The sequence below is a fragment of the Antechinus flavipes genome, chromosome 2, assembly GCF_016432865.1.
Source record: "Antechinus flavipes isolate AdamAnt ecotype Samford, QLD, Australia chromosome 2, AdamAnt_v2, whole genome shotgun sequence".
Lineage (NCBI taxonomy): Eukaryota > Metazoa > Chordata > Mammalia > Dasyuromorphia > Dasyuridae > Antechinus > Antechinus flavipes.
The window spans coordinates 441,549,275-441,671,170 of NC_067399.1; the positions used below are offsets into that span (position 1 = coordinate 441,549,275).

Consider the following 121,896-nt stretch of genomic DNA (forward strand, 5'->3'; position numbering starts at 1 on the left):
CCCCCAGGCCTAGAGAAGACGACCACTTACTGGGAGTGTTTTTGAGCCAACAACAATTCAATCTTGGAATTGAATACTTCAACTAGTCTGACCAAGATAAACCACTTTATCTTGGTTCCTTGGGGTGGGTCTCACAAACATAGGATTCAAGGAGACTTTCTCCTTGAAGGAGTATTAGAGAGTTTCGGGGCTCCCTTGTCATTTGTAAATGCAAAATTGTATATGCAGAGCTCCACTCTCATCTTCCAAAAGATTTGACCAAAAAGTTTTCATTCTAAACAGGTATTGTTCTTGGCTGCCATATTTCTTCATTTGGCAGTGATAGCAAGTATTTATGCATTGTGGTTATTTCTAGATTATTTCCATCTCTTTTTTTATGGTGATCAATATAAGAAAAACTTTCTTAGGAAATGGTTAAAAACATGTATTGGACTACCTGCTAGCTAGGGATGAGGGGAGAGGAAAATTTGGAACAAAAGGTTTTGTAAGAATCAATGTTGAAAAAATTACCCATGCATATGTTTTGTAAATAAAAAGCTTTAATTTAAAAAAAAAAAAAAAGTAGAATTTTATCTGATGGAAGCCAAAGCTGGACATGACATTTTAGGAATAGAAAAAAAAAAGTCAGAAGACTGATTCATCAGATTGGGAGCTGTGCCATCTGCAATTAGAAGAAAACAAGAAGAGTTTTTGCTTATTTTATTGTTTTGCTCTGTGGAGTCAGAGCCTTTTACATTTACTTTCTTTCTCTTTTAAAACATTCTTTATTCTCTGGGAGAATGTAGATGATTTAAAAACAAGATTCAGCTACCTGACTTTAAATCTGGTCTCAGATTTTTAATAGCTATGTAACTCTGGGCAAGCATTTGTCTCAGTTTCCTCATCTACAAATTAGCTGGAGAAGGAAAGGGCAAACCATGCTGATTATCTTTGCCAAGAAAATTCCAAGTGGTGTAAGTAAGAGTAGGAAATGACTGAAAACCATTGAATAAGGGTCAAGGGGTCATTTTGGTCACTTAACATTTTTTAAAATTGATATCTTTTTTTATATTTCTAAAATTTCTCTCAGTATTCCTTCCCCTGCTTTCTCCCAGAGAGCCATTCTATATAACATTTTTTAAAAACCAACAAAACTCAACCATACATACATCCCAAAAGTCTCTGTAAAAGTTGAATGGGGGGTGTCTTCTCATCTCTTTTTTGGACTGTGCTTATTCTTTGGAATTTTATAACATTTCTTTAAAAATTATTTTTGTGATTTTTTTCCATTTCCTTTGTTGTACTTTTTATATATATTATTTTCTTGGCTCTGCTTACTTCATTATGCATAAGTTCATGTAGATTTTCCCTACTCCTCTGTATTTATCATATTTGTTGTTTTTTAAAGCAAGTTACACATTTCGTTTCTTATCCTAGATAAGTCAAGTAAAAAGCATTTATTGAGTGCCAGATTCATGCTCAGCAAAAGAAATACAAAGAAAGAGAAAAAAATTAATCTCTGAGGAAGACATTAAGATTAAGCATGACTAGGAAAGGCATATTGTTGAAAGAGGATTTTTAGCTGTTATTTGAAGAAAGTCAGATACATTAATTTTGTTTGTACAAAAACTTTTCACTTTTATGTAGTAAAAATCTTCCATTTTATTTTTTGAAATTGCTTCTATCTCCTTTTTGTTAAGAATAAATCACTTACGGATAGCTGTAAAAGATACAATTTACTTATAATATTTTTATTTTATGATTTTTAAAATAAAAGTTATATATCCACTTAGAATTCTTTGTGGAATATGGTATGAAATGTGGGCATAATATAATTTCTACCAGACTGTTTTTCAGTTTTCATAGCAGTTTTCATTAGAGTTTTTCTTAAGCATTTTCTGGTTTATTAAATACTAGGTTATTGAGTTTCATTGCTTCTGATTTTCCCCTGTCTACTCTATTCCATTGATCTATAGCTGTTTTTTTAAGGAATACAAAATGGTTTTGATGCTTACTGATTTATAATATAGTTTAAGATCTGCTATTACCCCTTCATCCCTACCTCTTTTATTTCCTTTGATATTTAAATTAATTAATTTGTGAAATTTATTAAATTGGACCAAGCATACCAGGTTCTTTGGGTACTTGCCAGGAAAGATTAGGATGGTTTGGGGGAAACAGGTTTCAATCACACTTTAATTTACACCAAATATAGGGGCAAGCAGTGAAAGATAAGGAGACAGGGGATAGGATGGTGAAGGAAGGCAGGCAATATGAGAAAGAGGATAAAGACAAGGAGAAGCAAAAAGGACCACTCATGGGGCAGCTAGATGGTACAGTGGATAGAGCACCAGCCCTGAAGTCAGGAGGCCCTGAGTTCAAATCTGCTCTCAGACACTTAGTACGTTCTGACTCTGTGACCCTGGGCAAGTCACTTAACCCCAATTGCTTAATCCCAAAAAATACCACTCATATAACCATGGATTGGAATTGGGAGCACACAGGAGCATGGATCTCATGGAGATGGAAGTATTGTGGGACAATGTCAAGAGTGTAAAGTCTCATTTTTTTTCTTTTGGACAAGGCAGTCTGGGTTAAGTGACTTGCCCAGGATCACTCAGCTAGTAAGTATTAAATGTCTGAGGCCTGATGAGTGCTCTATTCACTGTGCCATCTATCTATCTCTGAAGTCTCATTTTTATAGGGACTTTTGTGGGGGGAACAGTCTAACTCTTATCTGGACAACCTTAGTGTCAGTCCTTCAACATGTACAAATCATTTCAAAGTTGTCAATAAAATTTTGAAGTTAATATGTTCACATCAAGATTATCAATACCCTTTGATGATCTGCTGGTCCTTTGCTATGGACATGTGGCGTTATGGAATTTGTCTGGGATTTACCTGTCACTCCATCCTAACTAGGAAGCCTAGATGGCTTCCCCGGTTTCAGCCCATATAGCCAAGAGGCGAATTTTGGTTAATACTGTGTCAGATACAATTTGGAAATTATGCTTCTTTGATCTTTGGGATAGTTTGTGCATGACTTCCAAGTTTTCCTGTACAATCTTACTTTTTTGCTATTGTCACTTTATACTGGTTACTTATGAACTTATTATATTTCTGGGAGTGGAGACCAGAACAAGATATAGTTTTAATACATTATTTTAGATCTTTTGTTTCTTCAAATGAATTTTGTCATTATTGACTTCTGTAAAGTATCCCTTTGATATGGAATACTTTTAAAACTATAAATTAAATTTGGTAGTATTGTCATTTATATTATATTGATGTGAGCCAGCCATGAGCATTAACTTTTCCTCCTACTATTTAAGTTATTCTTTGTTTGTAATTGAATATATGTAAGTATTATGTATGCTTTGGTAGAGTAGCTTACACTGCAAATATTTTATGCATTATGCAGTTATTGTGAATAATATTTCACTTTTTTATTATTTGCTCCTGGATTTTATTTTTATAAAGACATGCTTTTACTTTCTTTGGGATTATTTTATAGCCTGCAAACCTGAAAAGGTTATTATCATCTCAGTTAATATCTTCATTGATTTCCTTATGATTTTTTAACTAACTCACCAAGTTATCAGCAAATAGAGATAGTTTTTCTTCCCTTTTTCAATCATTTGATTTTTTTCTTATTGTTATTTTTTATATCTTAATATTATTGCTTGAATTTCTGTTATTGTTCAGTCATTTCCTTCTCTAGTTCATCTTACAGATGAAGAAACTGAAGCAATCAAGGTTAAGTGACTTGTCCAGGATCTCACAGCCTTTTTTGTGTAAGGCTGGATATAAACTCATGACTATGAGTCTTGCTGACTCCAGACTCAACTTTCTATCCACTATGCCTCCTTCTTTACTGTGTACAATGATTTCTTGATTTTACTCATTTTACTTTTCATCAGTTTGTATAAATCTTTCCAGGTTTTTCTGAAGTCAGACTCCTCATTTCTTATAGCACAATAATATTCCATTACAATCCTATACCCCAACTTTTCCAGCTATTTCCCAATTGATGAGTATCCCCTCAATTTCCAATTCTTTGTCACTAAAAAAAAAAGCTGCTGTATTTTTGTATAGATAGGTTCTCTACCTTTTTCTTTCCTTCCCCGCCTTTTTTTTTATTATAGTTTTTTTTTTTACAAGATATATGCATGGGTAATTTTTCAGTATTGACAATTGCCAAACCTTTTGTTCCAACTTTTCCCCTCCTTCCCCCCACTCCTTTCCCCAGATGCCAGGTTGACCAATACATGTTAAATATGTTAAAGTGTAAGTTAAATACAATATATGTACACATGGCCAAACAGTTATTTGGCTGTATAAAAAGAATTGGCCTTTGAAATAGTATATAATTAACCTGTGAAGGAAATCAAAAATGCAGGCGGACAAAAATAGAGGGATTGAGAATTCTATGAAGTGGTTCATAGTCATCTCCCAGAGTTCTTTGCCTGGGTGTAGCTGGTTTAATTCATTACTGTTCTATTGGAACTGATTTGGTTCATCTCATTGTTGAAGAGAGCCAGGTCCATCAGATTTGATTGCTGAAATATATAATGATCTGGTCCTGCTCATTTCACTCAGCATCATTTCATGTAAGTCTCTCCAGGCCTTTCTGAAATCATCCCACTGGTCATTTCTTACAGAGCAATAATATTCCATAATATTCATATACCACAATTTATTCAGCCATTCTCAAATTGATGGGCAGCCACTCAGTTTTCAGCTTCTAGCCACTACAAAAAGGGCTGCCACAAACATTTTGGCACATACAGGTCTCTTTCCCTTCTTTAATATCTCTTTGGGGTATAAGCCCAGTAGAAACACTGCTGGATCAAAGGGTATGCACAGTTTGATAACCTTTTGAGCATAGTTCCAAATTGCTCTCCAGAATGGCTGGATGTGTTCACAATTCCACCAACAATGTATCAGTGTCCCTGTTTTCCCACATCCCCTCCAACATTCTGCATTATCTTTCCCTGTCATTCTAGCCAATCTGACAGGTTTGTAGTGGTATCTCAGAGTTGTCTTAATTTGCATTTCTCTGATTAATAATGACTTGGAGCATCTTTTTCATGGCTAGAAATAGTTTCAATTTCTTTGTCTGAGAATTGTCTGTTCATATTCTTTGACCATTTATCAATTCCCTCTCCCTTTCTTTTAATATATTTGAGATATAGACCTAGTTATAGTATTACTGGATCAAACAGTACACAGAATTTTATAGTTTTTTGGGCATAGTTCCAAATTGCTTTCTAAAATGTTTGGATCAGTTCACACCTTCACTAACAGTATATTAGCATTCCAGTTTTCTCACATACCCTCCAACTTTTGTTATTTTCCTTTTTCTGAAAAAAAATTATATTAGTATAACCACAAAATTGTTTTAATTTGCATTTTTCTAATCAATATTTAGAGCATTTTTTGTCACTATAGATAGTTTTGATTTCTTCATTTGAATATTGCTTATTCTTATTCTTAGACCATTTAGCAATTAGGAATGATTTATATTATTATAAATTTGACTGAATGTTCTATATATTTTAGAAATGAGACCTTTATCAAGAATACTGACTGTAGATAATACACTATGACCAAGTAGGATTTATACCAGAAATACAGGGCTGGTTCAATATTAGGAAAACTATTAGCATAATTGACTATATCAATAATCAAACAAACAAAAACCATATGATCATCTCAATAGATGCAGAAAAAGCATTTGATAAAATCCAACATCCATTCTTAATAAAAACACTTGAGAGCATAGGAATAAATGGACTTTTCCTTAAAATAGTCAGGAGCATATATTTAAAACCATCAGTAAGCATCATATGCAATGGGGAAAAACTGGAACCTTTCCCAGTAAGATCTGGAGTGAAGCAAGGTTGCCCACTATCACCATTATTATTTAATATCGTATTAGAAACACTAGCCTCTGCGATAAGAGTTGAGAAAGAGATTAAAGGAATTAGAGTAGGCAATGAGGAAACCAAACTATCACTCTTTGCAGATGATATGATGGTATACCTAGAGAACCCCAGAGATTCTACTAAAAAGCTATTAGAAATAATTCATAATTTTAGCAAAGTAGCTGGATACAAAATAAATCCCCAGAAATCCTCAGCATTTTTATACATCACCAACAAAACCCAACAGCAAGAGATACAAAGAGAAATTCCATTCAGAACAACTGTTGATAGCATAAAATATTTGGGAATCTATCTACCAAAGGAAAGTCAGGAATTATATGAGCAAAATTATAAAAAAGTCTCCACACAAATAAAGTCAGACTTAAATAATTGGAAAAATATTAAGTGCTCTTGGATAGGCCGAGCGAATATAATAAAGATGACAATACTCCCTAAACTAATCTATTTATTTAGTGCTATACCAATCAGACTTCCAAGAAAATATTTTAATGATCTAGAAAAAATAACAACAAAATTCATATGGAACAATAAAAAGTCGAGAATCTCAAGGGAATTAATGAAAAAAAAATCAAATGAAGGTGGCCTAGCTGTACCTGATCTAAAACTATAAAGCAGCAGTTACAAAAACCATTTGGTATTGGCTAAGAAATAGATTAGTTGATCAGTGGGAAAGGTTAGGTTCACAAGACAGAATAGTCAACTATAGCAATCTAGTGTTTGACAAACCCAAAGATCCTAACTTTTGGGATAAGAATTCATTATTTGATAAAAACTGCTGGGATAACTGGAAATTAGTATGGCAGAAACTAGGCATGGACCCACACTTAACACCATATACCAAGATAAGATCAAAATGGGTCCATGACCTAGGCATAAAGAACGAGATTATAAATAAATTAGAGGAACATAGGATAGTTTATCTCTCAGACTTGTGGAGGAGAAAGAAATTTGTGACCAAAGATGAACTAGAGACCATTACTGATCACAAAATAGAAAATTTTGATTATATCAAATGAAAAAGCCTTTGTACAAACAAAACTAATGCAAACAAGATTAGAAGGGAAGCAACAAACTGGGAAAACATCTTCACAGTTAAAGGTTCTGATAAAGGCCTCATTTCCAAAATATATAGAGAACTGACTCAAATTTATAAGAAATCAAGCCATTCTCCAATTGATAAATGGTCAAAGGATATGAACAGACAATTTTCAGAGGATGAAATTGAAACTATTACCACTCACATGAAAGAGTGTTCCAAATCATTATTGATCAGAGAAATGCAAATTAAGACAACTCTGAGATACCACTACACACCTGTCAGATTGGCTAAGATGACAGGAAAAAATAATGATGAATGTTGGAGGGGATGCGGGAAAACTGGGACACTGATGCATTGTTGGTGGAGTTGTGAACGAATCCAACCATTCTGGAGAGCAATCTGGAATTATGCCCAAAAAGTTATCAAATTGTGCATACCCTTTGATTCAGCAGTGTTTCTACTGGGCTTATATCCCAAAGAAATACTAAAGAAGGGAAAGGGACCTGTATGTGCCAAAATGTTTGTAGCAGCCCTGTTTGTAGTGGCTAGAAACTGGAAAATGAATGGATACCCATCAATTGGAGAATAGTTGAGTAAATTGTGGTATATGAGCATTATGGAATATTATTGTTCTGTAAGAAATGACCAGCAGGATGAATACAGAGAGGACTGGTGAGACTTACATGAACTGATGCTAAGTGAAATGAGCAGAATCAGGAGATCATTATACACTTAAACAATGATATTGTATGAGGATGTATTCTGATGGAAGTGGATTTCTTTGACAAAGAGACCTAACTGAGTTTCAATTGATAAATGATGGACAGAAGCAGCTACACCCAAAAAAAGAACACTGGGAAACGAATGTGAACTATCTGCATTTTTGTTTTTCTTCCCGGGTTATTTTTACCTTCTGAATCCAATTCTCCCTGTGCAACAAGGGAACTGTTCGGTTCTACAAACATATATTATATCTAGGATATACTGTAACATATCTAACATATATAGGACTGCTTGCCATCCAGGGGAGGGAGTGGAGGAAAGGAGGGGAAAAATTGGAACAGAAATGAGTGCAAGGGATAATGTTGTAAAAAAATTACCCTGGCATGGATTCTGTTAATATAAAGTTATTATTAAATAAAAAAAAAGAAAATATTAAAAAGAAAAAAAGAAAAAAAAAAAGAATACTGACTGTAAAAATTGTTTCCCAGTTTTCTGCTTCCCTTCTAATCTTGGCTGCATTGGTTTTGTTTGTGCAAAACCTTTTTAATTTAATGTAAAGTTATTCATTTTCAATTTCATAATATTTTCTGTTTCCTGTTTGGTCATAAACTCCTCCTTCTCCAAAGATCTGATAGGTAAACTATCCCTTCCTCTCCTAATCTGTTTATAGTATCACTCTTTATCTTTAAATCATGTACTTATTTTTATCTTATTTTGGTATAAGGTGTAAAATATTGGTCTGTAACTAATTTCTGCCATACTGTTTTCTAGTTTTCCTAACAAATTTTGTTAAATAGTTTTTATTCTAAAAACTGGGACATTTATGTTTATCAGACATTAGATTACTATGATCATTTACTTCTGAATATTGTATACTTAATCTATTCCACTGATCCACCACCCTCTTTCTTAGATAGTATCAGATATTTTTGATATTTAGTGCTTTATAATACAGTCTGAGATTTGGTAGGCTAGTCCATCTTCTTTTGATGTGTGATTATTTAGTAGTTCCATTTAGAGTTTTAGAACTGGTTTTTCCTATAATTTGTTCAATTCTATATTTTTCCTTTTGTTTGTCTTTCTGATGGATTTGTCCAACACTGAGAGATCTTAGAATCTCTTGCCACCATTGTATGACTGTTTATCTTATGTACTTCTTGTAATTCAGTTAATTTTTTCTTTACGTATTTAGATGCTCAAGTATTTGGAACATATATGTGTGGAATAAACCAAAGGAAAACACTCTCCTGGAAATACAGCCTTAAATTATACTTTAATTGTGACTTGAAACTTTATAATAACAAGTAGAACTATAGCTATTTTTTTTTTAATTGCAGGTGTTCATTCCCTTCAGTTTTTCACCACCTTTTAATTAGCATTTAAGTACCTTTTTTAAATGTAATTTATTCATTTATTTCTGAGATAGATTTCCAAGATTAGACTGTAAGCCCCAACTTGTGTTTTGCAGTTTTTATTTTGTACTGTTTTTACTGACAATCAGATGGAAGATGTCCTTTCTTGTGAGATCCTAATAAACCTTTTTTTGCTTTTTCTTACTCTGAGAATCTCTGATTGTTTTTGTGGTTTGACTTGTCTTTGGTTCTTTTCAGCACAATCTAGTTTTCTTGTTTATCTCTTTTATGTAGTGAATGTTTTCTTTTGCTTTATTTAATAATATAATAATTCCTGCTTTCTTTTTTTTTTTTTTATTCATTTCATGCACAGCAAAATTTGTTCCAGTCTCTCATTTTTATTCTGTGGACATCTTTGCTTTTTAGATATGTTTCTTTTAAGTAACAAATTGTGAAGTTTTGTTTTCTTATCCAACTGTTGTTATAATCTATTTTGTCTTATTGCTCAATTTATTCACATTTAAAGTTATTGACAAAGGGAGCCCTGAAACTTTCTCTTTCTCTCTCTCTCTGACTTTGGGAATGAGGCATGAGGTAAAACACTTGAAGCTCCTTGAAAGAGAGATTCTCTTTGAACCCTGCCTCTCTGAGAGACCACCCCAGGGAATCAGATAAAGTGGTTTATCTAGGTGGGGCTATTTGAGTCTAGAGCTGGAGAATTCCACCTCTATTGAATAGAAGACTCATTCAATTCTATTCAATTCCAGCTCAACTTGAAACCCAGTTCCATCAAGAGCAAAAACCCCAGCTTGTAGCTAAGGCTTCTGTTATTAAAAGAGTCAATTTTAAACTTATTCCTTGCAGAAAACCTAATATGCCATGGCAAGGAACCTCTCTCTTCCTGGCATAGCAGCAAAACTCTGCCCTCTGGAATGATATTCTCTTTCAGCGCTATTTTCTCTTTATCTTTCTCACCTATTTCCTTAACTAGACTTTATACCTATCTGTCGAGATCTCTCTACTAGAAACTTTACTTCTCTGCCAGGACCTTGTCATTAAGGGATTCAGTCTTTCTATTCATGCTTAGCAAAGGCTGACTTCTAAATGCCAATAATAAACTTCCTTTTATTAGTCTAGCTTTTCAGGTTCATAAATTCCTTTATGAAGGCGCTCTGCACTACCAGAAGGGGATTCCCACAACTCCCTACCTTGCACCAGACCCTAAGAGGATTTAGGAGAGCCAAACATCTTCATTTGGTTCTCTCAACCCCAAACTTGCCACTAACCTCATCATTTAATTCCCTGACCAGCAGGAACCCTAATTTCATCATTTTGGTTCCCTGAATCTAATCTCATCATTATGAGTTAAGTATGTATTTTCCTCCATTTGTCTCTAATATTGGGTATTTTCTGAATGAGGATATGTTGTTCCTCTTCCCCTGTAAAGAAAATAAAAAAGTAACAGACCTTGAGAGAGTGATCTGAAATGTGAAAAATTCACAGCAGGTGTTTCATCATAGTCACAAAGGCCATTTATTGCTGTGAAAAGACAAAATCAAAATGATTTAAGCAATAGGCTGTGAGTGAAGTGGGCTTTTTATAGATGAGAGGATAAGGATGGGATCTAGAAAATTAGGGAGGAATTGGAGTGGATCCTAGAACAAACTCAAAGGCTTGTTATGTCTAAGAGCAATGGAAGGATGAAACAGGGGTAATTGGAAATGCTTTGAGATATGCTAACAAGACAGTTTCAGGAGTTTGGTCTACCTAAGTGTGCAATATTAAAGTTCTGAAGACAGAATGAGCTCAAAAGTGACTGTTTCACAGCAATAATACTTTGTTTTTTCAGCTATTTTTACTTAATCTGTTTTAGAGCTATCATATTTCCTTTACCATCAAGTTCCTCCTAAAGGGGAGGGCCCTTTTCCTACTTTTGAAATTTTGCTTAATTTATTACTTCCTTTTTCTTTCTTCCTTTTATGTCGTTATCCTATTAATGTGAAAATAAAGGCACCAAAAGTGGTCATATAAAATAGATTTGGGAGAATACAGTGGTTAGCATCATGGAATAACCTTGACAAGACATCCATCACAGAGCATAGAGATTTGCCATTATTTATATGAAATAGCTCACTGGCTCAAACAAATACTGTTAGGCAAAGCAATTTTACTGATTGAGCAATTTACTTTTGAGTGACATGACTTTTGAAATCTCTGAGAGAAAAGGGGGAAGTAAAGGTGAGAAAAAGTGAAAAAGATGTGTTTTGAGATGTAGAGACTGTCTCAAAATTAGTCTGGGAAAACTGAGTACCTATTAAATTTGTCTCACATATACTAACTACACAGTCTCAGAAGTTGAAGAAAGGATGGATGGATTAACTATGGACTGTATTCATATCATTCTATGCATACGACATTCTTGGAGAACTGACCTGTATGATTATAATAGAAACAGGATGGATTTGTTTTAGTAATTCCTGAGAGTAAGCTGGTTTAGGATTCTCATCACTATCCTTTCTTTCTTTTTTCTGTCAGCTAAGTAAATCTTTGTTCCTCTCTTCCCATCAACTTGTTTTATTTAGTTTTTTTCTTTCTTTTTCAAAAAAAGGATTTATTTTTTATGTCCTCTTTATCATTTCTGTTCCCTTACTTTGTATTCTAGATTTTTATTTTTAAATCATAGCCTTTATACTTATCTATTTCTTCTTTAGTCTCTATTTTCTTCATGGAATTAAAGGTTCTATGGTGACTTTTGGGGATTCCTTCTTCTAAATAGCTTCTCTGTTATTGATTCGTAAATCTTGTATTTTTTTACTTTTTCTACTTTTCTGGGATATTTATAATTTTTAAATTGTCTGTATGCATCTGTCAACTGGAAGTAAAAAATACTACCAAAATACTACCTCTTATAAGGAGGCAAGGGAATTGCAATTCTGGGCCACCATGCAGCACCAAAGTACTGGAACTTCAAAGGGTCAGAAAGTGGCAGGTTTAAATACATTTCTACAGAGAGGTAGTCTCGTAGGAATTCTCAAAAGCTGTTATACAAGTTGTTTATCATATTTACAGAAAGTTCATAGAAAAGACTTGGGGAGAGAACTTCTTGTCTGAATGGGAGCTCCTTTCTTTTTTTTTAAGTTGCTTTAAGAATTTTAACTTTCTAACTGGTTTTGATTGCCTTCAGGCAATTCACAGCTCTGGGATAAGGTCAGGTCAATTCATAATCAGCAATATTAAAAATATCGAATTTCAAGATCAACATTTTTCTGATACAGAGATCACATTTTAAAAGAGGTTATTTCTTCCTTCTCTTGCTGAATGAATAGGTCTTTGGAGCTGGAATCAAGAAGACCTGGTTAAATCCAGCCTTAGACACCAAAACTGTATGACCCTGGATAAGTCATTTAACCTCTGTCTGCCTTAGTTTCCTCATCTGTAAAATGGTGATAATAATATCATCTACCTTACTAAGTACCTCACCACAAAGTTATTGTGATGATCAAATTTGTAAAGCATTTAGCATACCACTGGGCATAGATTAGATACTTAATAAATGCTTGTTTCTGTCTTTCTTCCCCTTACACATGGACATTCACTGCTATTTATTTGCATTCCCAATCAGTTCTTTGAGGCAGCTGAGTAGTGAAATAGATAATTGGACTTCTATTTTATCCCAGTCAGTATGAGTCAACTAGTGATTTTATAGTGGTGATGATTGAAAGTAATTATCAATATATTATACCTATAATCAATATATACTGACTAGTCCATCAATCAAATTAGTCAACATACATTTAGTCTTAGTCAATAAGTTAACTTATTATACCTGTTATCAATATATATAATCAATTAATATATTATATATTTATATATATATTTAGCTAATCAACTAATCAAGAGTGATCAAATAGTATTTATTCTTTCTTACAAAAGTACTTCAGACTCTTATAAAAAAGTTCAAACATTTTATGAAAGGCTTCAAACTATATATAGCATAATCAAAAAGTCACCTACTAAAAAATTTGCTAGCCTAATCACAGAAAACCAACTAAAGGACCACCAGATTCTGAGTAGAGAACACGAGTCATTCTATTGCCCCTTCATCCTTCATTATCTCCTCGTCTGTCAACCAATGGGATTCTGTATTTTGTAGATTCCTCTGGAGAGGGTTAAGAGCAAGGTTTATCCACCAAACCAACTGTAATTTTGGCCTGTTCCACTTACATTGTTCAGATAGCAATTATTATAAAAATAAGATCCTGAAGAAAGGGAACCTATTAATTAAAGGGAACCATTTTAATAAGTTATTGGCTTAGAGTTCTGCCTCGGTGGTTTTTCTTGCACTTTGGACTTTTTTGGTGTATGGTGGTAAAATGGACAGAGCACTGGTCTTGGAACCCAGAAATCTCATCTTTTTGAGTTCAAATGTAACTTCAGACACTTAATAGCTATGTGAAGCTGGGCAAGTCATTTAACCCAGACACATATGAGAGAATACAATACAACAACACAGACAGCTCAACAGCAAATCAGGTATTTGTTTGTTTATTTCTTTCTTTGGTGAGATTTGCCACCAGGGATAATAAGAATTTTTAATTTGTGATTTTTTTCATATTGTTGATAGTTTTCAGTTCTTCTTTGAACACTCTTCACCCACATTTCTATTTAGGAATGACTTTTGATCCTATCAATTTTTGTTTGTTGCTTATGTATCTTGGATAGCAGACCTTTATGAGAGACATTTGACACGAAAATTTTTTTTTTACCCTCTTGACCACTTCCCTTATCCAAGTTATGTCAATTTTGTTATGCAAAAATATTGCAATTTCAAATAATCAATGTTATCTGTTTTATTATTTGTGTATTCCTCTATTTTTTGTTTAAATTTTTATCCCCTAAGCATATCTATGAAAGCTACCTGATCTTATACCCTTCTAATTTATTAATATTCAGATCACATATGTTTTTTTATTTTATTGTGGTTTGTGGAATATAATGTGTCAACAAACCTAATTTGTTTCAGACTGCTTTCAAATTTTTTCATCAATTCTTGTCAAGTAGGCAATTCATTCATAGGTAATTTATGTTCTAGAATTTATTGAACACTGGGTTATTAAATTTAATTATTTCTTATTTTTCTAATGTACTCCATTGATCTACTCTATTTTTAAAACTAGTACCAAATAATTTTGATAATATAGCAAAGCAATAATGTTGAGGTTCAGAAGGGGACCCCAAAAAGTTGGGGTCACAGACCAGTGTCTCAAGATATTTCGAAAGAATTTGCAGGCTTGAACCCATCTCCAATTCAAGGGGCAAAGTTTTTTGTAATTGCAATGCCATTTAAAGCAGACTAAATTCCAAAAGAATTTAGCAAAGACAAATTTATCTAGTTCTTCATGTCCCTGATATGCTAGTTTTATGGCCAGATGGTGGAATTGAGGAGTGGTCTCCTGAATTTGGTTATCACTGACCAGCAGATTATGTATCTGACAGTCAGCAATGTTTGTAGGATGATCCTAAGGCCAGAAGACTTGAGAGTTATTGACAGATTGTTAAAACAATTGCTTTCTAAGGTTTATTGCTGTATTTCCCCTAGAAGCTGTACCTTATCATTCCCCTCGCAGCAGTCTGAATCCCAAATTAATTTGGGGTAAAGGGACGAAGGTCACATATTCTGGAACTGCTTCAGGCTGATAAGGGGCCGAGAGCTAGCCCTGCCTAGTGGGGCCCAGATTCAGGAGGGGAGATAAGATGGCGGCAGCAGCATCAGGTGGTGGGGAGACTCAGAATCAGGTGTCAGGTGATATTCAGGTTGATCAGGTGGTTGGAATTTCATGGCTTGGAGTATGGAAGAAACAATTCTCACAAATAGGTTAGAAATGCCAAATATAAGCCAAAAAAAAAAAAATTAAAAGTGGAGTTAGTATGGGGGTTACTAGGGAGAGTAACCAGAACCCCACCTAGAGGGGTAGAAGCTTGGAGGGGCAGAAGAAGCTGTTGTAAATGTCTCACCTCCTGGGATAAATACTACAGGATGTTTACCCCAACTCCCTACTTTTATCTCCTCAGAGGAACAGAGTAATGGGCATTATATACAGTGAAAGGAGCACCCAGGTGGCCCAGGGGGTGAGGACCATGATGTTTAAAAAGCATTAAGCATGAGTAGAGAGGATGACATGCGGAGTGGAGATAATAATTAATCTTAAATGGGTTTGATCTCCTTCAGCAAAAACCTCCAAGCCTTTCGGTTTTACAAGGGAAGGCTTTTAGCCGATCAGTTAAGTGTCAACAAAAACCAAAAGCAGTTTGAAGCCCCATATGTGTAAGGGAGCACATGTGTAAAGTCCTCCTGCCAGTCCTCCTTGGGCATGTACCCCTCCTCCAGATGGCCTTCAGGAGGGGGGTGGGGGGTTAACAGCCCTTTCAGGATTTACCTGGGCACAGACTGGGCAGGCCTGACAGGCCTGTTTCTCCCAACTTGTGACCAGTGAAAGCATTTTTTTCCCCCATGTAGGGGGATGTAGACCAGAGAGAAGTTCCCTTGGCTGGCCTTGGGATTGGCCTGAGGTGTTTGAAACCTCCCAGAAGGAGAAAGAAGATACCTCCTCCCTTTATCAGGGGCTTGTTCTTGAGAGCTGTGAGGGAGTGTAGGAGTCGGGAGTTGGGGAATTAAAGGTGCCATGGTCAAGGGCAAACAGGCGGCTGAACCTACAAGACATTCCCCTTGGTTTGGAGGGAATCCTCCTTCTGGTGTCCCTTAGAAAACATGCAGAAACCTCACTAGGTCGTGGGCAGCTTGCAGTAATTGCAGTAATTTCCCCTGCATACTTAATGGGGGAATTCATTCATTTCCTTATTTATTTTTGCTGTCAAAAGTCCCCTTTCTTCCCATATAGCCCCATGAGCATGCAAAACATGAGAGGCCTCATTGGAGTCCGTGTAGAGGTTCACGCATTCTTTTCTCCAGTTCTAAAGCTGTGGTGAGCTCTGATCCTGGTGGGGGTTAGAACCTCCAGTGGTTGGCTTAGGGAGAGCATAGAAAGGCTATGGCAGCCAGCTCTGAGGCAGGAGAGTCACCCCACGTTTCTTTGAGAAGCTTACAAAAATCCAGCCATGACCAGGAAATTGTGCACCTGTTTCTCAGAGGCAGGTTCAGAGAGTGACAAGATTGTCTGTTTCCTCTCTGAGCTGAGTAAAGGGGAAGTGGGAATTAATTTATAGTCCAAACCCAGAGAGAGACCTATGGGAACTGAAAGTGGACCACAACATAGCATTTTCACACATACACACAAAAAATCTTGTTTTCTTTCTCAAATTTTTTTTCCTTTTTGATCTGATTTTTCTTGTGCAGCAAGATAACTGTATAAATATGTATACATGTATTGGATTTAACATATAATTTAACATATTTAACGTGTATTAGACTACCTGCCATCTAGGGGAGGGGGTGGGGGGAAGGAGAGGAAAATTTGGAACAAAAGGTTTGGTAATTGTCCATGCTGAAAAATTACCCATGTATATATCTTGTAAATAAAAAGCTATAATTAAAAAAAAAATCATAGTCCAAATACTTAACAGATTGGCCTTTAGACAAAGAAACTATTGCCCCAGGAGACAGAAAATTAAAGTTAGTTTTTTGTTTGTTTATTTATTTTTTAATGGCTGCAGGCAGAGAAACCTCCAGGGTTGGGCTGAAGATCAAGATATTATCTACATGCTTGTATTGGGCTCATGGCTTCTACTGACCACTTGCTCTGATTGTAGAAATTTGCTATAAGAGGGAAAATCAGGGACTTGATTATAATAGCATCAAACAGGTCCTTCAGGTTTCAGCCTGACAGCACGTACATGACAGGAAAAGTATCCTTAGCTCTATTCAACAACCAATCATGCAGTAACAATTCTACCTCAGTCAGTCTCATGAATAATTAGATGGGAAACCAAGAAAGAGAACTGGGAAACTGAGTCAGAAAGATCCGACCTTGAGCAGAGGCTAAGGTTATCCTCCCAGCTCTTGCCCAGATAAGACATCCACTTATGACAGTTCAGGAAGCATCCCTCTGAGTAATTTATGGCATTTCTCTCAAATGATGAATTACTGACTTAATGATCCATCAAGGCAATCATACCCAAATTCAAAACTCAAAAGATTATCAGTTACAGTCCCAAGAAATTTTATATCTAATAGCAAGTTCTACTAATCACAGGTTAGGATAGATGTATTATTTTTGAAAGTTTATCAGGACTTACACAAATAGGAGATTTTGTTTAACATTTTTAATATGTTTAAACTTATCCTGGTGCAAAGGGTCAATCATTAAACAAGATTATAGATTCTTAGTAAACACATTCCTTGTTTAGGAACTATACATCCTTAACAGACTCATTTCTCAGGACTGATGACCTTGTTTACCTTGATGGTTTCAAGAAAACTGGCAAGCTTACAAAGTAAGGGGAGTTGACAGAGATCCCAAGGAAGGAGCTGAGCTGATTGTTGCCCATCCCAGCCAATCGTAGTGTTTTCATGGGCTGGGCTGTTTGATACCTTTCCCCAGTCTGTGGAGGGACAAAAAGGTGCTGCATATTTTCATACCTGAAGGTGAATTGATGAGTCTTTCACCTCTTCCATCTTGTTCCACACACACGGTAATTACCAGCTTTAGGGTTAACACAATGACAATAACTCCAAATGATTTAGTTAATAATTTTAGAATTTTCCATAATAGCAAAGTCTTAGCTGTAGTTTCCTCTTAATTTTCTAGCAAAGGTGAAAATACCCAATTCCCTAAATTACATGTGTAAAATATTATAAAATGTGATTAGCAAGCCTAAATAAATTTTCTACCTTTAGTAGTTCAGGTTATTCAGTCCCCAAGCTGTTGCAACTTTGGAAGTACTAGGGGGAGGATTTCTATTTCCTTAAATAAGTTTCCCTTTTGTTTTAGGGAAAAAAGAAGACAATTCTTAAAATTGAGATAGAACAGATTTCAAAATTGACTTAACTTTAGTTCATGAGATTCCCTAAATTCTAATTAAATGTTCCAGACAAACTGAATTGTCATTTGGTTATTTTCGAAATCACCAAAACTATTTCTCTTTTGTGAGTCAGGAACGATTAAGGTGACAATTTTTACTGACAGGGCCCTTACAAGTATGCCTCTTGATAACTCAAATGCAGGCTCTTTGTAGTCAGCTGTTTTTTCAAGTAGCAGAGAACTGCTTTTCTGTTTTCCAAAAGTTCCCAAATTCTTAACTCTTCTGTTAACAGTTAGTACAAATAGATTACAATTTACATATCCCTTTAATGGGTTTTGGTTAGACCTCCTTTAAAACTGCTTTTACTATCATATCTCAAATAGCAAATTTCACTGAACTGAATTTTTTTCTCTCCCTCTTCAATTCTAGCTCAAAGAACAAACATGAGAAACATTCTGCACAGAGATGCAGTCATAGACCCCTTCGCCCATGCATCGCAGTTGCAGTCGGAGAAGGAAGAAAGGGGGAAGAAAGAGAAAAAGATTCTCTTTTTTTTAATGCACTATCCTTCAAGTCCTGAGGAGGTCTTAATTTATACAATATAGCAATTAGCCATCATATAGAATTTGTTTTATCCCAAGTGCTTTTGTAGTCATGTAATCTTCATAGCAACCATTACTATTTCTCTTTACAAATCAGAAAACTGGGCAGAGATAAAACAATTTGCCATTAAGTACCTAGCTAATATGTATCCACAAATAAAACAGAGAAAGGCAGAGGCTGACTGGCTTTCTCACTTCACACTGCCATGCTGGATGGTACCAGGGGTTCCAGATTCTTTCTGGCAGTTGCTGGACAGAACCTACTGAAGGCTGGGGTGACTGGTGCCGGGATCTCTCTTTGAAGGAGTTTCAGGTGCCAGGGCTCAGAGAATGCTGAACAGGTGTAATGTTCTCTTCTCTAAAGTATAAAGTCCTCCAGTAGCAGCTTTCTTGGGGAGCTTCTGGAGGCAGCCTTACTTTCAGTTCAAAGTAATAATCACCTCAAATGCAGCCAGGGAGATAAAGTCCAATCCTTTATTTTCTCCTTCAAAATAGCCCGGTTAGCTTTCTTAGAGGTCTATCTCCCTCCTTGGTCCTGAGAGCTCTTGCCGGTAGACCTTTGTTTCTTCCAGCTTCAGCCTCTAGCTCTCTCTGAATCCAAAATCTCCAGCCAGCACAAAGGTGGAAATTGGAATGAATCTGTTTTGCCTCCTCTAGTGGGCTCCTCTTCCAGTGGGCTCTTCTTCTAGTGGGCTTGTCCTTCTGACTTGTGAATCTCCTGGACTTGTGAATCTCCCAACTGAATCCTGACTTGTGAATCTCCCAGAGTCTCTAGTGGGCTTGTCCTTTAGTGGGCTCCTCCTTATATAAACTCTCTTAAAAGTATGAACTCTAAAGGTGTGAACTAAGTACATAAGCATTGTCTCTATCATTTCCAGTGACTTAGCACCTTGTTTCAAGTTATGGCCATAACAAGCAGTGAGCCTGACCCCCACTCCATCTCCATTTCCCCAAGCTGGCTTGGGGAGGTATTTGGGCAAAATTGTGTGAGGTCCCCATGGCTGTTACTGCTTCTGCTTCTATAAGTGATGCAGAATTTGAATTTCCCTACAGTTCTTTAACATTCTCTTTTCTTAATCTGACCTGAGATGAGTTAGAAAACAGCGGGATTTAGGCTATATTGATCTTGTTAGCAATCCCCACAGCTGAGATACACTCAGGACACTGGGGAGTAGAGCATGTTAAGTGATCAAGATAGAGGAGAGGGTCCCTTAATACCTTCTGGGGTGCTTTCCCAAAGAAGCAGAAGGGGACAAGATAAGAATCAAGGAAGAGTTAGCAAAAAGTTGCTATTTACCTAGTTGTTTTTTTCTTTTCTTTCAGAATGGGATAAATTTCTGGAATTATCTCCAATATTTCAGGAATTTTTCTTGCAATCTTAAAATGACTAATTGCCAAACATCTTAATCATTGCTCTCAAAACCCTGAGAATCTGCTAAGATGTGATTTTAGCAGTTCTATAATTATAAATTTAATTATAATTCTTAGTCCAGAACTGAGGTCCTCGGGAAAAAATTAGGCTTTTTCCATTTTTAAGGTGTGAGTCAAGGATGTTAAGAAATCTTTCCCAGCATTCTAACTACAGCCTAGAAGTTTTTTCTTGCTGGCTGCATTTTAAATCTTTCCAAACAACAAAATCTAGAATAATCATAGAAGAAACATGATAGATATTCTGCATAGAGATACAGACACAGACAAAAATGACATGAAAGAGCATTGTCCCTTTTTTACCAAAAACTATCCTATAGCATCTTGTCTCCTTTGGCATCCCAGAGAAGGTGGAATGGTAGCAAAGATTCCTTAGAAACTTTGCTAACAATTGCAAGAATTTCCAAGTCTGGGCATCCCATACAAGGGAAATCTGCTCAGCATGGAGTTCAAGACAACCCACACAAGGCTTCTTCCAGTTGTTTGAGATGTCCCAGCTATAGGATTGAGGGAAGGAAAATAATGAGGGGCTTACCTTGTCAAAGAGGGAATGAAGCCAGGGGAGGCAAAATTCTCCCCTTACAGGGCCACCAAATATTGAGGTTCAAAAGGAGACCCTAAAAGGTTGGGGTTGCAATGGTGTCTTGAGGTGTCTCAGAAGAATTTGCAGGCTTGAACCCATCTACAAGTCAAGAGGCAAAGGTTATTGTAATTGTACTGTCAATTGAAGCAGGCTAAATTCCAAAAGAATTTAGCAAAGAACCAGGAGCAAAGAGACAAATTTATCCAGTTCTTGTCACTGATAGGCTAATTTTATGGCCTAGAGGTAGAATTTAGGAGTGGTTTATTCACTATTGTCTCAGGAATTTGCTTATCACTGATTATGTACCGTGTTTTCCCGATAATAAGACACTGTCTTATTATTTTTTTTGGACAGAAAAACACCAGAGGGCTTATTTTCAGGGGAGGGCTTATTTTAATGAACATTGACAGCAGTGCTCCCTGAGTGCTCCTTCTATCCTCCATGATGCCCCCTGAGTTCTTCTTTTATCCTCCATCATGCCCCTTTTATCCTCCATCATGCCCCCTCACTCCCTCACTCACATACCAGGTTTTTATATTGTCCTGCCTCAGCTTTCCTCTGCAGCACTGATCTCAATGGCACCAGCAAGCAAATCACTGGGGAAGAACAGGATGATGCGCTCACTGCTGCAGCTCTGATTGGATGCAGCTCAGAGCGCGGCGTGCGTTTCACCCCGGGGGGGGGGGGGAGGGAGAGAACAGACAGTGCATACAGAGGGTACTGTAAATGTAGTGTGTAGCGCAGGGGATCACCTTCACTACAGTAGCAATCTCAATAGGGCTTCTTTTTGGGGGAGGGCTTATTTTAGAGGAATCTTACACAGTAAGGGGAGGGCTTATTTTCGGGGATAGGTCTTATTATCGGGGAAACACGGTACCTGACATGTTTGTAGAACTATCCTAAGGCCAGAAGACTTTAGAATCATTGATAGAGTGTTAGAACAATAGCACTCTAAGGTCTGAGGACTTTAGCATTATTGATATATTTCCCCTAGAAGCTGTATCCCATCAGTAGTACTATTCCCTCCCCCTCTTTGCTTCCCCTGACATTCTTGAAATTTTGTTCCTCCAAATATATGTCATTATTACTTTGTCTAGTTCTGAAAGTATTACCTTGATAGTCTGGTGTAATACTAAATTGGTAATTTAATTTTGATAGTATTGCCAGTTTTATTATATTGCCAGCATTCACCCATAAGCAATGAGTATCCCTACAGTTTTGGGTTTTTTTTTTAATGCTATTTATTTCTTTAAGGAACATTTTGCAATTATGTCTATTCAGGTATTAAATGTACTTTTATAGATAGCCATCTAGATAATTTGTGCATTTTGTAGTTATTTTGAATGAGACTTCCCGTTCTATGTGCAGCACTTTAATGCTTGTAAAGTGTTATTCATAGGTTATTTCAATTTGATAACAGTGGTATAGGCTTAATTATCCCTATTTTATTCATGAAGAAACTGACATTCAGGGAAATAAAACACCTTGCCCAGAGTCATATAGTTAATAAGCTTCAAAAGCATAATTTGAATCTAGTTCTTCCTGATTCCCACTCCAACACTCTATCCATTTAGCTACTGATAATAATAGTCTGTAAACTCCTGATCCTGGTAGATTTCAGTCATGAAATATCTGCTTGTCTTGCAGTTTCTCAGCTTAAAAGGAGAAGTTAGCCAGAGGAAGTCTGACTATGTCATGACCCCACTCAGTAAATCTGTGTTCCTATTATCTCTTGAATAAAATATGAATTCTTCTGTTTGGCATTTATATCTCCTCCCAAGCTGGTTTCTTCCTAGCTTTCCATCTTTTTGAACATTACTTCCCTTTTTGTATTCTCTGCATTTAAGTGGAATTCTGATCTACTCAATGTTCTGAATGCAGAAAGTTTTGTAACTTTACACTATCTGTCACCCATGGCTTGAATACATTCCTTCTTCACCCTCACCGCCATCCCCTGGAATCTCCAGTTTCCTTCAGCTTCTACAAGAAACCTTTCCTAATTTCCCCAGCTTCTAATATACTCCTTCCAAAAATACTTAGTGTTTCTTTTGGACATTTTATGGGCTAAAGGAGGAAGGAATAAGAATTGGTCAGAATGTTTCTGATCATTTCATATCTCACACAACCCCCAGCTCAGTTAATATAATTCAGGGATCTGCTGGACCTCAGCTCATGTCGGCAAATTCTACAAATCAAGGCTTGACAAATTTTCACCTCCTTAAGGAAAGTGATGAAGAATATATTAACAATGCAAATTAAATATAAAAGGATGTGTTGTGTTAATTTTTTCCAGAGGCCTGATGAAGAATACATCAGTTCCAATACAGTATAATTTTAGAGAGGACTAGATAAAAGCAATAAAGGGTGTTAATATATAAATAAAGTGGTGTTCATATATAAATAAAGTATTCTTCACCCAGTTAACACCATTTGTTGCAGTAAAGATGTAGGAGTAATACTAAGCAGGGTTCTTCAGCCCCTCTTGGTCCTTCCCCCACTATTTCCTTACTGTATACATGGATTTCCTCATATAAAGACAAGACTTTCTGTTCTAGGAAGTTATAATGAATGAATCTCTAATTCGCTTCTTCCTTTGTCTCAGAACACCTCAGTTTTAAATCTATCTCACTCTTTTTTCCAAAAACGTTCTCCTCAGTCTCCTCCTCTTTACAGAAATTTTTAAAAAAGATTGATTGGCTTGCTGTTGTTGAGTCTTTTTTTCAATCATGACCATTCTTTGTGACCCCATTTGGGCTTTTCTTGGCAAAGATATTGGAGTAGTCTGCCATTGCCTTCTCCCATTCATTTTGCAGATAAAGAAACTGAGGCAAATGTGAAGTGACTTGCCTAAGGTCACAAGGCTAGGAAGTGTCTGAAGTGGATAAGCTAGCATGAATCAGGGAGTGAGTTTTATTATACTCAAGAGTGTGCTATATACTACCAATAACTGTGAAAGTATCATTCACAGTAGCCTAATGCTAATATATTACATGAGATGAAGAAATAAAATGACTGTTCATTATTGAAACGTTGTTGGTTATGTAGAGGAAAAAAAAGTGTGCTTATTAAGGAGAATGTATATCATCAATGACAGGAGGTTAAGAATGAATATGTCTTTGTTCGTGTAGCCAGTTGTACTAATTCAAAGGATAATTAAATGAGGAAGAGGAGCCTTCCAGGATTGCTGATCTCCCTTCTTTCCTTTATTCCCTGAAGGGAATGAGCTGTTTCAATTGGTCCTGCAGGTTCCAAAAAGTTTATATACAGCCAAAGTCCAAATACAGAACAACATGTAATGCCAGAGAAACTGAGGCAAGATAGAAATTAGAGAGTTTTTAATATTTTATTTGGGTTTCTGAGAGGGAAAGATTTTCTGGGACCAAAGGATCTATTTTGGGCAAGGGGTAGAGTCTGAGCCTTGGTGAGCAAGGGGAATTTCCAGAAACAGAATCCGGTTTCTGACTGGATTCAATCTGGTTCTGACAGGGTGAGGACCATAAATTCTAATAACTTAGGAGGATTTAGGAGCCAGGGTGTCTGAAGTAAAAGATCTTCCCTTATCTCAGATTATACATTTACAATTTATGACTCTTTTGGAATGCTAGAGTGGCCAGATCTCCACAGCCCTAATTATCTCAGTCCTAATGAACAGGAAAGGGAGGTTGCAACCAGGGGGATGGAGGCAGAACAATTTAGGGAAACTGAGGTGGACAATAAAAAGAAATTGTGGCACAATAAACATGGAGTCGGCTATGTTATCTCTGAAATTCATTTTCAAGAACAGCTCCCCATGACTAATTAGCTCACGCAGCTCCTGGAATTCTGATGCCAGCTCATCCAATTTACCCTTTTTTAGTCCTTCAGAATGTGAGTTCCTTCATTGGAATATAATCCTGTTAGGGACTGTTGAGGTTCAGAAGGGACTCCAAAAGGTTGGGGGTAGCAGACCAGAATTGGAGGTGTCTCAAAAAAATTTGCAGGCTTGAACCCACATCCAAGTCAAGGGGCAAAGTTTATTGTAATTGTAATGCTAAATTCCAAAAAAACTTAACAAGGAACCCCAAGAGAGGAGACATCTTAATCCAGCTCTTCATGTGGTTGATATACTAATTTTATAGCCTAGAGGTAGAACTGAGGAGTGATCTCAAGAATTTGGTTATCACTGACCAGCAGATGGAGGACTATCCTAAAGCCAAAAGATTTTAGAATCAGTGACAGACAAGAGTATTACAAAAATAGATAGTCTCAGGATCACTAATATATCTTCCCTAAAGTTTAAGGGAAGAAATATTATTATATTCTTAGGCCAGAAAACTTTTATGATCATTGACAGAACAATAGCATTCTTAGATCATAGGCCTCTAAGATCACAGATTCCAGAACAAAAAAGATTTAGAATCACTGACAAATTATTAGAACAGAAACACCCTAAGGTCACAATACCTTAAAATTATTGCCATATCCCCTAAAAGCTATAGTCCATCAGGATCATTATTTTTGACTTTATATCTCCAGTGCTTGGCTCTTAATAAATGCTTGTTGACTGATTCTTCTTCAGGAGCTTGGTTCCTCCTTAATTAAGATGCAGGGTTGGTAAACTTATTTCCTTTAAATGAAAGTCAGAGTATATTGCCAGTCTTCATCTAGTTATTCCTAAGTTCCTCTTCCAATTCAATCAAGGAAACTTTTTCATATTTTACAAAGGGATACAAGAACTAAACACATTTTTATACATAATTTATTAATTTTACTACTTCTACTATCTGACTGCTTTATCAAATTATATCAAAGGGGAGAGGGGAGATAGAGACAAATAATCAATTGGTCAAGAAGCCTGCCCTTTCTTGGCTTCAAATGTATATATTCATATATGTCCATATGTTCTCCCCTAAGGCAAAAATTGTTTTACTTTATTTCTGTGTCCCAGCTTAACATAGCATGTGACACCTAAGAAGTCCTTTGTAAATGCTTAATGGGGATAATGGAAAGAATCCTACATTTAGAATTAGGAGACCTGGGGTTGAACCCCTGAGTTTGGCACTTTCATGGTGTTTATAGGATCATAGAATTGGAACTGAAAGTAACCTGTAGAGGCCACTTAATCTAATGTTCTCATTTTACAGGTGAGGTAATTGAGATCCATATGATGAGGTCTAATTCAGGGAACCAAATAATGAGATTAGGGTTCCTGGTGATCAGGGAGTTAGATGATGAGGTTAATGGCAAGTTTGGGATTCAGGGAACCAAATGAAGGGGTTTGGCTCCCCTCGATCCCCTTAGGATTTGGCGCAAGGTAAGGAGTTGTGGGACCCCCTTCTGGTGGCACAGAGGTCCTTTGTAAAGGAATTTATGAACCAGAAAAGCAAAAAAGTTTATTATTGGCATTGGGAAGTCAGCCTTTGCTATGCATGAATAGAAAGACCTAATTCCTTAGTGGCAAGGTCTTGGCAGAGAAGAAAAGTTTTTAGTGGAAACAGAGAGGTAGAAAGTCTTAGGTGAGAGAGTTAAGAGAAAGTAACGCTGAAAGAGAATATGATTTCAGCAGGCAGAGGGTTCCTTGGCATACCATGGCCTGGCATGTTAGGTCCTCTGCAAGGACTGAGCCCCAAGTTGCCATTTTTATAAGGAAATCTGAGACAGAAGTTTCAGTGGAATGAGATTCCCTCAATGCTTTAGAAATATAGGCAGGTCCATGATCTGTTTTGTAGATGCACTGAGTATGTGCCAATAACGGGAAAGCGCTCCCCTCCAATGGTGCTACTGGTGTTAGGGCAACGAAGGGGCAACAGGGAAAGGGGATATAAGTCGGGGATAGAGAAGAGGTGAAGGGAGAGACGCAATGCTAATAAAGAGATTGAAACTTTCCTCGCATGGGGTGACTGACTATCCTGCTGAAGTAATCCGGGGACATCCCAGGGGTTGTAGTGGCGACCAGGTAAGGAAAGGTGCTGCCCAGCTCAGGAAGAAACCTGAGACTTCTCCAGCGCTCTACCTCATGACTCCTTCCCAAAGCCAGAGAGAGAGAAGGAGAAAGAGTTTCGGGGCTCCCCTCGTCACATAGAGATAAAGTGACTTACATAGTAAGTTACTAAAGAAGGATTCATTTTTTTGTCTCATATATTTAAAAAACTAATAATAATAATAATAAAAGGCAGATCAGTTCGGTTCTGTGTGTGGCTGTGGGTCTGGGCAGTGAGCCACCTGGGCCCTGGATCCCACCTTGTCCTCTGGCCCTTGATGAGAGCTGCCTCAGATGATCTCCACTCTGAACTTCCACAGGATTCTGTCAGTGCTTTGGGGCAGGTCTGAATAGAGGTACTTACACCTGTCACCTTTCTCTGTCTTTGTCATTTTCTGCTCATTTTTTATCCAGCCTTAATCACTGAATGGGTGCAGCCTCAGACTGAGACCGGCTGAAGGTCTTAGCTTAAAAAGGCCGAGGTCCCCCCTGCACCCAAGGCCGGCTCCAGTCGTCCTGCTCTATACCTGGCCACTGGACCAGAGGGTCTGGAGGGGAAAGTGAGGCAGGGGACTCTGCCAGCTCTCCCTCCCTTAAATCCACTTCACTTACACATCATGGCAGTCCCTCCCTAAGGTCATGGCCCTCTTGGAGAGCAAAGGACAAACATCAATGCCCTAGTGCATTAATAGAGCTTTTACATAGGGATCTTGGATGCCCTGGGTCCTAACACACAGCTACTTTCCCACAATTCCCCATGAAGCAAACCTCGGAAGCTAGTCACTGACTCCCAACGTAGCAGCTTTGGGCAAGTCCCAATACCTGTCAGAGCTTCAGCTTCCCCACAGGTGTCTACCTCACAGGCTTGTTGTAGCACTTGCAAACCCTTAAGTGGGTATGGAGGAGAGAGCGTACTGGACTTCGCTTCAGGAAGGCCTGAGTTCAAATTCTGTCACTTACTAGCTGTGTGATCCTGGGTAAATCACTTAAACTCTCTCATTTTAGTTTCCTTATCTGTAAAATGGGGATAATAATAGGACCTGCCTTGCAGGGCTGTTCTAAGGATCAATGAGATAATAATTGTAAAGCATTTGCCATAATCCCTGGTGCATAGTAGGTACTATATAAATGTTAACTTATTATTAGGAAGTGTTGAAAACTTTAAGGCACTATATAAATGCTAGTTATTATTAAGTGCTACCCATAAAATGGAGATAATTATTATTATTATTACTATTATAAGACTTTGAACTTTAGAATTTAACCAGAGGTGAAATTGAATAAGGTGGGATCTTTTCTCAGGAAACCCTTCTCTGGGATCATCCATGTCCTGGAACATAGAGAGAGGTCTGATTAATTTTACTGTTAGGGGTGGGGTGCAGTGCATGGAAGTTAAAGACCATTTTAAAGCTGTTACACACTGGCTGTTAGAATGGAATGAGCTCTTCTATTATTATCTCTGCTAGAAAAATATATAGGCAGGCACATAACTTCAGCCTCTCTCATTTAAACTAGGACCATAATTACGAGTTTTCAGTCAACTTCTCCTAGAAGAACAAAAAGAAAAGAAACAACTTAGTGACACATTAAAAAAAATATGTATGTTCTACTGATCCCTTTGTCTTTATAGCACAGTTATTCCATAATCTATAGATTGAATTCATTTATGATAAAGAAAAAAAATTAAGCAAAACCAGATACTTCAGAATGATGATGATGTACAAAATAGGTTGTTTATCCAATAAATTGGGCAATTTCCCACCTCTCTGTAGTGAGGAAAGAGGTATATTTCATTTCCTCTTTTTTAGGAATTCCTTGATTTTTCTATTTCTTAGAATTTTTTAATGAACTTTTTATATACACTGCAGTAATTGTATATGTCCACTGAAAAAACAATAAGATTTAGAGCTGAATTCTCATCTGAACTGAATCTCCTTCCTTACTCCTTACCTTCCAAATTTTCCTTGATTTTTCTATTTCTTAGAATTTAACTTACTTTTTAAAAAAACAGCTTTTTATTTACAATGTATATGCATGGGTAATTTTTCAGCACTGACCCTTGCAAAACCTTCTGTTCCAACTTTTCCCCTCTTTCGCCTTTCCCCGCTCCCAGATGGCAGGTAGACCAATACATGTTAAATATGTCTTTTTTTCTTTTTCTTTTTTTTATTATAGCTTTTTATTTACAAGATATATGCATGGGTAATTTTTCAGCATTGACAATTGCGAAACCTTTTGTTCCAATTTTTCCCCTCCTTCTCCCCACCCCCTCCCCCAGATGGCAGGTTGACTAAAACATGTAAAATATGTTAAAGTATAAGTTAAATACAATATATGTATATGTGTCCATACAATTATTTTGCTGTACAAAAAGAATCGGACTTTGAAATAGTGTACAATTAACCTGTGAAAGAAATCAAAAATGCAGGTGGACAAAAATAGAGGGATTGGGAATTCTGTGTAGTGGTTCATAGTCATCTTCCAGAGTTCTTTCGCTGGGTGTAGCTGGTTCAGTTCATTACTGCTCCATTGGAACTGATTTGGTTCATCTCATTGTTGAAGATGGCCAGGTCCATCAGAATTGATCATCATATAGTATTGTTGTTGAAGTATATAATCTCCTGGTCCTGCTCATTTTGCTCAGCATCAGTTCATGTAAGTCTCTCCAGGACTTTCTGAAATCATCCTGTTGGTCATTTCTTACCGAACAATAATATTCCATAACATTCATATACCACAATTTATTCAGCCATTCTCCAATTGATGGACATCCACTCAGTTTCCAGTTTCTGGGCATTACAAAGAGACCTGCCATAAACATTTGTGCACATACAGGTCCCTTTCCCTTCTTTAGTATCTCTTTGGGATATAAGCCCAGTAGAAACACTGCTGGATCAAAGGGTATGCACAGTTTGATAACCTTTTGAGCATAGTTCCAAATTGCTCTCCAGAATGGCTGGCTGTATTCACAATTCCACCAACAATGTATCAGTGTCCCTGTTTTCTCACATCCCCTCCAACATTCTGCATTATCTTTTCCTGTCATTCTAGCCAATCTGACAGGTGTGTAGTGGTATCTCAGAGTTGTCTTAATTTGCATTTCTCTGATTAATAATGACTTGGAGCATATTTTCCTATGGCTAGAAATAGTTTCAATTTCTTTGTCTGAGAATTGTCTGTTCATATCCTTTGATTGTTTATCAATTGGAAACATGTTAAATATACTAAAGTATATGGAATTTAATTTACTTTTAAGAAACTTTTTGTTTACACTGCAATAATTGTGTAAGTGCACTGAAAAAACAACAGGATTTAGAGGTGAACTTTTTCTCCTTCCTATTCTGCTCCCCCAAACCTTCCTTTCTTTCAAACTTCCTTATTCTCCTTACTGGCATCTTCCAGTCACTCGGGCTTGATTCTGTGCTCTCTTCTTACTTTTTCCTATCCAACCTGTTGCCAGAATCTGTCCATTTTACCCTCCCCTCTCTGCACAAGAGGGAGGGAGGTGCATTGGTCTCTATCTTAGTCTGATATAACCCTATTTCATATTTACTATTCCTGGTGTTTATTCTATTTCTTCATTTTGTCTGTAACTACTCCTAAATAAAACTAAAAAAGAATGGTCATTGTGAATTTTTCACATGAGTGAATCCCAATATATGGTACCTAAATCTTATCATTTGGTACCTGTGTCTACAACTATGTCAATACGTCCCTGGAAAAATTTAGAAATCTATTATGAAGGCAACTTCAAGGAAGGATATTGATAAGTTATGGCTCTATTGTGATACCAGAGAAACTGAGGCAAGACAGAGATTGGTTTTTAACCTTTTAATCTGGAGAGTTTTAGGCTAGCTGACCAGATGGGACTCATGTCCAAATCATTTCGGCCCCAAGGAACTGAGACAGGGAACTTGTGTAGGGTTTTAGCTAACTAGGGTTTGCTAACAGAATACATAATCTGAGTATGCAATCTTATAGAGGAAATAAAGGCAGATGGGGGGAGGGGAGGTTTGAGGACATTGAGTATCCATAATTCCAGAAAAGGATCATAATTTAACCCTGATAGGATAGGGATTAAAACAATCTAGGGTAGGAGACAGACAGGCAAGGAGCAATATGGAGGGGGTGTTCTCCAAGATAATGAATCTGGAATTTATGTAATAATGGTATGTAAAGTGGTCAGAGCTTCAAGGTTTTTCCTGACTCAATTTTCCCAATCCTAAGAGTAAGCAAGGTGGGGAGCATAATAATTTTATTCAGGGCATAATACCAGTTAATAAATTTGTGAATTTAAGCAGCTCATATCACTTGTCTTACCTCTAGGCAAGAGAAGGTGGGAAGGAGAGAGAGAATTTAGAACTAAAATTTTTAAAAATTCATTAAAAAATTATTTTAAAAGAAAAAAATCTTATCATGACCTATCTTTTTTCCCCTACTCTTCAACATAATCTTCAGTTTCCTCCTTTTTCCAAGTTTCCAAAAAAGAGAAAGCCCCTTTTTGTCAGCTCCAATTCCTTCCTTGTAGAGAGCCAATGTTGAATAAGTTCATGAACCGCAAGAATCTGGTCTAGGTATTATTTGAGACATGCTCTCTATTAGGGCTAGCTATTCAACTTATTGGCTCATCTTCTCCTTAACAATGAATTATAAAGACATACTTAATAAACTGATGATAATCTTGATGGAGAATGCATGCTACAGGAAGAAAGCATTTCAACTATACAATTTACCTTTTAACAATGAATTAAGGGGGGACGCTAGGTGGCGTAGTGGATAGAGCACCAGCCCTGAAGTCAGGAGGACCCAGTTCAAATTTGATCTCAGACACTTCCTAGCTGTGTGATCCTGGGCAAGTCACTGAACCCCAATTGCCTCAGAAAACAAAACAAAACAAAAAAACAATGAATTAAGGACATACTTGAGGCAATAAATACATTAGTATGATAATTTCTGCTATTTATTACTATTTAGTACTTTGGTATTGGTAAAACAAAACAACTCACAACTCGGTTATTTACAATTCTGTATTGATAAGTATCTTGGTGTTGATAGTCAAGATAGATACTGTAATGTCAAAGTATGGATTGTGCATTAACCCTGGAAAGTATAAGATGTTACCCGAAGGTAGCTAAGTAATATTTGTAACACTAGCCTAAAAGTTATATAAACACTGGCACTCAGATTAATAAATGGAGATTGCAAAGTATATTTTCTTCCTAGCCTCGGATAGTCTTTCACACTTTCAATATTGAACGGAGCTGGACTCCAACACTTGTTCCATTGGTTCCCTTCCCCTTCTATTTTTCCCTCTATCTTCACTATTTTTCAATTTTTCCTTGCTTTCTATCTCATTCTCTACTTCTGGTCAGACACATCTGGATCTTATCTATCCTTAAGAAAACATTGCTTTAAAAAAAATTCTATGTTATTTTCAATTCTAAATTCTTTTCTTCAGTCTTCTTCCCCATCCACTGAAGTCAGGAAGAACAAAATCTATTACAAGTAAAATAGTATTTTTCTGCTTTAAAACTTACTGATTTTGTATTATCCATTTGAAGCATTTTGATGAGGAAAAAAAAACCGCTTTCACACTTATGCGGACACTCATCACACTTGGTTGTCACTCTTGATTGAGCAGTAGTTAATTGGTTGACACAATCACTCTTGATTGAACAGTAAGGATGTGATGTCGTTGGTGTTCTGCCAGCCCCCAGCACCATTGATAATGCTCTCTGTGGGGAGCAGCTCCTCTCCAGTGAAGACAGGACTGTCAGGTTGGAGCTCAGGATGCTGAGGTTATGAGCTTCCTCAGGCAGGCTCCAGGTTAGTTCCTCCAGGACAATGTGGCTGCAACATAGAGTCTCCCAGCTCCCAAAACAGTAGCATTGGAAGGGACACAAAGTGGCCAGTGTGCTCAGCAGGAGCAGAAGCAATGGTAGGAGCCCAGATGGAAGTGCAGCGGGACTCCTGGCAGCCCTGAGCCTCAGGCAGAGGCAGAGCTCTGATGGGAGGAGGGCTTTTGCTTTTGCTTGTTTTCCCGAAGCCTTTCAAGCATTTGTCAAAGGCCATTGCTTCATCCTACTGTCTCTTCATGCTATTTTCTTTTCTTTTCTTTTCTTTTTTTTTTATAATAACTTTTTATTGACAGAATCCATGCCAGGGTAATTTTTTTTTTTTTTTTACAGCATTATCCCTTGCACTCACTTCTGTTCCGATTTTTCCCCTCCCTCCCTTCACCCCCTCCCCTAGATGGCAAGCAGTCCTATATATGTTAAATAGGTTACAGTATATCCTCGACAGAATATATGTGTGCAGAACCGAACAGTTCTCTTGTTGCACAGGGAGAATTGGATTCAGAGGGTATAAATAACCCGGGAAGAAAAACAAAAATGCAAGCAGTTTATATTCATTTCTCAGTGTTCTTTCTTTGGGTGTAGCTACTTCTGTCCATCCTTGATCAATTGAACCTGAATTAGCTCTCTTTATCGAAGAGACCACTTCTATCAGAATACATGCTCATACAGTATCATTGTTGAGGTATATAATGATCTCCTGGTTCTGCTCATTTCACTCAGCATCAGTTCATGTAGGTCTCTCCAAGCCTCTCTGTATTCATCCTGCTGGTCATTTCTTACAGAGCAATAATATTCCATAACATTCATATACCACAATTTACCCAGCCATTCTCCAATTGATGGGCATCCATTCAATTTCCAGTTTCTAGCCACTACAAACAGGGCTGCCACAAACATTTTGGCACATACAGATCCCTTTCCCTTCTTTAGTATCTCTTTGGGATATAAGCCCAGTAGAAACACTGCTGGATCAAAGGGTATGCACAGTTTGATAACTTTGGGGGCATAATTCCAAATTGATTTCCAGAATGGTTGGATTCGTTCACAATTCCACCAACAATGTATCAGTGTCCCAGTTTTCCCGCATCCCCTCTAACATTCGTCATTATTTTTTCCTGTCATCTTAGCCAATCTGACAGGTGTGTAGTGGTATCTCAGAGTTGTCTTTATTTTCAATTCTCTGATCAATAGTGATTTGGAACACTCATATGACTAGAAATAATTTCAATTTCTTAATCTGAAAATTGTCTGTTCATATCCTTTGACCATTTATCAATTGGAGAATGGCTTGATTTCTTATAAATTAGAGTCAGTTCTCTATACATTTTGGAAATGAGGCCTTTATCAGAATCTTTAACTGTAAAAAATGTTTTCCCTGGTTATCTTGTTTGCATTAATTTTGTTTTTACGAAGGCTTTTTAATTTGATGTAATCAAAATTTTCTATTTTGTGATTAATAATAAGCTCTAGTTCTTCTTTGGTTACGAATTTCTTCCTCCTCCACAAGTCTGAGAGGTAAACTATCCTATGTTCCTCTAATTTATTTAATAATCTCATTCTTTATGACTAAATCATGGACCCATTTTGACCTTATCTTGGTGTATGGTGTTAAGTGTGGGTCCATGTTGAAATCCTTACTAACTGCTAACTAATTAGAGTTGATCTAATCTTACAAGAAGATGTTTTGGGCAGAACCTGAAACAAGGTACTAAGTAGAACTAATTAATACAAGGCTTGTGTTCACACCTTTACTCATTGGAGTTCAATGAGTTCACACCTCCCTTGAAGCTCTTTGGGCCAGAGAGCACTATGGGAGAAAACCCACAATCCCTCTCTTGAAGGAGCATAAATAGAGCTTCAATGGGCCAGTCAAAGAAGTTCTTCAGAGTGAAGAAGCTACAAGTCGAGATTTCACCGGAATGACATGAAGAGTGGAGCTGGCTGGAGGCTGAAGAAAGCAGAGGCAGAGGCTGAAGGACCAGACCTTTGGATTTGGCGACATTCAGAGAGAGCTCTTGGAACCAAGCAGAGAGATAGGCCTCTAAGCTAACCGGGCTATACTGGAGATAATAAAAGATCTGAACTTTTATCACCTGGCTGCGTTTTGAGAAGAAAAAGCTCACCACATTTTGGTGCCCAAACAGGGACCGACAAAATCCTGATTCCAGGGAAGGCACCCAGAGAGAACTTTTATAATATTTTATAGAAGAACAAGAACCCCACATTTGAACTCCAACAGGTCCATGCCTACTTTCTGCCACATTAGTTTCCAATTTTCCCAGCAATTTTTGTCAAATAGTGAATTCTTATCCCCAAAGTTGGGATCTTTGGGTTTGTCAAATACTAGATTGCTATAGTTATTGATTATTTTGTCCTGTGAACCTAACCTATTCCACTGATCAACTAATGTATTTCTTAGCCAATACCAAATGGTTTTGGTGACTGGGGCTTTATAATATAGTTTTAGATCAGGTGCACATGTTATTTTCCTATAGCTCCTCTCCCTTTCATAATCAGACTCCTAGAAAAAAAAATTATTTATGCTGCTTGTTTCTATTTCCTCACCTCTCTTCTCAATCTGATTTCTTTTCCCCTGCTTCTGGAACTGGTCTTTCCCAGCTCATCAATGATCTCTTCATTGTTAAATCCATTGACCTTTTTTTTTTTTTTTTTTTTTGAGCCTTTCTGTAATTTTTGATACTGCCAATCATCTTCATCTTCTGTATCTATCTCTTTTATCAACATTGTTCTGTTGAAGTTTTCCTCCCATTATCTGACTGTTCCTTCTCAATTTCCTTTGCAAGATTACCATCTATATACCTCCTATGTGTGCATGTGCTCAAAGGCCCAGCCCTGAACCCTCATCTTTTTCTTTCTAAATTCATTTTTTTAGTGTTCTCATTAAATCCTATGGATTAATTTATCATCCTTATGCAATAATTCCCAAATCTTGATATCCCCCACTTTTCTGAGTTTCATTTACATTCTTCTCCTGTGGCTTAGATGAGTGGTCTCTCAAAGAATCAAATCCATTACAGGTAGATCCCCATCTCCCTTTATAAAATATTTCTTTATTTCCATGGGAATATTTTTTAGTGGGAACTCCTTCTACCACCAAAACAACAATTTTCCCTTTCTTTCTGTTTTTTTCAATTCTTCCTTTTGCCTCTTCACCAAATCTCTTTTAGGGTCACTTCTTTCTGAGGAAGGGGAATAATTTCCCCTTCATTGTTAGCCTTTCCCCACCCCTCTAATAATCTTTTATTTTTTCAAATGCATGTAAAGATAATTTTTCTTTTTTTTAATTTAATGAAAGTTTTTTCTTTTCAAAACATATGCATAGATAATTTTCAACATTCACGCTTGCAAAACCTTGTGTTCCAATTTTTTTCCTCCCTGTTCTCCCCATTACACACACACACACACACACACACACACACACACACACCCTCTCCTAGGCAGCAAGTAATTCAATATATGTTAAACATGTACAAGTCTTCTATACATATTTCCATAAATTAAGATAATTTTTCAATATTCATTTTTCTTAGATTTTGTGTTCCAGATCATTATTAAACATTGTCCTGTTTAGGGTACATCACATATTCCTCTCTATTTTCTTCCTTTCTTTCTACAATTTAATTCCATACACACACACACACACACACACACACACACATTCCTGTTGGCAGGGTGTTGTGTGAAGTTTAGTCCATAGTGTTTCAATCTTGTTTCCCTCCTATTTCTTCTATTTGATTTCAGCTCTCACCCTTCTCTCCTGGTGTATTTTTAGAAAGAAATCTGATAATGGACTCTCTTTTGCTTATTTGTTGTTGTGTCCTTGGATGCTATAATTATTTATCTTTTTGGTATTTCAGTCAGTTAGTAAGTATTTATTAAGAACCTATTATGGGCCTAGACCATGCTAAGTGCTAGAGATACAAAAAGAGGCAAAATCCAGTTCCTGCTCTCCAGAAGCTCTAAATATAGTGAGGGATAGAATAAGCAAGCATATATGTCCAAAAAGTTATATACAGCATAAAAAGGAAATAGAGGGAAGATATTAGAATTCAGAAGTTCTGGGAAAAGCTTCTGTAAAAGGTGGGATTTAATTGAAATTTGAAAGAATCCAGGGAACTCCAGAGGCAGAGATGAGATGGGAGAGCATTCCAGACATGGAGAGCAGCCAGAAAAAAATATCTGAGTCAAGTTATAGAGTTCCTCATTTATCTGAGGAACAGAAAGGAAATCAGTGTCACTTAGTATGTAACAGATGTGCTAAATGCTTTACAATTATTGTTTAATGATTCTCTCATTTGATCCTCACAGCAGCACTGCAAGATAGGTGCCATTATTATCCATATTTTACAGTTGAGGAAACTGAAGAAAACAGGGTTGAGTGACTTGTCCAAGGTCACACAGACAGTGAGTATCTGAGGTTGCATTTGAGCTCAGGTGCTCTTGACTTCTCATCCTGAGCTCTATCCACTGTAACACTAAGCTGTCTCTCTAATTCTATATTCCACCAAAATTGGTTTCTTTGCTTACAATTTCTCTCCTTTCTAATCAATCCTCCTTATAAGAGTCAAACTGTTATGCTTAAAACCCTGATCTGTTACCTCTAGGATAAAATATCAAATTCTCAGTCTGGCATTTAAAGTTCTCTGCATTACAACTCAGTATTTTTCTTTCACATTAATTCTTTTCATTCTTCAGTTTCAGTCAAACTGGCTTGTTAACTATTTGTATAGGTGATTCCCCATACCCAGAATGCATTTCTTCCTTGCACAAGATCCTAGATAGTAAGCCCAATAGGTGGGATTTGAACGCAGTTGCTCCAGTCCAGACCAATGTTCTTATATTTTATTTTCTATTCTCCAGAAACAAAATTGTTTATTATAACAGTCAAATTCTGTCTTCCTTTTTGCACTCTTTCCATTTATATTATTGTGTCTGCTGTATATATTGTTTTTAGATTGTATGTATTTCACTCCACACCAGTTTATACAACTTTCCCCAACATTTCTCATGGCATAATTATATTTCTTTACATTAATACACCATAGTTTAATCATTCCCCACTTGACAGACAATGACGAGCCATGTATTTCTATTTATTTGTTACTTCAAAAATGAATGAATGAAAAACATTCACTAAGTGCTTATAGTACCAAGTTGAGTCTTCTGTAAATATTTTGGTCTTGCATTCTGCCTTTAACTTTGTTGGGTGTTCTTGAGTTTTCAGAAATAGTGGGAGGACAAAGAAAGAGGAAGAGATGAGGAAGACAGAAATGCACAGAGGCTGTTTGGTACCAGAAGAAGAGAGGGTGTGTGTGTATGTGTGTATTAATTTTCTGATACTGAATAACTCTTCTCTGCACCATGTCATCAGGCCTGGTACTGGAAAGACAGTGGTGTTATTGTTTGAGGAATAGAAGGATATCAAAGTAGAGCTGACGGATGAATTTAAGAGGATCAGTGGGAGATGGCTTCTCTTAATCCTGGATGATGGTACTGCAAGGGGTGGCCTGTTAACAGGTAAGTGGGGTCTTAGAAACTTAATTCTTTTTGTCAGTCAGCTCATGTGTAAAATGAGAATAATAATAGTATCTGTCTCCTAGGATTGTTGGGAGAATCAAATGAGACAATATTTGTAATACCATGCTCTTAGCATGGTATCTGATAAATAGAAATGCTGTATAAATGCTAGCTATTATGATTATTCTTGTCAAACCATGGACTTATGAGGCTCTGAATTGATGGAGAATAGAGAAAACTAGTTCTTTGAATAATCAAGATGAAGTTACCAGCAATATTTGGAGAAAGTTAAGAATAGCTTATTGTAAAGGAGCAGCACTGACTTTATTGCTGATAATGATTTCGGTTTTTGGCAATTGCTATATGTACATTTCAGATATCAGAGCAATAGTGATTTTTCACTCCACTTTTATGAAAGTTGGGTAATAGAGTGAAATGAGTTTTGTTAGTGCGGGGAAAAGACTGGTAGGTGCTCTGAAACTTTGAGGATGTGAAAATGAGAAGGGATGATAGAATTCCCTGAAGAAAAGAGATTGCAGTTTAGTTATTTTAATCATGTCAGACTCTTCATGACCCCATTTGATATTTTCTTGGCAAAGATACTGGAGTAGTTTGCTGTTTTCTTCTCTAAATTATTTTACAGATGAGGAAATTGAGGCAAACAGGGTGAAATGACTTGCCAGAGTCATATAACTAATAAATATCTGAGGCCAGATTTGAAGTCAGGAAGTCTGGCACTTTATCTACTGTACTACTTAGCTGCCTGTGAACAAAAAAAGACAGCTTTTAATCAGTTAAAGGCCAATAATCGCCCCAGAGAACAATGAAACATTGCTCTTAAGTCAGTAATGGGGAACAACATGGACAGAACACTATGTGTAGTATTAGATTTTGTCACTGTGTAGGGTGTTTTAGCATAATTGCTTTTCTTTGTTACATATAGGGTTCAATTTGAGGGAAAGGTAGCTGCCTAATTTCCAGAAATGACTGTGTTATAAAAACCCAAGACATTGATAAAAGATTATCTTCCCTTTCTTACTGGGAATTCTGAGAGGAAAGCATGGCAGAATGTGCATTGGTGGCAGGGAGCCATCAGGGAAGGCTAGAGGAAGATTTCTGATACATCATATCTAGCAACGGGGCTCTTGGGCTAACCACACTTCAGTGTGGAGCTCCTTAGAGAAAAGATGCTAGATTTATTTCTAGTCCATGGAGTATTTAAAAGAAAAAGTTTGATCTTTGGAATTTTGCCAAAGTAAGTTTTTCCCAAACCTTCAGTCCATAGGGACTGGACTAGATATTCTCTGAGGTGCAAATCAAGAATTCTATGGTCTTGGTCAACATGGGTTGCATGTGACATTAAGACACATTCTTTTTTCCTTTTGAACTCAGCTTTCTTCTCTGTTAAGTGAGGGGTTTGGATGAATCCTTTCCAGATCCTAATCCTAATCTCTATTGATCCTTTCTGTGATGTAGCTAAACTGTTGCTAGCTCCCTCTAAGGCACAGAGGGAGGCTCTAATAATGGGCTAGACTGGAACTGGTCTCCAACCTGTGGATGACCGGAGCCCAACAAAACAGGCTGGAGACAGGAGAGTCAGGAATCAAACAGAAGTCTAATTTTGAAGTCAGGGAAACAGCTTCTAGACAAGGACACTGCCAGAGGGGTCTCAAGGGCATCTCAGTACTTAGACCTGTGGCTATGCCCTGAGCTGCAGCATTCACAATGTGACAAGTTTGACTCACAGCAGGGCTTCGTGACTAGACACAATTCTGGGGTTTTGTCGTGGCTGAGATCATCTAGAGGAGGAGTGCAGAGAATTGTCCTTCCACCAGGGCATAGCCTGCTTGCAGCTCTTAGCTCTAGAAAATAGGGTGTCTCCTAATATCTTGATATTTCCTCCTTTTGGCCAGAGGGAAGGGCTCTGAAGGAAAGCCTACGCTTGTGGTCAATAAAGGAGAGGCAGATATAAGCCACGGTGCCAGGAGAGGCCAATTGGGCAGGGATGAAATGTTGTCTAGGAGTGAGCTCCTTGAGGGAACCTACTGGGGAACTATGTCTCAGATCCCATTGCTTGCTGGCAAGCAGGAAAGGGTGTGTGTGTCAAGAATATAGAGGGAGAAAATGCCAACATATATTTGAATCAGGGCCCTGGTGGTTGGGAAAGAGGAAAAAAACAACAACTAGGACACTATACTTAGCCCTCATTTGGAATCTTGGGACTGCCGTTTCATTTGGATGTCGGCTGCTCCTGGGTCCGTACTAGATGAACTTTGAGGTCCCTGGAAGGTTTGCAGTTCAGTTAGGAGGTGGGGCTTTCTTCAGGTGATCCAGGAGTACTCACTCACAAGTTTGGCTGCAGTGGGAGTTGTCAGAAGGACTTGGTAGGGGTCCTTAAAGAAAATTTCTTGCATCAATCTTTAGATCCGAGTTTCTAGTCAGCATAACATAGATCCTTGGTTAAGGATCTTTAAACAGCATGTAGAGATGATCTAATTTCCCAGTCACACAGGACTTGATTCAAAAATTGCCATGAAGTTTTTCTTACAATTATCACAATTGCATAATTGCATTAAGTCAGATACAAGTCAAACTACTTAGAAAGCTTACAATGGATTAATTTTAAGAGGGAGATTTATATGTCATGAAAGTAACCAAGAAAGCTTAAACATAAACATATTAAACAAAAGCAATATAATAGTCATCACCAATATTAAACTGACACCAAATCTCCTTGTATTCTAATAATGCATTCTCAATATCCATTTAATTAGCACATTTTGAGTCCCACATGTCTCATGTAGTTATCAGATCCCTAGATGAACAAAAGGTTTTATTCTCAGGATAGCTCTAAAAGGGGACTGTTTTTCTAATTCCAAATATAAAAATTCCTAGATAATTCTGCTAGTAATCATTTGAATTTGGACATCTAATCTTGGAACTTCAGAGTTTTCCAGCTAGTAATCATTTGAATTTGGACATCCAATCTTGAAACTTTAGAGTTTTCCAGTTCATTTAACATTATTGTTTCTATCTTTATCTAAATTCTGTACCTGATATAAGAATCTTTTTTTTAGCTTTTCATTTTCAAAATACATGCATGGTTTTCAATATTAACCTTTGCAAAACCTTGTGTTCCAATTTTTTCTCCCACCCTTCCCCCCGTCTACTCCCTTCTCCCATCCCCTCCCTTAGAGAGCAAGTAATCCAAAATATGTTTTTTAAGCTAGGTTTATTTATTTTAAAGTTTTTATTTAAAGTCTTTTATTTTCAAAACATATGCATATATAGTTTTCAACATTTACCCTTGCAAAACCTTGTATTCCAAATTTTTTTCTCCTTCCCCTCTATCTACCCCCTTTCTTAGATGTGAAGTACTCCAATATATATTAAACATGTGCAATTTTTTTACATATTATCATGATGTGTTGAAATACACGGGAGAGCTGTTGGAATACCCGAGAGTCACCTGACAGTGGCTGCTGGAGATTCAACCCAGAATGGATCTTCTCTTGTGAGAGGAAAATACAAGGAGACTGCAGTTGCTGTTCTCTGACCTCATTAACTGAGAGGTTGTTGTATTGTCTGACCTCTCTCATCTTCCCTCTGCCTCCAATTTATCTCATTCCTAGTCCGAAACACCTGTGTCAGCAAAGGCTGCCTTGCAAGCCTTCCGATGTTATGATCCACAGCTATGTAGGTTCTCGGAGAATTGACCTGTCCCTTAACAATGATATACAAGAAAAATCAGATTGAAAAGGAAAGAAAATAATAAGGAAAATAAAAAGCAAGCAAACAACAAAAAAAGGTGAAAATGCTATGTTGTGATCCACATTCAATCCCCATAGCCCTTTTTCTTGATGCAGATGGCTCTCTCCATCACAAATCTATTGGAATTGGCCTGAATCACCTCATTGTTGAAAAGAGCCAAGTCCATCAGAATTGATCATTGCATAATCTTGTTCTTGTTGTGTACAATGTTCTCTTGGTTCTACTTACTTCACTTAGCATTAATTCCTGATATAAGAATCTTTTAAAAATTCATGAGGGCCCAACTATAAAATGACCTCCATTGCATTTAAAAATTATTAGACAGATATTTAAAAAATGGAAAAATAATTCCACTTTCTTAACCATTATCCATACAATTTATATGTGGATTCATAATTTAGATTTTAAACTTTTATATAAAATCCTTAATCCAAGTTTGAGAACTCATTGCTAAAACATACTTGTCTTGTAAGCAAGGGCACATGTGACAGATCCCCACCCCTATGGGGGGAGGTGGGATTTGAGACAATGTGGGGAAATCTCAATACTTACACTTGTGGCCCTAATGATGAGGGGTAAGTGTGACAAGTTTGATTCCTGACCCACATATATTAGGACTCTGGAGCCACCCTTCTACTATGAGCCTGGCTATATCTCCTCCTTTGGGTTCTCAAGTATCCAGTAATCTAGAATATTTGGAGTCTGGTATCTCTGCTCTAATACCATGAAGATATAATATAATATAAGAGAGAAATAAACAACAGGAGGGCTGTGTGCTCTCAGTTTCATGGTGGTTCTAGATCTAACCTGAGACCCTTCCCTCACCAAAGGCCCCCAGCAGTTCCTTTTCTTTGCTTCTTTGCTCAAATACCAGCCAGGTTGGAAAGAGGTAGACCCAGACTCTGCTGGTCTGGATCCATAGACAATCAAATGACTGGAGTCATTTCTAGAATGTCTACATGTGCTCCAAATTAGGGATCAAGACCCCTCCACAGTCTATCTTCCTGCTTCTTTGGGGGCAGTCTCTCCAGACTCTTCCACTTAGGGACTGCACTAACCAAACATGCTGTACATGCTCATCAGCACCCAGATAATAGAGTTTTTCAATCTGGAAGAATCTTTTGCCATTTAATCTAACCTCTTTGTTTTACAGGTAAAGAAATAGGTTCGGCCAAGGGAAGGGACATGTCAAGGTCTTGCAGACTATGAATTGTAAAGTCAGGATCTCAATTCAGTCTCTTGACTCCAAATCCCATTGTTTTTCTTACAATTTCATAACACATTTAGGCTCTTTTATGGGACTGTTGTATTTTTTCTTCTAGGCTGATTTATTGCCCTAAGATGAAATCTGCTTCTTTGATTCACCTTCTTGTTCTTCTTCCTTGAACTCATAGGAATGGACCAGCTTGGTTTTTCTAAAAATTATTAAAGAAATTATTGTTTGGCAATAAGAATAGAGCATTTGTCTGGCAAATCTGGCCTCAAGACACTTACTAACTATATGTCCTGGGAAAGTCACTTAACCTGTTTGTTTAATCCACTGGAAAAGGGAACAAAAACCCACTCCATTATCTTTGTCAAGAAAACCCCATAAGGGGTCACAAAATTGGGGATAATAGAAAAACAAGAATACTAAGTGTGGCTTCCAACTCCTAATATATTTCTGTCATGATGCTGTCAATTACAGCAGCAATCATATAATTGATGCAATGATGTCCACAGTGTCCTGAATTCTTTTTCCTTTTCCTTGTCCCCTTCATCATTATAATAACTAGCATTTATATAGCACCTACTATGTGCCAGGCACTCTGCTAAGCACTTTCCAATATTATTTCATTAGATACTTGTTACTCCTTTAGGAGACGGGCGTATTATCCTTATTTTTCTAGATGTGGAAAATGAAGAAGAGAAATGTTAAGTGACTTGTCCACAATCACAGCTAGTAATTATCTGGGGCCATATTTCAGTCCAGGTCTTCCTCACTGGAGTCCCAGAGCTCTGTCCCTGTGCTATCAGCCATGGCAAACAAAAACTCCAAGTCTAGGATGTCTGTGAATAAATGCTGCCCATGAAAAAAACTTCTACTGGATCTATCAACTTTAATAATAATAACTCCTAATTATACTACTTAGTACTTGAATAACGCTAAGTGAGTTATTTCACCAATCTGGGCTGTGGTTTATTCATTTATGAAGAGGTAGAAGTAGATGATATAAAATCCTTTTCAACTTTCATCTTATTGCGAAATTGTTATTGTAATGTGAACTTCTCCCTCACCTTCCTAATTCAGAATTCTTGGATTATTTGGTTTAAATATTACCTTCCTTAAGCAGAAAGACAGCCTAGCACTACATTAATAAATGCAAAATCTGAATTTTGAATTTCCCACTAGATGGCACACTACTCAAGTCACCAGGCTTCTTGCTGTTAAGTACTTTCAGTTGTGTCTAACTTGGAGACACTATTTGAGGTTTTCTTGAAAAATACACTAGAATGGTTTACCATTGTCTTTTCCATTCATTTCACAGAGGAAGAAACTGTGATCTTTAAATTACTTTTTTTTTTTTTTGAGAATTCTCTTTGTTAATTTTTTTTGTTTTATTTTATCTTTTTTTTCCCACCACAATAATTTCTGAATATACCCTTTCACTCTTACCCATAGAGGCTTGCTGTTTCATAAAAATTAAAAAGAAAAAAAGTTCCTTTGAAAGAACTCACATATTGGTCATAGCATCATAGCATAAGTACCATCCATACTCATAGTTTTCCATCTCTCCAATGAAAGGAGCAAGGTTCATTTTATTCTCTTCATTATAATTATAGTGTTCAATTTCATTTTATTGTTGTGTCTATTTTCATTTTTTGTGATCCTTGGGCATATTTTTTTTTCTGTTTTTGCCCACTTCATTCTGCATCAGTTCATATATATTATCCATATTTCTCTGCTTTCTTAATATTGGTCATTTTCTATCGTGCAAAACTGTCTCATTATTTTGTGCATCACAAATTATTCGGTCTTCCTCCAGTTAAAGTGTGCCAAGTTTGTTTTCAGACATACAAAAAGTGAGACTATTAATATTTTGGGTCTAATATTTTTTCAGCACTTAATTTGAACCATATTAGGACTTGAACCATATTAGAGCCTTAATAAATGCTAATTCACTGACTTTCTGTTGTAGGACCTTTGATGTTCTTAAGGTATGAACCTGAAAGCAAGATTAATGGTTTTGAAAATTTAAGTCACCCTTTAGCATAGTTCCAAATTACTTTCCAGAGTCACTAGAACAATTTCCAAATCAACCAACAATGTATTGTTCTTCCTGTCTTTCAATGACTTTTTCTTGAGATGCTCAGGTACTTCCCTCTCTGACAGAGTCTCAAATTAGATAAGGGAAAGGGTTCTTAATATTTTGTAAGGACCCCTTTGTATTCTAGTGAAACCTATGAATTTGTGAACATTTTGAGTTTTAAAAGTCAAAATCAATTATGATTTTGTTATGAAAATAAATATTTACATTTTTCCCCACCCAAGTTCATAGACCATTGAAATGCATCCTTGGACCTCAGGGTTAGACACCTAGTCTCAGGGATGAAATAGAATATTGCTCATAATAAATCTATTATCTGTATCTAGATCATGAGTCCCCAGTCCATCTGGGTTCTATTCTTTTAATTAACTGCCTGCTATTTTCCATTGATTTAGAAACCTAGTATGTTATGATCATTTAGTTTATAGCAAAGGTGTCAAATTCAGGGCCCCTGCAGCGTATAACTCCTGATTGTGTCCTGAAGAAGATTAAAATATAATTAAGAAATGCTAATAAAATAAATAAAAATGCATTACAACTTAGATAATGTTAATTTGTGTTTTTCTAAGTCATTTACCACACAGGGGTCCATTTCTATTTGAGTTTGATATCACAGGCTTATAGTGCATAAAATAAAATGGGGGGGGAAACCCCTAGTCCAAATGAAAATTTCTCCCAGTTGCTCTCCAAAGATCTTAGGATAGAAACTTTCTGATAGTTCATGAAGGAGCTGAATGGAAGAAAGGCTTTCTGTTCATTCATCAGACTCAAAGACTGATAGGAAAATGGACTTCTCTTAACTCACCAGTTCAATAGGATTCACATGAGGCAGTAGTTTCAGTAACTCTGGATCTTATCTCTTTGGGACTGGCTTCCAATTGCCTTGCCCTCATGGTGTCATGTGCTAGTTTTTGGAAGGTTCTGGTCACAGTCTCTACATTTGCTTCCTGGTCACCAGCTCCTCCTTTTCTCATGAAATCCTGAATCTAAGGGAAGCAGAAAGAAGAATTTGAGCAAAAAGAGTAGAGCTGTAGAATACAGATAGAAATTCTGCAGCATGGCTTCCTGCCCTAAAGGGCAATGCAGACTTGGTAGTTTACTCTTTTTTCTCTTTGTCCTAGAGAATCCAGCAGTTTTACTTCCCAGGGATATAGCTCATAAATTCTACTCCACATGTCTCTTTCTGTGAAAGACATTCCAAAGTCTTTGCAAGGATGAAAATAGATTTTTTTTTTATTTTTATATTTTTTTTTTAATTTTATTTTATTTAATAATAACTTTGTATTGACAGAATCCATGCCAGGATAATTTTTTTTACAATATTATCCCTTGCACTCGCTTATGTTTCGTTTTTTCCCCTCCCTCCCTCCACCCCCCCCCCCCAAGATGGCAAGCAGTCCTATATATGTTAAATATGTTGCAGTATATCCTAGATACAATACATATTTGCAGAACCGAACAGTTCTCCTGTTGCACAGGGAGAATTGGATTCAGAAGGTAAAAATAACTCGGAAAGAAATGAAAATAGATTTAGAAACAGCAGCTACCATAATAAAAATAACTCATATTTAGAGTTTTGTTAATAAGAAAAATAATGATTAACCTTCATATAGTGCTCTAAGATTTGCAAAGCTCTTTCTTCATAACCACTTCCAGGAGGGAGGTAAAACAAGCTATCATCTTCATTTTACAGAACTCCAGTGATTTTTGGTAACTTGCCATGGTTACACGTTAAGTGCTGGAGCTAATAAAAATATTTTTCACAGTGATTCCTTTGGTTAGCCCCATTATCCCTCCAGGCCAGGTTTTTGTCTTTCATGAGAACTCGGCCAATCTTTGGCAGGAAATCTAGGTACAGATTGTCCCCAGTTTACTAAAGGGTCATGTTTTGAAAGTTAATTTGTAAATCAGTTGTTTGGCACTTTTCCAAGGAAACTAAAAACTATAAAAGGTAAGGTAGGTTCCAGGGCAACTCACAAAAGCCTGCTTAACCCGTGACGCAAGTGAACTTCTCCTCTAAGGTTATACTCAGATACCTAATGTTGTGTGAAGGTGACCTGGGGCTCTCAAAGGTCAGAAAAGCAGAACACAAGTTTGGAGAAGGCTGACGAGATGGAAAAGCTTTTAAGTTTGTCTATAGTCGGGAAGAATAGCAGCCTATCCAGGTTCACCAAAAAGTTACTTATCTGATGAATTTGTTTGGCCATGTCAGTCTGTGAAGACCATTTAAGTCTTAGTGGGATTGCCCTTTCTGTCATTTCAAGAGTTTTCCCTTCTTTTCTAGGAAAACATAAATTTTTTAAAGCACTAAAATAAATGGGTGGATTATTAGGACTAGCACTGTTAGTACGAGAAGACAATAAATCTTGGGCTAGAAGAGATCTTGGAAATCAACTAGTCCAATGAGAAGCTGTGAAAAATGCAGGAGAGTAACACAATGTATAGTTTTTATTATATAGGATTTTCTGAAATGGAAATGTTTTGCTTTATATTTTGAATGCTCTCATGTTCTTCAATGTACGGGGCAATGGTTTATTTGTTTGTTTTTCTTTTCCTTATTTTGTATTTAAATTTAAAATTAAAAAAATACAAGGCAGAGGGTTTAGCAGTGACTACAGACCTTTCTCGCTTACCTCCTCTAAGTAAAAAAATTATATATTCTAAAAATTATTTAATTTTTCTCTCCTATAATGAAAACTATCATTTTCTCAATTCATCCTTTTGATTAAACAACAAAAGAAAGGTAGTCTGATTGAATTTCATACTAAGATATGAATGACTGATAGAAATTTTAAAAAAATTTTAAAAACCAGAATGTTTCTATTTACACAACAGATTACACAAAAGAGAATTCTATACAAAATTATGAATTTTCATTTCAGAATAATTTCTTTAATAAAAAGTATATACTTTCTTTTTTTTTTCTTTTCTTTTCTTTCTTTTTTTTTTTTTTTTTTGCTGAGGCAATTGGGGTTAAGTGACTTGCCCAGGGTCACATAGCTACAAGTGTTAAGTGTCTGAGGCCAGATTTGAACTCAAGTCCTCCTGACTTCAGAGCTGGTGCTCTATCCACTGTACCATCTTGCTGCCCCAAGAAAGTATATACTTTCAAAACTTATGCTTTTGAAGGAAGTATGAACTTCTTTTCTGATCTCTACTCTGCATTTTAAAAAACGTTTTCAATGATCCATTTTTTTTTACATCATTATTGCTAACCCCAAACCTTTCTTACCCCTTCCCCACTTAATCAGAGAAAAAAAGAGGGGAACTCTTATAATAAATAAACATAGCTAAGTAATATGAATCTACACAGTGGCCATGTGCAAAAATTTCTACATCTTATCTATCATTTTTCTGTCAATTGTAAGTAACTTGTTTTAACACAGGTTCTCTGGAGATATGATTTGATGAAGAGTATAGTTTTAAAAACATGAGAAAACTAGTATGAACTGATATAAAGTGAAGCAGAACCAAGGCAGCAATTTATATAGTAGAGCAATATTATAAGGATATTCAACTTTGAAAGACTTAGTAACTCTGATCAAGACAATAACCATAATTCCAAAGCTCTCAAGATGAAACAATCCAGATAAAGGACTCAGAGTTCAGATTGAAAGCTATTTTCTTCTATTTATTTTTCCCCTCGCTTTTTTGGGGAGGAGGGGGAGAATGTGGCTAATGAAAAAAAATTATGATGGATTTTATTTTTCTTGCTTTTCAATAGATGGGGGAGAGATGGGGTAGAGAAAGGGAAAAAATTTGTAACTGTAAATAAAATGGAATTTAAAAATAAATTTTGTATTAAAAAAGAACTTTCTGGAGAGATAAAAGACATGTAGAACCTGCTTCTGTTCTAGTTGCTCTGACCTGGTATATGTGTGTGTCTTTGTAACTATCTGAACTCTGGTGGTGGAGCCAAGATAATGGAGAGTTGACTGTATTTTGTCTAAGAGCTCCCACTAGAATCCTAAAACATGTATATATATGTGCAAAATTCTGCACACTGGCCCCAAAGCAGTTTAAAACCCCTGTCTATCATTCTGCAAAGGAAGCTTGGGACAATCTTCCCTTTGCCCTAAGAGTAGACCTCAACCTTTAAAAATGAGCAAAAAAATGAAAAAGCACTCTGACCATTGATAATTTTTATGGAGACAGGGCAGAACAGACTCAAACCCTGAAGAAACTAAAGGCAAAGCATCTCCAGATGAAGTCTCAAAATTCAAATATGAATTAGTCTCCAACTCAAACTTTTCTTGGAAGAATTAAAAAAGGATCTTAAAAGAGAGTTAGAAGAAAAATGAGGAAAGGAAATGAGAACTTTGGGAAAAGAAACACAGAAATTATCTTAAGGAAACAACTCCTTAAAAATACATTTGGTGAAATGGAATAAAAAAAAAGCATAATGAAGAGAACCCCTCCTTAAAAAAATAGATTTGGTGAAATGGAGAAAGAAAACAACTTCTTGAAAAATAGAATTGGAGAAATCGGGAAAAAAATCCAATGAATAAAGCAACTCATGTAAAAGTTCATTTGGCTAAATTCAAAAGGAGGTTAAAAAAACTAGCTGAAGAAAATAGTTTACTAGAAATTAGAACTGAATAAATGGAAGTGGATGATTCAATGAGACATCAAGAATCAATCAAACAAAATTTTAAAAATGAAAAAAAAATAGAAGAAAATGTAAAATACTTCATGATCACTATACGAAGTTTAAGTTTGTGTCAACTTGGCCCTAGACTGACCTTTGGATATATTTTTGGGAGAGTGTGTCACTGACTGATGTAAGGAAAATGTTTTGTAATCATTCTTATTTTTATGTTATTTGAGTAAATGCCTTTGCAAAAGAACTGAATTTGATTGTCAAGGGGAAGGATGTAAGAGAGGACTGGTGAATTTGTATTTGGGAAACTAGCCCTTCACAAAATTACCATAGAACCAAGCTACTAGGAGCTGTCTGAGTTGGATGAGTGGATCCTGAAGGAGCATTATATTTATATTACCTTTCCTTGACCTGTTTTCTAGGTCAGTTGGTTTTGTTATCAGATAACTTAAATTTTCTTCTATTTAAAAAAACATCTTTTGATTTTGGTCTAATGTTTTTTCTTGTTTCATAAAGACATTGTTTTCTGTTTGTGCTATTTATATTTTTAAGGAGTCTTCTTTCTTTTTTTTCTTCATAAGAAATGTTAACTTTATTTTTTTTATTTTTTTGTTTTCTATATTTTTATTTTCCTTATTTAGAGGTCAACTTTTTTTTATTTAAAACTTTTTATTTTCAAAATATATACATGGATAATTTTCAACATTTACTCTTTTTTGTTATTATAGCTTTTTATTTACAAGTTATATGCATGGGTAATTTTACAGCATTGACAATTGTCAAGCCTTTTGTTCCAATTTTTCCCCTCCTTTCCCCATCCCCTCCCCAAGATGGCAGGTTGACCAATACATCAACATTCACTCTTACAAAATCTTGTGTTATAAATTTTTTCCTTCCTTTCCCTTCACCCTATCCCCTAGACAGTAAGTAATCCAATATATGTTAAACATGTGCAATTCTTCTATACATATTTCTACAAATATCATGCTACACAAGAAAAATCAATTCATAAAGAAATAATGAAAAAGCAAGCAAATAGCAACAAAATGAGTGAAAATACTATGTTATAATCTATATTCAGTTCCCACAGTCCTCTCTCTGGGTGCAGAAGGCTGTTTTCATCCCAAGACCATTGGAACTAGCCTGAATCATCTCATTGTCGAAGAGAGCCACACTCATCAGAATTATCATGTTGTTGCCATGTATAATGATCAAGGAGTCTATTTCTTGAATAAGATTTATTTTTTCTTTTCTAAGCCATGTATTTATTTTCCAATTCTTTCCTCAAGAATTAAAAAAAAATTGTATTTCTTCTTGTAGAAAATCCATTCCCAATTTCACTCTGCCTTTGAATCTCTATTTATAGTTATTATGAGGTTAGATTTAAAATTATTTTTGAGAGTAATTGCAATGAGATTTTTGATAGTACTTGAGATTTTTTTTTAATAGTGATTGCACTAGAAAGGAAATGGAGAAGGTTTAAAGCTTCCTTGCCAATCTATGCCAGTGAGATCAAATCCATGATTGGCCACTATATTTTCAGCCTTGATAAAAAGGGAGACACAGCCACAGAAAGAACCAAAAAGTTCATTTGACACCAGTTGGATCAATGTCAAAATGAGAAAAATTGGCATAAATCATGAGGCACTCACAAAAGGATAGAAAGAGACTCAAGGGTCAAATCTTGATACCCTTAATGAGACAAAACTATCCAGTGCATTCAGGAAATTCTTCTTCCATAAAGTAAAAAACCTAGAAGTGCTTCTTCTGTACAGCAAATCATCCCATGTGACAATTGCTCACAAAATAAGGTCATTGAGGGGAGACTCGGTCAGTAGATTATCAAAATCATCAATACAACTGTGCTCAAAGGCTACTGTGCATGCCCTGTGATACACAGTACCACTATGTAAACAAGGGAAAAGGAGCCACATATAAAAGATATTTAGAGCACATTTATATCTTTTTTTGATGGGAAAGAATTGGAAATTAAGGAGCTATCAATCAGTCAGGGAATGGCTGAATAAGTTGTGGTATATTGATGTAATGAAATACTATTGTGCTATATGAAATAAGCAGGTAGATTTCAGAAAAAGCTGAAAAGAAATATAAATTGATGCAAAGTGAAGTGAGCAGAACCAAGAGAATGTTGTACATAGTAACAGCAATTTTGTGCCATGATCAACTATGATAGATCTGGATCATCTCAGCAATACAATGATCAACGTCAATTTCAAAAGACTCATGATGGAAAATACTATCCATACCCAGAAAAAAGAACTATGGCATCTGAGTGCAGATTAAAGCATACTATCTTCCCTTTTTTATTTTTTTGTTTTATCTTTTTTTGTGGTTTTTCCATTTTATTCTGATTCTTTTTTCACAAGATAACTAATGTGGAGATACATTCAAAATGATTGTATATGTATAACTTATATCAGAATGCTTAGGGAGAGAGGAAGGGAGGAAAGAAGGAAAATTTGAAACTCAAAATCTTATACAGATGAATGTTGAAAACTCTTTTACATGTAATTGGAAAAAATAAAATAGTATTGAGTGGAAAAAAAATATCAATTGAAATGCTTGACTGAAGAATAAAGAAAATAAGTTAAAAAAAAAAAAAAAAGCAACCAAGCAAGAAAGAAAGAAAATGAGTAAATCCCTATCATATCAGATTTCAGACTACCAGCTGTAGTTGAAAAAGGTAGGCAAGGTATGGGGATGGTGAGAGTACATGGAGGTGGTAATAGAGAATTATATCAAATTTCCTGAAACTGGGATATCTTGCAATTGCTGAAGCAAGGGAAATAATCAAGCAGACGAGGAGAAATGATATGTAATTCCTCACTTCAAGGTCATTGGAGGATAATTTCTAATATGGAGTCCTTTTGCTAAGCTTGCCTTTATGAAAATGTCAGAGCACTGGTATTTTTTTTTTAATTTTATTTTATTTAGTAATAACTTTGTATTGACAGAATCCATGCCAGGATAATTTTTACACGACATTATCCCTTGCAATCACTTATGTTTCGTTTTTTCCCCTCCCTCCCTCCTCCCCCCCCCCCAAGATGGCAAGCAGTCCTATATATGTTAAATATGTTGCAGTATATCCTAGATACAATACATATTTGCAGAACCGAACAGTTCTCCCGCTGCACAGGGAGAATTGGATTCAGAAGGTAAAAATAACTCGGGAAGAAAATCAAAAATGCAAATAGTTCACATTCATTTCCCAGTATTCCTTCTTTGGGTGTAGCTGTTTCTGTCCATCATTTCTCCAATGAAACTCAAGCACTGGTATTTTTGAAAGAGGATATTTGTTAATTTACTTCATATTGTCATCAGAATGATCAGCTGCTCACTGTTTGCAAAGTTTATAACAACTATTTCAAACCTTTTCCTCTCTCTATGCATCCAAATGACCTAGTCTCCCATTTTAGTAAGAAAACTGAGGCCAGCCAACATAGGTGTTTCTGTATTTCTCATAACTTCTCATAGTCATTACTTATTTTTTCTATCCAAAAAGAAGAGATATAGACAATTCTCATCAAAGTTAATCTTCTACCTGGACTCTTGATATTCAGGTTTTCTTAATCCTAAAAAACCCTTTCTTCAATTCTTCATTCTTACTCAGTTGTCCAGCTTTCTTTTCCCCTTCTCTGCTAAATTCTGTTAAAAAGTAGTGTAAGTGTGAAAGCCAAGAGCAAGTATCAACTATCAGCAGGACAATCTAGAGAGGAGTTTGTAGGAGAAGAGGGGGAAAATTAAATTCTCAATATCTTATTGCTACCTACTTTTTCCTTATTTCCTTACAGTCTGGCTTCTGTCTTACCACTCTACTGAAACTGCTCTCAGAGGTCATTGGTCACCTCTTAATCCTCAAAATCACAATGGCCAAGTTCCAAAGCCTATGATATAGACAGCACCTGCATTCCTTTGCTACTTCTAAAGTATACCTGCTTCTCCTTTGACCTCTTTCAGCTCCACAGGGTTCCAAATACCTGACATTTTCCTCTTCTTCCTTGAGCTTTTCAGCTTTTGACAGTCCTGACTACCTGGACCTTTTGTTCTTTCCCACTTTATTTCAGATAATCTTTCCTCCCTTGAGTTCAGAGACATCACATAGTGCTCCGGCATTTTCCTCTGGTATTTTCCTAGCTTGCTAACATTCTTCCTTTTTCAACATATATTTTTATTGATATCTTTTATTTTTGCATCACCAATCTTCCCTAATGTATTCCTCACTTTTTCTTTTTCCAGAGTGCCATCCCATATGACAAAGAATAAAAGTGGGAAAAACCCCACAATTCAGTAAAACTATCCAGCATATGGAAAAAGACAGATCTGTAATATACCACATCCTAAGTCTCTCACTTCTGCAAATAGAGGCAGATGCCTTTATGTATGTATGTATGTATGTATGTATATGTGTGTACAATTATATATATGTGGTAAATATGTTGTATATTGTATGTTTTGTGTATATATGTCTCTGTGTGTATATGTATATATACACATATGTATACCTATTCTCACACACTCACACACATATATATGTATAATGACCAGACTTGGTCATTATAATATAGAAATGTTCATTAGCTGATCTCTTTTTTAACCCCTTCATAGGCTCATTATCTTCTTCCTTATCCCTTAATGAGATTGATCCCTAAGGGTCTGTCCCTTGACTTCTTTCTTTATCTGTTTTTAACTTGGTACTATTATTCATTTCTATGGTGGCTTCAACTGCCATCTCTAAGTAGGTCATTCCCAAATATTTCTGGCCCTAATCTTTCTTCTGAAATGGAGACTCAGATCTTCTCTAAATATCTATACAACATTTTTACCTGAAAATCCCAAGCTCACATGTAACAAACATATCTAGTACTATTCTTATTGAGTTCCTTCCTAAACCTTCTCTTCCTTCTGACTTCACTGTTTTACATAGTTCAGCTGGTCTCCCCAATTTGAAACCATGGATTTATCTGAACTTTTACCTTTCCTTTCCTATTATACCAATCAGTTACTAAGTCTTAACAGTAATAAATATTAAATGCCTACTGTGGAGAAGGGAATAGGAAGACAAAAAAAATTCCTACTTTCAAGGAGCTTAATTCTTTTAAGGGGATGCAACATGAACACCCAGTGAGTATTTTACAGTACAGGGAATGAAAAAAGTAAAGGAGAGAACAGATAAAGTCCTAGTTAGCAAAGTGTCATGGACAGAGTGCTCAACTTGGAGTCAGGAAAAACAGGGTTCAAATCCCAACTCAAAGACTTATTAGTTTTATGACTCTGGGCAAATAACTTAGCCTCAATGTGCCTGTTTCCTCATCTGTAAAATGAAAATATTGGTCTTGATGGCTTCTAGGTCCCTCCCAGATTTTAATCGATGATCCAGTAAGATAGGAGAGAGTACCAATAGGGAAGAATCAGAGAAAATTTCACAGGGGAGGTGCTAAGCAGAGCCTTGAAAGAAATATAGATTCTAAAAGGCTGAGATAAAGAGGGAGCTCATTTTAGGCAGGAGAGATGATTTATTTTTTATAATAATTTTTTATTTTTCCCAGTCATATGTAAAGACAATTTCAAACATTCATTTAAAAAAACTTTTGAGTTCCAAATTTTCTCTTTTCCTCTCTTATTTCCTCCTGCCCTGATTCAATAAGCAATATGTTCTGGGTTATACATGTTCAATCATGTAAAACATCTTACCATACTAATCATATTGTGAAAGAAGACACAGATTCAAAGGAAAAGGAACCTACAAAAATAAAGAAAGTGAAAAATAGCAAGTTTCAAATTGCCTTCAGATTACATCAGTTCTTTCCTTAGATATGGATAACATTTTTCATCATGAGTTCTTTGGGATTGTTTTGCATCATTGTATTTCTGCAAATAGTTAAGCTGATTCACAAGTGATCATCATATAGTATTGCTGTTATTATATACAATGTTATCCTGGTTCTTCTAACTTCACTTTGCATCAGTTCTTATAAGTCTTTCCAGGTTTTTCTGAAATTAGCTTATTTTTTATAGCACAGTAATATTCTATTATAATCATTTATTGCAACTTGTTCAGCCATTCCAAAATTGATAGACATCCTTTCAATTTCCAATTCTTTGACACCACAAAAAGAGCTGCAATAAATATGTTTTTGTACAAATAGATCCTTCTCCCACCTCACCCACTGGTATTGTTGGGTCAGAGGATTTGCACAGTTTTACAGCCCTTTGGATATAGTTCCAAACAGCAGGAGAAATATGCAAGTGCATGGAAGCAAAAAAAGATGGCACATCTAATTCAGGAAACAATTAGCAGTACACTTTGTCTAGGAAACAGAATGTATGAAAGGGAATATTGTGATATAAAGATGGAACGGTAGATTAGAATCAGATTGTGGGGACCTTGAAAACTGGCTAAGGAATGTTTCATTCTCCAGACAATAAGTAAGATATCTCTGAGCCACCAAAAGTTTTTGAGCAGGGGAACCTGTCCCTTAGAAAAATGATTTTGGTAAAGATTTGGAATGGATCAGTGGCAGAGAGATTAATGAGGACACTATTGTAATCATACAAGTGAAAAGTGATGAAGACCATAACTATGATGTGAATGGAGCCATTGTGAAGGTACAATTTATAAGATTTGGCAGTGATTGGATATAGGGATTGAAGGAAAGGGAAGAATCAAGGATGACTTTAATGTTATGAACATGGGTGATTAGGAAGACAGTACAACCTTCAGCAGAGATAGGGAAGGGTCTGATGAGAGGTAGGCCTAGAGATAATGAATTTCATTTTGAATGTGTTGAATTTGGGGTATCAGTGGATATCCAGGTGGGAAGATCTAGCATACAGTTGGAAATGATGAATAGGACTTCAGAGGAAAGATGAAAGCTGGATAAATAGATTTGGGTGTCCAACCTGTCTAAAAATTATAATTGAAATCATAGGAACTCATGAAGAAATCAAGGGAGAGCGTATAAAGAAGAATACTGTCTAGCCCTGTTTCTGACTTTTGGGATTTCATAGTTATAGCTCTGTTCTTGTCTCATTTTTGAACTTTTCTTGATGTCTGGAACTTTCTTGCTTTGGAACAGACTATTACTACTGCTTAATCTGAAATACCTGCTTTCAAGGTCTCATGCCAGCTTGCTTCCATTGACCTTCCCTATTCCTAACTTTCATGACTTCAAAATCATTGTTACCCTTCCAATTTTTCAGCTCTTCTTGGATAACATCTTTCCCTCCCCTTAGAATGAAAACTCTTTGAGATCAAGAATTATCTTTCTTTTTGCTTATATAATCAATCCTAATTATTCATGGATTCCATATTTGTGAATTCCTCTAGTCACTAAAATTTATTTATAATTCCAAAATCAATACTCAAGATACTTTTTTTGGTCATTCTTAGACATGTGCAAAGTGGTGAAAAATTTGAGTTACCCTATGCATAAGTTTCCAGGTAAGGCTGAATAAGGCAATATATCCATTTTCTTGTTTTAATTCTTATCCTGTAAATACATGTCCTTTTTGCTATGTATTTAGTGTTGCTTTTTTTTTTTTGCATTTTTGTGCTTTTTGTTGGCGATTTAAGCTGTTTAAAATGGCTCCTAGAAATAGTGCTGATGTATTTTCTAGTATTGCTTAAGCACAGGAGGCTGTGAGGTGTCTTATAGAGAAGGAATGTGTGTTGGAGTTGGATAATGCATGAATTATGGTGCCATTTGCTCTCAGTTTATGTTAATGAATTGACAGAAATTGTCATGAATGACAGAATGACAGAAAAAGGAAAAGGAAAAGGAAATTTCTATGTAATTATGCATAAGAAATATATATTAAATAAGATGCCTTTAAACAAGAACACATAAAACAAGGTTATATATTGATTAGTTGATGAAAATGTAATGACCAGAGGCTCTCAGGACTCAAACCCCATACTCCCTTAGGAACAATGGTTCGATATTTGCTAATTCAGTATTTATGGCAACTTTATTGAACATAAGTACTGCAAATGACAAAAATTGACTGTATGTAATCCTAAGTACTTTCTACAGTTCCTAACAGTAAGTTACATAATAGTAAGTACATAATAAGTATTTGTTTCCTTTTTGTCTTCTTTCCAAGGGTAGAACCTTGAAGGACATCTGTATTTAAGGGCAGAAAGGCTTTGATAATCAGCCAAGGTGAATGAAAAGGAGGAATTAGACAAGAATGGAGAGAGCTAAGAGATAAAGTCTGGTAAAGCAAGGGAAGAAAAAGTGTCCAGATTCTGCCATCACAATATGTTTCTCCACCATTTCCTCCATTTTTAACGTGATATGATACTACTTTAGTAAAAACTGTTATTTCCTACCTATATGAATTTCTACTAGCTCTTTCTCTTCCAATCCATCCCTCCTCATAATGTTTCCAGAATAATCTTTTTTTTTTTTAAACACACAGATTGGATCAGGTGCTTAGGAGATCCTCAGGGGTTACTTATTGCTTCCTGGGTAAAGTTCAGATTCATTCCTTTGTTTGATAGTCATGGTTCTCTACATTTTGACACAATCCCACTTTTCTAGCCTTATCTCTTATTATACCCTTCATGTATTCTCTGCTCTAGCTACACTGGACAATTTTCTATAGCCTCTCCCCTACCCAAACATATAGTAATGTGCTCTTCCATTTCTGCTCTACCTTGGCTCAGATACTGTTCCCCATCCCTGAAATGAGCTGTTCCTTCTCCTTTGGAAATCTTAGCTCTTCTTTAAAGTCCAACCCAAATGCCATTTCTTTCAGGAAGCCTTCCCTGATTTCCTGTCAACAATAATAGTCATAATAAATTATATTTATATAGCACTTCAGAGTGTGTTACATGTATACTTATTTATTACATGTTTAATTATCTTTTTAAAGTCTCATGATAAAGCCCATAAAATGGTACTATTATATTAGATACTGTCTCCCTCAGACTTCACATAGCATTTTATTTTGTTTCTCTTTAATGTGCTCATTGTGTATTTTATATTATGACTATTTCTATGTTGGTATGTTCCTCCCTTTGCAAATTGTAAATTCCATTAAGGTCAGAACTCTATCTTATCTAAGGTTTTTGTTTCTGTTTTGTTTTGTTTTGTTTTGAGGGGGAAGGGTTTGCTAGCATAGTGGGAAGCACAGATTAGGCATCTTAGAAATATTTGCTTTTTTCATTTCAACAAATATTTAAGGACCTATTCTCTGCAGAGAAGTGCTTAAGGCACTGGGGATGCAACACAAGAATGAAACTGTGTCTGCTTCCAAAAAGTTTACATTGTAGTTTTCTACAGGACAAAAAAAAATTGGAAGGACACTGGGTCTTTGGAGTAGGGTTTTTTGCTTTGGTTTGATTTGGTTTTGTGCTCAACACTGTTTCCGTCTCTGGTTGAAATCTGAGCTTTAGAAATGGACCTAATGACCAGAATCTCTAAGATATATCTCGGAAAATTCGGAGAATTTCAAGCCACCTACAAATTCCCCAGGGTCAGCTTCAGAAGGAGTAGATCTGGAGCACATAAATCAGGTCAGTGTCCAATTGGTCCCTGGGAAAGCTGACAGGTCATCTTTGTTAGTATTTCTCACCTGCTGGTTCCAGGAAAGCATCTCAACCTAGAAAGTTCCTTTGCTGGTGGGGCGGGGCAAATGGAAGAAGGAGAGACATTCACAGCTCCTTCCCTTGCTCATGCAGACTGTTGCCTAAATTGGACACTTCATTGGCCAATTCCCATTGGCCAATTCCACTTATGATGTTTAGCACCAAACAAAAACACCTTTTATTGACTGTCCTTGGGCCCAGGCTCTTGGTCTGATCCCTGATGCTGCCTGAACTGTGGTCCCACCCCCTGAAAGGGCTTGAATCCAAGGGGAAAGGTGCCCAGTCCCACTTATAGCCAGTAATTTAGGATCTGGAATTTGAGGCCATAAATCTGCCACATTCCTTTCTTATTTCTGTATTTGACTTTCTCTGAGTAGGCAAATATAACATGCCGATTTTCTCTGACTAATGCTGACAAGAGAACTGGGGACTGAAAGAGAAGGCATAAATAAAACTTAATGTAATGTTCAGCCTTGGCACTAAGTTTGAGAAGGGGGAGGGGAAGGAAGAGGAGGTCAGGGCTGAAAGTCCAGGGAACAGATTTTAATTCCCTTACTTTTATCAAAGGGTATTTTTGCTCCTTCTCTGGTCTTTCTTTTCTCTTAGATTACTGCAAAGTTGTGTGTATGTGTGTGTGTGTGTGTGTGTGTGTGTGTGTGTGTGTGTAGTTGTTAAGGACAGACATAGGACATAGTATAATCTTGTAGGAAATTGTATAGCTTACTGCTAGTTATTATATTAATGCTGGATATATCATAACTTTTTTCTTTGCCTCAGTTTCCTCCTCTGTAAAATGAAAAGGTTTGACTAGGTGAATGCTGAAGGGACATTCCAGCTCCAGCATTCTATTTTTTATATTTCAAATATCTCTTTAACTCTTAACATTCTGTGTTCTTAAGGCCTTCCAACATTCTATACCATGTCTTTTCTGGGTGGTTCAGTGGATCTAGAGCATCAGGTCCAGAGTTAGGAAAACTCATCTTCCTAAATTCAAAACTGGCCTCAGACATTTACTTAGACCCTAGGCAAGTCACTTAATTCTGTTTTATCTCAGTTTCCTTATCTGTAAAATGAGCTGGGGAACAAACCCTCTAGTAGCTGTACTACTAGATTCCCAAAAGGAATCACAAAGAATTAGGTACAACTGAAAACAACTGAACAATCACCACCAACAAAAACTCTGACATTGTCTTTCAAAGGTCTCTTTCAGTTCTGCCTTTATATGATATAATATGCATAACATGCTGGATTTGGCACTAGCAGATCCCAGTTTTAAAACCCAGATCGATCATTGGCTGCTTATGCACCCATGGTAAAGTTGGATTGGCAGCTACAATCCCTCTCCAGCTCTGAGATACTGTGTCTCGATTTCTCCTTCACAACTTGGATTTCTCACAGCTATTGTCTGTGCATCTGGGAGCCTGAGAGTAGTACTAGTCTTACTGGCTTCTCTTGGGGTCAAACCTTGTGTGAAAAATGAGAGTTGGGGTGCTTGTGCTCTCCCTGAGAAGGCAGAAAGACTTCTTTCTCCCTCGCTGCCTTGCTTCCCCCAACCCTGTCATTACTGAACTTCCAGCAGCAGGTCCGCCCCAGTGAGGCAAGTGGGTTGGTGATGGGTGTGTTGTAACAGCTGGGGAAAGGAGGCAAAGGTGAGTGAGCCGTGGCCCAGCTGGTCACTCCTGGGGCCTCTGCTGGCTGTTTATTACACAAAAGAGAAACTCCTTAAATCGCTGCTCCAGCTCACAGGTTCCCACCACTGGCTTCTGTTGTAATCTGGGAACCGATTTTTCCTCGGAGACTGGCAAAAGCTGATTTGCTCATCATTTTCCATTGATTTTTAATGCTAAGTTATTGGGGAAAATGTAGGTACGCACACAATAGGTTTCTTCTGTTTGTCAACTCCTGACAATTGCTTGGCTCTGGACTGGAAGAGGCAAAGGATTCTACAGATTTTCAGGTACTGCTGTCTCACTCTTTGTTTATGATGATTGGCCAATGGGAAGAGGTCTTGGAGTGGGGGCTTGAGAGTGGGATCCTATGCTCTGAGTTGCTTTTAGCAGACTTGAGTCAGAAAACTCAGATTTTAGTTCAGGCCCTGTCACTAACACAGTCTGATCTTTGGCAAGCTTCAGTTTCCCCTTCTGAAGAATTAGCTTGATATTGCCTAGGGTCCCTTCCTACTCTAAAGTTCTGTGGATCTGTGGCCTGCTGCCTGTACCAAAGTGTGGAGGGGCTTGTGACTGAAAGTTCTCCTGGCCTGAGGCAGGTGTACAGAAAGGGAAAAGAGGAGGGTGTCAATTCTGAGACTAGATGATGGCTTTGATATGGAGAGAGATTGGATAAATAAAAGGACCAGAGCAGAAATCCTGGCCTTCCCTCCCTCCCATGCCCTGGCAAGCCCCTAAGAAAAACAAGGGCTCGGTTGACTGATTCCTTGTCATGAGGTTCACATTTCTGTGAATTTCTCCATCCCCACCCCCATTTCTGTGCTTTTGAGGATGGGATTGTAGGAGACCCAGGAAAACTCCAATGGTGAGATTGAAAAGGAATGACTTTAGTCTGACCAGATAAGGGGCCTAATGGATGGAGCATTGAACCCTATCAGACATTACTGGCTCCAAGCCCCAGAGAGGGCAAAGGGGACTGGCCAGTGGGCTAGAGAGGAATTTACATGGCCCTTAGGGATGCAGGAGGCTGGGCTTTGCAGCTTGAACATTGAAGTGTGGACATTTACTATACCTGGGAGCTCTCCTTTATTTATTTAAGTGTTCTGAGGAGGGGAAGGAGGGAAAGAAAGAGAAAGAAGGGGAGGAAAGGAAAGGCAGCGAGGAGGGTTTTAATACCAGCCTCTTTTCTCTATCTTCTCTAATCTGCAGTGCTGACAGATTTGCTGTTTTACAATGGATCCTTCTGCAAGTAATAGCCTCCAGGTAAGCTGAAATTGGTATGGCCCCTATATAACACCATCACATTTTAGGGCCTTGAAATTCAAGGCCTAGACCCTTTGGGGTTGCTGGGAAGGAAGAATGCATTTTTATTTGTTTCCAAATCTGTTCTTAAAGGCAGTAAAAAATTTTCTTACTTAAAAAAAAAAGATTTTTGAGATAATGCAATCTTATTCTCTGCTTATAGTAAGTGAACTTTGGGAAGAGTCCTATTTCTACTTCTGTTAAAAATGGGGGTGGGGGGAGGGTTTGTTGAGGATGGAACTCCAGATTCTGGACTGTTTTTAGTAGACTTATAATAATAGTCAGGAAACTCAGATTTTTATCCAGTCCCTGTCACCAACACAGTGTGACCTCTGGCAAGGTTTTTCTCTCTCTCTGGGCCTCAATTTCCCTTTCTGGAAGATTGAGTTTGATAATATCCAATATCCTTTCCAACTCTCAAGTTCTGTGGATCTGTGATGTGATACCTGTGTGTGTGTGTGGGGAGGCTTGTTACTGAAAGTTCCCTCGTCTGAGGCAGGTGTTCAGTAAAAGGAAAAGGGGAAAGGGGAAAGGGGAAAAGGGACAAGAGGCAAGTGGAATTCTGAGACTGGGTGATGATTTTGGTGTGGAAAAAAGAGGACAAATTGAAGAAATTGAGGAGGGGGTCTTCCACTCTGCCCACTCTGTCTGTGGGCTGAGAAATTTGCTGTTTTACAATTAATCTTTTTGGAAGTCCAGGTGAGTTAAAACTGGTTTTGCTTTGGAGAGGAGGAATCCAATTCAATAAATCCAATAAACATTTACTAAGCATCTCTTCTGTGCCAAGTACTGTGCTAAACTCTGGGATACAATTAGTGAAAAAAGAGATAGTCACAACTCTCAAAGAGCTTACAATCTAAAGGAGGAAAAAATATACAAGAGAAGGCAGAAGAAGATGGGGGTGGGGGAGAGATACACCAAGAGACCATTCAGAGAGATGGAATTGGGGTCATTCTTGCCAGGGGAGCAGCTCTCTGGAAAAGGAAAAGGCTGAAATGTTGGGAATTGAATTTACTTAAATTCAACACTGAGATACCCTTCTTGCCTACTCTTGCCCAGGAAAGAAGTCACACTGGGAAGGGCAGGGCTGTGGAGGTTGTCTGGAGACTTGAGTTCAATCCTGGTTCTGACACTTACATTCACTTTTACTGGTCTTAGTTTCAGTAAAGGCCAAAGCAAATGAGCTTTAATGTCCCTTCCAGCTCTAAATCTATGAGTTTATAATGGTTCTGAGATTTTATCTGAGATAAAGGTGGGAACTGTGTAGTAGCAGTAGAAGAGATGAATCTGAAAGGATAGGTTGGAAGGGGCTGGGGCTGGTAGATGGTTTTATTCATGTCATGGTTAAGATGTCTGGTATTACTCATATTATGGGTAGAAACTGGATCTCTCAGGTGAGGAAATGTTCTCTACCAGTGTTGGTCAGCATCTGCTTTGCAACTTCTCAGAGTCCTATTTTTTGTTAAAAAATGGTTCGGATTGAATGCAAATAATATTTTATATCTGAAAAATTAAACTTTAATTAGTATGCATTACAGATAATAGAGTAGGGATGTTGCAGATGGGATTCCTTCTTGAATTAAAAATTGAATTAAAAGACTGTCTTCTGAGATTTCTTCTAAACTTTCCAGTCTATGGCCTGAAGAGATTTTAAACTATCTGGAATTGGCTCAGACTATATAAAAAAAGTCTCTATTTCTATTAGGAGAGAATGAGTAAAAGGATTCTCTCTTTCATCAGCCTCCTCTGAAGACTTAAAGGGTTTTATTTATGAGCATGTTATTATTTGTTCTGCGCACGTCTGTGTTTTTTAATAGACTCTTTCCTTTTGAAAAACCTCCTTTCTTTTCTAGACAGGAAATGGTTCATGTATCACTTCTTTATAACCTTTCTGGCTATTCTGCCAGGTCTAATGCATTGAGTGGAGATATCTCTGTATAAGTCTTATGTGTGGTGCAGGGGAGGAAGCAATATCCTTCCAAGAGGATATGCTGAGCAAGAACAAATTAATTGGGACACTGTAAGATAATGAAGCCAAATAAATAGGCCCTTTAGGTTTAGTTATTTATTAAATGATTTGTTAGAGTCTTTAACACAAAAAAATCAATTCAAACTGTGTTTATTTAGTAACTTATGTAGCAAATTAATTTCAGTGTATAAAATATTCTAATTCTTTTTTTTTAGTTCCTCTGAGTCTTAAAGGGAATTAAAAATATCAAAAAAATTTTTCAATTAGAAAAAACCTGTCTTTTTTTCCTCTTATTTCTCTTCTTTCTAACCCATTTTAAAAAAGAAAGAAAAACAAGACTCTTATAACAAATATGGACTTTTTTTTACCTTATAAAAGGAGAGTAATAGTTGAATACAACTCTAGACCACTAAATGCTAGAGTCAGGATGAGTTTGGATTATCTTTTAGATATTTATTCACTGTGCGACCCTAGGCGAGTCTTTGAACTTCTCTATAAAATAAAGATAATCTTAGCACATACCTTGCAGGATTGTTGTGAGGTTAAAATGAGATACTATGTGTCAAGTGCTTTCCGGACCTTAAAGCACTGTATAAATAGTAACAATTATTACAGTGAAATGAGTCAAGTCAAGAAGCTTTCATTAAGTATCTACTTTTAGCCAGGCACTGTGCTAAGTCCTAGGGACACAAGAAGGGCAAAAACAGCCCCTAAACTCAAGTAGTTTAGAATCTAATAAGAGAAATGACAATGCAAAAAATTATTATATATATATATGTGTATACATATGTACATATATACATGCATATATGGGTAATATACATACACATACACACTGGCTATGTGGCATGGCAAGTAAATCGCTTAATCTCTGTCTACCTTAGTTTCCTTATCTGTAAGACAGGGATAATAATAGCTCTCAGAGTAATTATGAAGATAAAATGAAATACTTGTAAAGTGCTTGATAAGTCTTTTTGTTATTGCTGTTGTTGAGTTGTTTCCGACTCTTTTGTTATCTTGTGGACCTTATTCTCCATGGGACCTTGGGAAGGATACTAAAGTAGTTTGCCTTTGGATTGATTTACTATTTTTTTCTCCAGTAGATTAAGGTAAACAGAGTTTAAGTGGCTTGCCCAAGGTCACAATCTTAAAGCTGGATTTTAATTTAGGTCTTCCTGATTCTAGAGGATAGGTCACTGAGCTAGAAGATGTTATAAAAATGCTATAAAATCCTAACCTATTATTATGTTCAAACTGGATAGATTTCAAGATGCAGATAATCTCTGAGGGAAGCATTAGCAGTTAGGGTGTATGGGAAAAGATTCTTGTAGAACGTGGGATTTTATCTGGTTCTGAAGGAAATCAGGAAAGTCAGAAAGTATTGAGGAGGAAAGTATTCCAGGGATAAAGGATAGCCAGTGAAAATGCAAGTCAGGAGATAAAATATCTTGGATGATGAACAATCTCTCTCTGGATCAGAAAGTACATGGAGGAGAATAAGGAAGGTAGAAAAGGGCTGAATTCTGAAGGGCTTTAAAAGATAAACACAGGATATTGTATTTTGTAATGCTGGAGAAACTGAGGCAAGATAGAGATTAGAGAGTATTTAATAATTTATTTAAAAGGGAGAGATTTACTGGGACCAAATGGATCCATGGTTTGGTCGCAGGGCTGAATGAGACTGTTGTCTCCAAGAATCCAACAAACAATGTGAGTTCTCAATGACTTATATACCCATGCTCAGACTCAGGGGTTGACTGACACAGGGGCGGAGTCAGGATGCTGTGGGCCACTGGAGATGGGATGACATAATGGGGAGAGGAACCCCAGAGATGGGGAGAGGCATCTTGATAAGATGGTATCTGATATTCTGATAGCTTGGGATGAGGAGAGGCATTCTGATATTCTAAAACATCAGATATTTTATGCTGATAAAAAGGGAGGGGTGGTTTTGCAGGATTGAACAGAACAATTATAAACTGAGGCAGAACAATTAGGGAAACTGAGTCAGGATAATTAGGGAAATTGATTCAAGACAATAAAAGAGAACTGTGGCATAACAATTTGATTCTGGAGGTAATAGATAATAAACTGGAGATTATTGAATGGGGGGGGGTTACAAGGGAAAGTATTGAATTTGGAGTCAGAATTTATTGTTGTTTGGTTGTTTTCAATGTTCCAACTCTCTATGACCCTATTTGAGATTTTCTTGGTAAAGATATTGGAATGTTTTGCTCTTTCCTTCTTCGGGTCATTTTTAAAGATAAGGAAACTGAGATAAATAAAGTTAAATGACTTGCTCAAGGTCATACAGCTAGCACATATCTGAGGATAGATTTGAATCCAGGTCTTTTTGACTTAATTACCTGCATTCTAACCAGTATGCCATCTCAGTTCTAGTTTCAGTTCTCTAAATAACTTGATCAGGAATGGGTGACCTCCTCTTATTTCTTTACCTCTTTCTTGTCCAAGAAGAACTTGTTCTCTAAGGATGAGGGGATACCTATAACAGCAAAGGGTCACATTTGTTATCCTAGATTTTTATAATTGGGGTTCAAGGAATCTGGGAAGGAGATAGAAAACATCTGCTTCACATGTTGAATTGAATTTGCTATGATTTATGAATAGAAAGTCTAGAGCAAGAGTTCTTAATCTTTTCTCTCCCCTCTGATGACACCTACAGATCCTTCAGAATCATGTTTTAAAATACAAAAATTTATGAGCTTATGAAAGAAACCAATCATATTAAAATGTAGATTGAAAATATTTTAAAAAGAAAAAAGTTCATAGTTTCCAGGCTATGGTAAGGAAGCAGAAACATGGGAGACCCCAAATGTGACATCATCAGATCCTGTCAGATTTTTATCATTAGGAATCGCATTTAAGTGGAAGTGACATTTAAAAATTCTTAAAGAAGCAGCATTTCTGACTGTTTCATCAATTCACCCTAAAACCACTTTAATCTTGCAGCTGAAATCTTCCATGAGGACTATCTTCCTCCATTAGAATAGTTTCTGTTTGTCTCCCCAGCACTTGCCCAGTGTAAGTACTTAATAAATGCTTTAGCCATTCATTTATTCAGCATCTATAAAATGCATTACTGGCCAGTGTTAAGAAACTGAAACATGGGGTTTACCTCTAGAAATTTCTCTCCTTTACTATCTAACCTTCTTTCAAACTAAATGACAGAACATCATGGGATGATAATGCTTCAGAGGCCATAGATTCCAATCTGCCTACTTTACAGATGAGGAAATTTGAGGACAGGGCCTGCATCTTGGTCATCTTTAGTTCTCTCATAATCCCTAGAATCAGATATTCATAAAGTGAGAGAAAGGAAGAAATTGTCACTTACTGATATAAACTCCATAGGCTGGACTTTTTCTTTTTCTTTTTTTATGCTATGGGCTAATAGAAATAGCAAAGAACCAAAGAATTAAAATGCAAACTATATAAAATCCCAAGTAAAACCCAAATGTGTCTAATGTATTTATTTAATAGCTAAATAAAATCCCAAGAAAGACAACACTCTCAATATAATAAAGTACTGCAAAACAATTGGCAATTTTCAATTATCAAAATTGTGAGTTTTGCATTTTGTATCCTTTTCTCAATCAGGAAAAAAATTCTTTAAAAATGTTATATAATATACATATAAAACAAGATAGAAAAATATATTATAAATTTGTAACAATGGCTGTAAATACATTATTTTACATTTTTCTCATAGCCAATAGGTTGGTTATGGTACATACATAGCATAAAACTACTAAGATAATAAAGAATAGACCAAATACATATCAGCAACACTCCCATCTACACACTCTAAAAAATTATATAATACTTGGACTTTTTCTATATTCCTTGTTCATAATGGTCTTGGGAAGTTATGCAATGACATGTGTTGGAAGTTTTTCCCATTACTCCTCTACCTCTTGACAAAGACGGATGGAGGGGCAAGTGCTGCCTCACTGTACAGAGTTGGGAGGGTACAGAAAAAGCAAATAGAGTATATATTGACTCTCTCAAGAGCTTCAGACTATTAGGATGGGGGAGGAGGGACCTAATTTTACAATCTTGATTCATATACAAAATATACAAGAACAGTGATTGTGCCACTAAGGCAGAACTATCCCCGAATCCTCCTGGATTTGCCACTTCTATCATTTTTCATTTCCTTTTAAGCATAGCCTATAAAGAGTTTTTAATATTTGGCTTTCAAATTGTAAACTATGGGCTTGAATGAATGGACACAAAGCTGGATTCTGGAATCCTAAGATTTCAGAACTTCCTGTTCTGCAACTGTTCTTTGAGTAACTTTGAAAAAAATAATTTTTCTCCATTTTTGAATAAAGACAGTAATTGATCTTTTTCTACTCCACAGCTGGGAGAAAAAATGAATCTTTATATATTTATTTGTAGCTTTTGAAAAAGAACATACTCACGAAATAAAAGTGGTTTTAAATAACTTACTTTTATTAATTTTTTTTTTTTTAGACCTCAACACCCAATGGAAATATCAACTTAGGACCATCAGCAAATCCAAAGTAAGTTCTTAAAGATGAAGAAACTGAGGGCTTCCTGGAAGACCTCAAGATGGGAGAAAATATATTTGTTGATCAATGGATTTTGTAGTTCTCTGCTTCTAGTCTCCCTCTACTAGCAACTATCAGACTTCAGTCTTCCTAAGGCACATATTTTCCCTGCTCAAAATTCTTCACTTGGCAACTTGTGCCGTAGTTTTCAAACTTTTATGTAAATAAAGACTATTGAGTATACATATCTGCTTTCTATAGGTTTACTTATTTTCAAATTGTATAATATACTACTACTACTACTACTATAATAATGATGTATCTAAACTTATATAAAATAGATTACTAAAAGTATGAGATGAAGATGAAGTAATATTTGATTTTTAATCAAATATTACTTAATAGTTAATAGGAAGGAGCCTAGTGCCACAGTACCACAGTGAGTAGTATTGGCCCTGTAGTCAGGAGAATCTGAGTTCAAATCTGTCCTCAGAAAATATTAGCTTTGTGACTCTGGTCAAGTCACTTAATCCTCTTTGCCTCAGTTTCTTTATCTGTAAAATAAACCAGAGAAGGAAATTGCAAACCACTGCAATATCTTGCCCTGAAAATCCCAAATGGAATCAGGAAGAGTCAAATACAGCTAATTGACTAAACAAGTTAATTGAAAACCACCAGAGTTTATGGAGCACCATGGTTTGATCTGTACTTTAGGAAAATTTCCTAGAACCAGTGTTTGAGAGGGAAGAGAGAGTCAGGGAGATGACTAGATTGTTACATAATTTGGGCAAGAGGTAATGAGGACCTGAGCTAGAGTGATAGCCATACTGTGTTTCCCCGATAATTAAGACACTGTCTTATTATTTTTTTCGGACAGAAAAACACCAGAGGGCTTATTTTCAGGGGAGGGCTTATTTTAATGAACATTGACAGCAATTTTAATAAACAGGTAAATGTGAACAAAAAAAAGTACCTTTATTCAATAATGTTTTAACCCCATCGTGCTCCCTGAGTGCTCCTTCTATCTTCCATGATGCCCCCTGAGTTCTTCTTTTATCCTCCATCGTGCCCCTTTTATCCTTCATCATGCCCCCTCACTCCCGCTTACATACAGGGTTTTTATGTTGTCCTGCCTCAGCTCTCCTCCGTGGCACTGCTCTCAGTGGCACCAGCAAGCAAATCCCTGGGGAAGAACAGGATGACACGTTCACTGCTGCAGCTCTGATTGGTTGCAGCTTGAAGCGCGGTGTGCGTTCCCCGGGGGGAAGGGGGGAATGGTATGGTGCATACAGAGGGTACTGTAATGTAGCGTGTAACGCAGGGATCACCTTCACTACAGTAGCAATCTCAATAGGGCTTATTTTCGGGGGAGGGCTTATTTTAGAAGAATCTTACACAGTAAGGGGAGGGCTTATTTTCGGGATAGGTCTTATTATCGGGGAAACACGGTATCTATAAAGAGAAGGGAAAAGATGTTTGGAAATAGACATAAGATTTAGCTACTGATATATGGAGTGAATATGTCATATATATGGATGGATATGTGGCACTGAAGTTGGTGAATGGTGAATAATAGAGAAGTTTAGAAAAGGGGTAGTTATGAAGGAAGGGGGAAGATAGCAACCCAATCATGACAGTTCACTTTATACTTCCAAAAAAATGTAAAAATTTCAGAAGCAAGACTCTTTCTCACTGGCTGTTTATCTGAAGCAGAACCTGATCTTTAAGATGAGATGGAAGATGGAGAAATGGGGGGATCATAGATGGGGCATGAATTTGCTTATACTACTAGCTGCTTGATTTGCAGAATTAGATTATAACTGACCTGAGAGATCAATGCCAAAAAAGGAAAAGCCAAAGTGAACTAGGGCAGACTAGAGTATTAGAAAGTTGGTCAATGAGAGGTGAAGGGGATGGTGTAGTTGGTTAGAGACAATGCCAGAATTGACTATGGGATGTGACCCATTTTCCACACTCTCTGATTGGTTGATTTTAAATCCCCTGGGGGTAATGACTTATCTTCTACTTTGGAAAACATCGACCTAGTGAACAAAGACCAAACTCCTTACCCTAATATTCCGGTTTCTCCAGAATCCAGCATTTCCAATCTCCTTTTCTGACTTTATCCTCCCCTAACCTTAGTGCTCTAGTTAAAGTAGATAATTAGCTGTTCCTCAACAAACATGTCTGGTACTTTTCTGCCTTTGCATATTTGCCTGTTTTCCTTTCTCCTCATTTCTGCCTGTTGAAATCTTATCTTTTAAGGTCCAGTTTGTATGAAGTCTCCTCCAGGAAATCTTTCCTAATGCCTTAGAGGGAAGTGAACTTTTCTTCTTCATCTGTATTCACACAGTTCTCTGTACCATTCTGTCTTTTAACACTGCCCACATTCTGACCTGTATTGCAGTTATTTTCATACATGCCCTTTCTAAGTTCATTAAGTTGAAAGGAACTGAGTGTTTTAGGACAGTTGAACTTTAGGTCCAATTTCGACTTTATGAATGAGCACTGGGATTGAGTCTTTTCTGTCTCCTTCGCCTTCCCTTAAAGTGAAAAGTTGGTGAATCAGGTATTTGTTGAATGAATGAGATGCTTTATTTTAGGAAGGTGAGTTAATAATGTGTAGTGAAGAGTTGTCCTCAGGCCCTGACAAAGAACTATATTGTTCCCTGTTTTTTTCTTCCCATTTTCATTGTTTGTTGTGATAGTATTTTTTTCTCTATCCAAGTTGTACTTCTCAATTTTTTCCCCTTTCTTTTCATTTTTGTTGTTTTTGGTCAGAGATGTCCTTCTCTTTTCCTACTCCTTTCAAATGCTAACATACTGACCTTTTCACTTCAGGATTTTAATAATTCATTTAATCAGGATTCAGAGATCTGAAAAAGAGGAGAATCCAGAGTTGTCTAGTACAAACCACACACTCATTTTATAAATAAATAAACTCAAGTATAGTGGGTAAGTGACTTGCCCATTCAAGATTACATACTTAGTAAATATTCAAGTTAATATCTAAACCCAGTTCCCTCTGTTTGAGGGTCAGAACTTTTTTTGCTCAACCCCTCTGTCTGCTGTTCTTTCCTTTCATTTCCCTTTTCTTGCTCCCTCCACAATGTAACACATACATCAAGTAGTAGAGAAAAGTCTGTTTGCTTTGGGTCCAGATCATACTCCAGGAATATGTAATTTGAGCTAAAATGTGGCCAGAGAGTTTCCTCTTTAATGATTGGAATTATTCTTCTATTGGGAAGATCTGGGTTGCCCCCACCACCACCACCACCACCACATGCTAGAAGCTAGGACAAGAGATTTATCAATAATATGTTCTTCTCTTCCAACAGTGCCAGGCCAACAGACTTTGACTTCCTGAAAGTCATTGGAAAAGGGAGCTATGGAAAAGTAAGTGGTATTTGAATCTCTTTTCCTGATTGTAAGCATTCTTCTCTGAGGTCTTACTGTACTAAGTATAACCCTTTTCAGGCTCACACATTTTAAACATGCAGGCAGTTAAAGGAGGCTGCCCCATCCACATGGCAAGGGACTACAGTAGGCTCCATGCCAAACAAACTAGTCATGCTCGAAATATACCCTGAGATTGTTGTTAAGTTGTTTTAGTTGTCTGTTTCTCTGTAACCTTATATGGGTTAATTTTTTTTTTTTTTTTTTTTTTTTTTGGCAAAGATATAGGAGTGCTTTGCCATTTCCTTTTCCAGCTCATTTTACAGATGAGGAAACTAAGGCAAATGGGGTTAAATGACTCACCCAACTAATAAGTATCTGAGACTGGATTTGAAATAAGAAAGTTCCAGATCTGTCACTCTAGCCAAGCCTGGTAGTCTATCCACCTAGCTATGCCATACTCTGAGAGACAAGTTAAATAATCCCTCCTAATCAAAGATGAGTCATTAACTTAAACTTGGCCTAGATTTGATTTTGGGGAGATATTTTTTCTTATTTCAAACTTAAATTTGCCTATATATCCATTCCTGACTGTTAGGATTCTTACAAGGTACTAAATAAGTGGAATTGATGAGATAATGATTCTCTAATTTACATGTATTTAGTACTTTCTATGATTCCACAAGATTCACACCTTTAAGAGATCATATATAAGGAGGAGCTCTCAGGCCCACTAGAAGTTCTGGGAGGAGACAGATTCATTCCATCTTCCACCTTTGTTGTGGCTGGAGACTGAAGCAGAAACCTTTGGAGTCTGGGAGATTCAGAAGCCAGGATTCAGACAAAGAGATTAGAAGCCAGAGACAATAAAAGATTTGGACTTTAATCCCTGCATACACTTGTGAATATTGAACTGAAAGGAAGATTGCCTCCAAAAATCCCCCAAGAAACCTGCTCTCAGAGAACATTATATTTTAGAGAAGAATGTTACACCCGACTCTCCAGACTTTTCCACCATTACTTTGCTTGCTCCCTACCCCTACTCCTCTCCTTTCAGCTTTCTTTTTTGTGTAATCTTTTCCCAGTAGAGGGAGAGCTCCCCTTGGCAGGAAGTTGGTTTTTTTTTTTTTTTTTTTTTTTTTTTAATTTTCCCCTAGTTACATTTGAAAACAATTTTTGCAATAATTTAAAAAAATTTTGAGTTCCAAATTCTTTCCCTTCCTCTTTCCTCCTTGCCCTTCTACCCCCCCCCCCATTAAGAAAACAAACAATTCCATATAGGTTATAAATGGATAGTTATGTAAAACATTTCCATCAGAGTCATGTTATAAAAGAAAACATAGACCCCCCCCCCAAAAAAAAAAAAACCTCAAGAAAAATAAAGAATATAAAAAAGTATGCTTCAATCTATATTGACACCATCAGTTCCTTCTCTGGGTATGGACAGTATTTTCCATCATAAATCCTTTAGAATTGTCTTGGATCTTTGTATTGCTAAGAATAGCTAAGTCTTACATCTGATCTTCTTAACAATATTGTTACTTTGTACACAGTATCTTTCACTTTGCATCAATTTATGTCTTTCCACATTTTTCTGAGAGCATTTTTCTGCTCATCATTTCTTATAGCACAATAGTATTCCATTATAATCACATCCCACAATTTGTTCCACCATTCTCCAATTGATGGGCATTCCCTCAATTTTTAGTTCTTCGCTCCAAGAAAAGAGCTACTATAAATATTTTTGTACATATAGGTCCTTTTTCTTTTTTTAATTTTTGTTTTTGTTTTTTGCTGAACCAATTGGGATTAAGTGACTTGTCCAGGGTCACACAGTGAGGAAGTGTTAAGTGTCTGAGATCAGATTTGAATTCAGGTCCTCTTGACTTCAGGGCTGGTGCTCTATCCACTGTGTCACCTGCCTGCCCCCATTTTCCTTTTTAAAATCTCTTTTGGGATACAGACTTAGTAGTGGTATTGTTAGGTCAAAAATTATGCATGGTTTTGTAACCTTTTAGTCATAGTTTCAAATTGCTTTACAGAATAGTTGAATCAGTTCACCACTCCACCAAGAGGAAAATGTCTCATTTCCTATATCCCCTTCATCATTTTTTATTTTCCTTTTTTGTTCTATTTGGAACAGTTATTCCTTTTACTTGTATTTGTATTCCTACTGTTTAGTAAAGTGTTTACACATAGTGAATGCTTAAGAATACTTGATTAGATCTCTTCTACCCACTGTTTCTAGTTCTATTCCAGGGAGCTAAGCAAAAACAGTCTAATTTTCCATTTGGTAGTCCTTGAAATAATTTGAAGACAGCTATCATGTCCCTCACTAAGTCAGCTCCATTACAAACATCACTATTTCTTTCAAACAATTCTAATTCTAATATATACAGTTGTAGATAGTCGTATATATACAACTATAGTGTAGTTGAGGGATTACACTATTCTATTTTCCTTCATATTGATGATTTCCAACATTTCAATGTCTTTCCTTCAAACAACTGGAATTAAACAGTACTCAAGGTATGATCTGACCACAGAGTGCAATCCTTAATCCTGGATGCTTAAAATTCTGTGTCGACCAGATTCAAGATGCTGAGCTGCTCTTTTTCTACCTTATCCCCACCCCAAACTTCTTCAGATACATTGGTGGCCAGCTGTGCATTAGTCTTTATATGTATCCACTGTAAATCATTCTTCTTAGAGTCAGCCCATCTTGTTAGTATTTTAGGGGAATACTATCATCGAGTCTGTTAATTTTCCCCTTTAATTTATGTTGAGATTTACAAAATGGATATACATATCACTGATGTCTTTACTTACTTCATGAGTAGAGTACTTATCAATTTTTCTTAATCCCTTCTTCCCCCTGCCTTCAGACAATCATAATTATTGCAGGAGTTTAGAGGAGAAAAACCTATAGAAGGTGGCTTCATGGAGGGGATAGAAGTCTTAAAGGATAAATGCGGATATATATGAGGGATAATTTGAGGTATTCCCCCCAGTTTAAAAGCTTGTTGAACCTTTCAACTTTAAAGGAAAGAAAAACTGAAGCAACAAAATTCAAGGTAACCTTTACATATCTCCTTTCCCAACATTAATCACCTCTGGCCAGCTCTGATAAGAACACTTTTTCACACTTGATGACTGGCTCACTTAACCAAGCAAGGATCTTTGTATTATCTATGTTAAAAAGGCAAAAGAATATGCTGAATAAGCTAACTGAAAGTCTCCTATGTGCTACTGAGTCCTCTGCCTCATAATTAGATATTATTTTCTTCTTAAAGAGAACTCTTGTTTAAGGAATTCATAACAAAAAAAAAAAAAAACAAAAAAAAACATTGGTGTGTTTTGTTTTCCCTGCTTTTTTATGTTTTACTCTTGTGGTAATATGAAAAGTTCTCCATATAGGATGATACCACTTCAGGTAGTGAAGTATGCTGAACTGGAAGAGACATTAATTAGAAATCATCTAGTCTGGCTTCCTCATAAAAATAATTTTAAAAGTTTTCTCCCCAGTTACATATAAAGACAATTTTTTTAACATTCATTTTTAAAATTTTGAGTTCCAATTTTTTTCTCCTACTCACCCCTCCCCCCGAAACATTAAGCAATTCAACACAGGTTATAAATATTCAATCATGCAAAACATATTATATTAGTCATGTGAAAGATGACAGACCCAACAGAAAACCACAAGCACACACAAATACAGAAAGTGAAAGAAAAGTGTGGTTCGAATTGCATTCAGAATCCATCAGTTCTTTATCTGGAGATGGATCACATTTTTCATCATGTTTTCCTTTGAAATTGTCTTGGATCATTGTATTGTGGAAAATGGCTAAGTCATTCATAGTTGATCATCATATACTATTGCTATTATTGTGCATAATGCTTTCTTGGTTCTGCTCACTTCACTTTGTATCCATTCATATAAGTCTTTCCAGGTTTTTCTGAAATAAGTCTGCTCATCATTTCTTATAGCACAGTAACATTCTATTATAATCATATACCCCAACTTGTTCAGCTATTCCAATTCATGAGCAACCCCTCGATTTCCAATTCTTTGCCCCCCATAAGAATGGCTATAAATAGTTTTGTACAAATAGATCCTTTTCCTCTTAAAAAAAAATCTCTTTGATATATAGACCTAGTGATGATATTGTTGGATCACAGAATATACACAGTTTTATAGCTCTTTGTTATCACCTTCATTTTGCAAAGAAAAAAACTGAGGTTCAAAGAGAGGAAGAGTTAGGATTTGAACTCTAGTCCTCTTGATGCTGATTTCAGAGCCCTTTTCATTATAGTCCCGCAATTGCCTTGAGTTATTCAGACTTTTGAATTTCCAATGCTTCTCTTCCACCTTGGAATTGGGTGTTTTTTGTTTTTTATTACCATCACAACCCACACATAAAACAGAGGAGAAGGTGGGAGAAGGTTGGATAGGATAAAGAGAGAGTCTATTGGCTCTTTGACCTCCTGCCTACATTATACTTGGTTCAGAGAAGTATTCTATCAACATGTACCAAATTCTGATCCTTTCTAGGTGATCTATTAGAGCAGGAATCTGGAGTCCATGGAGAGATTTCAGGCAATCAATGACTTTGCATGGAACAAATTGCATCTTTAATTTTGTTTTTACTAATTTTAAACTGAAATTTAGCATCTCCTTCAATTATGAATTTTAAAATCCAAGTAGTGTTCTTTTTAAAAATAATAATATGTTTTTATTTTCAAAATACATGCGAAGATAGTTTTCACCTTGCAAAACCTTGTGTTCCAAATCTTTCTCCCTCCATCCCCCTACTATTCTCTCCTAGACAGCAAGCAATCCAATATAGTTTAAACATGTGCAGTTCTTCTAAATATATTTCTATTTTTTTCATGGCAAGCTGTATTCTTATTAGGGATCCAAGGTTTCATCAGACTACAGTAACTCACATAAAAAAGAGTAAGAACACCATCTTCTCATTTTTGTAGATTCTATCCCCCTCATTTTCATTTCTAAGCTCAAAAAACCTCTATTCTGTGACAAAAGGTATCTCTCTCTCTTTTTTCTCTTTCTCATTTTTCTCTGTCTCTTTTCTCTCTGTCTCTGTCTCTTTCTCTCTCTTTCCTTCATTGACACTGATTTCTTTCTTGAAAGTTGATAAATTCATCTGATTCCCAAATTGTTGTGTCAGATACTAGCTTGAGTAGTTTGCATGTTGCTTGCATGTGACAGAGAAGAACAGTGAGCTAGTCATCAAATATCTTTAACACACTTTGGGTGCAGAGTATGCCCTAGGTACCCAGGGACAGAGTACATTTTAATGATTAGACATGCTATTGTTGAAGAGCTTAAGGAAACCTGTGCCTGACATTCTCAACTATCTTGATTCTTATTAGCCAACATCTATACTTCCCACATCCCTTTCTCAATATCTGATAATGCTTTTATTATCCAGTCATTTTAGTTGTGTCCATCTCTTTGTGTCCAACAGAGGTTTTCTTGGCAAAGATACAGGAGGGTTTACCATTTCTTTCTCCAGGATACTGAGTAATGACCTATATCTCATACGAGAAATGTCCTGAGATGTGTTGGCTCTATACTCAAGTCTGGAAGTGGACTAGGAGTGACTTGATTACAACCTTTAGTTGAAAAATTGTCTTGGCATTGAACTTTGATATGGGGTTTTACCTTCCTGGGAGATTTCCACAGACTTTAGCTTTCTATCTGTGGCTGTAAGTGTCAGAGTCCTAATGTAGGGTATTGAGAAGCATAGGAAAATGTCAAACCTATGGGGGAGACAATGTAACTATTAATAATGATGATGATGATTATAGTTGGCATTTATAGAGTGCTTAAAGGTTTGCAGAGTGTTTTACAAAAATTATCTCCTCTGATCCTGGGAGGTAAGTGCCATTTTTGTCTCTATTTTATAGATGAGAAAACTAACGTGAACAGAGGTTAAACGACTTGTCCATGGTCACATAGCTAGTAAGTGTCTGAGGCCAGATTTATACTCTGGTCTTCCTGACTTCAGATCTAGTACTCTATCACTGGGCCACCTAGCTTCTCATATTAGATAATATACTCCATCTGCCCAGTTGCTTTTTTTTTTCTTTTGGCATACAAAAATAAAACTAGGATAGAGTATCTAGGTCTTTGCTCTGAGGGCAATGAAATTGAGGACACAAAAATTAAACAAATATAATCCTTCAGCACGATAGAAACCACTGTAGTAACTAATCCCCACTTCAACTCAGTTGAATATGCATGAGTGATTTCTTAATACTATTTTCTATTTTATTTGGGGATCTTTGGTTTTTACACTTCCAAATACTTGCTCTCTTTTTCAGTATTGTGATTGAAATTTAAGTAAATGGAGGCACAAAACTCTGAACATGATTGATTTTTTTTAGGGGTCTCTCAGCAACTCAGCAAGCCAAAAGGTTTTGAAAGAGATGGGACAGATCATTTTCACAGACAAAAGGAAGATCATCCATTAATAAAAGATATCATAGATAGGGAAAACAACATGATTGTCTAGAAATCCTAAAGCACACAGGCATGTGGAGAATGTGATTGGATAGAAGTTTGGAATGCAGGGCCAGCCACAAGCCCTCCTTCTACCTTGTCACTAGGGAAAGCTCACTGGTGGTGTCCACCTGCATGGCTCATTAACATTACTGTGATCACAGCCTAGGAGCCCAGCCAGTGTTGCAGAAAGCAGATCAGACTCCTTGACAACCGCCTGCATCTTTCAAGGATAACAGATTTCCTTGACCTAAGAATAGAGCAGTGATTAGCAGGAAAACTGAACTTCTAAATTTAAATCAGAGATAATGAGTGATTTACTGGAAAGCTGAACTTCCAGATTTAACTCTGAGACAAATGAAACATAATTTAGGTTGTGCTAGGTGGTACAATGGATAGAGCACTGGGCTCAGAATCGGGAAGATATCTTCCTGAATTAAAATCCAGTCTCAGACACTTATTAGCTGTGTGACCCAGGCAGGTCACTTGACCCTGTGTGCCTTTAGTTCCTCAGCTGTAAAATGACCTGGAGAAGGAAACTATATTGGATTGTTTGCTGTCTAGGGGAAAGTAGTAGGGGGATGGAGGGAGAAAGATGTGTCCTTAGTGTCCTTGCCAAGAAAAGCTCCAAAATGATATCATTAAGAATCAGACATGACTGGAATAACTGAATAACATCACTACTGTTATTTTGTAGTCAATACTGATACAAAATGAAACAAATTACAGAATAAAATCAATTAGATTTTTTCAATTTTCACCAGTAAACTCAGATTGTAACAATGTATGAAGAGAAGGAATAATTCAGCAAAACCAATTAACTTTATCTGGCAATATATGTTATATTATGTCCCTGTAGCTCCTACCTCAGCAGAGAGGAAAGGTCTTTTTCAGGACCATCTTTGGTCATTATAGCATTCATTTTGGTTTACTTACTCTTTTCATTTACATTATTACAGTCATTGTGTCTATTGTTTCTCTAGTTCCCTTCACTCTATTCTATATAATTTTATACAAGTTTTCTCACATTTCTCTGAATTCATCATGTTCTTTTTGTATTATTTTCATAACATAGGCAGCTAGATGGGTGAGGGCATAGAACACTAGGTTTGGAATTAAAAAAGATCTCCAAATGTAAAAATTAATCCCCAAATGTAAAGAAGAGATAAAAATAGCACCTGCTCTCAAAATTGTTGTGAACATCAAATGAGACAAAATTGGTAAAATTCTTAACACATAACAGGAACTTCATAAATGCCTGTTTCCTATCCTTCCCCATCTTGAATTGCAAATTAAGAGAGAAAGTATGATTTGTTCTGCTCTCCTGAAATACATTTGGAGCAATTTGTTTCTAGTGCAATTTGCTTTGGTTATCACAATTTACTAGTTTCAATTTTTCAGGGAGAGTATTATATCGAAGTCAGAGATCTTTTGTTCAAATCCCAGTCTGACTCCTCAACACATTAGTGATCAAAGGACATGAACAGGCAGTTTTTTTTAAACTTTAAAAAAAATTAATAAAATGTAATTAAAATTTTTTAATGTTCAATTTCAGATTCTCTCCCTCTTGTAACTCCTTTCCTATCCACTAAGAAGGCAATAACTACAAAATCTTTTACAAGTATGAAGTTCAGCCAAACCAATGTCTACATTAGACATATTGTCAGGGAAAAGAGAAAAAGAAATAAAAAACCATGTTTCAATTCTTCACTGAGTCTGTCAGTTCTCTTTCTGGAGGCAGATAGCATTATCATAAATTCTTTGTGGGTCATTGTTATGATCAGAGTTACCAAGTCTTTCACAATTAATTATCTTTATAATATTGCATAATTCTCTAAATTGTTCTTCTTGTTCTGTTTATCTCGCCCATCATCAGTTCATATGAAGAAGCAGTTTTCAAAGGAAAAAAACATGTTAGCAATAGCCATATAAAACAATACTCCAGCTCAGTAATAGTGATGTAAAATTTAAAGCAACTCTGAGATTTTTCTTTACATCTATAAGATTGGCAAAGCCTATAAGAAAGGATAATGACAGCTGTCTGAAGAGCTGCAGAAAAACAGACACACTAATGCATTATCAGTAGAACTATTGGTCCAGTCATTCTAGAAAGCAATTTTAACTTTGCCGGGAAAGTCACTAAATATGCATTCTTCTTGACCCAGTAATACAACTACTTTACTCATACCCCAAAAAGATCAAAGAAAAAGGATACGGACTCATATGTGCAAAAATATTTCTATACTTTTTGTAATGTCAAAGAACTAGAAACAAAAGGAGGGTACTGTCAACTGGGAAATGGCTAACCAATTTATGATAGAGGAATGGAAGGAAATGCTATTTTGTCCTAAGAAATGATAAAAATATGGTTTCAGTGAAACCTGGGAAGGCTCATATGAGCTGAAGAAAAGTGAAGTGAGCAGACCCAGGAGAACAATTTATAACAATAGCACTATAAAGACAAACAACTTTGATAGGCATAAAACCCTTGATCAATACAATAACCAACTATAATTCTGGGTAACTAATGGTGAAACATGCTGCTTGCCTCCTGACAGAAGTGATAGACTGAGGATGCAGAATGAGGCCCTTATTTGGGACTCAGACAATATGAAAATTTGTTTTATTCAGTCTACTTATTTGCTTCAAAGGTTTTGGTTTTCTTTCTCTCCCCTCTCCCCCCTCCTCCACCATGGGGAATGGATGTGAGAATAAGAGAAAACAGATTTTTGTTGATTAAAAATTTTTTATTTGCTTCAAATCAATTCCTTTTTTGGGGGAGGGGGGAGAGAATGAGCTCTGCTATATATCAGTTATGCACCTTAGGTAAATTACTTCCCTCCTCTCGGCCTCAGTTTCCAGTATTTGTGAAATGAGGGCAATTGACTAGATAATTTCTTTTATTTCTCTTAATTGCCTTTTAAAGTCTTTTATGAGCACTTCCAAGAAGCCTCTCTGGGCTTGAGACCAATTCATATAACTCTTTGAGATTTCCTCTATGGATATTCTGTCCTCGTCTGAATTTTTGTTTTGGTCTGCCCTGTCACCATAGTAATTTTTTTTTAAGATTTTATTTATTTAAAAAGATTTATTTTTGCTGAGGCAATGATGTTCCAGGGTCACATAGCTAGGAAGTGTTAAGTGTCTGAGGCTAGATTTGAACCCAGATCTCCTGACTTCAGGGCCAGTGTTCTATCCACTATACCAACTAGCTGCCCTGCTATAGTAACTTTCTATGGTCAAGGTTCTTTTCTATTTCTTGATCATTTTCTTTTGGTGTTTCCTCTTTTTTTGGGTTTACTTTTATGATCGAGCTCTGCTCCTGGGGTAAAGGAGACACTGTCCCTAGTTTCTTGTGCAGCTCTGAGTCTTGGCTTTAAGCACAGAAGCCCCTTGTTTTTGCAGGAGGTAGCTTGTCTGCTATTTCCAGGAAATAGCCTGGTTTCTCAGTTTGCCTTTTGAGCTGGGATTAGAGGCTGCTCTCCTGCTGTGCTTCTCTATTGAGCCAAGACTGAGGGTCTTAGTTGCTGATTTGCTGTGATTAAGATCCTCTCATTGACTTTCCCAGAGTCTATCTGACCTGGGCTGAACATTCTTTTCACTCTAGTGAGACTGACCTTTTTTGAAGTTTTTTTAGTCTGTCTTGATATGGAGAGAGGTTTCATTCCATCAGATTCTGTTCAGAGGCTTAGTTTCATGTGGTTTTTTGAGAGAAACTGGGAGAGCTTGAGCAGCTTCCTGACTTTACTCCTCCATTTGACTCCACCTCCAGAAGTTCTGGATAATTTCTAGTGATCCTGCCAGAAATAAATCCTGTGATCCCATGAACATTACTTTGGTTGAGTGCATGCATGCAAGTCACGGAAACTAAGGTTCAAATGGTGAAAGTTCGGGTTAGTACTATAATAAATATTGCAAACAAAAACTAAACCAAGTACCTACCTTGCCTTAGTCAGTGTGAAGCTCAATGGGAATTTCCAGAATGTATCACTGCCAAAAGGAGGATTTGTCTAGTGATTCAGAGGTGTTTAACCTCCTTTGGTATCAATATTGGTGTGTAGTCTAGCCTACTCTAGTGTCTGGACCCACAACTTTGCTATTTTAACTCCAGACAGCTACATATCTCTCTCTTTTTTTTTGTTGAATGTCCTTCATAAAAATCACCTTTTCCGTAATGACAAAGACCTTACTTCTTCTGGAAGCCAAACCCAAAGTGATCTTACCTTCTTGAGGAATGATATTCATCATCAGTTTTGACTGCTCAAGACTTCAAGAGGAGCTTCCCTGCCTTTGATGAATTTTTTAGCAGAATGTACAACAGACTATCAATAAATTTACTGAAATTAAAAAAAAGAATAAAAGTAAGAAAAGAGGATTACTGAAGCATTTTTTAAAATGCACAACAGAGAACACAAAGAATCGTAGATGAGCAGGAGAGCTTTGAAAATTATGTATCTTATTTATTATATACTTGAATGTAGAAGCAAGCAATCTAATACATGATGCTGATTTGTGGCTGCATAGGCAAGGCTCTTTTTCTGTTCTTTGTATATAGAAATGTTCATTTTTTTAAACTTCAAAACAAAAAAATGATAGCATTTGGATATATGTGTACATATATATAGCACCTATATGCACATATGAACACATTCACATATACACAATACATGAGCTTATGCTCATGCATATGTACACAAACACATCTATAGATATAGATACAGACATAGACATAGACATAGATGTAAAAAGAATGAAATGTGAAACCAAGCATCTTACTCAGTGGTCCTTTGTCTTCTTGGTTTATCAAGCTAGAGGACAGTAACAACAATAGCAACAATAATTTAGATTTCTCTAATGCTTTAAGGCTTATAAAACCCTTTTCTCACCATAATCTTTTGAGAAGGATAGTATGAATTTTCATATTATTGATAGGTATCATACTATTAGGCTCTAATTCAGGCTCTAAGAGTTGTGTCTTTTCTACTAAACTGCTCTAATGGAATCATAGAGTCACAGAATTTGAGTAGTAGGAGGACAGCCCCTAGTAACTTAGATAGTCCAGGGGTTCTCAAGCTTTTTTGGTCACCCTATCTTCATCCTATCTCTTGGTCTTCAGTATACTTTACTGTATCTTCTATTCCATAGGAAAGGACCATGCCTATGAATATTAGAAATAAAATTGTTAAATTCAAATCTTGTGAGCACATTTAATAGAGTGAAATATGTTTCTCTAAGGGTACACTGAAAATATAACTTTATTTATTAGAAATAAATTCAGAAAAAATCAAATCAAAATATTCCCCATACTATTTTGATGAGCTTTTTATATCCATTGTGGGAATGTGTACCCCAGGTTAGGAACCCAAGATCTGATCCAAACCATACCCAAAAGGAATTCCCAGTTCAAATCCTTTACAAATGATTGTCCAGTCTTAGCTTGAAGGCCTCCAGTGAGGGAGAATGTGCCATCTTTGGAGGGAACCCATACCACCTCTGGAGGAAGCCCATTCCACTTTTGGATAGTTTGAACTGTTAGGAATTGTTTTCTAATTTTTAGGTCTGAATTTGTCTCTTTGCAGCTTCTATTCATTTCTCCAACTTCTATCTTATGATACAAATGTAGGAATTCTAATCCCTTTTCCAAATGGCAGTTTTTTAATTACTTGGAGACCAAGTCTCGCTACCAACCTTTTTGTGTTTCTGATGCAGGTTCTCTTGGCCAAACGCAAATCTGATGGGAAATTTTATGCTGTAAAAGTCTTACAGAAGAAATCTATCTTGAAAAAGAAAGAGGTAACAGAGCTTGAGTAATGAGAACTGATGAAATTTCACTTCTCCCTTCTCTCCATCCCTCTCCATCTCCCCTCAATTCCCTTCAGTTCCATGAAATCCTTAGAAAAGCTGTTATGTTGTCATGCTATGGCATAGCAGCCCAGAACCAGCCTTTTGGGGTTTGAGATTGCATGGGTAAGTGTGTTTAACTAGCTCTGGCTTAGACTATTCCTGGGTTAGGCTGTGCCTGGTTAGGACAGATTCTGTCCTTTCACAAAAGCCTAGACAATTGGAGAATGCTGACAGATTCTGTTATTTCTCTTTGAGAACTATCCCTGGGTCCCCTGGGTAGACACCATGATTCAGAGCAGGCGGGAAGCAGCTAGTGATGCAGAAAGCAGTGTAACATGGAGTTTTTCCCCCTTTTGGATCTGAATTCTGACAGCAAAATCACATCATGGCAGAGCGCAATGTACTCCTAAAGAATGTGACGCATCCTTTCCTGGTGGGTCTCCGCTATTCCTTTCAAACTTCAGAGAAGCTCTATTTTGTCCTAGACTACGTCAATGGAGGAGAGGTGGGTCAGTCATCAGCACTATTTATTGGGCTACATCAAACAAGTTTAATATCATAGGCTCACAGGCTTTAAACTGGAAGGGAACTTAAGACATTACTTAGTTCAAGCCCCTTCACTGCACAGATGAAGAGATGAGATCCAAAGGCAAAGAGTTGACCCAGTGGTCAGCTATGTGGTACAGTGAGGAGAGTGCCAAGCCTGCAATCAGGAAGGCTCATTTTCCTGAGTTTAAAATTATTCTCAATAGACTTACTGATTGTGTGACCCTGGGCAAGTCACATAACCATGTTTGCCTCAGTTTCCTCATGTGCAAAATGAGCTGGAGAAGGAAATGGCTTCAGTATTTCTGCCAAGAAAACCCCAAATGGGGTCATGAAGAATTGGATACAACTAACTGACAAAACAACAACATATACATATTAAGTGACAGCTGAAATTTGAATCTTGGTTCTCTGACTCCAAATTCAGCATTCTTTCCAAGGGAGGATGGAACAGAGTCTTCCACTGTAGTGAGTTTAATTATCTCAGGTGATCCATATGTTCTTCTGAACCTTTGTGTTAATGAAGTAACAGAAATGAATTCTTGCAGGGACATATGGGAAATCTAGGCAATGTGAAAATTGAAGCTGTCCATAAAAATCTATTTTAAAAAGATAATAGAAAATAGAAGAGGTGCCACAAGGTCAGATAAGGGAAGATTTTCCAACTTTCAAAATGGGAGAAGAATAGAGTATTCAAACTTTAATTCAGCAAACTTCATTTTGATCCTTGGCAAACAGTTTCTAATGTAGTTAAGCTATATAATTAAAAGGACTAAATTTTGGCTTCTGGACACTCAAAAACTTTGAATTGTGTCATTTATTTAAAGAAATTATTGTAGTGGGGGGAATTTTGATTAGGTCCAATAATCCTACCAAGTAGATGATGGAGTGGATAGATTTCCAGGCTTGAAGTCAGAAAAACTTAAGTTCAAATCTGGCTTCAGACATTTAAATGTGTAAAATGAGCTGGAAAAGGAAATGGCAAACCACTCCGGTATCTTTGCCAAGAAAACCCCAAATGGGATCATAAAGAATTAGATGTGACTAAAATGACTGAACAACAATCAACAACACTTTCATAATCCTGATATTTGAGATGGGTGAGGAGGAAGTTTTTCATTATTATAGAAAAAGCCAAAGTAAAGATGCCCACATAATCTTGGTCTTGTTAGCTTCTTATTTTTAACAATCTACATAACTCTCCATAGTATCTTATACATTTCCTATTACACAGAATGTTGTATTATTTGGTCTGAGATTTGAGATAATTCATGGAAGTAGTTCCCCCTTCATGTAAGGAGATGCTTGCTTATAAGGTGTTCTTTCCTTCAGCTCTTCTTCCACTTGCAGCGGGAGCACTGCTTTCTAGAACCTCGGGCTCGATTCTATGCTGCTGAGGTGGCCAGTGCTATTGGCTACCTGCATTCTCTGAACATCATTTACAGGTAGGTTTTCTCTAAGCACATGAGAATACTCACACAGTAAGAGACTTTGAATTTCTCATAGGCTCAGCTAGAATTGTGCTCCTAAAATTTTTATGTTAATGTGTGTTAAATTTAACAATATAAGTAACCAAAATGTCCCATGTTTTTGATTTCCTGTTCTTAATTTCTTCTTTGTCTAGATCTGCAGTTCTTAAAGTATGATCTGGGAATCCTAGGGAGTCTCCATGACCTTTTCAAAAGGTGTATTAAGTCAAATTTGTTTTTATAATAATACAAAACTGTTTTGATTTATGAAATTTAAATATCAATAGATAAGACCCACATAAACAAAAACACTTTAAGGGATCCTTAGTTATTTTTAAGAATTTAAAGTCATAATGAAGCAATATCAATATTAAACATATATGCACCAAGTGGTATAGCATCTAACTTTCTAAAGGAGAAGTTAAGAGAGTTGCGAGAAGAAATAGACAGCAAAACTATAATAGCAGGAGATCTCAATCTTGCACTCTCAGATTTAGATAAATCAAATCACAAAATAAATAAGAAAGAAATTAAAGAGGTAAATAGAATGTTAGAAAAATTAGGGATGATAGATCTCTGGAGAAAACTGAATGGTGACAGAAAGGAGTATACTTTCTTCTCAGCAGTTCATGAAACCTACACAAAAATTGACCATATATTAGGACATAAAGACCTCAAAATTAAATGCAGGAAGGCAGAAATAGTAAATGCTTTCTTTTCAGATCACGATGCAATAAAAACTACATTCAAGAGTTTAAAGTGAGGAGAATCTGAGTTCAAATCTGGCCTTAGACACTTAATACTTAATAACTACGTGATCCTGGGCAAGTCACTTAACTCTAATTGCCTCCCCCTTCCCCCCAAAAAGTGATTCTGTGACCAAAAAATTTGAGAACTGCTTGTCTAGATGTTTTCTAACCATTCCTTTTAATAATACATTCGAGCTGTTTACAATTATCTCTTCCATAATCTGGAAAATCTATGTAAAATTTTTTGGCCTTCCATTCACATCAGAGAAGTCTGAATCTTTTCTTTTCCTTTTATGTGATGTTTACAGTATCTTATTGTAAAATTTGGGTCAAATATTTGGTCATATGTAGCTATATATTGGTCAATATCAAGTAAAAATACTTTTTCTTTGTTACCAGCAGTTTCATTATTTTCCCCCTAAATCTTCAAATTTTCCTATTGTTGTTTTTATTTGTCCTTCATTTTTGAAGAGGACCATGACATCAGGGAAGTGATGCTAGGACAGCCAAATGAATTGAATTTAAAGGAGGGAGGGCTGGGCAGGGTCCCCTGCCTCACTTTCCCCTCCAGAGCCTTCTGGATCTAGTGGCTAGATACAGATCAGGATGACTGGAGACGGCTCTGGATGCAGGGGGAGACCTTAGGCTTTTTAAGCCAAGGTCAAGCATGCCCTCCTCCTTCTTCTAGACCCCAAGGCTCATGACCTAGGTGATAACCTTAAATTCTCATTATCTCTAACCCCCCCACCCCTTATTCAATCTGTTGCCAAGGTGTGCTGGTTTTACTTTTACAGTATCTCTCACATAGGTCCCCTTCTCTCTAATAGTTTGACCACCTTGGTTCAGGCCCTCATCACCTCACTCTTGGGCTACTGTAATAGCCGGCTGGTGGGTCTGCCTGACATCAGTTTCTCCCCACTTAAGTCCATCCTCCATTAGCTGAAGTGATTTTCATAAAGTGCCAGTCCAAACACTCCAAATGTAAGTCATAAACTTGTGGCTCACTGTCACCTCCAGAATGAAATGTAAAATCTTGTTTGGCTTCCAAAGCTCTTCGTAACCTAAACTCCCTCCTGCTTCTTACATCTTTCCAATCTTCTTACACCTTGCATCCCTTCACATACTCTTTGATCAGTGAGGCTGACCTCCTGGCTGGTGCCTGAATAAGATATTTGATCATTTAGCTCTGGGCATTTTCTGTCTATTTTCCATTCCTGGAATGGTCTCACTCTTCATCTCTGTCTCCTGCCTTCCTTGCTTTTCTCCAAGTCCCAGCTAATGTCCCTTCTATTGAAAGCCTTAATTTCTCTTAATTCTAGTGCCTTCTTTCTGTTAATTATTTCCTATTTTTTCTGTGTATAGTACATATCTATATAGCTATATATGTGTGTACATATACACATATATATGTTTGCATATTGTCTTTTCCAATAGATGGTGACTTTTTGGAGAAAAGGGTCTGTCTTTTGCCTTTTTCTGTAGTCCTAGCACTTAGCACAATGCCTCACACAGGGCAGAGACTTAAATGCTTACTGATTGATTACTCAGACTGACACCTTCCCTCTTCATCAATAGCTTAAAATAGACTCTTACTTAATCTCTTTCACATTCCTCTCCCCTTTCTCTAGTCCATCTTCTACACAGTTATCAAAATAATCTTTGTGAGGCCCTTTTTTGCTTTCAAAGTAAAAAACCTTTAGTTATTCCTCATTGCTCTTGGACCAAATATAAACTTCTCAACTTGCTATTTAAATACCTACATAATTTGGTTTCAATCTATCTTTCTAGCATTTTTAAATTGCTTTTCTGTCTTTCTTTTTAAAATGAGTTCAATTCAAACATGTATTAAGTGCCTCTTGTTTGAATAATGATGTTTTAGGTGCTAAAGAAAGACACAAAATAAGACAAATATTATCCTGCCCTCAAAGAGCTTAGAAAATAGTTTATGTATGACCAAAACCAATAATTACTATATAAAATACAGAAATATTATAGACTCAGTGACCTTTATGTAAGTTTTATTTATTATAAGGCATTTTAAAATAGTATTTTATTTTTCCAAATATATGCAAAGATAGTTTTCAGCATTCACCTTTGCAAAACCTTGTGTTCCCGTATTTTCTCTCTCTCTTCCCCCTATTCGCTCCTTGACAGCAAGCAATATAATATAAGTTAAGTATGTGCAATTCTTCCAAATTCATCATGCTGTACAAGAAAAATCAGATCAAAAGGGAAAAAAAAAACACAAAGAAAAAAACACAAGCAAACAATAACAAAAAGGTGAAAACACTATACTTTGATCCAAATTCAGTCTCCATGGTTCTCTCTCTGAATGGGGAAGGCACTTTCTCCATCCCAAGTCTATTGGATTTATAAGACATCATTTTTTAAAATAGCTGCCATTACCACTATCCCTTATCACATAATTAATAACATTAGCAGTTTTCTTAATTAAAAGACCATGCATTTAATGACCAACTTTTCCACTTACTAATAAGTAGTTCTCTACAGAAGTTTATTATTCAACTGTTTTTCAGTCATGTCAGAGTCTTCTTAACTCCATGGGATTTTCTTGGCAAAGATACTGGAGTGTTTGCCATTTCCTTCTCTGTCTCATTTTATAGATGAGGAAACTGAGGCAAACAGTGCTTTGTGGCTTGTTCAGGGTCACACAACTAGTAAGTGAGTCTAAATTTTGAGTCTTCCAACTTTGGCTCAGAGTTCTATCCACTGGACCACTTAGTTGTCACAGAGGTATAGTTCATTCAAATACCTGTGGGAATAATACCAATATCCTGCATTTAGATAGTATTTTAAGGTTTTTGAAGTGCTTTATAAATATCTCATTTGATAGTCATAACATTTTATGTTTGTTCCCCATTTTACAGATGAGGAAACTTAGGCAAACAGATGTTATGTGTTTTGCTCAGGTAGTGTCTGAGTCTGAATTTGAACTCGGGTCTTCCTGGCTCCATGTACATTGGAGCCTTTCCCTTTCCCTTGCATCACCTATGTCTCTCTTATTTTGAAGTAGGGCACCTCCTCAACATAGTGAATTCACTGCAGATTGGCTGAATGCCATTCTGATCTAGTCCCCTACTATAAACCAGTTTCATAATGAACACACATGGCAAATAGCACAGAAACACATTTATCCAAACCATAACAAAATAAATCAGAGGGATACAGCTAAGTGGCTCAGTGGATAGAGCATCACTCCTGGGGTCAGGAGGACTTGAATTCAAATCTAGTCTCTTCTTACTAGATATATGACCTTGGACAAGTCACTTAACCCCAATTGCCTCTCAAAAAAAAGGGCAACAAAATAAAACAAATCCAGAAATGAGAAAAGCTATTCAAAGGAGAATCTATACCAGATAATACAGAATGAAGGTGTTCTTCCATTGGGGGTGAGATAGTTTAGCTCAACCAAGAGAGAGTGTGCTACATCTCACCCAAGGAGAAACTCTTCCAAATCTCTAGTACAGCAAGTTGGGGAAAGGGGTATGATGGCCATTGTCCATTCTTCTCATGTCTCCCAAGAGTAACCTGAAATGGGGTTGACCTCTATCATCTTCCCTCCAAAAGCTGAAAACCAGAAGAATGGAATTCTGGAAGAAGACCTGAAGCTTGATGAATTCCCAAAAAAGATTGCCCCTAGAGTCTAGAAGGGATTCTCAGAGCTACTTTAAGGCTATTCTATAAAATGTCCCTATTTTGACTACTTGCATCCTTTTCCCCTGCCCCAGTTTCCCAATCTTCAATAGGACATTCTGCTTGACCAAAAACATTGAGTTATGATTCATGCATCTGTGTGAACTACATTCAAATCTGATTCTGATCAAAATTCCATACTTAGCCATATCCTCAAACATCAGTTAGACTTTCCTAAACAGGAAACTTTCACATCAGATGACTTGATTTATTCAAAACTTTTCCCTTCCCAAACAGTAAATGTGGGACTAAGGAATGTAAATATCACAGTGTCAACATTTTAATTCTTTTTATTATGAAAACACAAAAGAGATGAAGCTTAGCAATAGTTTACTTGGTCATTTGCAATCTCATCTCTTCATTGTTGAGAATGTTTATATCTAAAAATGGTTAGTAGTTGGGTCCAATACATTCTGACTTCAGAACCATCTTTGTGATCCTGGCCTTTTCATGAAAAACAAAAATAAAAACTGGTTTTGCCTGACTTCTATAGTCACTCTGCTTCCAGTCATAGCCTCTTTTTTCCCCCGAGGCTGTACTTTCTTTATCATACTGTGAGATTGGTGCTTGCAGTACTTTGTTTTAGTAAATTCTGTGAGTTTTGGGGACACTCACTCATTGTTGTCATAAATGAAGAAGAGATACTCTATTGATTCTTCATATACTCTGTTTTCTTTTTCTTTCTTTTCTATTTTTTTTTTTTTTTTGGCCAGACAATTGAGATAAGTGACTTATCCAGGGCCACACAGCTAGTAAATGTCTGAGTTTGGATTTCAACTAAGGTCCTCCTGACTTCAGGGCCAGCCCTCTATCTACTGTACAATCTAGCTGTCCCCATGTACTCTATTCAAGCTCAAATGGTTTACTATCTTTTAAAAAACTCATTGTTGTTAACTTCTGTCTCCTAATGCCCAGGTGTTCATTCACTCCTCAAGTCTTCCTCTTAGAATCCTTGTCTTTTTTTTTTAAAGCTCTACTTAGGGGCTACTTTCTCTGTGCTGTCTCCCTCAAATTTACTTATCAAATATACTTCCCAATAGAATAGAGGCCCTGGAAGCCAAGGGCTATTAGGCCTTTAACTTTGAATCCCTAATACTCTCCATGTAATAGTTGTTTAAGAAATATTAGCTGAATTGAATCAAACTGAGCTCAACTGGAAGCATAGTTTGTTTTTGGTTTCTGGCCTCCAATTCTCTATAGAGTTCATGGCATTCTTTGAAGTCTCTTTATACTGATTTCCATCAAGAAAACAAAGACAACAGTATTTGCTGATCCTTACCCTGTGAAAGCTATTATGGTAATCATTTAAGGATCTGGAAGATAATAATTAGATTGCTAGCTCTTGTTATAAGTAGACCCTGTGTCTTATGTTCATCATTTTGCACATAGTGCTTAACAAATATTTATTGGATTGAATTAATAGCAGTTTGTTTTGTGTGCAGTGCTTTATAGGGCTTTAAATTTGCTTTCATATTATCATCTTAATCATTTAATCCTTATAACCACCATGTAAATTGGGCAGACCAGACGCTTTCTCCATTTTCCCGAACAAGAAATCGAAGTGCAGAGACTCTAGTGATTTACTAGGGATTACAAGGCTGGTTTGTGATGGAACCATCACTAAAATTCAAGTCTCCTGAATGCAGAGTCAACATTTCCTTTGCTATTCTACAGATTATATCTAGAGATTTTAAAAATAATTATGGAGGCATATTTTCTCTGTCCTTACAAAGGGCTTTCATGAAAGTGGCTGACGGGACAAGGAAGATATATATGTCTTTGAAGGAGGATTTGAGGGAAAGTTGGTCTACCTCTGACCTTGAGAATCTCTTTGGGAACTAAAAACAAGAGTGGGGTGGGGAATGAAAACAGGGCTGAGACTGAGGCCAGGTTTAGAGTGGGTAGAACTGGGAACAATTTACAAGAATTCTATTTATCAGCTCCCTTTCCTCTGTTTTTTAAACCAGCTATCTCTTCATCAGCTTGGGCTAGAAACTGCATTTTTAGGATGACCAAGCATGACCAAACAGAAATTTGATTTGGGAGCTCCATTAATGCTAAGAAAATGATGATATAATGAGGCTCAAAGCCATAATTAGTCCTAGCCTGAATTCAAAGTTTTTGTTCAATTAAAATCACCTCTCCTTCTGGAGCCAATTTTATGGATTGAACTTCCTTCCATTTCAGTTATTAACTACAAACTTCACATAAAATTATTCCACATGCTAATTTAAAAAAATAAATTTTGACATGTGGTACCTCCTCTTCTCTACTCTTCCTGGTTGTACTTTTAGGTTAGGTCCCCAATGGGCAGTTGCTTCCTACTGTTCTAGGGGTATCCCTGAGGGTCTGTAATCTTAACATATGTAGTTCTTGAGCTTCTCATTAACAATGCCAGTGGACAAAATTAGCTCTTAGTAAAGCCATTTTTTCCCAAATGATATAGGAAGAACAACATTTTAACCCTTCCCCTGTAAATTTGGGGCACATTCTCCTATAAATATATAGCATATATGATTACGACCAAGAATCACCTACTCAGCAGAACTGAGTATAACCTTTCAGGGGAAAAGGTGGATATTCAATGAAATAGAGGATTTTTCAAGACTTCATGATGAAAAACCCAGAGCTGATTGGAAAAAAGGAAAAGAACCTTTATATATAAAAATATTTATAGCAGCTCTCTGCACAGGGCAAAAAATTGGCAATTGAGGGGATGCTCATCAATTAGGGAATGGCCAAATAAATTATGGTATGTGATTGTCATGGAATATGAATGTTCTATGGGAAATGAGCAGGATGCTCTCAGAAAAAAAAAAAAAAAACAACAACCTGGGAAATCCTTTATGAACATGAGCAAAGTAAAATATACTATATACAAAATAATAGCAATGTTCTGGGATGACCAACTGTAAATGATTTTGCTATTCTCAGCTGTACAATGATCCAGGACTACTCTGAAGGACTTATGAGGAAACATCCTATCTATACCTAGAGAAGGAGTTGATTGTATCTGAATATAGATTGCAGCGTGCTTTCTCTCTCTCATTCTCTCTCTTTTTAACTTTATTTTTCTTCAGTGTTTTTTTTTTTTTTAATTAGGGTGGGAGATCTATGTTTTCTTTTACAATGTGACTTTTATGGAAATGTTTTGCATAATTTAACATGTGGTTTCTTTTTTCTTTTTTTTTTTTACATGTGGTTTTTTAATGGGGGCCAGTGTCCCAATTTTTCCATATCCCCTCCAACATTTGTTGCTTTTCACTTCTATCATTTTACCCAATCTGATACATGTCATCTAAAGGCTATTTTAATTTGTAGTTTTCTAATCAATAATGTTTAGAAATTTTAAAAATAACTATAAATTGTTTTGATTTCTTCAATGGGAAACTGTCTTTTACCATTTATTAATTGGGACTCACATTCTTATAGATTTGATAAAGTTCTTTTCATATTTGAGATATGAAACCTTTATCTGAGAAACTATCACAATCCCTTCCTCTCCTGTATTTTTCTGCTTTTCTTCTAATCTTGACTACATTGGCTTTATTTGTACAAACCCTTTTTATTTAATATAATTGAAATGATTAGTTTTATATCTCGAACTATCCTCTATCTCTTGTTTATTCATTAATCATTGGCCTAAAAAATCTGATAAGTAATATGTTCCATATTCTAATTTTTCTTGTGATATTTCTCTTTTTATCTAGGTTATGTGTCCATTTTAACCTTATCTTAGTAAATGTTGTATGTCCATTTTCTGTCAGACTGTTTTCCAACTTTTCCAAGAATTTTTTACCAAATAATGAATTCTTATCCTCCAAACTTAAGTCTTTACATTTGTCAAATGCAAGATTACTGTTATCATTTGTCACCATCCTACTATCATTTCTTGCAGGGTTTTGTTGGTGATATATAGGAATGCTGATGATTTATGTGGGTTTTCTTCTATTTTTTTCAATCTTTTTATTCTGTTCTAATTTTTTTTTTTTTTTTTTTTTGCTGTTTCATGTACTAATTAATTTTTGTTAGTCTAACAAAGTTTTCAGGAATTTTATTACTTGAATAGATTTATCAATTTTATTTCTAAACTCTTTATTCTTTTTTCCTTTAGAGTTTTTATTTTATTTTAAACTCTTGATTTATTTATTCTAGATATTCATGTTTTCCTTGTGGGAAATTTGTTATATTTTCCCTTTGAGCCAGAGCTTGCATTTGTTTTGTAGTAACTTTCTCATTTCTTTGGGTGATTTTTAGATCTCCAATGTTTTAAACCAGTCCATGTTTTCTTTCATTTGTTCATCTTTCCTCCTTTATAAAGTTCTTGAATTAAGATTATGTGCCAGAGTAAACCTTGGAGTCTCTTTACTGACTTCTACTTCCTACAATTCAGTGGATAAAGTGCTAGGCCTGGAGTTAGGAATACCTGAGTTCAAATCTAGATTCAAGATTAATAGCTGTGTGGCCTTGAGTGAGCCACTTAACCTGCAGAAGGAAATGGCAAACCATTCCATTATTGTCAAGAAAACCCTATGGACAATTTGGGTCATGAGGTAATGAAGAATCCAACACAACTGAACAGTAATTACCTCCAAATAATAATTATAAAAATAACAGCAACAATAATAATAATGATAACCAACATTTTTATAGAACTTTAAGATTTGCAAAGCATTTTACAAATAGCTTGCTTAATTCTCATCACAACTATAGGAGGTAGCTGCTATTATTATTCCTATTTTACAGATAAGAAAATTGAGGCTAGCAGAAATAACCCTTGCCAAGGGTCTCAATTATTAAGTATCTGGGCTGGATTTGAATTCAGGACTTCCTGACTCCAGGCCCAGCACTATTCGCTGTACAGTGCTAGGGATTTTGGAACCCTCAAATCTGGGCTTTTCTTGTCTGGGTGCTTTTGTATTGTTCTGATACCGTCCTTCCCTGTACAAATTATCCTTTATTCTTCTGTCCTTGAACATGACTTAGTCACAAGTGTCAATATTTGTATGAATATTTTACACCATTTACTGAGAAAAGGTTGAAATGGATATATGACTTAGATATCAAAAGAGAGATCATAAGAAGATTAGAATATGGAACATTACCTATCAGATGTGAAGTTGGAAAGGAATTTAGGGGGTTTCCTAATTTTTAAAATTAATATCATTATTTCTCCAAATGACTAAAACAGATCTAGCATGCTTAGGTTATTTTTGGGCAGTAGAAGAACATGGATTGGAAATTGGAAAGGACCTTGATAATCATCTAGTTCATTTCTCTATCTTACTTTACAGACAAGGAAACTGAGGCCCAGAGGTTAAATAATTTGCACAAAATCACCACAGAGAAGCAGTGCAAGCATTCAAACCTGGGAGATCTGGTTTCAAATCCTAGGCTTCTTCTACTAGGACTCTGCTTCCCTCCAGCACTCTGCCTCTGTCTCTTGTTTCTCTGTAATTTAGATCTGGGCTGAGGAGGAGATCCTAATAACTTGTCCAGGAAATTACTGGAAATGTCCTTTGTTTCATTAGTCTCTTTTATTTGTCATATTTTTTATATAGCCTCTTAGGATCTTCAAAATATCCCCTTTTAAAACAGCTCTATGGGGGAGATATTTACAAAGTACTATTTTCTAATTTTGCCATTAAGGAAATTTGAACTCAGAGGCTAAATGATTTGCTAAAGATTGCACAGAGTACAGAATCATGATTCACTCTATGGTTCCCTTCCCCCATTATTCTGGCTGTATTTTTCTTAATTCAATATTTAAAAGCATTTATTATGTAACTTTTTCAAAAGACATTGGAGATACAAAGGTAGCAAATGACATAGTTCCTATTCTCAAGAAACATAGTTTATAAGGGAATTTAGGTGAACTTGGTGAATATACAAAATTTTTCTTTTTCATCTTCTACAGGGATTTGAAACCTGAGAACATACTCTTGGATTGCCAGGTCTGTATGAGTGTGTGTGTGTGTGTGTGTGTGTGTGTGTGTGTGTGTGTGTATTTGGGTGGAGGTGAGATTGGTGTGGAATGGGGGAGGGAAGTTACAATAGAAGAATGACTTGTTATCTGGAAACTAGGGAGAACAAGGAAGACAGGCTCCCAATACTGACATGGGGATTAGGAATTAAGAACAAAGGCTCTTTCATTGACATATTCTTAAAAGGATTGATTTTGCTTCAACTCACAGAGGGAACAGAGTCAGAATTCACAGAGGGAACAGAGTCAGAACTCACACTCTCCTACCCCAAGCTCTACCATCCTGGGGACACTTTTTAAAATACTTTAAAAATTTTTATTAGGCACCTATTAATGTTAAGACTCAAGACTTGGTGAGATGACTTCTTAAAGACTGCCATACATAGTCTACAAATCAGCTAAATGATTCAGTGGTTTGAGGGCTGGACTCGAAGTTAGGAGGACCTGAGTTTAAATCTGACTCAGGCACTTTCTACTTGTGTGACTCTGGGCAAGTCACTTAAATTCTATCATTCTCAGTTTTCTCATTTGTAAAATTTACAAATTTGTAAAATGTAAAATTTGTTTTAAAAAAATTTTTTTTATCAGAACTTACTTACCAGGATTATTGGAGGACCAAATTGGATGATAATTGTAAAACACTTACCACTTGGTATGTATCTTGTAAATGTTAGCTAGGATGATAATGCCAGTAAACACAAGCCTTAGCAATGCCATTCAAATCAACCACCACTGATTAAAATGCCTGCATTTGGGATACAAAGCCAATAGTGAAACAACTCCTATTCTATGATATCCTAAGATACGTACATTGTATAGGGAGATGTAACAAATAGATACAAACAGATATAAAGTATTTTTAAAAGGGAGAGGGCACTGGTAGCTGGAGGTAGACATCAGGAAAGGCTTTGTAGAGAAGACTGTGATTCTTGGGTTGAGATATAGGAATATTGTACTGCAAAAGACATTTCATCCATTTAGAATACAACTTTCTAGTTTTTTCTTTTCTGTTTCTCTTTAGGGTCATGTTGTGTTGACTGATTTTGGACTTTGTAAAGAAGGAATGGAACCAGAAGAAACCACATCCACTTTCTGTGGCACTCCTGAGGTATAAAATGAGTTATTGCTGAGTCTCCTTAATCATCTGCAAGGGTATAATTCTGAAAGTTATTGGAATAGTAGTTGATCACTTGCAGTGTTAGTAGCTAAAGTTCAACTTCAAATTGCAGCCTTAACTGGATAAAAATTGACATTAACCCAGAAAGACCTGGCTAATGATGAACCTTGTGAACATTAAACAGAAAAGGATTTTTTCTTTAACTGGGTTTAAAGTAGCTTTTCCTTAAGACTTTAAATGTTAATAATTGCTAGTTTTAAGTGGTAGTAATTTATCATTAGTAATATTATAAATTCCAAGTCTCTTCCAAGTCTCACCATTACTGGATGTTTCTGTAAAATAAGATTATCTGATCCATATTGACATTAGGATTTTTCTATAATTAAAGTCACAGTGGTGCTCTTTTTAAAAAATTTAATAATATTTTTATTTTTTCAAATACATGCAAAGATTGTTTTCAACATTCACCTTTGCAAAACCTTGTGTTCCAAATTTTTCTCCCTTTATCCTTCCCTTCTCTTCAAGATAGCAAGTAATCCAATATAAGTTAAACATGCTATTCTTCTAAACATATTTCCATATTTGTGATGTTGTGAAAGAAAAATCATATAAAAGGGAAAAATATCAGGAAGAAAAAAGTCAAGTAAGGCAACAACAACAAAAAGGTGAAAATATTATGCTTTGATCTACATTCAGTCTCCAGCTCTCTGGATGTGTAAGGCATTACAAATCTGTCAGATTTGCCTTGAATCACCTCATTGTTAGAGTCAAGTTCATCACAGTTGATTATCATATAATCTTATTGTTGCTGTGTACAATGTTCTTTTGGTTTTGCTCACTTCACTTAGCATCAATTAATGTTAAGTCTTTCCAGGATTTTCTGAAATCAGCCTGCTCACCCTTTCTTATAGAACAATAATATTCCATTATATTCATATACCATAATTTATTCAACTGATGGGCAACCACTCAATTTCCAGTTGCAGGGAATCTTCTAGCAAAATTGTTGCTAGGGAACAGGAAATGTGAGTTTACCATAGCATCTCCAAGTGATTTCCTTTTATTTTGTCATCTCATGTTGTTTAGGATAGTTCCCAAAACATTCGATTACTATCTTGTTGAGATATAGCACTAAATGGAATTAATCTCTAATCTGAGAGATTGTTCTGTGGATATCAGAGTCAATTTGGGAGATCTATTTAGTTTGCTCACTAATTAAATTGCATCTCATCTCTTTCTGTCCCAATATTTGGGAAATGATGGATTGTTATCTATGGAGAATAGTACAGGAATTATGAGATTATGGATTTACTAACCCAATGACTTCTTTGTGGTGTCCTTTTTCTTTTCTCTAAAATATGATGGTTCTCTCTGGGAGCAGATTTCTTGGGAAGGTTTTCTGGAGGCAGTCTTAGTTTCAGTTCCAAGTAATAATCACCTCAAATGCAACCAGGTGTTAAAAGTTTAAATCCTTTATTGTCTCCTTCAAAATAGCCCGGTTAGTTTTCTTAGAGGCCTACCTCCCTCCTTGGTTCCAAGAGCTCTTGCAGCTTGTCTGCCAGCTTCAGCCTCCAGCTCTCTCTGAATCTTGGTTCTACTCTTCTCTTCCACTCACCTCTCACTTCTCAATCTTTTCAAGTCCCTTGACTGAAGCTCTAAAAGCTTCTTATATATGATCTCTTAAAGGTGTGAATCCAAAGGTTGACTCCTCCTCTGAGAGAGTGGGATTGTGAGAGGTGTAAACTTGTGAATCATACTGAACCCTGAAATTTCCCAAACTTGTGAACTAATGTGTGAGCTCATGTGTGAACTCTCAAAGGTGTAAACATAAGTATTGTTTCTACCAATTCTAGTGACTTAACACCTTGTAAGGATTCTAGCACTTCTTTTTTATTTTCTTTCTCGTCCCTCTTTTTAAATTTCTCTATCTTCTTTAATAAAATGGATAGGTTTACTATTAATAGCCTCAACAGACAGAGATGGTAGAAAGAATACTGAGAGCTAAATTAGATCAGAATTTTAGGCTACATCTGCCATTAATTGGCTATAAAACCAGAGGCAAACCACTTAGCCTCTTTGAACCTCAGTTTCCTCATCTGTAAAATGGGAAGGTTGGAGTGATCTTAAAAAATCCTTTCCAGATCTAAAATGAATGAAAATATTTGTTTAGTGCTTAATATATGCCAAAAATTAGGGTTACAATTTACAAGTAAAACAGACAGTTCCTGAACTTAAGCTCTAATAGGAGAAAACAATACATCAAAAGGAGGTAGTATTAGAAAGAGGGAAGGTAGAGATGAGGAACACCTGCATGATGGTAGCATGGTTTGGAACTGGCTAGGGAGGGCATAGTTCTAAGGCAGTGGTTCTCAATGTATTGTCTAGAGAATCCTGGGGATCTCTAAAATCCTTTTAGAGGGTGTACAAATTCAAAAATAGTTTTTATTTCCAATATGGTAAATGTCTATAAATATAATCCAGATAAACAAAAATACTTTGGAGAGATCCTCAATAATTTTTAATAGGATAAAGATACTTAAAACAAAAGTTTGAGAACCATTGTTCTAAGGGCATGGTTGTAAGCTAAATAAAGTGAAAACTCGGCTATCAGAATCCAGAGGGAGGAGCCCCAATTTGGGGAGGTGGGAAGTTGAGGAGGACTGGAGTGGTGACACAATGGTTGTTTTTCTCTTGTTCCCTATTTATGGCTTTTCTTTGCCCCCACAAAGAGCCAGGCTGTCCTTCCCTGTAATAGCCATTTCCCTCTATGATTGAAGAAAAGCATTATTTATGCATAGAAACTCAATCTGGTTCAGTAGGAAGGTGATTCATCCAATTTTCCCTTACTTCTGACGCTGCTCTATATTTCCCATGTAGTGTTCAAATCACATTCAATCAGTGGTTCTTACAAGGATACTTATATTTCTCTGATATAATTATCATTTATTTAAGAGATATTTATTGAAGGTAATATGTGCAGGGAATTGTGGGAAGTACAAAGATAAATTTCATTGCCTTCTCTCAGGTTGCCTGCAATCTAGTGGAGAAGCTATGTGAAGTAGTTCAGATATCTGAAGATCTAAGCTAAGATAAGATAGTCTGTGATCATTTACATAAAAGTGGTATAGATACATCAGGAAAGGAGTTGGTGTAATCAGATAAGATGTAAGGAAACAGAACTGGGACATCTAGATGGCACAGTGAATAAAGTACCTGCCATGAAATCAGGAAGATCTGAGTTCAAATTACTAGCTGTGTGACCCTGAGTAAGTCACTTAACTCTAATTACCTCCCCTTTATTCCTCAAAAAAGAAGTACACATTTCAGCTAGAACTTGGAGTCAAAATTTGGATAGTGATAAGGAGAGGATGTTCTAAGGAAAGAGAATGGAATGAATAAAAACCTGATGGGGTGCTTATAGTTTTTACCTTAACATTTGAATTCTCCCACAGCCCAACGTTCCACAAATGTTCAGTAAGTATTAGTGGCTTGCTATTTTCTCTGGGATTAAATACAAATTTTTCTCTTTGATATTTAAATATATGTCATAGAAATAACAAATTAGATACTATAAAATAATCACAATACTTATAATTTAATAAAATTTATAATCACAAATCTAATTTGGCCAGTGCCTACAATTCTTTTATTTATTCATTCATTTATACATCCATCCTTCCAATCATTTATCAGACATTTATTAATATATATTGAATTAAGGCTGGAAAATTTGTCTGATTTAGATTCAAGAGAGCTTTGAATTCTAGATTAAGGAAAGAGGGCTTTATCCTGTAGGCAGTACAAATCACTAAGATTTTTCAGCAGAGAAAAGACATGATCAAAATAATGACTTCAGGAAATATTTCTGCAAATATGTACAGATTGTAGAGGGGAATTTTAACTGGGGGGTACAAAAACCAATTAATACTCAGTTTCTAATGGGAATGGAAAGAAAGTTATTTCTATGGCACTGATATTTCCTTTGAAATTTACATAGAAAAACAAAAACAAAAACAAAAACAAGCAAAAAAGGGGGGGGGAGCAGATAGATGGTGTGGTGGATAGAGTGCTGGCCCTGAAGTCAGGAAGACCTGAGTTCAAATTCCACCTTAAAAACTTACTACTTCCTAGCTGTGTGATCCTGGGCAAGTCACTTAACCCCGGTTGCCTCAGCAAAACCAAAACCAAAACAAAACAGAAGTTATGTAGGAAACAAAAATTCAACGAAAATCATCCCCAAAACATCTTCCATTTGGTTTGAGGACCAAGAAAGAATCTGGAAAGGTCATCTAGTCTATTGTTCTTACTTTAGTAAATATTTCTTTAAACTATCCTAGTCAGATAAGACTCTTCTCTTTTGAAAAACTATCCTGAGAAAGAAGTTTCTCAAAGTTCTTTAAGAAGCTTTCTTCTCTAAAAGTTTCTTAGAAATATTTTTCCTTTTTATCTATCCTGGGTTTTTCAGGTTGTAGTTCAAATTTGTTTCCTCTTTATCTATCTTTGGGCTTTGGATGAAATTGCACCAATAAACGTTAATTTATTTTATGTGACAATGGAGTTGAAAAATGATTGATTTTTATCAGCATAGTGATCCTTCTTATGCTTGGATCACTCCCCAGCTTTCTCTTTTTTTCATTAAATAATGTCTTTTCTTTTCATCTTATCTTATTTCACAACCTTCAATCATCCCTTATGGTACTGCTCTGAACCTTCTCCACATTTCTAAGTTGTGAATGTGATATATATATATATATATATATATGTACATATACATATATATATGTATATATATATGTGTATATATATGTATATATATATATGAGAGGTGGATAGATATATATATATATATGACAGGTGGATATATACCCTTCATTTATACAAATGAAAAAAAAGAGGTAACTTCTCTGAATTTCATACAATTCACTAAGATGCTCTCCTAAGTTACAGAAAGATTGTAATTTTCCTACTGAAAGGAAGGTCAGGTACTTGTATAAATTTGATCTATAATGAGACAATGATAGCTAATGAATATCATGGGCATATTGGAACCTAGGCCTTCCTGATTTGAAGTACAACATTCTGTCCTCTCTATACTGTCGTAATGACTTTTTTGTGGATAACTATTCAAATTCAATGAAAACAATTGCTTTTATATCATGAAGCAGGTAAATGTAATGGAAAGAGAAATGCCCAGGGAGTCAGGACACCATTCTACCATTGTCTAGCTGGATGATCTTGGGCAAATTACTTCATTTATGGTAAACTTTTAAATTTTCATTTGTATAGCAAAAGGCATAAACTAGATAAATACTTCCAAAACTATGTTTCACAAAACTCCAGTATGATGGCAATGGGGCTGCTCTGAGAAATTTTCAATGTTAGCAATATTTCTATGTATCAAAATTACTTAATACATATGGTGAATTTTCCAGTATGAAAATGGCCTTATTCTCCTTCATTTTTGTAATTTCCCCACTTTCATGTTATCTTGGTGATTTTCCCAAGCTATCCCTCTTACCTCTTCCATGGCCAGATTGATTGGGACTGACTTAGCTTGTAAATCAGCAAAGTTAGTGAACACCTACTATGTTCTAAGTACTACGTAGGTAGTGGAATTATGAAGACAATAAAGAAACAATCCTTGCCCTCAAAGAATTTTCTGATATCTTCTGGTACTTATTTTTAGCTCTAGCATTTATCAAAATAAGCAACTCTCTGGTCCTTTTTAGCTCTGAGGTTTCCTTTCTTCATACATATTAAAATAGTAGAAATAAAACAAGGACTTTTCATCTTTTGTCACGATATTTTTTATTCTTTTGAAATTGTTTTATTCTATTTTCAGGTCTGTATTCTCTCCCTCTGTATTCTCTCCCTCTCACTTCTTCTCTTGTCCCCTCCCTTATAAATATATTTTATAAATAATTTAAAAAATATATATGCTTCAATCTGCATTCTGAGTCCATTACTCCTCTTTCTGAAGGTGGGAAGTATGCTTCATCTTAAGTCCTCTGAAATTATAGTTGGTTATTGTATTGATCAGAATTACTTAGTCTTTCAGAATTATTCATCTTTACTGTATTGTTGTTATCATATAAATGGTTCTCCTAATTCCATTCACTTCATTTTGCATCAGTTCATGCAAATCTTTTCAGATTTCTTTAAAACCATGCCCTTCATTGTTTTTTTTTTTCTTTTTCTTTTTTCCCTTCATCATTTTTCATAGCACAGCAGTATTATATCACATTAATATCTTATTTTGTCACAATAGATAAAAGAAGCACATTGTTATTATCATTTAAAAAATGTTTTGATTACAGAATTCCCCTTTGACAGCTCAGGACTTATTAGATTGGGGGGAGAACTGGTCACCTTAACATTGTGCTGGTGGCACCTGCTGAAAGGGAATGGTGATGCAGTTCAGGAAAGAGGAAATGCATAATCTTGAATGTGTTCGTTGTTAGAGTTATACGAAGCAGTTTACTATATGAGGCAATTGCCTAGTCAATGAACCTAGGATCAGAAGTCAGGGGACCTGAGTCCTAGTCCCATTTTTTTACTGACCCTTTGTGTGATTTTTAACAAATCACTTATCTCTGAGTTTTAATTTCTTCAGCCATGAAATGTTAGTTGAATAAATGATTAAAAGAAATCAATCATTTAATTTGTAGTATCAAACTCAAATTTTACATTTGTTTCAAGTTTCTGTCACTAATTTATTTGCATTATCTTCCCTACTAGACCACACATTTCTTGAGGTCAGGAACTGCATCTTATTTCATCTTTGCATACCTTCTCTTGACATTGGGCCTTGGAAAAAGATGGTGCTTAATATTTATTAGAGTTTATTGAACTAAATGTAGCTCAACCTTCACATCTTACAGATGTGCAAAATGAGGTTAAATTATTTGCCCTTTAAAAGGGACCTGTATGTGCCAAAATGTTTGTGGCAGCTCTGTTTGTAGTGGCTAGAAGCTGGAAAATGAATGGATACCCATCAATTGGAGAATGGTTGAGTAAATTGTGGTATATGAACGTTGTAGAATATTATTGTTCTGTAAGAAATGACCAGCAGAATGAATACAGAGAGGACTGGCGAGACTTACATGAACTGATGCTAAATGAAATGAGCAGAACCAGGAGATCATTATGTACCTCAACAATGATACTATTTGAGGATGTATTCTGATGGAAGTGGTTCTCTTCGATAAAGAGAGCTAATTCATTTTAACTGATCAAAGATGGACAGAAGCAGCTACACCCAAAGAAGAACATTGGGAAATGAATATAAACTTTTTGCATTTTTGTTTTTCTTCCCAGGTTATTTATAGCTTCTGAATTCAATTCTCCCTGTGCAACAAGAGAACTGTTCGGTTCTGCACACTTATATTGTATCTAGGATATACTGTAACCTATTCAACATGTAAAGGACTGCTTGCCATCTGGGGGAGGGGTTGGAGAGAGGGAGGAGAAAAATTGGAACAGAAGTGAATGCAAGGGATAATGCTGTAAAAAATTACCCTGGCATGGGTTCTATCAATAAAAAGTTATTTAAAAAATTATTTGCCCTTTAAACAGGATGCTTTCAGAAAAACCTGGACTTATATGAACTGATACAAAGTAAAGTGTACATAGCCAGGGCAGCATTATACAATAGCAATATGGTATGACTAAGCTATTCTCAGAAATACAATAATTCAAGGCAATCTCAAAGGATTCATGATGAAAAATGCTACCCAAATACAGAGAAAGAACTGATTTTGACTAAATATAGACTGAAGCATACTATTTTTCTTTCCTTATTTCTTTCCTCTTTTTCTTCCTTCCTTCCCTTCTTCCCTCCCTCCCTTCCTTCCTTCCTTCCTTCCTTCTTTCCTCCTTCTTCTTGTACATAATGATTAATAAGGAAATGTTTTATATTATAACCATATCAGATTGTTTACTGTCTCAGGGAGAGGAGAAAGGAGGGAAAAAGGAATAGAATTTGTAACTCAAATTTAAAAGAAAAAATTAAAAATTGTTTTTATATTTAATTGGGGGAAAATGAAATCAATTATTTTAAAAAAGGAAATTATTTACCTTTGATCACAAAGCCAACCAGCACTAGAAAAATCCTTTTTGCATGCAGTTTCATATGGCTTGAAATACTTGCTTAAAGTTTCATTTTATTTTTCAATTAGTGAGCATTTATTTTTCTCTCCTTTCCATATAAAAGAAAATAAAAAGAAAAACAGAATCCTTTTAAGCAAATATGCATAAGAAAAATAAATCCCCACTTTACTTACATCCACAAATATATCTATTATTACAATCTGAATCAATTATCTCTTTGAGAGAAGATGGATAGCATTGTTTATTATCAATTTTCTAGAATTAATATTGATTATAGTATTGATCAGAGTTCTTCCATATTATTTTTCCAACAGTATTTGGCTCCTGAAGTATTGAGAAAACAACCTTATGACCGAACAGTAGACTGGTGGTGTTTGGGGGCTGTTCTTTATGAGATGCTCTGTGGCTTGGTAAGTATTAGAACATTATAATATTCAATTGATATTAACCTCAATATTAGTGAATTTACTTTTTAGTCCTGTTAAATAATTTGTAAGAGAATTTAGCTAACCAAATTAATCATTCCTCCTTTAGAACTTATAGGCTAGCCATCTGCATACACAGAGAGAACTATGGAGACTGAATGTGGCTCAGAGCACAATATTTTCATCATTTTTGTGTTTGCTTTTTATTTCCTGTGGTTTCTCCCTTTTGGTCTGATTTTTCTTGCATCGTGTGACAAATATGGAAATATGTTTAAAGGGGTTGAACATATTTAACTTGTATCATATTACTTACTGTTTTGGGGAGGGGGGAAGTAGAGGAGGGAGAGAAAAAATTTGGAATACCAAGTCTTGAAAAAATGAATGTTGAAAACTATCTTTACATGTATTTCAAAAATATGATATTGAAAGGGGAAAATGACTTATAGGCTAAGATATAATAAAGTTAGATTAAGAGGGTAAAGGCCAAAAAAGGAAAAAGGTTATATGGAGTGAAGAAACTAAAAAAAGAGAAAAAGTTAGAAGATGTGGTGACAGATAGGAAAGCATTGGGAATGAGAAGAGAGAATAAAACTATAGGAGAAAGTAGCAAACTCATGAATGGTTTTTCTTTGTATAAAGATTTCTTGGGATATCCAAAAACCTCTCACAAAAGCAATCTCATTAAACTGGAAATTTCCAGCTCTTATTTTGGTCCCAAGTTCCCCTAGCTTTTAGTAATATTCCTTATTCAATAGGAGAAAAATAAATTATAGCGTTTATAATACAAAGGCATATAAGAAATGAAACATTAATTTCTATAGATAATATAATAATTTACCAAACATTCTATGTCATCTCTGGAGATACCCCAGCTTGGGAATCTCTATTCTGGAACATAGCAAGATTAATTTTTTCTTTTCTAATTGTGCAAGAAATGATCATTTTAAGCTATATTAAGAGAATCATATTCCAGGACCAAGTTAGTGGTGGATCTGCTGTGCTCTGTCCCGACCAGTATTGTATTTTATTGGGATCATATTTCAGTAGACCATCTCAAGAAAAGTAATTAAGAGAGTGAAGATCTTCAAAGTCATGTCTTATGAAGATCTATTAAAGAAACTGGGTATGTTTAGCCTGGAGAAGAGATGATTTGATGGTGAGAACATGATTACCATCTTAAAATATTTTTAAAGCAAGGAGGGTGGTAGGGAAGAGAGGGAAAAAATTAAAGTAAAAAGTGCACAGCACAGAACAAAAGAAAATCTAAGAGAAAACTAGAAAAGCTGAATAGCTTTGAAAACATTGTGTAGTATTTATTGCATAGATTTTCTTGAAATGGAAATTTATTGTTTTATATTGAATCCTCTCAATTCTGCTGTATATGGAAATATTCTTTTTTTCTTTTCTTCTTTTTTATTTAAGTTTAAAATGAATAAAAAATTTACACACAAAAGTATTTTAAAATCTGTGATATGAAATAGGAGTTAGACTTGATCCCATAGGGTAGATCTTGTTTTGCTTGACCCCACAGGGCAGATCTAAGAGCAATTGAAGGAATCTCAGAAAGATAGACATTCTTATTGCAAGGAAAAATTTCCTGGGATGCCTTAGGAAGCAGGAGGTTCTCTCTCATTGGAAGTTTTCAAGCCAGTGTTAGATAACAGTGTTAGATAATATACTGGACATATTCATGCTAGGATTTATTTGGGTATAAGTTGGATAAGATACCTTTGACATCCCTTCCAACTCTGGAGTAAAGTACTTTACTCCAGAGTTCTCTTTACTGTAGGGTATACAAAGTATTCAGTCTATCTTATTTTCTAGGATATGATTTGTGGGTCTATGCTGTATTTAGAAGGGATATTGTCCAGGTTTTTTTTTCTGAAGTAAAAATCTCAAGTGCTAGATTTTCTGGGGGGAAAAATTGTGTTTACTTTTGATTTGTCTTTGATCTATGATGGATAACTAACGTCTCTTCTTTCTTTCTCTATTTGGCAGCCACCTTTTTATAGTCGAGATGTTTCTGAAATGTATGAGAACATCCTTCACAAGCCTCTCCAGATCCAAGGAGGCAAGACAGTGGCAGCCTGTGACCTTCTGCATGGTCTTCTCCAAAAAGACCAGAAGAAAAGACTGGGTGCCAAAGAAGACTTTGTATGTGATAGGTTTCTGAGGTTCTCTTCTGCCCTTTCCCACCCCTTGTTTCTAGTGGTTTATTAACCTGGAGAACAGAAGCGTTTTTAAAATGAGGGAGATCTAACTTCATCAAAGACTATGATTTAAAAAGATGCCTAATATCTAGGACTGGGACTTTGACAGCTCGGCTAGTCTGTGTTCCTCTCTCTGCTCACATCAACTTTGTTTTTTGTTTTTTGTTTTGTTTTTTGTTTTTCATTTATTTATTTTAATAATAATAACTTTTTCTTTTTCAAAATACCTGCAAAGTTAGCTTTCAACATTCAATCTTCTTCTTCTTCTTTTTTCTTTTATTTTATTATATCTTTTTATTTACAAGACATGCATAGGTAATTTTTTCAGCATTAATCTTTGCAAAATCTTCTGTTCCAATTTTCTCCCTCCTTCCTCCCACTCCCTCCCCTAGATGGCAGGTAGACCAATACATGTTCAATATATTAAAGTATATGTTATTTGCAACATATGTATATATATATCCATACAGTTATCTTGCTGTACAAGAAAAATCAGATTTAGAAATAAGGTAAAAATAACCTGAGAAGAAAACAAAAATGCAAGCATACAATAACAGGAGTGAAAATGCTATGATGTGATCAACACTCAGTTCCCATAGTCCTCTCTCTGGGTGTAGATAGCTCTATTCATTACTGAACAATTGGAACTGGTTTGAATCATCTCATTGTTGAAGAGAGCCACGTTCCTCAGAATTGATCATCATATAGTATTGTTGTTGACGTATATAACGATCTCCTCGTTTCACTCAGCATCAGTTCATGTAAGTCTCTCCAGGACTCCCTGAAATTATCCTGTTGATCATTTCTTACAGAACAATAATATTCCATAACATTCATATACCATAATTTATTCAGCCATTCTCCAATTGATGGACATCCATTCAATTTCCAATTTCTAGCCACTATAAAAAGGGTTCAACATTTGGTCTTGCAAAACCTTGTGTTCCAAACTGTTCTCCCCCCTCCCCTAGACAGCAAATAATCCAATAGAGGTTAAATATCACATCATCTTTGAATGACAGCTTTTTCCATTCCACCTGACAAAGAAGAGATGGCCAACCCAAATTCAGATGTTATTCCTAATTTCTAATCTAAGCTTTCCTGCTTATATTCTAAGTCCATTCACTTCCAAAGTCAGGAAACTGTATTTCAATAATCTAAAGCCAATTTTGTTCTTTGTATTAGATCAAATGTTTTCCTAGAAGAGAGAATAAGTCATATTCTTTCAGAACCAGCTATATAAAATAGTATAAATACAATCACATGAGAAGCAGCAGGATGAAATAGAAAGAGTATTGGCGCTAGGGTCAGTGGACTTGCCTTTATCACTTACTACTTGATTGATCTTGAGAAGGTTTGAGCCTTATTTTCCTCAACTAATATAATCATGGATTGGACTAGATAAACTCTGAGGTCCTTTCTGCCTCTCAATCTATGGCTCTGTATAATGACAGGAAACTTCTTTAAGACTGACACAGGGCACTGACACTTGTATTGATTGAAGGATTGAGTGGGAGATGGGTAGGAAGAGGATCATTCTTGAAGGTCAAAATTTGAATATGTTGTTGTTTAGTCATGTCCATTTCTTTGTGACTCGATATGAGATTTTCTTAGCAAAGATACTGGAGTAGTTTGCCGTTTTCTTCTTCAGATCATTTTACTGATGGGGAAACTGAGGCAAACAAGGTTAAGTGACTTGCCCATCATCGCAGCTAGTAAGTGTCTGAGATCAGATTTGGACTCAGGAAGATGAAACTTCCTGACTCCAGGCTCTGCTGCACTTTATCCACTGGGACACTTAGCTGCCCATTTGAATGTGCATCTGAGATTCAAATTTAATTCTTAGATCTCTTAGATCTAAGTTCTAAGATCTTAGTCTGGGTTTTCACACTCTCTTTTTTTCTTCACCAATAGATGCAGGACATTTCCCTTGTAGGAAGATTTGGGCCAATTAGTTGCATTTTTCAACATCTATGAGAATTGCCAATTATCAAGATTCTTCTGTAAAATAGGGATAATATTCACTGTAACACCTACTTCAAAGGATTATTGAGAATCAAATGAAATAATATATATAAGCGCTTCATGTATCTTTAAATGCTATATAAATGTCAGTTAATGGTATTAATAATAATTATCATTTATATAGCATTTTAGAGTTTGCAAAATATTTTACATATATTATATCACTTTATCCTTACAACTCTGTGAGTTAGATTCTATTATAAGCCTCATTTGAGGGAAAAGAATAAGAGAAGTTGAATATGTTGCCTAGATTCATATGGCTAGTCAATTTTTTAGGTAAATAATTTATTTATTTAAATGATAGTATTTTATTTTTCCAAATATATGCAAAGATAGTTTTCAACATTCATCTTTGCAAAATCTTGTGTTCCAAATTTTTCTACCTCTTTCTTGCCTTCCTCCCCAAGACAGTAAGCAAAGGTTAAACGTGTGCAGTTCTTCTAAACATATTTCCATATTTGTCATAATGTATAAGAAAAATCAAATCCAAACAGGGAAAAAAAACATGAGAAAAAAAAAAAAACAAGCAAACAAGCAACAACAAAAAGGTGAAAATACTATGTTTTGATCCATGTTTGAGCTCTTTAGTTCTCTCTCTGTATGCAGATGGCACTTTCCATCACTAGTCTATTAGAATTGCTTTGAGTCATCTTATTATTGAAAAGAGCCAAGTCCATCACAACTGATCATGACATAATCTTGTTTTTCTCTTGGTCCTATTCACTTCACTTAACGTCAATTCTTGTCTTTCTAGGCTTTTCAGAAATCAGCCAGCTCATCATTTAAAAAGAACATTCTTATTCTTATTCAATCATTCCCTAACTGATGGGCATCCTTTCAATTTCCACTTCCTTGCACTACAAAAATGGTTGCTACAAACCTTTTTGCATGAGGGTCCTTTTTCCCTCTTTTATGATCTCTTTAGGAGCTCAATAGAGCTGGTCATTGTTTTGAAGGTGAATTTGAACTCAGATCTTCCTTGCTTCAAACTCCCCTGCTCTGTGCCACTTTATTACATATAATAGCAATAATAGTAATTAGTATTAATAAAGGTGGTAGAGAAGAATGCCAATTACAATAGAAATATTTTTAATTATCTCTTGTGACCTAGGAAAACTACTTAAGTTAAAAAGATATTTCAGGGCTTCTAAAATAAATATATTACCCCATATTTATAAAGTGCTTTATATTGTCTGAAGGGCAATATAGACATTATCTCTATGAGAGGAACTTCCTGGACTTATTCCCATTTTACAGAAGAGAAATCTGAAGGTGAGGGAGGTTTGATGACTCCCCAAGGGTCACACAGCTAGGAAGTATCAGAAATAGGATTTAAAACCTCATCTTCCTAATTCCAAGACCAACATTCTCTGTCTACTCTCTCATACTCACCATAGTGAAAAGTGGATAGTCTCATTTCCAAAGTTGCAGGGTAGATCAAGAATTCTTAGAATAGTAGCAGCTCTAATATATGTAACATTTTTCTCTAAAACAATATTTTCTTCTTGCAGCTTGAGATAAAGAATCATGTCTTCTTCAGCCCAATAAACTGGGATGACTTATACCATAAGAGACTTACTCCTCCTTTCAACCCAAATGTGGTAAGAGAATGGATCATTATTTGCTCAGTTACTCTTCATCACTGTAATTAATTTGGTTCAAAAGCATAAATACCACTTGCTTAAGCTTCTCTCTCTGCCCCTCTGCTTCCTAACCCAAAGTGGAGCATAGACTTTGGTTTTTATTACTTCTCATCTGCCTTCTTTTCTTTCTCCTTTCTCCATTGCTCTGAAAACTTAATTATTAGCCATGTTGAAAGTTGATGTGAAAACAGGTCAAATGGTAATCTAATTGGAAAGTTGTGACAAGATAGTACATAAGTGGGCCATAGATGCTTGGATATTATAGCTATTTCTAACTTTATGAATCAGGTATCTGGCTGTGAGAAAGGAAGAATATTTTTTTAATGTATTTTATTTTTTCCAATTATATATAAAGACAGTTTTAAACATTTTAATATAAAATTTTGAGTTTCAAATTTTCTCCCTTTCTCCTTCCTTTTCCTTTCTGTTCCCTAAGATGGTAAGTAACTTAATATAAGTAATATATATTTGCACTCATGTAAAACATATTTCCATATTAGTTGAGAGCAGGCTTATTCAAAAGCAGAGATTTTAAATTTTATTTTCTGTCCTCATCATTTTGGCAGGCTAATCCCTTTCTCAGAATAATATTTTTAAATACATAGGATTATAAAGGAAACTAATATGGGAAACAAGTTATCAGAATTCATTATCTGTCTCTTGCTCACAGACCTCAGCTCAAGAATCCCTTTAGCTAAAACATATACTAACCTTCACATTCCATTTTATCTTTCATACTTTTCTCCACAGGTGGGGCCTGCTGATTTAAGACACTTCGATCCAGAATTCACTAAGGAAACAATTTCCAGTTCTATTGGACGCACACCGGATTTAACAGCCAGCAGCTCTGGGGCTTCCAGTGCATTTTTAGGATTTTCTTATGCACCTGGGGATGAGAATTTTTAAAACTGCTAATAAGCCCAGGCATCATTGCTGAAGAGGTGCTTGTGTTATCTATCTTTTGAATTGAATTATACTGTCCTAAAATGGAAGATATGATGAGAATTACTGTACATGTCCCAATTTTTTCATGCTGACCATATAGCGCTCTTAGGTGCTACATCAGAATGGTATTCATTTGATGGGATAAAACTAACAGGAAGGAAAAAAGGAACAGAGGAAGAAAGAGAGAAAGGAAGGAAGGAAGGGAAAAGGGTAAGATAGGGTAGTGTGTCTACCAAAAATTGGCTTCTACCTTAGTTGTAGTGGAATTGGTGGAATACCACCATGGCCTATAGTCCATTTTTGAAACTTACTTTTGTCAGTTCCTATAATGGTGGTCAAATACTGGAAGACTGATGCATAAGACACTCATTTATAAACCAGGAAATCAATCTATTAAAATAAAATGGAAGGTATATCTGGCCTCAAACCCAGTAATGGTTATTTTTAGATAATACCTTTAAATGAGTGAATTCAAAGAATTTGGATTTTATTTGGAATTATTCAAATTATTCAAAAGTTATTACTTTTTGACCCAATAATTTTATTATTGGGTATATACCTCAAGGAGATAAGGACAGAAAGGATAGCAGCACTTTTTGTAGTGACAAACTGGAAATGAGATAAGTACCTATTCATTGTGGAGTAGTAGAACAAATTGTGATATGTGAATAAAGTGGAACAGTATATTTAAGAAATAATAGATATGAAAAATTCAGAGAAACTTAGAAAGATTTTAAAGAACTGATATGATCAAAATAAATTGAACCAAGAGGACATTATACACAATGACCATAACAACATAAATGACAACAACTGTAAAAGACATCATGACTGAAAATAATGAAAAAGCTAGTTTACGATGCCAAAGAACTGTTAATGAAATATATCTCTTTCCTCTCACAGAGATATAGTTTCAACAGGTGTGGACTGAGGTCTATATTGTTCACAAAGTCAATGTGTCAGTTGTTTTGTTTAACTTCAATAATGTAACAGTAGTTAACATTTATATTAAAGTTTGTAAAGCACTTTATCTTTTTTAAGCTTCACACCAGCCTATTGAAGTAGGTATCATAGGCATTCTCTTCTGTTTAGCTAAAGAAACTGAAGCACAGAGAAAGAGATTTGGTGAGTGCTCAGGATCACAGAACTAAGAAAATTTCAGAGATAGGACTTGATTGCAGGTCTTCCTGACACCAAGTGCAGTGCATCAGTCATTATGCTTCTCTGTTTTTTTTTTTTTCTGAGTATTATTTTAATAACTTTTTATTGACAAAACATATGCCTGGATAATTTTTTACATTATCCCTTGCACTCACTTCTGTTCCAATTTTTCCCTTCCCTCCCTCCACCGCCTCCCCCAGATGGCAAGCAGTCCTATACATGTTAAATATGTCACAGTATATCCTAGGTACAATATGTGTGCAGAACTGAACAGTTCTCTTGTTGCACAGGAAGAATTGGATTCAGAAGGTAAAAATTACACCTCTCTGTTTTGTTGTAAGAGAGGGTTCCATTTAAGAAATGGTGGCAATTTTTAAAAAGCATTAATAAAAAATATTTAAAACCTGATTTACCATTTTAACAGAAAACTATGTTGTGTTTATTCTTTCACTATAGTCTGTAGATCATTCAACAAACATTTACTGAGTCTCTATCATATATATGGCACTGAGCTAAGATATTAGAGATATAAGGGCAGCCAGAAGGTGATAAAGGATAGAGTTTCAGACCTGGAGTCAGGAAGACTCATCTTCCTGAGTTCAAAACTGGCCTCAGACACTTATTAGCTAGGTCACTTTGGACAAGTCACTTGATCCTCTTTGCCTCAGTTTTCTTGCTTGTAAGAAACTGGAGAAGAAAGTGGCAGACCATTCCAATACCTTTGCCAAGAAAAATCCAAATGAAGTCATAAAGAGTTGGACACCATCGAAACTGATTGAATGACAACAACTTAGAGATAAAAAGATTAAAATTGCTACAGCTCTTACTCTTAGGACTCTCAAGAAGCTTACATTTTAATAGACCTTAAGAAAAGAAAAATAGACTCTAATAGATTCAGAACAAATGTCAAAAACTAGAGTTCTTCAGCAGGCAAAAAAGATAAATGAAATGGAATATGAGCAACAATTGCCAAACAAACAAAAAATCCTGAATAGCATGATATGATGATCAGGGACTTACTCACTGAATTCCCAAGAAGTGGAATGAAATGAGTCCTTTGCAACCTGAGAGAATTAAGTTTGAGACATATGAAAACAAACATTGAATGGTAGGATAAGTCATCTAATAGAATTTGTTTCTCTAGGAGATGGTAGTGGCAAGAAATATAACAAGTTAATATTCTAATTATACCTACATCATCCTATTGATTGATAACAGGTCCCCCTGAAAAAGGATGAAAACCTTTTTTCTAGCCAATTAATATGGCCGTGTATCTTTTATTCTCCATATTTTTCCCTCATGCCAACTTTTACTGTCTTCCTTATTTGTAGGCATAAGATTCCAAAGTGGAAGTGACCTTATAGCTATCTAGTTCAATACCCTCTTTTATTTATTATTTATTTTAATAACAATAGCTTTTTTATTTTTCAAAATATGTGCAAAGATAGTTTTCAACATTCACTCTTGCAAAACCTTGTGTTCCAAATTTTTCTTCCCTTACTCCCCCTTCTCTGAGTAATCTAATACGGGTTAACCATGTGCATCTCTTTTAATCATATTTCCACATATATCATGTTGCACAAGAAAAATCATATCAAAACAGGGACACTGATACATTGTTGGTGGAATTGTGAACACATCCAGCCATTCTGGAGAACAGTTTGGAATTATGCTCAAAAAGTTATCAAGCTGTGCATACCCTTTGATCCAGCAGTGTTTCTACTGGGCTTATATCCCAAAGAGATACTAAAGAAAGGAAAGGGATCTGTATGTGCCAAAATGTTTGTGGCAGCCCTGTTTGTAGTGGCTAGAAGCTGGAAAATGAAAGGATGTCCATCAATTGGAGAATGGTTGAGTAAATTGTGGTATATGAACGTTATGGAATATTATTGTTCTGTAAGGAACGACCAGCAGGATGAATACAGAGAGGACTGGCGAGACTTACATGAACTGATGCTGAGTGAAATGAGCAGAACCAGGAGATCATTATATACCTCAACAACGATACTGTTTGAGGATGTATTCTGATGGAAGTGGACCTCTTTGATAAAGAGAGCCTTAATTGATCAAAGATGGACAGAAGCAGCTACACCCAGAGAAAGAACACTGGAAATGAATATAAACTGTTTGCATTTATGTTTTTCTTCCCGGGTTATTTATACCTTCTGAATTCAATTCTCCCTGTGCAACAAGAAAACTGTTTGGTTCAGCACACATATATTGTATCTAGGATATACTGCAACCCATTCAACATGTAAAGGACTCTTGCCATCTGGGGGAAGGGGTGGAGGGAGGGAGGGGAAAAATCGGAACAGAAGTGAATGCAAGGGATAATGCTGTAAAAAATTACCCTGGCATGCGTTCTATCAATAAAAAATTATTAAAAAATTAAAAAAAATAAAAATAAAAAAGTATTAAAAAATTAAAAAAAAAAAGAAAAATCATATCAAAAGGGGAAAATGAGAGAAAAAAAAAACAAGCAAGCAAACAACTACAACAAAAAGGTGAAAATCCTATGTTGTGATCCACATTCAGTCCAAATAGTCCTCTCTCTGGATATGGATGACTCTCTCCATCATGAGTCTATTGGCAATTCCCTCAATTTATTTTATTTTTTCTAATTTTATTTTTATTTTTTATAAAGCTTTTTATTTTTAAAACATATGCACGGATAATTTGACAACATTGACCCTTGCACAGCCTTGTGTTTCAGATTTTCTCCTCCTTCTCCACAACCCCTCCTCTAAATGGCAAACAATTCAATATATGTTAAACATGTTAAAATATAAGTTAAATCTAATATGTTTAAACATATTTATACAATTCTTTTGTTGCACAAGAAAAATCATATCAAAAAAAGTAAATGAGTACGAAAACAAAATGCAAATGAACAAGAGTAAGAATGTTATGTTGTGATCCACATTCAGTTCCCACAGTTCTCTCTCTGGGTGCAGATGGCTCTCTTCTTCACAAGATCATTGGAACTGGCTTCAGTTATCTCATTGTTGGAAAGAGTCACATTCATCAGGATTGATTGTTGTATAATATTGATGTTGTCGTGTACAATGATCTCCTGGTTCTGCTCATTTTACTTAGCATCAGTTCATGTAAATCTTTCCAGGCCTCTCTGAAATCATTCTGTTGGCCATTTCTTATAGAAAAATAGTATTCCATACATTCATAAACTATAATTTATTTAGCTGTTCTCCAATTAATGAGCATCCACTCAGTTTCCAGCTTCTTGCCACTACGAATAGGGCTGCCACAAACATTTTTGCACATATGGATCCCTTTCTCTCTTTTAAGATCTCTTTGGGATATAAGCCCAGTCAGTAGTAACACTGCTGGATCAAAGGGTGTGCACAATTTAATAACTTTTTGAGCATAGTTCCAAATTGTTCTCTAGAATGGTTGTATCTGTTCACAACTCCATTAACAATGTATCAGTGTCCCTGTTTTCCTACATCCCCTCCAACATTCATCCTTGTCTTTTCCTGTTATCTTAGCCAATCTGACAGATGTGTAGTGGTATCTCAGAGTTATCTTAATTTGCATTTCTCTGATCAATAGTGATTTAGAGCACCTTCTCATATGATTAGGAATAGTTTAAATTTTTTCATCTGAAAATTGTTCATATCCTTTGACCATTTATCAATTGGAAAATGGTTTGGATTCTTATAAATTTGGCTCAATTCTCTATATATTTTAGAAATGAGGCCTTTATCAGAACCCTTAAATGTAAAAATGATTTCCCAGTTTATTGCTTCCCTTCTGATCTTGTCTGCATTAGTTTTGTTAATACAAAAACTTTTAAACTTAATATATTCAAAATTATCTATCTGGTGTTCAATTATGAGTTCCAGTTCTTCTTTGGACACAAATTCCTCCCTTCTCCACAGATCTGAGAGGTAAACAATCCTATGTTCTTCTAATTTGTTTACAATATCATTCTTTATATCTAGATCATGTTCCTCTAATTTGTTTATAAAATTCCCTCATTTAAAAAAAAGAGAAAATTAAGTCTGGGAAAGACTCACAGAGATAGTATCCCCATGATCCTTGTGTTCATGGAGTATGTATGAAGAGAAAGAAAACAGATTGGGGAGTAAGACCCTAGTTAAACATGGCTCACTAGAGAAGGTTGTGTGAGGGACAGCTGATAAAGGAAGCTTCGAATGTACATGCTCTGTGCACCAAAAGGGCTGCAGCAAACAATGATCTCCATACCATGGAGATACTGAATTGTGTCAATCAAACCAGTAATTTATCAAATGCTTACTAGATAATAAGTATTCTGTTGAACATTGAAAAACAAAACATGAAATAGTCTCTGACCTCAAGGATCTTAAATTCCACCAGAGAAAGAACATCTGCATATACAAGCATTATTTATTTTATTTTTTTAACTTTAAATTTTATTTATTTAATATTTTCTCCAGTTACATTCAAAACAATTTTAAACATTTGTTTTTAAGATTTTTGAGTTCTAGTTTCTCTCCCTTATTCCCACCCACAATTAAAAATCCACATGTGAAGTTATGCAAAACATTTCCATAAAAGTCAACTTGTGAAAGAAAACATAGATCCTCCACCCTAATGAAAATAAAAACCTTCAAGAAAAATTAAACTAAAAAGAAAGAGATAGAAAGAAAGAACTGTATCCAGACACAATCAGTTCCTTCTCTGGCTATGGAGAAAATTTTTTCATCTTAAGTATTTCAGAGTAGTCATAAATGATTGTATAAGTGAGAATAGCAAAATCATTTACAGTTGGTCATCCCAAAACACTGCTATTGCTTTTTATACAGTATATTTCACTTTGTTCATGGAGGACTTTGCAGGGTTTTGCTTTTTTTTTTCCTGAGTGTCCTGCCCATTATTTTCTAGAGAACAATAATATTCCATCACAAACACAAACCAGAGTTTATTGAGCCATTCCCCAACTGATGGGCAACTTCAACTTCTAATTTTTTTTATTCTGAGAAGAGAGCAGCTATGAATATTTTTGTATATATAGATCATTTTCCTTCTTTTTTCCCCCTGAATCTCTTGGTATGCATGGCCAGGAGTGGTGTTGTGAGGTCAGAGGATATGCATGAATTTACAGCCTTTTGGACACAGATCATATCTTTTGATCATTTAGCAATTGGGGCATGGCTCTTATTTTTTCCTCTATGTTCCTCTGTGTTTGACAAATGAGGTCTTATCAAAGAAACTTGCTTTGAAAACATTTTTGTAATTACTATTGCTTAATTGTATTTTGCCCCAATTTCTTCTCTCCTTTCATCCTGTCCCTCCTCAAAAGTGTTCTGCTACTGATCATTCCCTCCCCCAATACACCTTCTCTTTTATCATCCTTATCTCCCCTTCCCATATCTCACTTCCTTCTTACTTTTCTGCCAGGTAAGATAGATTTCTATACCCTCATTGAGTATGTATGTTATTTCCTATTTGAGCCAATTCTGATAAGAGTAAAGTTCATTTATTGCCTCTCCTCCCCCTTTTCCTCTTCACTGTAAAAGCTTCTTTCTTGCCTGTTTTTTTTTTTTTTAATGGCAAATAACTTTTCTTCCCTTTCTCCCAGTACATTTCCTTTTCACCTCTTAATTTCGTTATTTAAAAAAATGATATTATCCCTTCATATTCAGCTTACACCCATGTCCTCTGTCTATATACTCTTTTTAATTTCCATAAATAATGAGAACATTCTAATGAGTTACAAATATCATTCTCCTAAGTAGGAATGTAAACAAATAAACCATATTAAGTTCTTTATGATATCACTTTCCTGATTACTTCATTATGCTTTTCCAAAATATTTAAAAATCAAATTTTTCATTCATCTCTGGTCTTTTCATCATGAATGCTTGAAAACCTGTTTAATTGAATGACCATCTTTTCCTCTGAAGGATTATACTCAGTTTTTCTGGGTAGGTGATTCTTGGTTGTAATCCTAGCTCCAATATTCTCTGGAATATCATATTGCAAGCCCTCCAGTCTTTTAATGTAGAAGCTGCTAAATCTTGTATTACCCTTACTGTGGCTACACTATATTTGAATTATTTCCTTTTGAATGCTTGCAATATTTTCTCTTTGATCTAGGAGTTGCAGAATTAGCTATAATATTCCTGAAAGTTTTCATTTTGGGATCTCTTTCAGGAGGTGGTCAGTGCATTCTTTCAATTTCTATTTTACCCTCTGGTTCTGGAATATCAGGACAGTTTTCCTTGATAATTTCTTGAAAGATGATGAACAGGTTCTCTCTCTCTCTCTTTTTTTTTTTTTGATCATGACTTTCAAGCAAAACAATAATTTTTAAATTATCTCTCCTGATCTATTTTCCGTGTCAGTGGTTTTTCAATGAGATATTTCACATTATTTTCTATTTTTTTCATTTCTTTTGCTTTATTGTATTCTTGATTTCTCATAAAATCATTTGTTTCCAATTGCTCAATTCTATTTTTTAAGGAATTATTTTCCCCAGTGAGCTTTTGTACATCCTTTCCCAATTGGCCAACTTTGCTTTTTAAGGCATTTTTCTACTCATTAAGCTTTTTGTGTTTCCTTTTGCACCTCTCATTTTTTCACTCTATCTCTCCTGATTTTCAAAGTCCCTTTTGAGCTCTTAGAGCCTTAGCCCAATTCTTATTTTTCTTGGAGGCTGGAAGTAAGAGCTTTGACTTTGTTATCATCTTCTGAGTGTGTGCTTTGATCTTCCTGTTACCATAACTGTCAATGATCAGAAACACTTTTCATTGCCTGCTCATTTTCCTAACCCATTACTGTTTTTGCTTCTTTGTTAAAGCAGGGCTCTGTTTCCAGGGTAGGGGGTGCACTGCCCCAAGCTTTAGGGGTTTTGCACTGCTGTTTTGTTCTTCTAGGAATCTGACCACAAATCCTCTTTTCTGCCTTGGAGCTGTTAGGAAGGTCCCTACCTCACTGTAACCTAAGCTCTAGTGTTTTGGCCATGGGGACGCCACTGGAGGCTAAGCTGGGACTGCACACTAGACTCTGACCCCATTGCCACAGATCTTCTGAGTCTTTCCTGGACTGTGAAGTCCAAAAACCTCCAGCACTGCTGCTGCTTCAGAGGTCCCGTCTTGCTGAAGCTGGGGTCCGAGTAGGGACTGGGACTGAGTCTGGATCAGGCCAGGACCATGCTAGGACTGTCCATTGGACTCCCGCCTGGTTCCACACACTTTTTCTGGACCTTCCAGATCCTCTTTGGTACGAGAGGTCTGGAAGCCATCAGTCCTGTCACTGATTCAGAGATGG

General features: G+C 36.0%; 1 protein-coding gene across 3 annotated transcripts; it reads left to right on the plus strand.

The window, feature by feature from the left end:
* The first annotated feature begins 37,733 nt into the window (after window positions 1–37,733).
* On the plus strand, window positions 37,734–117,203 carry SGK2 (serum/glucocorticoid regulated kinase 2). Of its 3 annotated transcripts, none has more exons than XM_051979264.1 (13): window positions 37,734–37,988; window positions 62,160–62,213; window positions 68,719–68,768; window positions 72,095–72,152; window positions 84,391–84,474; window positions 84,899–85,030; window positions 86,404–86,516; window positions 96,921–96,957; window positions 98,008–98,094; window positions 106,527–106,622; window positions 108,636–108,791; window positions 112,384–112,473; window positions 113,266–117,203. In XM_051979264.1, exons 2-13 carry the CDS (start codon window positions 62,184–62,186, stop codon window positions 113,419–113,421), a joined length of 1,089 nt encoding a protein of 362 aa, XP_051835224.1. In that variant the 5' UTR covers window positions 37,734–37,988; window positions 62,160–62,183; the 3' UTR covers window positions 113,422–117,203. The 3 variants fall into 3 exon arrangements, with proteins under 3 accessions (XP_051835224.1, XP_051835225.1, XP_051835223.1); XM_051979265.1 differs by lacking the exon at window positions 37,734–37,988 and adding an exon at window positions 59,113–59,211; XM_051979263.1 differs by lacking the exon at window positions 37,734–37,988 and adding an exon at window positions 60,745–61,240.
* The last annotated feature ends 4,693 nt before the right edge of the window (window positions 117,204–121,896 follow it).

Excerpts from the sequence above, each read along its gene's own strand:
- SGK2 (XM_051979264.1), top strand. The coding sequence starts at position 62,184 with ATGGATCCTTCTGCAAGTAATAGCCTCCAG. Across the intron at positions 72,153-84,390 it reads GAAAAGGGAGCTATGGAAAA|GTTCTCTTGGCCAAACGCAA; the intron begins GTAAGTGGTATT and ends TTTCTGATGCAG. Across the intron at positions 84,475-84,898 it reads CTATCTTGAAAAAGAAAGAG|CAAAATCACATCATGGCAGA; the intron begins GTAACAGAGCTT and ends GAATTCTGACAG.